Source organism: Lemur catta, chromosome 24 (genome assembly GCF_020740605.2).
Source record: "Lemur catta isolate mLemCat1 chromosome 24, mLemCat1.pri, whole genome shotgun sequence".
Classification (NCBI taxonomy): Eukaryota; Metazoa; Chordata; class Mammalia; order Primates; family Lemuridae; genus Lemur; species Lemur catta.
The window spans coordinates 1,394,585-1,538,763 of NC_059151.1; the positions used below are offsets into that span (position 1 = coordinate 1,394,585).

A 144,179-nucleotide genomic window follows, 5' to 3' on the forward strand; every position below is an offset into this window, starting at 1 on the left:
GTGAGAAATCTCGTACTCAAACGAGCTAAGTCATTTTCCCAGGGTCAGCCGGCTAGGCAACAGTGGAGTTGGGATTATATCATGGTTTAATCTCTCCTTTCCTTATCTTTGTAAAAGAAACACAGTAAAATCACATGTGGGGATTCCACGTGGCCAATCAAAATAAATCTGTAATACTCTAAGTTGGTTTTTATTTTTCTATAGTATACGTAAGTTTTTTTAATGACAACTATTAAACTCATTTGAGAATAGCATTGCCATTATAACTGTACAGTTCTGATATCCACCCAATACATAAATTTCCTATCTTTATAGGTTGGTAATTTTAAAATATATACATGGAAAACCATACAGTACAAACCAACCCAATGCAAATAAAAATCGTTTAAAAATCTTAGAAATTCTTTCAGCAGGTTATGTCCATCCTATTAAAAATGATTCTTCTATGTACAATACATATTCTTTAAAAATACTACCCCAAGAAACAAAAACTCTTTGGTTCAGCAAAAGGATTCTAAATGTGGAAATTGAAAATGTAAAAATCGTGGTTTTAACTCTTCAGGAAATATATAGCTGACTTTCTCCAAATGATGAAATTATGGGCAGGTACTAGGTAGACGTTGCTTTCCACATAGAACATCATCATATGAAGATATAGCCAGAAGATTGAATAATGCCAGAACTTAGACGTTATTTTTACTCTGCCAGATTTAAAAGATAAAGAAAAAGCTCTGCATCCATCCACTGTGGGAAGAGGGCAAAGGTGTGATCATGTTCAGTACATGTAAACATTCACCAGCAAAGTTCTCAGGTCCTGGGGTCCAATGCCATCGAAACCATCCTGTTTATTATTTGGAAGACTGCAAAGAAGAGACAGGAGCAGAGCCGTTGCTGGGTGTTCCTTTTACTTCTAAAATCTTACCACTTTTCTGGTGGCTCGCCTACCTTAACAATCTAAAATCATAAACACAACCATGACTCAAATGCCTTTAAAAAGAGCTATTAACTTAGCAGTGATTACAGTGCATCAACCTTTGCCAATGGGATTTTCGTTAAAAGTTAATCGTGGTGATTCTATACTCTTTTGGTTCATTAATAGCAACAATCGCAAAATTGGCCAAAATAACTCAGAGTTTCAAAAAGTCAGCGGCCTTACTTATTAGAATTTATTCTCCTCTGTATTTAATGGGAAGGAAAAGCCTTCACAATTATGTTCCGGCATATCTTCTAATGGTTGTGAAAATATTTTAGCATATGAGGTGAAAGCTTTCCAAAGGCTTTAACCACAGATTTTCACCACCTTTCGCAAGGCTTTTGAAGAGTCTTTGCGATATCACAGCTGGTCATCAAAAAAAGAAAAATAGTTTTTGCTTTATTTATTTTTTTCTAAGTTCCACAATAGAATATAATCACCTGGTTGGATTAACTGACTCATTTACTTTACGAGGAAGCACCACTAATACTCAAACTTGCCCGTCTCCGACCAGCATCAGAAGCATGTTAGTATATTTCCAGGCTAAACGCAAGGGGAAGTCAAGAGCTTCTATCGATTACCAGGATTCTGCAAACCACCGTTTCAAGATGCCACAAGGCTTCTACGGAGTTGTTGAGAGCTGGGGCAAATTCACCCTGCTCTTCCTTTTATTTGCATGACTTTAACTGTTCAAGAGCAAGACCCTTTTTTTTCCAAACCTTAGTCGTCTCAAAGGAGAAGAATACAACTGGGAGGGAGCAATAGACTGCAGAGAAAACTATGCCTCGTGAACAAAAACGGTGCTGGCTGTGGAAAGGGAAACGGGATAGCCTTCAACGTTTGAGAAAAGCAAGGAATGAAATACACGGATAATTCACAGCATCTCAATGAGACATTGCAATTCAGGACCACCTCCGTACCGTTCTCCTCTAACCCCTGGGCAGAGATCTCTTCTCCCTACTGGTCTTCCAAAAGATGTCATAATACGCTGAAGAGAGAAATAATCAGCATTGGATTATTGGTCCTGATAGTCCTCTTCGGTAGTGTGCAGGCAGTAATCATCTTCGCTTCCGTTAGAAGTCTTTATCCCAGCCTGACAGTTCATCCGGGGGCACTCCCTTCTCAGGGGGATACTTGTCAAAGTAGCTGTGATCTGTGGGTCCACTGAGCTAGTGGGGAAAGGATTAACACGAAGGTAAGGATGACATTGACTAAGCGTGCTAGCATATGGGTGTCATGCCTGCGATATCTGAACACGGATTTCATACTGCAGCCACTTGTGAGCTGCACACAAGAGAAAGACAACCAGTCATCATTCCTAAGTCACCGTCTTAGCTCCATGATGAACTCTCCCCTTTAGAACCACATGGATTTGCTCACTGGATTCCATTCCATAGGAACTAGCTGGTATGAGGAGTTATTTCCTCAAGGTGACAAGTTGGGTCGATGTTTTAATTGAAAAAAAATACTTTAAAAGCACATATTAAAAAATCAAATTCTGCCAGAGTCTTCCTTCCACTTTATAAAGGTTTCTTACCGATCCTGGATTTTTATATGGTTAAGGGATCCTTATAAAGTAGCCAGAATGCCAAAGGGGCAATTCAAAATATTAGTGACCCTGTCGAAAGAGTAAAATGACTCTGGTGTTAAATTATTTTGCAAATCAAGCGGTTTCCAACTCTGCTTTCCAACAAATTTAAGTAGTAACCTAACTGATTACCAGCTAAAAGATCATTAAAAATACTGTTTATGTTAGGTCATGATGTCTTGGGGGACCCGGGGCAGGGATCATCCAAAAGGAGCTCAAAGTGACGGTGCTAAAACAAACCATCCATTCCCATCTACATACGTAAACCCAACTCTTAGCACTTGCAGATTTATAATAACGGTTGTAAAAATGGCTAGAATTGATGCTGAATCTGATCCCATTTTTTAAAAATAATATTTATCCATAAGCACATTAAATCATTTCTTGTCAGAAATGTTATTTTATGATTATCTTTAGAAATGTGATTTCATTTGACAGGCCTGCTTTAGAAATGTCATTATAACCGAATACAGAAGAACCATTTGTGTTACCACAGAAATTTCTGTTGTCACAGAAATTTTTAAAACTTTAAGAAATTTTAGAGGCACTGACAGAATGGTCAAGAAAGACTGTCAAGCCTAGAAGTATTTTACATTAGGATGAAATTTTATAAGGAAAACGGAATGGAAATACATAGAGAAAAGAGAGTGATGTGATAGTCCTGTCTGTATTTTTTTTTAAATGGCTGGTGGGTCTCAAATCGCAATGGCATTTAGATGATAGTAGATATACTGAAAGGAATGAAGCAATAGTAATATTTTATTTTAAAATGTCAATATTTATAACGTACTAGAAATTACGTTCTCTATGACTATTTGAACTTTGCTGAACAAATTCACATGTCAGTCTAAAAATGTGCAAGAGGAGACATGAGCTGCATAATTCTTTTAAAGAAAACACGAGCATAAAGTTGGCAGAGTGTTGACCTAGACCATTACTGAGTCGTTCTCCCTCCAGTTAGCTGATGCTCTGCTTCCTCTAGAGCTGTGACATCCAACGAGGCCACCAGTGACACATAGGACTCAGCATTCGAAACGCACTTTGCCTGAACTGACATGTGCCCTAAGAGTAAAATTCACTTGGGATTTGTAAAATTTAGTATGAAAAAGTAAATGTAACACATCTCATTAATATTTTATATCCATAACATATTGAAGTGCTAATTGTTCGTATATATTGTGGTAAATATTTAAAATTAATTGTAGGGGGTTTTAACCTTTTTAGTGTTTTTTTTTTAATTTTAAATTATATATATATATGGTTCACATTAATTTCTAAAGGGATCTATCAGCCTGACCAACACGGACGACTTTGGGATTTAGGTGGCATTTGCAGGGTAATTGGTTCCTGAGAAGTGAGCTAATTAATATCCATCAAATTGGCAATGCAACTTTGTCCCTACAATCACAATTACGATGACAGTTTCACGTAATTAAGAGGAAAACCGTTGAAAAAAAAAAACACCTAAAGTCTATCACATGCACACACACCCTAAAACCTGTTTGCAAAACCAAATCCCTAGAAAAGCATTAAGAGAGTAGTAAAGACGATACCTCTCTTCGTAAAGGTGACGGGAGGCTCCGTGCTTTCAGTCCCTCCCAATTAAAACCGTTTAACCACCTGAGAAATGAGAAAAGTAGAGAGGAATGTTATCCGCCTGATAAACTATCTCCGTGTCAAGCCGTCAATGCACTTTGTCACCTGCTCGCTTCCTGCAACAGTGGCTGGGGGGACACACACCCACGCTGGTCGCCTGGCACCACGTTCAGTCCACGCCCACCGACTTCAGGCTGCCCAGCGATCATTCCGGGTTTCCCTGGCCCACTCTTGTCACACTCCCGTACTTGGTCCTCTCTCCCCAAACTTCCACATCCTCCTCCCATCCTCACCCCCAAATGATGATGTCGCGTCCTCTTTCCCTGGGAAGACTGAAGCGTAAAGAGAGAACTTGCGCCATCTCCCTCCAGCACGTCTGCCCCCCCCCCACTCTGCGTGCCACCGTGTCTCCCAAACCTGAACTGAACTAGCCGCTTCTGCTCCTAGCGGAGGTCGGCTCCTCTTCTGTGCATCCCATTGACGACTGCTCTCGATTTCTAGGCAATCCCATTCAGTCTCGTGGCTTTAAACAGCTCTTACGTACTGATCACTCCCAAATTTCTGTTTCCAACAGAGACCTTCCTGTTGGTTTACGGGCCACGTCCACAACTGCTATTCATGCTCTCCCACCTACGTGTCCAACAGGCATCTGGCGGGTAGCAGGGTCAACCTGGAACCCAAATTTTCTCCACCGAACTTGCCTCCACACTTCCACTTGCTCAACCAAAGGTATTGGAGTTATTTTCTCTCTCACGTCAGTCCATAATTCTAGCAGTGCCAGCTTCAAATTCTATCCGTAGGCAGAACCTGACCAATCCTCGCCTCCTGTACTCTACCCGCCGGGCCATCCCAGGAATTAGGCTCTTCCACCTTTCTCAGTCTCTTCTCACCTCCGGAGTTGGTTTTGGGTCAGTCTTTGCCTGGATTTCCTATTCCAAGTCTAAGCTTAGCAACAGAAAAGGAACTAAAAACAGAGCAGGCTCTAGTACATTCCATCTCAGACGCCATTCTTAACCAACATGTCATTTTGGCAAAAGCTGCTGGAAATCTAGTCCAATAGTGAGAGTCAGACGGCAGCACCAGCTGCTTCATGTCCACCCCCTGCCCTTGCCGTGAAACCCCTGAGTCCCCTCCTTGCCGTGAGTCCCCTCCTTCCTCCAGGGCTTCTTCGCACAAACCCAGGCTCCGTTTTGAGGGATTTCTAGGTACACAGTTCTGCAGATTCTTTTATTTTGCCACCAAATGCTGCAACAATTCCATCTAACATATTTTACAGTGCTCTCTACCCAGAAGGCACTATAGAAATAGTAAGAAAAGTCATTACCGTTACTCTGCTGAACCAAAGAGCCTATGAGTTTCCTGCAGAGCACTTGTCACCACCTGACCTACGAGGACATTTACCAGCATGCACGCGTGTGTCAAAAATATTCGCCAAAGAAATATTAGCAGCAACGGCACATAAATTCCTTCTTCATTTTTAGAAGCTACCCTTGAAAATAATTTCAGAGACGAGAAATATTAAAGGTAATGTTAAAAGACAGGTGTACCCTGGACATATCGAGGGTTTAGTTCCAGACCACGGCAACAGAGTGAGTCACCAAAATGTTTTGGTTGCCAGTGCATATAAAAATTATGTTTACACTAAACTACAGGTTATTAAGCGTGCAATAGCATTGTGCCTAAAAGACATACATAACTTAGTTAAAAAATACTTTATTGCTAAAAAATGCTACCAATCATCTGAGCCTTCAGTGCGTCACAATCGTTTGGCTGGCAGAGGGTCTTCTGGCCTCAGTGTTGATGGTGGATGACTGATCATGGAGTGGCTGTGGCAATGTTTAAAAATAAGACAACAGTGAAGTCTGTCACACGGGTTGACTTTTCCTTTCACGAGAGACTTCTCTGTAGCATGTGGAGCTGTTGGAGAGGATGTTTTAGTTCTACCTACAGCAGAACTTCTTTAAAGATCGAGGTCAATCCTCTCAAATCTTGCTGCTGCTGTACCAGCTAACTTGATGTAATATTTAAGTGCTTTGTTGTCATCTCAACTATGTTCACAGCATCTTCACCAGGGGTAGATTCCGTCTCCAGAAACTGATTTCTTTGTTCATAGATAAGAAACAACAACTCCATGCATTCGAGTTTTATCATGAGACTGTAGCGATGCAGTCGCAACTTCAGGCTCCACTTCTAATCCTAGTTCTCTGGCTATTTCTGCCACACCTTTAGTTACTTCCTGCACTGAAGTCTTGAACCCCTCAAAGTCTGATCCATGAGGGTCGGAATCAACTTCATCCAAACTCCCGTTAATGTTACTTTGGTCTCCTTCCAGGAATCACAAATGTTCTTGACGTCTAGAATGGTGACTCCTTTCCAGAAGGCTTTCAATTTACTTTTCCTAGAGCCATCAGAGGACTCATGACGGCAGCTACAGCCTTATGAAATGTATTTCTCAAATAATCAGGCTTGAAAGTCAAAATTACTCCTTGGTCCCTGGGCTACAGAATGGATGTTGTGTTAGCCGGCATGAAAACATTAATCTCCTTATACGTCTCCATCAGGACTCTTGGATGACTAGGTGCATTGTCAATGAGCATTAATATTTTGAAGGGAATCTTTTTTTGTGAGCAGTAGGTCTCAACAGTAGGCTTAAACTATTCAGTAAACCATTCTACAAACTGATGTGCTGTCATCCAGACTTTGATGTTTTCATTTATAGAGCACAGGCCGGGTAGATTTAGCATGATTCCTAAGGGCCCGAGGATATTTGGAATGGTAAATGAGCACTGGCTTCTACTTAAAGTCACCAGCAGCATGAAGCCCCTAACAAGAAAATCAGCCTGTCCTTTGAAGCTCTGAAGACAGGCACTGACTTCTCCTCTCCAGTTATGAAAGTCCTAGATGGCATCTTCTTCCAAAAGAAGCTGTTTTATCTGCATTGAAAATTGGTTGTTTAGTGCAGCCAACTTCATCAAGGATCTCAGCTAGATCTTCCCAGTAACTTGCCGCAGCTTCTCCATCAGCACTTGCTGCTTCGCCTGGTACTGTTACGTTACGGAAATGACTTCTTTCCTTACACCTCAAGCATCAACTTCCGCCGGCATGAAACTTTTCTTCTGCAGCTTCCTCACCTCTCTCAGCCTTGACAGAATTGAAAACAGTTAGGGCTTTGCTCTGGATTAGATTTCGGCTTAAGGAGATGTTATGGCTGGTTTGATCTTCTATCCAGATCACTAAAATTTTCTCCATCAACAAGGCTGTTTTGCTGTCTTTTCATTTTTGTGTTCGCTGGAGTAGCACTTTTAATTTCCTTCAGGAACTTTCCTTCACATTCCTGACGTGGCTGTTTGGCACAAAAGACCTTTCCATCTGTCTCAGCTTTTGACACGCCTTCCTCACTAAGCTTCATCATTTCCAGCTTTTGATTTAAAGTGGGAGATGTGTGACTCCTTGTTTCACTTGAACATTTAGAGGCCACTGCAGGGCTGTGAGTTGACCTAACTTCAATAGTTTTGTGTCTCAAGGAATAGGGGGGCCAGAGGAAAGGGCAAGAGATGGGGGGATGGCTGGTTGGGGGAGCAGTCAGAGCACACACGACATTTGTCAATGAACTTTGGCTTCTTTTGTGTGCATGGCTCGTGGCTCCCCAAACAACAACAACCGGCAGCACCAAAGATCACTGATCACAGATCACTGTAACAGATATGATAATGAAAAAGTTGGAAATACTGCTCGAGTTACCAGAACATAACACAGAGACCTCAAGTGAGCACATGATGTTGGAAAAATGGTGCTGATACACTTGCTTGACGCTGGGTTGCCACAAACCTTCAATTTGTAAAAAATGCAAAATCTGTGAAGTGCAACAAAGCAAAGTGCAATAAGATGAGGTAGGCCCGTAATCGAAATAAATTTTTCCTCTTCCCATCAGGAAAGATTTAATTATATAGTACACTAGCCTGTTTTTAAGATAGGCATTGGGAGGTACAATTGAGGCCTAGTTTAAGTTAGCTTCTAAACAGAATTTGTAAGAGCTCTGTAATTATTTTCAGGAAAGATGATTTAAAGTATGGACAAATCCATATATTATAACTATATGCCATGTTTAACTGAATTAATTTTTTTTAGGAGGCAGGTTTTAAATTTTATTTCATCTGTTGAGTATACAGGGTACTTTAAAAAAATTTTTTTATTTCAGAATATTACAATGCTACAAATGCTCTGGCCACATATATTGTACCACGCAAACCACAGCTACAGGCGAGCCCATCCCCAGACAGTGCACACCACACCCATTAGGTGTGAATCTACCCATCTCCTCCTCCCCGCTAACTGGATAGTTTTTAAATGAAAAATTAAAGTGACTAGTTCGCTAAGAAAAAAAAAAAATAGAAGTTTTACTTTAGAGAAGAGTGGGAAAATCTGATGGCAAACTTGAGAAATAATTTTTTTTTAATTTAAGAATATACTGGGTAGGGAAGGTATAAAGCTTAAAGCCTCGTGGAAGGTTTTTAAACTCTCCTATTTGGCGGCAGAGAGAGAAATCTGTTTTTCTGGGTTTTTCCCTAGCTAGCTTTATAGCTTAAAAAGCACCGTGAAAACAGGATGAAATAACATTCTGGAGCTCTCTGGGCTCCCGGGAAGGCAGTGGAAAGCGGGGGTACCTTCTCAGCCACCTCCACACCTGCACGCAGACTCCACCTTACGGGTGGCAAAGACAGTCTTGGCCATTAATAAGCAATAGGCAAGTGAATCCCTGCGGGGAAGGAAATGCAGAATTCTTTATTACCACGTGAGGTGACAACACCCTTTAGCAGCCATCTGCACGTGTCCCCAGTCACAATTTGACGGCAACATTTAAATGAGCCTCAGGTAAATAAGAAGAAAAAGATAAAGCTGGAGCCCGTTAGCAATTATATCGCTTTTATGTCCCAGCAACGGCAGAGCCAAACATGAAGGCTCTTCTTTAATGAGAGAAAAGGGGGAAGAGCAGCTTTAATTGACAAGACACTGGTTTCCTCAATACGAGCAGAGCGGCGTGTTTATGTGTCACTTTATAATGAGAAAAGAAATTGTGATAACAGCAGGCAGCGCTGGAAGAAGAGAAATTGGAATCTAAGACAGATAATGAGCTTTCCTTCCCATGGAAGTCAAGGATGGCGGAGGATGGTAAAGGACTAACAGCGTTTTGATGTCTATAAAATCTACGCTTGCGTCCATTTTCTTCCTAATACGCCCTGAAGGCAGAGCTCGATGCGAGTTTACCATGTGGATTGCATGGCTTTGTTTCTACCAAGTTCATGAATACACGGAGCAGCGCTGGCAGGTTGGGGGATTTTTTTTTTTTTTTTTTTTTTTGAAGCTGCACCGCTGCTGCTAAGGAAAATGAATAGCGTTTCTATTTGGCAACAGTATCTCTGCCTTTATTTTCACACTGTGTTGATGTGCTCCTAATTCTTCAGCGAAAATACCCACAGAGGAATGAAACATCGAGAGACGTTTTCATTTCTAAAAGTGAACAGGTCAGTTTACTCAAAGGTTTTCAATAATGAAATGCCCAGATGTATTTCTGTCCTACCAACGTGCAGTGTATTCTTACGAGGGATATTTTTCTACCTGTGAATTGAAAGCAAAAGGAAAACATCGTGAAGATTGCAGGACCTAGCCAGGTGCTGACTTCACAAGCAAACATCTTGAAGGTTTGAACTTCTGTATTTGTATGTTTAATCGAATCAGAGAGGGTATCTCACGGAGGTTATTAGTGGTTCTGAAGGTTAAAAACTTGCAGAAGTGGGAACGTGCACATTAGATTACTGCACAAGGATAAAAATGGTTTGAGGTTCTGTGTCCCTTACTCAAAAAGTAAAATACAACATGAGACTTCAGAATCTAGAGAGATATTTGAAGGAAAATTATAGTTAAAATAAATACATGTTATTAATTAAAACTGAAATAGAATACTATTTAACAGCTGATTTAGCTGACTCATTGTCTTAAATATTGACAATGACTATATCCCACTTTATTTACAAATTAAACGCCACAATTTGAACTTAATTCCCCTACAGAATCCAAGATATTAAGAAATAATAATGATAAAGATAACAATGGCTAAAAAGCTAAGTTGTCATGACTTGAATATATGATTTTGTAACTTGTTTTATAACTTCACTCTTTCTTGATACAAATTTCCAGCATTAGAGAAATCACTTTGAGATTGATTATTGTAACTACAACTAGTAAAACATACATAAAAGCCAATGAACCAAAAGAAAAAAGAATTGAGTCTGTAAAGGAACCTCTGCAGCCTCCCGAGAGAAGCTGTCCAGATTACCACCTTGTTCTAGAAATTTCTGTTTTTGTGGGCAAAGAAGTAACTAGGTACCTGTGTTTCTTAATGTCATTGATTCCATTCTTCAGATTTCCTAGCCTTTCTGTTGGATTTTGCCTAAAAGAATAATTTTTAAAAGACAGTGTATACTGATTATGCTTCCGTAAATTTTACATTAAAATGTAACATTTATTTGTTAATTAATTTATTAATACATTTAACAGCATTCATAGAGTTCCTACTATAGACCAGACATCTTAGTACAGGCAGATGAAAAAGACAACTGAATTTGAATTAGGAACATACACACACACACACACACACACACACACACACATATATAAACTAATGCTTTAAATGAGCCATGAATACATGCTTAAAAGGACAGAGGACGCTATCTTGCTAACTCTGCTAAGAAAGCTAGGAAAAGCTGTAGGGAATCATTTACATCTAAGCTGGAATCTTAGTAGCATGCAAGAATTCCTACTGGCAACCCACAACTAGGACTTACATTCTAAATTTATTAAATTTTAATGCTTAAAAAAAGTTCACGGCCAGGTACAGTGGTTCATGCCTGTAATCCTGGCACTTTGGGAGGCCAAGACTGGAGAACTGCTTGAAACCAGGAGTTCGAGATCAGCCTGAGCAAGAGCGTGACCTCAGCTCTACAAAAAAATAGAAAAATTAGCTGGGCGTGGTGGCTCACACCTGTAGTGACAGCCACTCTGGAGGCTGAGGCAGGAGGATTGCTCGAGCCTGGGAGTTTGAGGTTGCTGTGAGCGAGGCTGACACCACGGCACTCTAGCCCAGGTGACAGAGCAAGACCCTGTCTCAAAAAAAAAAAAGGCACCAAAATGCAGTTATTAAGTTTAAGCAAATGACCTTCAATGTCTATTAGAAATTTGGGAGTAATTTAAAATAAGACTAAAGGAGTACTTATTTAAAAATGGAGATGAAAGAGGCCATGTAGTAACACTTCATCATCAACACTGATTTTCTATCAAAATAACGTGACTGTAAATCAATTTCTCCTTTTTTACCCTAAAGTTTGTGGTTCCATTTTGCTGTATACCAGAAAAAGATAATTCCCAAAAGTAACTTGAAAATTTAGATCTCTTTTCAAACTATAAGTAGGCACTGTACTTCTATAAAATGAGGGAAACTCAAACTGATAACTTAGACTACAAATTAGAAAATGTATCATTTAGCTACATAAAGAAGTGCAAAATGTAAATACATATCTAATTTTCAAATGTGCAGAAACAGAAACCACCGGAAACCTTCACACTCACCTGCAAAGCCTCCGAATCAAATCCTCAGGTCGCCTTGTTATCTTTCGAGGAAAATCCATTTTTTCAATTCCTTTGAGAATCAAATTGTAGGTCATCATTTGGTCAGTCCCAGAAAAGGGGGGGCTAGAAAGAATTCAAAAGAGGACACACTAAGACCAGAGTCGGGGACACATTTGGGACTTATCTTCTTTCTCTATCTTCCTTTTCTTCTTTCTCCTTCCTTCCTTTCTCTCTCTCTTTCTCTCCCCCATCTCTCTCTCTCTCTCTCTCATCATTCTCTTTTTCTCTTTGTCTCTCTCTCATCTGTTATTTTATAACAAATCTGGTTATATTCTAGAAAATCATTTAATGAGTTTCATATCACTTAACAAAGGACATGCACACACATACAGGTAACTGATCGGGTGGTGATGATCACTAAAAACTAAAGAAGCGGCAGAGAGTGACAGAGAGAAGGTATGTTTTGTGAGACAGAGTAGATAGGAAAATCCCGTCTCATAAGCTGACAGCTGAGCAGAGGTCTGAGTAATGAGAGGGAGTGAACGAGCCGCACTGTTGTCTGTGGCAGAGGGTTCAAGACGGGAAGTACAAAGGCAGCCAGAAGGCAGGAGTGGTCCCGGGCAGCCTTGGAACAGCGGGTGGAACAGCGGGGTGGGCAGCGGGCTGGGCAGCGGGCTGGGCAGCGTGGCAGGTGCAGTGAGGAGGCAGGAGAGGACGGTAAGAGATGAAGGAAACATCACGTAGAACTAATGCGCCATGGTAAGGACCTGGGAATACACTGTGAGCAGGATGCTCTAATTTACCGCAGCCAGAGTAAGCTTGTTTATAACGTGGGGGGGACGAACTGTGAGAGTGGGGGGTGGGGGGAGAAGGCCCAGGACCGCAGTGGGGAAAAGGATGAGATGCAGCTGGATTCTAGAGCGATTTGCACTGTGCAGTGGACTGAATGATTGTGTCCCCCCAAATTCTGCTGAAACCCTAATCCCAACGTGACGGAATCTGAAGGTGGGGCTTGTGGGAGATAGTTAGGTCATGGGGTGGGGCCCTCATGAAGGGGATTAGTGCCCTACCCTGAAAACGTTTACAGAAACAATTTCCCAACTTCTTTATGACAGCTCAAGGCCACTTAGCAAATCTAAGTTATTGGGTTTTTTTCCCCCCCTTCCTTATTTCTTCACTTTATTTCCCTACTCCTTCTCACAGTTTATTCGAGCTGATGGAGACCAAGATGTGTATTCTCCAGCTACCTGCACTAACCACCCAGTAACTCTTAGAAATGCAGCTGACAAATTTCCCAGGGATGAGGAAACGAATTCTTGAAATAGAATTCCTTGTGCCCAAAACCTTAAACGGCTTTCCTCTCTGAATGACTGCCTGGCAATTTTCTCTTCTTTCCTGTACAATCTTAAGCAGTGAATATTTCAAAATGATTACAGATAATATAAAATGATATTTCATATCTGTTTGCTCGATGCATGCAGACAAAGATGTTCAATGTCGCCACAGGAAATCTAATGTTGAAGTTTGCAGTGTAAAAAGTTCAAAAAGATTCCATGAGACTCTCTTTTTATAAAGTATGTGTTAAGGCTGTATCCCCACCAACGGACTCATTCTCATATTTCTTAAATTATTGCGTATGCGATTCCTCTCCGAAATGAAGACTGAGAATATTTGGTTACAAAGGGTTACAGGCATAAGCAGATCAGTTAATGGGAAGTGGACGTATAAAACCATCACGAACATTACTTTAACTCCTGTGCGTGTGTGTCCAAGCATTATATCACAGACACATTACGTGTGTAATGGAAAGTGAGTCACATTTAGAGTCAGAAGACCTGGGATCAGATTACTGGTCTCAGGCAGGTAGTTCTCTCACCTGGTTTTCTAATCCATAAAATTTAAGTCGTAAAATAATCATAACAAAAATCTAAATCATAAAATAATAATAGAAATGCCTATCTTATTTTCCATACAAGTTTGCAAAAACTAAACTAGATGATACACGTGTGCTTTGAAAACTATTAGATACTTTACAAATGTGAGGTGGTATTACATACAGCCTATATATGTGCATGTGTGTGTGTGTGTGTGTGTGTGTGTGTGTGTGTGTGTGTGTATTATATGTCTGAGATCCTGGATTCATTAATACAGTCCTTTAATCTCTGCGGGGATGACAATTCAATTTGAACTGCTAAAACCCCCGTGGAGTCTTGTCTCTGTTCATTAGCACCTTTAAAAAGGGGCTGACAAAGGGATTAGAATTTAAATCCAACAACTGAGCTTTCTCTTAGCACTTCTGGTTCATGATATGCTGGGAAGATGGACGAGCACGGATAAATTCGGTTTAATCGCACAATGGATTTAACTGAATTAGGATTGCTATTTTCCCCAATTACAAAATAGAGGCAACAACGACACAGCCCAGAACTTTCATTCCTTGTCTTATTCTTATGCTACATTATCAAAACCTTCACATACGTAATATATCATCTATAATAACGGGCCTTGGCATTTTAGGGAAACCGTAGCGATTCTATATTCCTTTCCTCCTCCTTCCTGAATCCTTTCTCCGTGGCATAAACTAGCAAGCTCACCGTACGTGAAATAATGCAAAGAGGAAAAGGCATCATGGTTTAAAATGTTTCCAACATGTTAAGCTCCTAAATTATATGACTATAAACTGTATCACTGGGAAGTTACTTTTGCCCCGAAGCAGAGGCCGTACGAAACCCGAAGGCACCTACTTGCCGGTGAGCAGCTCATACACCAGAATCCCCAGGGACCAGAAATCCACACTGAAGTCGTGCCCCTTGTTGAGGATGACTTCAGGAGCCACGTACTCCGGCGTCCCACAGAACGTCCACGTTTTCTGTCCAGATCCTATTTTCTTAGCAAATCCAAAGTCAACCTGGCAAAGAACATCAAAGAAATTCTTAGAGACCATAAAATTCATGCCCTTCTTTCGGTCTCCCTCTTACTTCCCAAATCTTCTTCCTACACCCCCGGCCCTCCTTCCACACCACGAACACACACACACACACACAGACACACACACTCACACATATCCCTGTGCAGGATCAGGTGTGCACTTAGGTGCACTGGAGAAAGTTCCAGGCACATACTCTACGCCCATGACCCGAGGGGACAAGAGGAAGGTTTAGCAAACAGGAGTCTTAACCACAAGTCTGACACTCAAGGCAAGAAAGACCAAAACAGTTTTCAATTCAGTGATGGTATTCACTGGGAAGAGGAGACAAGGGGGAAGTGATGGACCCCTGTGCATTTAAAACTCCATCGTGGAAGTAAGAACAATAACAAAATTGAGAGTTGGGGACAGGGGCTACTACTATAGTAGAAGAAGCGGGGCTGAAAACTCCGGACAGTCTTTAAAAACCCGTGCACACAGCGTCTGCACCCTGCCCCGCTCAGCCTCCCAGGGCGAAGCCCGCGCCATCCCGGCCCTCTTTGGCTGAGTCTGCACAACTCTCGGTCCCTCTCGGGGAGCTGAGCGGCCAGTGGCATCTACATTAACGTACTTACTCTAAAAACATACATTCGTTTCAGTTTCTCAAAAAAAAAAATAAAATCATTCTTGTTATCTGAAGAAAAGAATATTTTTAAAAAATTATCTTTAAAAACAGATAAACATCTTGTAAAAACCTTTATTTTCCTACATCATCTCCTTAAAAGAAACACAAAAAAGTTCACTCTGTTAATAATAACTTCTCAGCCTACTTTTATATAAAAACTTCGGAATACATAAAGCACATGGGTCAGCTATCATAGAGTCAAAAAACTGAACGGCGTTCGTGGCAAGACAAGCATTTAGGGTCGTGTTTTATTAACATATCCGCAAGTCCCTGTTCATTGTGGAAATGTGCACTGATGAAAACCATACGTGTCTACGGGAACTACTTTCGTAGTTCAGGATATACAGGCTTTGTGTGTATGCAGCTCATTGTATTAAACTATTATTGCACGTAGCTTAAAATAAGGATTAAAATTGCATTTACGTTGATCACTGAATGTTACTCTGTGTGGAGCTGAACTTTTTGTGTGCCACTTACAGACATGACCTATAAATCAGTACTTGGGAAGATTTTACTTTCTTAAGCTATTAATACAAAGAATAAAGTATGAAAAATTAAACAGGAAAAAGAAATTTGGATTCAGTCAAAAGGCCCCATTTAAGGACCTAGAAGGCGACATGTGGCCTTAAGGCTGGAGGTTTCCCCTCCTTAATATGATCAGAAACGTGTATATGACGTAACAGAACAGAGTATAAACTCAGAGGAAAAGAAAAAAAAAAAAACCATATACTTCGAGAACATTAGGAAGAAGATGGCTGGGGAAGATGTTCGTAGGAGGTGAGCTTGGCCGCAACTGAGGATTAGGAACGGTCCCAGGTTGATGAATCAGTGCTACCCTCCGTCCACCTCTCTGAGACTCTGTTCAGTAACTCCATGCCCAGAACAGATAAGAAGGAAGCCTGCAGCTGCAGAAGGCCCCCGCCTCGAATTGAAGCACTGCATGTGACTGACATCCTGATTTGCAAAACAAATAATTGCTTTCCTTCCATGGGAGCCCTCGGCACACACTTTTCATCTCCAGTATATACAGATATTAAATTAACACAACCGCCCTCCACCTTCCTCCAGTAAACAGGCGCACAGATTGTTCCTGGACTTCAACATGCGCATTTTAATAGCTTTATGACACGAGGACGATCCTAATAATACAGCAATCATCTTGGCTAAAACAAAAACTAAATAAACAAGGCAAGATATCAAGATAAGCCCTCACCTAGAAATGTATGAGTCAGTGAACTATAAAATCCATCCCCTATTTACTTATTTAAATATTAATATTTAAAATCTTTGTTTTACTTTAAATAAATTTCTTAGAGATTTACCTTTTTCATAATACTTTTTGGTATTTCTAACACAACTGCAAGTATTTTCTTATTGGAAAAGAGGGATTTAAACAACCTAATTTGAAGCAGACTTTTAGTTTTCTTTCATCCACGCAGAATGACTCACAAAGATTGTACCTAAGAGATGGCTGGGGATATTACAAAATTAAAACTTGTAACCAGCTGAGATTAGCTCAGCTACTTATTCCTCAAAGGACCAACATGAAAATCCAGCTAATTTTATAAAGACTAAAATTTAAAAGACAAGAAAGCAATGCTTATAACTGTATTTGTATGTATGCGTATATGAAGACATTATATTTTGTTGGTTTATAACAGCCTTTCAGCTCATTTTTTTAATTTGCATTTAAGTCTTTCTTTTAAGGATGACTGGAAGTTCATCAGCTATTTAGGAGAGTTTTTCTAGCTCTGAAAGTGGTATATTTTCCATTTGAATCGCTGGTTTAGCTTTCGTAATATTTGCATATTGGCCCAAAGAGATGGCAACAGTTATATGAAAGTTTTAAGATTTATGAAAACATTTTCTCTGTGGCTCATATCAACTTTGGTTTAATCCATTTGGTCAGAGGAAACTGACGCTCAGACCTATACAAAGTCATATGCTCGATAGAGAAGGTCCCAAATGTTTTATGTCAAGTTCTATGTATTTTCTATAAAATTATGCTACCTCTGTCTTGTGCCACCATGGAAGTGGTGTTCCTCCATCTATTCATGCAATGAGTATTTACTGAATACCACTATCTATCAAAAGGCTTTCTGAGACTGGAGCAGATTAGAGTGGAAATCTATAAGACCGAGAGTTCTGTAAGGGTCTGAGCAAGAGTGACCCTGCCAGCAGGAAGAGCTACGGCAAAGGTCTGAGATAGGAACATGCATGGTAGTTTCCAGAACTGGCAAGAAGGCCAGCGTGGCTGGGCCGTCACGTGTGAGGGAGAGAAAGGCGGGAAGCGAGAGCACATTATGGGTGTTTTGTTGTTTGTTTTAGAGACAGGATCTCACTATGTTGCCCAGGCTGGTCTTGAATTCCTGGACTCCAGTAATCCTCCCTCCTCCCAAAGTGCTGGGATTCCAGGCATGAGCCACCGTACCCAGCTGTAGAGTGGTTTTTAAGCCACAGAAAGAACTTTTTTTTCTAAGAAGTCATTGTAGGATTCAGAGAAGAGGTGTGACATGAAATGACTTATGTTTTAAAGGGATCAATCCAAGACACGAGAAAATAAGACTATCCCCCCCTCCTTTTTTTTTTTTTTTTTTTAAATTCTACGAGCAAAACTAGGTTTTCAAAAATAATACCTGGAAAAGTTGTACACAGGTTTGCCCTTGTCTTATTAAATTTCCACCACTAAGGGAGGCTTATGTTATGCTGAAAGCTTAAAAACATCGTCGCCAAAGATTTTTAACAAACTAGAAGGTTTTAAAGATGACTTTAACTCTGCAGCAATGATTGCATCATTCAGAAATAGAAAAATCAGCACTGTGTCTTGTAGGAGCTGGTGGCCAGTAAGTATGAGCTTCTTCCCAGAAGTTTCTCTCTGGCTCAGTAAACTCGTCAGATATTGGTTCTCTCGGTCACATAAAAATGGACACAGAATAACTAGTCTAATTAAGGAGGCAGATGATTCACGGAGACATAACATTCCAAAAAAAAGTTTATGTGGCATTTTCAGCACACTCACTTTATCCACGTCTAGACAAGGGTAAAAACGGAATCTGTGTATCCTGTCCACAAACAACCAAAGGTGATTTAATGTCCTGCTAACGTCCAACCACTGAGAGAGGTGGGCATGGGTGGCTTGGATGGGGTGGATGTGAAAGTGGGAGAGGCTGAGCTATGGGATGGATGCGTCTCCCATAGCAACGGCCCAGGCTCTATGCAGACATGGTGATTTGGCCGAAATATTTGAGAGTCTTTAGCAGAAGGTGGGCAAGATGAAGGGAAGCTTGCGTTACCTCCGTTAATAATTAGTTGAGCTACAGCATTATAATTAATTCTCATATCTGAGGGAGCAGTTTCCCTCTTGTTTGTCTTCAGAAACTTCCTGGCTATTTTTGGCCCTTTGGCTATTCTACGTAAAGGTTTAGAATCAGCTTTCGAAGCCTCATGAAAAGCTCTGCTGGAATTTCCACTGGAAGTGTATTAAATCTGTAGCTAAGCAGTGACCCAAAGACAGGTTCTTTCCGTCTTAGGGCTCCGTCAACTTCAAATCAGCTGTATTCGTCGGCAACAAGCCAGAAAGTGCACAGAGATCAGCTGCACAAAAGCATTTTATTACGTAACTAAACGATTAGGATTTTTATGTCACCTTGGCGAAATGGGCCTTTCATCATCCTATAGCAATCCTAATTATCTCAAGGAATATTTCTTCCCTGATACTAACATGATGAAGCCTGCATTTAAATTCATTTAATATTTCACAGACATACCTTTCTCCATCCTTTTAATTCTAACTTTTGTGCATTCTCCTATTTTAGGTCTGTCTTCTGTGAGCATCACATAGTTGATTTTTATTTTTTTTTAAATCTATTTGACAATCATTTCTTAATCTGGAAGTTAAGTCCATTTGCATGTGCTAGATTTCTTTTTTATTCCCTTAATTGGTGCTTTCTCCTTGATTGTTTTCTGGATCTCCTGTTTCTCCTTTGCTGCCTTCTTTTAAAATGACGTTTTCTCCTCCAATTTTAATTCCAGTTGCACCTACTCTCAGCATACACACTGCTGTTCTTCAGTTATTTAGCACTTTCTCATTTTAATACCATGTATTGAATGATATGATTAGAATGATATTACTTTATGCCGTAATTTTTAAATGATTCAACACATGTACTGTTGTGGCCACCATTTCTTGCTGCATCTTAAACTCTCCATCGGGAATCATTTTTCTTCTCCGTTAAGCATATCCTTAAGCATGTAGGAGTAAATACCCTTCATCTTTGTTTGAAAACGCCTTTATTTCACCCTTCTTGAAAGATACTTTCCCTGGACTTGCAATTCAAGTTTCTCAGTTATTTTCTCTCAGAACTTCTATGATATTATTCCACTGTATTCTGGCATCTATTGCTGCTTTTCAGATGTCAGCGGAAAGCTTAATTTTTTTATTTTATTTTAATTTAATTTTTATTTTCTTCATAGGTAAACTATCCTTTCTCTTCGATAACTTTTAAGACTCTATCTTTGTTTCGGTTCTGTACTTTCACTACTACAATAGCCAATATCCGAGAGAGCCCCGAAGATACACTTCTCTTGCTATTGAGAAGTGTCCTCTTCCACACCAAGTCAGGGCCGGCCCTGTGTGACCAACAGAACAGAGTGGAAGTGCTGGTGTGTGACCTCCCAGAATAGGTTTTAAAAGCCTGTAGCTTTTCCTTGGTCTCATGGGTGACTCACCCCAGGGGAGTCAGCTGCCGTCTCCTGAGGACATTCGGCCAGTCCCAGGACAAGGCCCAGGTGGAGGAAGAACACGGAAGCCAACTCACTGCCAGCAGCAACTTGCCAGAGTATGAGTGAGTCATAAATCGGTAGATTCTTTAAGCTTTTCTACATGAAAATTCATGTTGTCTGCAAATAAAGACAGGTAACTTCTTCCTTTCTAGGTCTTTGGCCTTTCATTTCTGTTTCTTAGTTTATTTCATTTGCTAAGACCTCTCTTACAATGTTAACTAAAAGTAGTAAGAACAGATACCCTTGTCTTGTTTACAATCTAATGAAAAAAATGTTCAACATATCACAGTTAGGTATGATGTTAACTAAAGGTTTATTTCCCATTCCTTATATACTGAGGAGTGTTCTGAAACGAACCACTGAATATCAGCTGTTTAAATGTCACCCAAGCGATTCCCTTTCCTTAAGGCTTGAATATCTACTTTTTGTTGCTCTCCAATGTCTTCACATACGTTTATACATATGTTATAATTAATCCCATCAAACGGAGAGTCAAATGCAAGCTACACCATTAATAAAAACTTCCCTTGCACATTTAATTTCAATTATTATATTCTTAATTTCTTAATAAATGCTTTACTTGTTAGTTTTTTCCACCACTGTTGTCTCTTTTTGAAGAATCTCTTATCCTTACTCATTTTTATCCCTCTCTCAGTTTTAAAACACATTAGATGTATTTATTTCACATTCTGTATCTGATTACTCCAATACATGAGGCACTTACGTTCCTGATTCTGCTCCTTTTGTTTCTGGCCACTAATACTTATGGTAGCTTTTCTCCTTAGACATTTATTTTATTTTTTAAAATGTGAGCTCACTTTCCCTGGAACTTCATCTCCAGCAGTTCTTTGTGTCCTGATTTGAGAATATATTCTTCCAGGGAGAATATATATTCATTCTTAGGAACCTGGATATGCTACCGACATGGATTCATTTCCATTTAAATTCTTGCTTGGGTTTTTCCAACCGTGTAGAATGGGTACCCAACCTCCATGACGACCAGCCCGTGGCCAGGAATTCTTAGAAAAGAGCTTTTTGTTCTTCTACCAAGAGCCAGTAATGAGAAAAGCATGTTTCCTTGCATTTACTCTGTCACTACAAATTTAAAATTTTTTTCTTGTTTTCTATTTCTCCGAGAGTTTAATCTCTGTGATGCCTAGCCTTATGCAATGTTGTCTGATTCAACTGCCCACACTGCTCAGATCCAAAGCTTGGTCTCCCGTTTTGACAGGGCACGGATACTAAAATAAGCCTTCCAGGCCACCTACGATTGCTGGGTGCGCACGAGGTGGCAGCTTTGCTGTTTGATTTCCACCAGACACTACTGCTCACGCTCGGTCCCCAGCCCCAGAGGAATTCCCGTGCTGTCTTATACACTCAGCCATGCATTTGATACTGCTTTTCATGTTGCATTCCGTAGATGCTTTGTAGCGAGAGGATTTCAGGATCTCTAGTTTAATAGATAGCTAGAAACGGAAATATTCAGCATTTACTTTTTATTGCTAAAGACTGTAGTTCTGACTCTTCATTTAGCTGGCTGGTAAATAAATTAGCAGAATGGATAACAATGGCTAACGGGAAAGTTATTTATTTATTTAGAGACAAAGTCTCACTCTGTCGCCCAGGCTGGAGTGCAATGGCACCATCATAGATAGCTCACTGAAGCCTTGAACTCCTGGGCTCAAGCGATCTTCCTACCTCTGTCTCCCGAGTAGCTGGGACTACAGGCACGCACCCTCGCGTAAGGCTATATTGTTTTATTTTTTGTAGAGATGAGGGCCTCATTAAGTTGCCTTGGCTGGTCTCAAACTCCCAGCCTCCATCGATCCTCCCACATCAGCCTCCCAAATTGCCGGGATTACAGGCATAAGCCACCGTGCCTGGCTGAAAGTTAGAAGCATTGATCTCTGTGCTTATAAATACAGAATATGCTATCTGATGTTTTTTTAAAATAGCGATGAGAAGGAAGAGATGAATCTAACGGCCTGTCTGCATCTCCCATGATGGTTTTACTTCCACAGTGCTCCAAAACGTTTCCTTAAAGAGCTCTAAGGGGCACCGCCAATGAAGGAACTGCGAGGAGAAGCGATTGAGGCCTTGTGCTGGTACCTCACCAGTGCTCGAAGCTGCCTTTCATGGATAAAATAAAGCTGGAATCAATCAAAACCTTTCTTGGAAGTCAGCCAGTTTTCCCATAAAAGGGCTTCCATGTTACACCTTCACCACGGAGAGAAATCTCTTAGCAATCACACAGAATGAACTTGATTCCTCCGTCTACAGTACACAACTCTAACACGGAGATGATAAAACCTATTTCACAGATTGTTAAATAGGTTAATCGTGAAAGGTTTGGCGTAGTAGCTCTGCACACGGTAACTGCTTACGTGGTGGCTCTCCTTAGTTCCTTACGTAAAAGTTCTGAGGGAGAAACTTTTCATATCTTTGTAAATATCAAGTTCAGCGACGGTTTAATATCCTTGAAGTATAATATGATCAAAACGGACTCAGGGAAACTCAGCCTGGGGTTCCTCATCCTCGTGGGGTCCCCTCCTGGGGTCTGAAGGGCCTTGTTTTTTTCCTCAGTGACAACTGTCCAGTTTTACTATAGTTTCTCACCGAAAGCAGTTTATGTGACTCGTAGCATTTCTGTCCCTAGTGTGGAATGACAGGGAACTCATGGGGGCATCAGTGGGTTACGAGGATGACAGCAAGGAAAGTCTGTCCTCAGCAGCCTGTCCTCTAGCGATGTGATTCCCAACCTTGGGTGCATGTTAGACCCACCTTGAAAGATCTCAAAAACACTACCGACGTTTATAAGTTTATCCTGTTACTTTCTATAGACAGTGTATATCTTGGGGCAGGAGTTATACTGTCATCTCTCGCTATTCCTTTTTTTTTTTTTTTTTTTTGAGAGAGGGTCTCACCCTGTCACCCAGACTAGAGTGCAATCAGAACTTATTGCAGCCTTGCACCCTTGGCTCAAGTGATCCTCCTGCCTCAGCCTCCCAAGTAGCTAGGACTACAGGCAGGCACCCTTGCACCCAGCTAATTTTTTTTTTTTTATTTTTGTAGAGATAGGGTCTCACTATGTTGCCCAGGCTGGTCTTAAAGTCCTGGCCTCAAGAAATCCTCCCGTCTCGGCCTCCCAGAATGCTAGGATAACAAGTGTGAGCCACCGCACCTGGCCTCCTCATTCCTTGTAGCCAGTTCCTATCTGTAGCAAGAATCAACTAAAACCTAAGGGTGAGGTACAAAAACTTACCTGCCGGGCACAATGTATACTATCCTGGTAACAGCACACTAAAAGTCCTGACTTCGGCATTATACAATTCATCCCTGTAACAAGAACACTTGTGCCCCCTAATATTTTGAAATAAAAATTATTTTTAAAATTATTAAGCAAAAATAATTAACAAACCCAATTGGAAAGGCATTCTGTTATGTGAATCTTCAGTAGCAGTCACAAATATGATTGAAACATTAAATTCTTAGGCCAAAAAGAACATACTCATAACATTGCTCCCTGTACTAGGTGTGCCAGTTGCAAAGACCATACCCTCCCAATCGAAAATAACGGCTGTACCGAAATTAAAAAGAAAATTGAAAATTGCAATTGTAACACGACATTTTGAGGGGGGAATATCTCCTATGATACCACAAGTGAGAAAACGTGTCTTACCAATTTCAGGTAACCTTCAGCATCTAGAATTAAGTTTTCTGGCTTCAGGTCTCTGTAGATAATACCCAGTCGATGCAGGTAATCAAAGGCTTCTGTCACACAAGCGACGCAGAATTTGGAGGTGGGCTCATCAAAGCTGCCTCTGCAATGAAATCGTTTCCTCTCTTAACACCCCGGATGCATGTCTTTAGTGCTGTGCTAGGTGGCAATTACGGAATGATAAATTCATGCAACATCAATATCTTGCAGGACATCAGCACGAAAATGTATTTCACACTGCCTGCGGACGAAGCCGTTTGCTGATCGTAACGCAGTTCAGGACTCTTGACACAAACATAAACTACTTCACTAAAATGAAAATGTCGACACCCAAACAATTATTTCCGATAATCACACATGAACATACAAAATAGAAAAATAAAACAAAGGCTTTTTTTTAGATATCGATCACACTCTACAGGAAATGCAGCTATTTCAGTGGAAGGCATGGACTAGACTTCTGTAATTTATTGCCTGACTAAAAAGTGACTCATGTGACTATTTTAATTTCCTGTTTGTACAGCATGTAACCGCGACCCAGGTAGAAATGGGGCCGTGACTCTTTCCTGCTCGATACCCCTTGACCTTTGATTAGAGTTCCTCTGTCAGCACTGTGTGTAGTTTTCTCGTTAATTTTTTTTAAGTGTGGTGGTGATTTGCTGCATGTATCACAGAAGTGTGTGGCTTTGGAGTGACAGAAACCAGGCGTGACTTCTGCTTCCACTTACTCTATTCATGGGCAAGTTGTTCTGTTGTTCTGAGCCTCAGGATTCACACCTGTAAAATGGGTTTGCTACTTACTCAACAGGGTTGTTTCCAGGATTAAGCGCAGTGCCTAACAGGTGGCAGGAACTCCTTTTTCTAAAAAGATTTAGATTTTCTACAGAGATCTGCCTAATGTAGCAAACAGGAAAGAGACTAACGCTTTTGCAGGTCTCATGAAAATCTCCTCACCCTCCCAGGGTCCCCCCCAATTTGAGTCCATCCAACCAAACGTTCCTGACAACACATTTATCTTCTTCTCAGATGTTCAATGGTCTTTTCTTGCCTAGGTCAGTGATTTCCAGCCATACATCCAGGTTCACGTGTCCTGAGAAGCATTTATTGGATGCCATCCCAGATAAAATGAATCATAACCTCTGGCATCAGGGCTCAGCGTTTTTACTTTGTGAAAGCTCTGCACGTGATTGCAACGTGCAGCCGGGGTTGAGCACAAGGCGCCGGCACTGGCCTGGCACTAACTTCCACACTGCGCTGCCAGCCGGCCTTCCCCGTCCTCTTCCGCTGCCCTCGTCTGCCACCCAAATCCTTCTGCTCCTCACCCACGAAGAGACCTAATCCCACCGCAGCTTCCCTGCTTCCCCACACACTTGTCTCCCTGCCTTTCTGCCCTTCCAAATTCTTGTCCCCTTTAGAGCTTAGTTCGAATTCTTCCTCTATCATCACATTTTTTCTCTCTCCCTGCCAGCCCAAGCTTACTATGTATAGTACTCACTTAGCATTTAATTACAAATTGCCAACAGTCTGTGTCATTATTTAGTCTTTGCATTAAACAATGACATTTTTTTTTTAAATTTCATAATCATCTCCTCAAGTAAACTCTAAACTCATTGGAGGAAAAGTAGAACATTTTACTCTTTTGGTTGAAAAAGTCTACGTTGTCTAGAACCTGCCTCCCCTTCCCACCTCCCCCCGCCACACGGCCCACCGCGGAGCTGTACACAGGTGGTGCTCAATAATTACCTTTGGTTTGGACTGTGCGGAAACCAACACTTTCGCAAAATTGAACCTTTGCAGACCGTCTTACTCTGCTTCTCAGTGAGGACCTACCCACTCCCCAGCCCTGCCCTTCCTTATCCCCTTGCTGGATTTGGAATCAGAAACATCTGGGTTTATACCTGACTCCGCCTCACACGAGCATGTGACGTTGGATAGTTCACACCCTCTCTTAGCCTGGGATTCTTTAAGCCTTGAAACAGGGATGTTAATGACTTCCTTACGGTGTGGGTATGACATGATTGTAATTTAGCTAAGAAACTATTGCTATTATAGTAGTGTTTTATTTAATCAAGTGGTATTTTCTTATAGTCATTTCCCAGTGATCTCCTTCATGCCTCCTGGAATGGCCACGAATACAGCCTCCTAGCCCAGAGATGAGCGGACGTTGTGCATAAACTCTCTTCTGTTACCTGTCTCTCAGGATGCTCCACAGCTCCCCACCTAAGCAGGCCTCCAGGAGCATGTACACATACTTATTGTCCTTGAAAGTACGATATAATCTGCGAAGACATAAAAACACAGTTATTATTAGAAATCCAGTTTTAAAACCTTTTTCAAATTGCTTAAGACGATAATCGTGACATCCTGAACATGGACCCTCAGGGCCATACAAATATCCTACAGCTACGCGGGGCTTCTTGCCAAATCCTCTTTGCTCCTTCCTACAGCCTTGCTTTGCTCGTGTGAATTCTTTCGCGTGGACCGCCCTCCCTCTCCCCACGGACTGAGCTTCTCGATCTCGGTCTCACTGTGAAGTTTTACCCATTCTTCAAGGCCAAGCTCCTTGGCTGCTTTCTCAATAAGGCAGCTCATTATCCGACCCGCCACGTACGGCCTCTCCCTCCTCCCAAAGGCCAGAGCCCTCTGCTGGCATCACCTTGCAGATCTGTCTTGCGTGACAGCTATTCATGCCCAGGTCTTGTGTCCCCTAGCTGGTTCAGTGATGCCGAATTCCCTTGGAGACAGACTCTGAGACCGAGATTTGTAAGCAGCAAGATTGGTGGGGCGTGGGAGGGACCGTGCACATGGGAATGTCTGTGGGGGAGGGAGGGAGTGGATTTGGGCAGAGGGAGATTGGAGCCATGATCTAGTTTCAGCAAAAGCCTCCACTTCAAGGGGTTTTACAGTCACAAGATGCAAGAGGTCCCTGAAGACAGAGTCTAACCCTGGGCAAGGTGGTTCTCGTCACCTAAGAATAACGCCCAGGGGAGACTGAGCTAGAGCCCTCGACACTCTCAGAAGCGGGGATGTGGGGAAGGGGGCGAGGGGGCGGGAATGGCAGCCTCCGTCCTCAGGTAGGACCTGCACAGGGCGCCATGTTTCAACATTGGGTGAAAGCGGTTTCTGGGTCTTAACCATCGAGAGACCCTTTTACCACCTAGCACCATGGCCAGGATACAGTACACGGTACGGCAGCCATATCATGCACAGATAAAGGAAGCAACCTGGGGCAGGGGTCCAGAAGGGGGGCTCTGGGGCCAAGCCACCAGGCTTGAATCACAGACGGAGCATTTATTATCAATAGCTATGCAACTATTGCACAGAAATGCAGTTTTCTCATTGTTTCTCATTGTGTGTGTGTGTATATATATTTGATTACTTATTGATTATATGTTATTTATTTATATAATATTGATGGTATATATTCATTGGAATATGCATATTCATTTGATTACTTATTGATTATATATTTATTTATATAATATTAATGGTATATATTCATTGAAATATGCATATTCATTTGATTACCTATTGATTATATATTATTTATTTATATAATATTAATGGTATATATTCATTAAAATATGCATATTCATTTGATTACCTATTGATTATATATTATTTATTTATATAATATTGATGGTATATATTCATTAAAATATGCATATTCACTTGATTACTTATTGATTATATATTATTTATTTATATAATATTGATGGTATATATTCATTGAAATATGCATATTCATTTGGTTACTTATTGATTATGTATTATTTATTTATATAATATTGATGGTATATAGTCATTGAAAAATATATATATATTCATTTGATCCTAATAGGCCAGTGAGGTAGATACGATGATTGTCTACACATATAGATAGTTTATAAGATCACCTGGTACATGTTAATTTCTCAACAAATGTCACTAATATTTATTCTTAATGCTATTGCCCTACTATATGCCAGGCACTTTGCAAAGAGCTGGCAATAAGAAAATAAATACAACCTAATCCATGTCTAAAGCTACTCATCATAGTTTGTCAATGAAATATTAATTTTAAAAGGACATTCTGGCAACATAGTTAATATAAAGATAATTGGATGACTCTCTAATGCCAGCATGGCTTGGGTTATTCTTTTTAATCTTGGGGAAAAAAATAGGTCTAGGAATATGGATAGGAAGGAAGATTCTTTCAAAGCATTTGATCAAAAAGTGTAAATGCTGTTCATTATAGGGACACTTTACATCGCCAGAAATCACTAAAAATACACGTTAGGACAGTAAAAAAATCTATGAACATATAAACTGGTGCAAGACACTAACCCATGAATTCACAAGTAAAGAGAGCTGTGGCCTATTATACTTTAAATTTATTCTCCAAACTCTGGTAATAGCCATAGAAAAAAAGAATAACTATTAGGAGATGAATCTTTCGGTACCAGACACTGCTAGGACCAGGCTGTGTCCCCCCTGGGGAGCCCACATGTGCCCAAATGCCACTTCCTGAAGACATACGACATCCGCACACCCTCTGGGGGCTTCTTATGAATTCTTAGTTCCTTAGTCCCAAATTCTGCTTTAGATCCAGATAAAACAGTCAGTTAAAATCATTTCCCAATGATTTTGTAATCACACATGCGCGCGCGCGCGCGCACACACACACACACACACACACACACAGACTTTTGTGAGGTTTTCTCAAGAATAAAAACAACTGGGAAACTTCTGACCCCAGACCTCAAACTTCTAACATTTCAAGGACTGTTGAGGTGACCCGGATGGAAGATTCCAAGTGGAGCCTCCTCTTCCTCTCCTTTCTGTCCTCCTACATGCAAACGGTCAAAAGAAGAGCCTAAAAGCCCCAGCCCTGGGAAGGCAAACTGCTCCCTCACTTCACAATGAACGGGGAGCACAGCTCCTCCAGGATCCTCTTCTCCGAGTAGACATGCTCCTGCTGCTTCGTGTCCACAATGTGCTTCTTTCTGATGCACTTCATGGCAAAGGCCACGTCCTCGTTCTTCACTTTAACCTGCGTAAGACATAGAAAGATCCCTCAGAATTAACGTACCGGGAAAGAGTTGCAGTATCTACATAAAACATGTTAATTAATGAGAGTTACAATCATGAAGAAATTGATTCAGTTTTGACCGAGTAACACAAAAAACTCTGAGCAGAACTGCCCACAATTCTTTCGTATTAGGTCATTAACCATGAAATGTCCGATTTCCAAAGTTTAGTTTATCATATCTCAAACAAGAAGCAGTACAAATAATCAAAGTGTGCGCCTAAACTATCGACACAGCTTTGCCATCTTAACGGTAGCTTGTTTATGCAGCAGGGAAGAAGCCTGGAGAGCCAGTGCCGATGAAATTGTGAAAGGTGTTTTCCACAGCTTGTTGAGAGTCAAATATTTGTCCTTGCAAGAAGTGGTCCAAAGCCTGGAAGAAGTGTTTGGTGCAAGGTCTGGCAAATATGGCGGATGACAGAGAGTTTCCAAGTCCAGCTTATGTAGTATGAGCAGCGTTGTTTATGTGACATGATCTTGCAAGAAGACTGGCCTGTCTCTATTGACCAATGTCGGCTGCTTCATCACAAGCATCCTCATCATTTCATCCAGCTGGTTGCAGTAGACATCCACTGTGACAGATTGACCAGATTTCATGAAGCTGTAGCGGATAATACCAGCGCTGGACCACCAAACACACACCGTTAGCTTTTTTTGATGAATATTCAGTTTTGGACTGTGTTTCAGCACTTCATCTTTATCCAACGGTTGTGCCAAACGCTTGCGATTGTCAAAAAGAATCTGTTTTTCATCACACATAACAACACGGTGTAGAAATAGTTCACCTTTATGTTGTGACAGCAAAGAACGGCAAGCTTCGAGATGATTTCTCTTCTGACACTCATTTAATCCATGTAGGACCCATCTATCCACTTCTTTACCTTGCCTTTTGTTTCAAATGGTCCAATATTGTTGGAATAGTAACATCAAACCTTGCTGCTAATTCACACGTAGGTTGAGATGGATTTGCCTCCACTACAGCTTTTAGCTCATCATTATCCACCTTGGTCTCAGGTCACCCACATGGCTCAGTTTCAAGATTAAAATTACCAGAACAGAAGTTCTCAAACCATTGACATAGTGTGCGTTCACTAACCACATCCTTCCCAAACACTTCAATAATATTTCGAGCTGTCTGCACTGCATTGGTTCCACAACAGAACTCATATTCAAAAGTAACACAAACTTTTTACTCATCCATGGTTTCACAAAAATTGCTCTTAAAAAAAAAACATGAAAGATAATCACAAGTCAAACCATGTGTTTGAAAGAATGAGGAGGTACCTTCACAATAAAAATAAAACAAGAAGTATCAAAGTGAAATGTCAGAGATATCAACTGTCAAACTTCATACTTAAGGAAATCGGACATTTTACACTTAATAAGCTTATATTCATTTCTTTAATTTTCAAAGCAAAACACAGTATATCGAGATCTATATCTGCACTATCCAGTATGATAGCCACCAATCGCATGAGGTTATTTACATTTAAATTAATTAAAATTAAAAACTCAGTTTCTCAGTTGCACTGGCCACCTTTGGAAAGCTCAGTAGGCACATCTAGCTCCCGGACAGTGCGGATATAGGACATTCCCCGCAGAACAGAAACTTCTCTTGGAGAGCACTACTGTGGATGCACAATCAGAATTTTCCCTTAAAAGGAAATAAAAGATTTTAAAATAGTTTCCTTTTCCAGAGAGGTTTCGAACCCCGTAAGTGGATTATAATTGACGAGTAACTAGATTGTGCGTTTCTACGTCCGTACTCCGTGTTTTGCCCATGTTTGCCATGCGTGTTGCCATGACTTTTAAATCAACGGGGGATTTACTGCTTCAGTTATTATTATCTAGAAACACAGGTCTCAGCATTGTTAATTCCATCCTTTTGCCACAATCTCTGGTGAAAGATACCACTGCAGATGGACATTATTCTTATCTCTCCATATGGCATAAGAAACATTACAAATAGTCTTTTCCCTACGAAGGAACCATTGTCCCCCCTCACCCATCAGCGATGAAGTATGGCTTGGGTGTGAAGTGTCCTGTCCAGAGTCCCCCGACAGCATTTCAGACCTGCTCGGGCCTAGGGCCACCCGGCAGACGGACGGGCCAGCATAGCTCCCCGAGGTTAACGTCCAGCGAATCCTTAAAAATCTGATGGGCAAAGAAGGGCCTTGGCAATTTCCAAGGGTTCAGAGCCATCTGCACCCAGTAGGGCCACAGATCTCTCTTCTGCTTGATCTGACAGCACCACTCCTGCTAGCAGGTGCTGCGATTTGGAAGATACAGCTGCAACCAGGCTGTGTCCTCCCAGCTATCCTGATCCACACGACACAAGACTGCTCTTCCAGCAGCCCCTGCATGCCTCCTTTTTCTCTTTTTTATATGATACAAAAATCTGAGTCACCCAAAAATAGGACGATGAAAGCGAAATACAGACATGGTAGTAGAGTTATTGAAGGATCGTAACCGTCACACTGAAGATTTCATTTCTATAGCGTTTCTGCTCCACACACTCTTTCCCTGAGCGTACAGGGATGCAATGTGTCACCAGTGTGTACAGACACACATTTGGTCGCCAGGAAATACATTTTTCACGCTTCCATTGGGAAATGCTTACTTGGTCCATTCTCTGATGACTACCATCCATATAATAGACACAAAAGATGTAATGTAAGAAGTTTGAAATACCAGCTAATTATTACAAATCACTTAGTAGCACAGACATGCTACCATACGATGTATTTTCTCAGTTTCAGTTCAAAGCAACATTTAAGATAGCAATAGCAATTCACGTATTCCTACAAGATATACTGGAATATAAAACAAAAAAAAAAAGTCAAAAGGCTTCTCTCAGATGCTTGAAACGTAAACCCCTTACAAGCTCAACTCTTCCGAACCCACCAACGCCCAGTGTCGCAATAATCTCAAGGCTCTGGAAGGGGGAGGATGAGGAGAATCTGGCCACCTTCTCCTTCAGCTGAATCATTTCCAGAGAGAGGGCTTTGGACAGCTTCCAGTTAGACATGGACCGCCTGCGCAAGGGAAGGGAAACGTTACACGTGAGCCCTTGGCCAAGCGGGTGTCGTGCCATATGCAAACTCCACTCTTACGACCGTCCTACTTCCTCCTGTAGCTACTGCCCACAAACGCTAGCTCAACTTCGATAGGATAAGATTCAGGCACATCCAGGAGGAAAAAACAGTATACTAACATGAAACTCTCACACACACACACACACACACACACACACACACACACACACACACACACACACCCCTCCCTGGGCAGTAGCTCCCTCATATTTTGAAAAATTCTAACTATAACCCTGATTTTTACCTATAATCAGATATTAATATCCTTTTCAGCTAAGTCACAAGACAATGCAAAAAAAAAAAAAAACCCTTTCCTAAAGCCCCCATTAGGAAGTTTCTCCCTAACATTCTTAGGACCACCCAAAATAAAGAGCTGGCTACTTATAGACTTAAACAATACCCATGTTAGTGGTAAGTAGTGTTGTCTTTGTAGAAGAACAATTAAGAAGGACTCTCTGGAACTTTCTTAGTGAAAGAGTATTAAAAGAATATACATAACCTAAACTAGTATACCCCTATAATATGCTGAAATTAAAAAAAAAATTCCACCCTTCAAGTCACACCCCTTTGACTCCTCCTTTATCAACTGCTAAAAGTCACGCCCAGCTTAGGAAAAGGCTCCTTCACTTACTTTGCATGTCTTTTTTCATCGTCCCGGTTCAGGTTTGCCACATACCCTTCCAGGTATTTCTGGAGTTCTTCAAATGTCCCAACAGTCTGGTTGAACGTTCTAAACAGATAAAATAAAATGCCCTGTGCTGATAGTTACCAAGGCAACTTGACCTTCTCCTTACACTCATACAACACTATTTGTGTAAGTTATTCATAGCTTTGTAAATTGTTCCTCAATAATGTATGGAATATTAAAGTTGCTGTGATATGTAGAATAGTTATTAGATGCTATATCATTGATCCTTGGAGTTTATGAAAGCGAAGAGGCTATCAGTGACAATAGAAAAGATTCTTTTATAGTTTTCTGCTTTGTGTGTCAGGTTAACCAATAATTATTATTATTATTATTTTGGTAAGAAGACATTAGAAAAGGAACCATCTTACTTGATCTGTTTACTGAATCAATGGGTTACAGGTTCCCCTCTCTGTTTAATTAAATTAAGCTACTTATTTTTAAAATCAAGGATAAAATTGATCTCCTCTTTGTCTCTAGATAACTCTCCCCATTTCACATTTTTTCATAATTAAATCCGCACATTTTTACGTTCACTTGGCAATTCTGTGTCTGAGGCTCAGACATCTCACCTGTCTCACCTCTGTGGATCTCAGGTTTGCTGTTGGCTTGAAGTAACCTCCCTGTCCCCAGTCCATCTTCTCCGGGAATTCTAACATTCTCTGCTGCCCAGGGGAACAACCAATCTGCTTCCTTACCAGTGAAATTTATATATAAAATAATTTCAAGTTTGGAATTTACTTGCAAATAGTGTGAAGATGGTGGGGCATGCCAAAGGGGTATAGATCAGGCACAAATTAATCAGTGTTAAACTTGAATTATGGGTTCATGACACTGTTCTGTTTTTGAATATGTTTAAAATTTTACATAATAAAGAGATTTTTTTAATGCTCTGAAGTTTTTTGTCCAGCTCTACATAGCTACAATTCTACGTTCAATCAATGTTGTATTCAACTATATATTCCCTTGTGTTATCTCTTGTCATTTTATTATTTTTTGTCCATATTTCCTAGGAGTATGGTCTATTTCTTTGACTACACTATGACTTTAATGGCTTAACTTTGGTATAACTGGATTTCCTCTATTGCACCAAGCAGATAACCAGTAAATATTGAACTGATAAATGAGAGCTTCCAGGGGCCAGATTCAAACATGATTTAAGGTGAGCGAAAGATATAAAATGAGATTTAATTTGAAAAATAACCTAAAACATTCAGAGATTAATAACGACACACATCACCTACAAATTACTACAAATGTTAAATGAAAACTTCTCTGGAAATATGTATAGCTAATAAATATTTCATACTTTGATACAAATTGTGTTCAAAATTTTTTTGACTGCTAAGGGCACTTGGGAAATAAATTATGAAAATGTTTGTTGTGTGGGAAAAAAATGCATAAGCGCACTAATAAGCTTATTTCTCTGAGAGATGCAGAATTTAAATGAGCGTGTTGCTGATACTTATGTACAAACTCTGCACACAAAATATTTAGCCTGCCAGCATCTGCCAGAGACAGACTCAGATCAGAAGGGCCTGTTCCTCCCATGAATTTTAATAGAGTGTGCTCTCAGCTGAGGCTTGGCCGGCATTGCCAAGTGGTGATGAACGAGAAAATACATCCTCTGAGTAACAGAAAGCTGAGAGTCTTCCAAGGTGGCAGTGCCTGCCCTCCCCGACAACATCACATACTCACTCTCGATCTATGACCAGGCAGGCAACATCGTTTTCCTCAGCAATTATGTTAGCCGACCGGACATCATCACTGCAAACAAAAACAGGAAAGCCAGTTTTTACTGCAGTTAGAAATGAAACATCCACTATTATTCGGGAATCTACTACGCTGTATTAAAACACAGCCATCACTTAAACCCTCCAAAGATGATGCTCTTTTTACTAACATCAGAATTTATGCTCAACCCCGTTGCAAAAAAAGGATTTGGAATGTGTCCCAGTAAAGGTTATGCACACAAAGAAGTCAAAGGAGAAGATAATTGCACTAGAAACAGAGGAATCAGTGACTGCAACTGTGTACGGAATTTCATTCTGAGCTTTGTGACGGCCAAAATAAAATAACTCAGCCCTGAGCAAAGGAGAATTACTGATTAACAAGGAGGCAAAACTGAACTGAACTGATTCCAGAAATACATTGGAAAAACAGTTAAGCAGTTAATATATAATAAACAATCACAAAATCCAAAGAAAGTATTTTCAGTGCCATATCACTCAAATAAATACCAAAATACTTTCATTTCATAGAGTGTAAAATATATATTTCCATTAAAATATCTGAAATCAGAGCACATCTTACAATTGATGATGAGTCATGGTGTAAATAGCAGCATGGATTTTCTTTCTTAGGGGTTCATAATATAGGGGTACATTTTATAACTCCTATCTTAGATATAATGAAGCACTGCATATGTCCTAATGATGGCAGACATAATTACCAATGGGTCAAGCATCCGGTAAATTATTTCTTCAGAGCTGTTTACTTATATTAGTTTCCTGCCTCTGTTAGTGATATAGACATAGATACGGACACAGACAGGCATAGACGTAGATGTGATCTTGGATTGGGGCCAACCCTTTGATTTGTGAGTTTAGAGAAAGCGAAGAGGTCTCGTATTCCTTGTAAATGTCAGTGTCAGGATTTTGACTGAGACTAGTTTCTGCAGATACTTCACAAGTGTTAGATGTAGGAGGACTGTCAGCAAAGTATCCAGCCAGGTAACTGTTCTCATTGTACGAACAACGGCTGGATACTTTCCGGACAGCGCTCACGTGTGTAAATACACTTTCGTTTCTTTCACAGTAACTGTGTTTAAGTGCCGTGGATTTATTTTGGCACATAAAATTCTGAAAGAACGGCTGGGACTGTTTAATGTCAAGTCATGGAAATATAGAGACTATAAAAAATACCGAGTCACAGCCAGTGGCCCTAAAAAAGTGATAGCATAAAAATGCACAAAAATATTTGCCTCCAACTTTCCTTCCCACTGATTTTGGCTTTTTGCACTCAAATGCTTTAGGAGTTGGATGTCTATATTGAATATGAATTCCCATGTTTCTCATGGGAAAACACTATAATTGGCGAGCTCCAACATAGAGCATAAATTATTTCAAGTCCAGTAAAATCAGATAACATGTTTCCTTTCAAGAGTTACTTTGACTCCATACTGCATTTATAAAGTTCTGTGAACTCTGAAGTTTTAGTTGTTTTACTTGAAAGTATAAGAAAAATAACCTATACATGTAAGAACAAATACATTGAAGTCTTGGGTAATGAGAGTACCTTATTAGACGGCATGAATGTATTCATATTCTGTGACAAATAAACAAAAAAGGATAATTTCCCTATTATTGGAACAAGTTTATTAATGGGGGGAAAAATTCAGCTTGTTTTTAAATTCCGCTTTTAAATTGTTTACGTAATAGCTGTAACTTAATTTATTAATTTTCAGTCGTTGACTTTTCTTTAAAAATAAGAGCTTTATGATTTTTAAATAATCAAATTTGTCTTCAGGTAATTTCTGAATACTCTGTACTTATGACAACCTGACGTAAATCAGCAGAACTGGGGCTTCCAAGATAAAAGGTAAGAAGATAACTTACAAACAGAAACACTACTCCTTTACGATAAGCATAAATTTGCAATAAAAGCATTTAGTCATCACACATAAATTTTAAGTGATTTTTTAACTAATTCCAAGTAGTCATTTAAAAACTTATATTCCTCCAAAAATGTGTGTTGCCCTCAAGTTTAACGTGATATTTTGTAAAGTTATTTATATTTAGGCAAATGTATTTCTTCAGACTTGAGGTTTTATGAGTTCCAGGAAATACAAAGTATCCCCTGAGCCATTGGATTAGCCTTTAAAAATATTTCTTCCATAAATTAGATCAGCCGTAAATAAACTCATATCTCAAAAGACCGAAGGCTGAGGTAGAATTTTTAAATAAACAATTTTGAGTTGTTTCTAAAACTTGCAAATGAGCTGATAAAAATTCTTAAGAAAATACTACTTTTGACATGATGATTGAAAAGCACCCAAAATATGTAAAGTCAATATTTGATAATTTTTTTTTAAAAAAAGGTAAAGACTCTAAACAGGGCAATATTTCAAACTTGTTTACAAGAAGAAGTTGCAATGAAATCTTGTTCTCATACTCTTTTTTTAAACTAAAAAATTCAAATAGAACACCAGTTTTATGTTCCTTAATGAACTTAAGACTTTCCAATTATTCCTGTACAAAATTAGTATATTTATTTCCTGCATAACAATGAATTTTTTTGGAGTCAGTTTAAAATTTTTGTTTAATTTCTGGATATTTGTTGCCATTAATTTGGTAGCTCAGTTTGACAACTCTAAAGGAATAGTTTTACATGCAAAACAATCAAAGCATTTTATTTAAGTATGGTATATATATTCATGGCCTCACCTGATAAGAGCTTTTTCTCCAAAATATTCTCCTTTCTGCAGTGTTTTTATCAGCTGAGGTTGATCATGGCCCTCTGTACTCTGCGTAACTTTTACCTAAACAAGGTTAAACAATTAAGAAGAGAAAGAATAAAAAGGAGATTCTGAACACAAATCCATTCAACCAACCCCTCACAGGGGTGGGGAACCTGCAGCCTTCTGATTTCAAGATTGTTCTTTTTTAAGCACTAAAGGAGGCAAGAAAAGCTTCATCTTTCTCTGCTGCACGCCTTTTAATAACAGGATTTGTCCTGTAAAATTTGGATTTGGTCAAAAGGCCACACTTAAGGACCTAGAAGCCCACAGGTTCCCTACCCCTGCCGGATGGAGCTATAAACACTAACACTCGGTGAAAGAGAAAAAAAGACAAGGCTTTGCTGTAATTTTGCAGTCGTTAGAACAATTAACTACACTTAGCTCATTTTGTTGTATGTGGGAAATCTCGTAGTTTAAAACACGATCAAATAACTCCATCCACTGTTGGAGGAAAACTCACCATTCAAACCCCACCTCCCAAAGTTAAATTTTTAATATGAACCCAGTGATTTCTTCTGAGAGATCCTCAAAGCAAATAATGGTCCTGTGGGAGCATTTGTTATTTGGAAGAGCCTAATGGAGTTGACAGATTAACCAAGAATAAGGTTAATGGATATCAGTGGTTCTGAGTCTGGTGTCCACAGACCGATTGGCTGAATCCTGAAACTGCAAAATGCAAATTGGAGAAAGATCTACAACTTTCAGGAGTATCTCAAAGCAATTCATGGACCAGGAAATGTAAGAACCCCGATAGCCAGACCTAAACAGAGTCAAAAGCCCTGTTCGTGGCTAAAGTTATTCCAATTCAACATGGTCACAAGTGTCGCTTCATGCAAATTAGAAATTCTGATTGGCATGTATGCATGTCACGATGAATTAAAAGTTAAAAAATAATAAACGTAACTTGTTTATTAGCCAGAATTATTTCAAAGCATGGGGTCCAGGGTAGGGAGAAATGATAGGAAGTGGTTCTGAGTGTTGAGTTTCAGAGGTGTGAAACCATTTTGCCCATGTTTTCCCTTCACTGCGAGCCCTGTTCAGAATTCAGCCACAAACCAGTTTGCAAAAGGCAGTGCCCGCCTCTCTGACAATCAGCTCTTCCATGGAAGAGAGAAAATATGTAAAAATCTGACAACTTATAGACACGGGTGCTCACAATTGATTCTTTTTCCTTCAAATATTTCACAAATGCTTTTTATCTCTGAGCAACATTGTTAGGAGTCAACATAGTAGCAACCAGAAACATGTTATCCATGCAGTATCTAGGTACAGCAAAAGACCTATCGTACATATTCGTATAAAGTTTGCATCAGCATTTACGTCCACTGGAGCTATGGTGCATGAATGGAAGTTCTGAGCCATATTGGTTCTGCCGCTTGATGTCTAACCACTGGGGTCCTCAGTGACTGACTCACTCTCCTCCACCTGCCACCTGCCGTATCTGCTGATGGGAAAACGTTCCAGGAGTGACCTTGGACCTTGGAGCTGATGGCGAATCACATGCTCACAGCTAGAAGTGTGTGCAATAATCCAGCCATCTTATACACAGTTTAATGTCGGCCCCCCAAAAGTCAAGTGGCCCACGTAAGGTCACTAAGAAGTCATTATCCCTGCTGGAACCCACCACCAGGCTCCTGTGGCCCCCACCCCACCCCATGGGACTCTACTGGTGGAAGCTCTTGTATCTGCTTAACGTAGAGGATTCTGCTGCATTGCAAAGCATTACTGAGTTTTTCACAAACCGATTTAAAATAACATTTTTTATTTAGTAAGCTTTCATTCATACTTACCTTTCCTTTTGCCAAAATGAAAAAGGTACTTCCTTCCTCGCCCTCCCTAATGATGTAGTCTCCTTTGTCATAGTATTCCTGTCGGGATGAGGGAGAAAGGAAATGTTAGACCGAGTGGAGACACACCACGGAAGACGTGCAGGAAACAGAACTCCTCCTGCCTTTCCAATGTGTGTCCACGCCTGTTCCTTTTATATTCTGCTCCCTGTATCTGTTAGCTTTGCATACATGGCAGTTACAAACTGTGGGAAAGCAAGGAGACTTTTGCTTTTTTTAAATCTGCACTTAATGTTTTTCTTTCACAGAGAAAATTCACCTGGAATACTGAATTTCAGGCATAGCGGCCAAAGACATAAGAAGAAAGGAGAGCCGGGCAACAATCACATAGACAGGTAGGCTTTCAACTGCACAACCTAAATGCAAACTGTGTAGTGATTGAAAACAGTCTGAAAATTGAGTGTAGAGTTTAGAAAAAGAAAAAATAATTATAATACATAAATCTGAAAATATGAACCCCAATGGATATTAGGAAGAGTGGCCTCCATTTCTAATTCCTTGAAAAGCAATTGCTAGGAAGATTCTACATACAGAGTAGCTCTGTCATTTGTGTTATTTCCAAATATTTGTCATCATAAAAGAGCGACATTAGAATGTTTTACATGTAAATTCTATTATTTAATGTAGGCTTATCCTTAGCAAATCTCAAATTATCACTTATTTCTTTTTATTTATCAGTGTCGATATCCCTTGCATATGATTGTGTGATTAGAAAATCCTTGGCAAGGGGAAAGTAATCTATCCTCCTGTCAGACACAAAGAACAATTCAGTACCTTGGAAAACAAAAGATGGATTAAACTCTCTGCCCCTATCTTGCTTTAATTTGATCTTGTCTCAAAGTCATAGAACTACAATGGATCTCTTAATTATTTATACAAACAAAAATGGCCAGTTTAATTTTTTAGGAAGGTCTAATTAGCCACGTAATGGCTCTCTCCTGTTTTTCTTTTAGACTTGAAAATCAATTCCAGATTAAACTACTTTTATCTGTTGTTTTTAAATATCTTCCTGGTCATTTACTCTTAAAACCTATTTACATTTATGGAATAAATATCGCTTCTGACAGTAATAAACACACCTTTTATTTTTACATTTACATTTTACAAGACATTTCAACATCTCACGGAAGGAAGCATCGTATCTCAGGGGGGGAAATTACTTTGAAGACAAATAGATCTAGATTCAAATGCCAGTTATACACTGAATTTTACTTTCATCAACCCATAACATTAAAATAATGACATTTACCTTCAAAGATTTAGGGAAGTGCATTAGTTTTCTATTGCTGCTGTAACAACCACGAGCTTAGTGGCTTGGAACGGGCACCTGTGTTATCTCTCAGCTTCTGTGGGTCAGAAAGTCCAGACACGGCATTGCCGGCTTGCTCTTTATAGATATCTCTGATTTCCCTCTCAAGACTCAACTCACGGCATCATGAGGGCTGTGTTCTTTTCTGGAAGCCCAGGGGAAAAATCCCCTTCCAGCCTCATTCGGGTTGTTGGCAGAATTCAGTTGTAGAATAAGGTCCCCGCTCCCTTCCTGGCTGTCAGCTGACCTGCCCCTGGGCTCTGAGAGGCCCCTAACTGTCCTTGCCCAGAGCCCTGTGTCTCAGGATGTACACATGCATGTCGAATTCTTACCCTTGAGTCGCTCTGGCTCCCATTTCTGCTGCGTCTCCCTGTCCCCAACCAAAGCAAACCCTCTGCTCATGTGATTATATCCAGCCCTCCTAGCCAATTTAGCATAATCTCCTAGCTTAAAGTCCCAAACCTTAAGTACACGAGCAAAGTCCCTTTTGCTATGTAACGTAACATATTCGCACACTCCAGGGATTAGGGTCTGCGCGTTTTGGGAGAACATCCTGCCTCCTACAATAAACCAATTAGAGATAATGCTTTCGGAAGCACTAAGAGCATCCAAAGCACAGTAGCTGTTCAATTAACGATTGCCACGTTAAGGAGGAGGGTGACCATGGTCTGCTCAGCTGTTACATCTTCTGGACCCCGGTTTACTTTTCTGTAATGTTAAGATTGTATTATCTCCCACACCTAACGTCGTTGGAGGACGAGGTGGATCATCTGATACCCACCGGGCACCTGGCGACTGTTGCTTCCCACGAAAGAGGCTGTGAGGTGATCACCGAGGTCTCCCGCAGGATATGGGGACGGGAGGGCCCTTATGGGATGCCACGACCCGGCTGTCCAGGCATCGTCTCTGCGTAGCTAGCGTTTGGTTCTCTTTGCTGCACTGCGGGCCCTGCTAGATGTTCCCGTTTCAGACACTCTGCTCCTCGGTCTCCCAGTCCCTTCCCAACACCAGTCCCTGTCACCCACGCGGAGCAGAAGGAGCCGGGAGAATTTCTGCAGGGCCATTGGGTTGTCCCTCAGTTATTCAAAAGCCTTTGATGCATACAAAGGCGTGTCCTTAATTCCGGTCACCCAGATACGTTCAAAGGCAGAAAAGTTTGACAGCCGGCACTGAGGAAGGGCTTTGTCGTTTCTTAAGGGACAACCTTCCTAGTGGTATTTTTTCCCAGGGATGATTCTTTGTCATCCAAAACCGTGGGAGGAAGATAAATAATACCTCCCAGTGTGTTGACAGTAACTTCATAGATCAGAAAGGGCTGTGGAAATAGGTCAGACCAAAAATATATAGTGGTGAGGACTGGCTGGGACGCCAGACTGTCCAGTGTGTGTCAACTGGGGACCGCAGCCAGTCGCGCCAGGGTGGTCACCAGGACCAAAAAGAGAAATGCAAATAGTGTGGTTATTGTCCCTGTGGTCACATTGCAGAGGGGTCCCTTGGAGGACTGAGAAGCCACAGACCCTGTCCTGTGGAGGAACAACTCTCAAGCATTCTTTACTCTGACCCAGAGTAAGAAATACGTTTTATATACACACCCCATACACACACACGAGCATGCACGAAACATTTATATGTGAACAAAATTGAAATATGTTTAAAACAATGCTTATGCTTACTACACTAATTTTTTAAATGATATTCCTCTAATTTGGTTTCATAAACTAGTTATTGAAAATACAGACAATGCTCATTCTGTGACAATCTAGCAAAATGCTAGAAGCGTGAGGGCCTGTAAATGGAATATATAAAACCAGGAGAAAACTCCAAAGTGATGGAGGAGAAAGACAAAGAAGCAAGACTAGGACTTCCTTAGAGTCTTCCGTTTATGGCTAGAAATCTTCATGACAAAGAAATATTGATGATATACAACCAGATGTACAACACACACACACACACACACACACACACACCCCTCTGTGCATCATGTGACTGCGTACACAAGTGTGTTGTTTAAAAAATTGTCTACAGTCATTTGGATTATTACCCGTTTTTTGTTTTCCAAGTACAATAGTTAAAACATCTCAGAAGTTTCAAAGCACACACACCTGCATCAGGTGGGCTCTATCAACCAGGCATAAGTTAGTACCTGATTGGTTATTTTCAAGGATCTAGATCCTACAAAATGAAAACCAACAGGAATTATTCCCAGGTAGGCAAGCCGACCATATAGAATTCTGTTATTTAGATGTTCAAAGAGCCCGTTGAGATGTGGCCCATCACCCCCTGATTTTGTGGGTGAGATTATGTGTGAATACCTGCCATGGTGATCGACACCCAGAACCACCCACGCTAACGTCCAGGCTTCGAACTAGCAAACTTTCCAGAACACCTGGCCCCCCCACCATTAGCTCGCTGGTCCATGCACCGTGGCAAAACCCACAGTTATCTCAGCTTTCTTAGGGCTCTGGATGCAACCATCAAAATGAGACGAAAATAAACCCTGGCTTAGGTAAGCCTGAGTAGGGACTACAAGAAAGAAAGACTGGGCTTTTAAAAAACGATTCAAAATGGAAAATTCCCGAATGATGAGGCAGACTGTGGCAAACTCTAAATATATGTACCCTGTTCATAACTAAACCAGTGCCTCTCAGAATTCAGTGAGCATAAGAATTTCATTGTTAAAATGTTAAAACGTGGATTTGGGGACCTCTGCCCAAGTTTCCGATTAAGTGCGAGGTGGTACCTGAGAATCTGCCTTCTAACTGGCATCACAAGTATCACAGGTGAGTAAGGACAAGGATGTCACACTCCACACCCCTTTGCCACCCCCCCACACCCCCAGCTGTGTGAAAGGTGGCAGGTCAGAGTCCCCGAGCAGAAGGTCAAACCCCAGAGCCCTGCAATGAAGAGTTAGGTGACTGTGACCAGTCACAGTGTCTGTGACTCAGGAGGATCCCAGGCAAACCCTGTGCGTGGGAGCAGGACTCCGTCCACTCCTGTCTTCCACTCTGCACAGCTGCCAGGGACATAGATCACAGTGTCATTGCCATTGTCATCAGTCCTTGCGCTCCGTTCCAAATCTGTGCCATGCACTATGATTACTTAACTCTTAAAGCACACCAGCGAGTATGTTGGCGTTACTTCCACTCTCAGTTTCCTCTCAGAACAGGACGAGGGAGGAGGCTGAAAGGCAATGTCTGCCTCTAGAACTGAATGTTCTGGGTGATCTGAGCTAAAGCAAGAAATGCCATCGCGACACTGCACAGTCAGGGCCATTTGGTCTAGGGGATCAACAGTCTGAGTCTCAAACACATCAGATCAACTGCTGCGTGATGGGGAATCCTAATCCCCCCTTCTCCACCCCCACAAACACAGCTCCCAAGTCAACTCCTAAACAGCAAGACAGACTCGGCCTGGTTTTGTCAAAGATTACGGGGCCAGCGTGCGGGGCGGCTGGTCCTAGAATTCAGCAGGCGTTCGGTCGTAACTCCGGTCCACTAGTGATCCACCGTGGTCAGGACCAAGTTGGAGGGTCATTAGTCCAAGCTATGCTGGTAAATTATGTGCTTTTCTTAGAGCTAAATAGATGCCATTACTCCCTGGTTAATCACTTTTGCATTTGAGAATTTTCACACATCACAGAGACCTGTTTGTTTGCCAGGCAGGAATAAAGAGTCCTTTATAAACCGTGTTGCTGTCTCCAAATGCTGAGATACAGCAAAGACTTCCCAGGGCGTTTGAGAGGATGAGACTTGCAAACCTGAATTGTGTGTGAATTGATACCGTATCCGAGCCCCCACCTACATAGTCTGTAGCTCTTGCCTGGGGTTGCTATAAATATGTCTAATCGACCATTTATTTTTTATGACGCTAAATTTTCATATTTGCTGTCAGCCTAGAATTCCCCTCTGGTGAATCTACTCCATTAGCATTATATTAAAAACAGATTTCCTTGGTTAACAAAAAAATAGAGGGCCTCTCTGGCTTAAAAAAAAAAAAACCCTCAGAAATTAAGATGAATTATTAATTTGTAACATCTGTGATTGGGTTATGTTACACTGGGACAATCCCAAGAGATGCAGGGTGAGCACTATTCCAGAAAATGACTTCATATTCGAACCCCCTGGGGACACGAGGCCAGGCACTGTGTCATCATAGCCCATCCTCGATAAGTGCTGGATGGCTTCCACGGATTGTAAATGGAGACATTGCTGGTGTCACTTACGCTTAAAGGATAAAGTGGTCCCTGCTCCCTTCTCAACAGATATTAGTTACATTGTATACTGTGATTGACAGAGGCATGAATCTGTCAACAATCAGCCTGGCAGGGTTGTTTTTTTTCCCTCCCACTGAGAACAGCTTGATAAAAGCTTCAAGTCTGTCTGTGATTCCTTTACTATTCCTTCCCTCCTTTAAATTCCTCAAAAGCCATTTGGGTTGCAATGAAATTGACCCCCCCCCCAAAAAAAAAGTTAGAGAGCTTATTGGCTTTGAGTTTTAATCTCTGAAATCTGAAGAGGTTTTCAGCAAATGCACATCCTTAGAATCCAAGGTACATGTCGTAAAAGCGTTATTCGTGAAAAGACTTGACTAGTCTTGGACTAGAACCAGCCATCTGGGTGATGCCTAAAATGACTTTTTGAACACATTCCAATATGCCGTTTCCCCCTAGATGCGAAAATAAAGTGCTTCCCGAGTGCAGTTTTTCAAAATATATTATTGTAGCCTGGAGTGTTCAAGTACAAAGCAAGTGGTCTGATTCAGAGGCTTGTCACCAAAAGGACCAACACACCCTTTCTCTGCCCCATTTCCTAATTATGCGTCACTGACTCTCTTATACTACGAAAACTCTGTACGGGATTGTGATGTTAATTGTAGAAAATCAAATGCCTCTTGAGTAAGGCAGATTAGCTTATAAAATATACCAAAAGATTAAAATATGTAAATCAAATTTCACTTTACACATGCAAATCCAATTTCCTTTTATACATTTCAAGAATCTAAATCCTTTCCAGACCCTAATTCAGTGCCTAAGTTGGCCTAAGATTTTTCACAATAGAAAAAGGCTCTTCCTCTCTGTAGACTGGTGATCTACCGTCTTTTCCTCTTTATTTATTTACAGTGCTAATAATATGACTAGATTCTAAAATCTTCTAATAAAATTTTATTTTTTACTTAAAGATTTCTTACCACTTCCAAGCAGTCAATGATCTTGGTTAATTTATCTTCAGGTAAATTCTTTAGCAAGGATACGCTTCAAAATTAAAAAGAAACCTTTAATTATCTTCCTGAATGAAACTATGAATACACGCATACATGTAGACTCTAAAATCTTTACATACGATTTTAAAAACATAATGCATTTTAATTTTTCCAAAGTAAGCATCCAAATAACCAAAAACACATTTTTCTACACTATACACTATGACTTCATGAATACAAGGGCAAAAATTAGCGAGAGAAATAAATTAGTGCACAAGGCTAATGAGAATTAAATATAACTTTTGATATATAATGGTATTTACTGAAAGGGAATACTTCTGTTCCTTTGGTTTAATCATGGAGAAAGTGCTTAAATGGAAGAAGCTATAGTAAACTAATTATTCTAATAAGGCCAACATATCCACAATGTGGCTACTCCATCATGTGTACTTTCCCCAATCTGTCATTCTTACCTTCTGAGGAAATTTCTGTACTGCTCATCTCTAGCTTGGGCTGTTCTCCTCATTATATTCTGGAAAACCTCTCGATCTAGTGCCCACGTTTTAACATTGGTAATCGCTTTAGGGAAAAAAATCAGGAAAACAATTAAACATTGTTTAGCACCACATTGAGAGACCATTCCAAAATGTACATCGATCATTTTATTATATGTTCTCATAGAATGATATCTCTTGGAAAATGCATTCTTTAAACAAGCAAACGGAAGAAGACAGCAAAATGAATAGTGCGTAATTTTATAAACCACTCTGGCTTTGAAATACACCATGATTTGGAAGGGAGTAGCAAAAGATTTCCTTTCTAATTATGTTTTCGTTAGGATGATATTCAAATTAGTTTGTAATTCCCAATTACACACTACATCATCAGGATGTACTCCAGATTCATGCTGTGATACAAGAGAAAGGCAGTCCGTTTGTAGCTAATACAGACAGTGAAAAATTCACAAGCAGATAATTGAAAGTTAAAGGTCTCTCTGTGTACGTGTGTGTGTGTGTGTGTGTGTGTGTTTCTGTGTCTTTTCATGTTGGATACACATTGTTGCTAAAGGGAGCAAATATAATTTAAGAATCCCTATGGCTACTTTTGTATAAAATGCAGACATATAATTTGTAAGAGATTATGAAAAAAAGTGTACAACATCATTTTTTATAGGAAATACATTAAAAGATAAGCATAAAATCTAAAAAAAAAAAGTGGAACAGAAGTGGCTGCTCTAAAAAAATTCTAGATGAAAATGCGGTTGTAAAATTTTTTAAAAAGCGTAACAAGAGCCTACAAAATAGACCCAAATCCAAAGCTCTGGACTAGCAAACTTTAAGTAAATTAGAATCATCTCAATATTCCTGCTCAAAATACAGGTTCCTGGGCTCCACTGCCAGAGATTCTGATTCAAGTTGGGAGGAGAATCCCAGAATCTCATTCATGTTCCTTTTGAAATTGATACATTTTCATTGGCTTATTAATTTTTCTGGTTTACAATATGGTCAGAACCTTATAGAGACTAGAAAGAAAACATTCTGGATGAGCCAAAGGCAGATGTTCATGTAGTAAAAACCAAAGTGGCAATTAAAGCAAATATTGGCATCATTCAGTATAAACCATCTTCCTATTTCACATACAGGTATCTGATGGAAAAGTTCTTTTTAACTTGAATTATTGAGGCAAGCACTTCAATATAAATCCTTTTACAAGCATAGCATTTCTATTAATAAGAACAGAAAGGGCAAAATGGCAGACAAAAAGCCTCCGCGTCAGGATGTAACTGTGACTTAACTAGATTAACATTTCATAACAATTCAAAGTTGCAGCATTTCATCTCCGGTTACCTTTCACAGAGGCCGTCCTTGTACAGTTGTACAAAATCGCCAGCTCCCCAAATGTGGTCCACATAGGAATGGACGACAGCAGTTTCTCCCCTTGGAACACCTCGAGTCGACCCTCTATCGAGTAGAATTAAAAAAAAATGCAAATAATCAAAATCTACCTAGATTCCATAAATTAGAAAAATAAAATAATAAGAAAGTATGCCAAGCATACAGCTAAGATATCTTACGATTCTCACGATAACAGAGTGGTTAAGAGTGTAGCCTGATACCAGCTCTGCCACTGACTCACTCTTCGTGGGGTCACTTTGAGAAAGTTACCCGTTCTACATGAAGTTCCTCATCGTTCACAGGCATAATGATAATCTTTATTTCGTACAGTTGCGAGAACTATTTAAATAAGTTAATACAGGTAAAGAACTTACAACAATGGCTCGCACATAGTAATTGCTATGTAAGCATTCGCTTTTGTTGATGGTATTATATTACCGTTGTTTCAAGCTCTTTCCCCGAAGCAGCCTAATGACAAGTGTTTTCTTTGAAATTCGTTCTACCCCGTGAAAAATGTAGTGCATGAAACTGTTTCTCTTTTACTAGGAGCCCAACAATCACCGTATGCTTTAAAAGCACAGCATGGCTGTTTACACCAATGGAGGACAACTTACTGTAACCGTAAGTACACTGGCCCTGGGGTCACCCTGCCTGGCTCTGAGACCAGGCCATCCTCATTTTTGGCTGCGTGACCTTGGGCAAGTTACTTCCTGGTACCTCCGTTGTCATCTAACCTCTCATTCATTTAAAGGGAATTCATGTCAATTATAAATAGAAATCACTAAGGACAGTGCTGGGCACTTACCTTTGCCTAGACAGCACTTCAAGCAAACCTTTCACAATTCTTTTACCCTGGAAACGTTCTTCTCCTTTCCCTTAGAACAAATATCACCGAAACCTTATCGAACTAAAAGCATAAGCTAAAAAGATCCAGTTTTGTAGAGGGAGAAAAACGGTGGGGTAATATCTCTTTCCCTTAAGAATTAGTCTTTCCTTTTCCTAATTCACCACTAAATAGCTCTGGGTCTTCGCTGTCCAACCGTTCATTCAAGAAATCTGATCGATTACAGCTGAATTCTCTTCCATCAAAGCCACTGAATGGTACTTTCCAGTTGATACCATGAATCTTAATGCATTTCAACGTTTTTTTTTTTCTAATTGGTTCTGGCGCGGGGAACTTGAGCAATGCTGAAGGATTGTATGGGATTTCAAAAACTTAAGCTCAACATGCTTTTACTCTCGGCTATTCAGGCTATGTTTTATAAAGGGGAGGTTTTTAATTATCAAATTAATTTGCTCAACCAGGTAATTAAACCAGGCAATTCAGTCCTGACATGACACCATAATGAATGCAAATAAGAAATCATCCAGCCATCATTTCTGGGTGTGCTGTAGCTCTGATCTCAGTAGTTGTGCTGATGCTGACTTCTGTTCCACCTCCTCTCTCCCTGAGCCTTTTTTCATCAGAACTACTGGCAGGGAACAGGGTGGGCTGACATGAGCTGCTCATCCTCTCCTAGCAGGTTCAATAAATATTTATTGATTTAGTAAACTATCTTCTCTTGCCAGAACGCTCTTGTGTTGCTAAAGCAGCATTGAAATAGCCCAGAGGAATGATGCAAGAGGGAACAATCGTTCTAGGTCGCCTGTCCCTAAAAAATTGAAGGCTGGCTAAATTAAGAGTGTAACTCACTACTTGAGTAGAATAATTACTTAGGAATGACTAGATAATGTTAAAGATGCCTACAAAGATGTATATGACAAATGATACACAAGTAACCGTAAAATCGGCATGTTTAAAGAATCCAAGTATAAGAAAACAATCTTTTCTACACTACGAATAGAATAGTATATATTTACCAATTTATTTAGATAGGCAACTTCTGCGCCCACACCGAAGACCCCAAGGGAATAAGAAGGAAAGCACTGCTTAGATTATCAGAAACTAGAAGGCAAGATGGAAATAGGCCATCTCAGGTCACCTCTCCATGTGGGGAAGCTAGTTTTAAGTTTTTTCCCTACAACTCAAAGAACTGGGGCAGTTTAGAACATGCCAAAGTGTTCAATAACCTTAACCCCTATTCAGATAATTTCTTTCTTCTATATCTAAACAATTTTTTTGGAGTAGCCATTATATGATCTACATGCATTTGAGAAATAAATCTTTTGCCTATCTAACCATTAGAATCTTTCTAGCCCGTAAGCGTGTTCAAGTGATTAAAGATGAAGGAAACCATTTAAATGATTCTGAAAACACCTGTTTTAATCGTAAGATATTCCATTTCATTTGTCTGCTAGTGAACTATACCTAAATTATCTCTTAACATCATTGGTACATAATCAAAATGTTTTTCCAGAACTGCACAAATAATTGTTGTCTCTCCTGGTACATTACCTAAAAATGCCATCACAAGCTCAAGTGTTTTGAATGGAAACACTCCGCGGTATTGTGATATTGTGAGCGAGTGGTATTGTGATTAAACGTAAGGATTCTTAAGTCAGATCACCTACGTTTGCATTTTACCCCCACTTATGAGCTGTGTGGCCTTAGATAAGTGACTTAACCACTCTGGGACATCCACATTATGGAGATAATAGAACTTGCCTTAGAGGGTTGGTGGGCAGATGAAAGATCTCTCTACTAAGTGCACAACAGGATGCCTTATGCATGGAAATCATTCAGCAAATATTAAGTGTTACAATCATCATGATTAGATCAGCAATGTTGCTATGTCATGAACTCTGTTACATTTTCTACAAATAGAGGAAACAGTTTTACATTTTTATAAACGTTCGCAAAAAAATCCTAAGACAATAGGTAAACTATTTGATACATGACAATTGGAATAATCTGTGAAACCCACCTGCCAGCACAAAGATGTGGTTTCCTGGTTCTCCTTGCTTGATAATGTAACTGCCCTGCTGGTAGCTCCTCCCATACATGCATTCCACCATGTCTTTGATCTGCTGGGGATCCAGCCTCTTGAGAAACTGATTTTTATTAAGGGCATCCGTAATGAGCTTCTTCTCACTGGCATCATAGAAAAGAGATGCTAGTTACAATGAGTGAAAACCATTTTTTTACTATTTAGATCCACTTTATTCTGTTTCTTGATATCACTGACTACATACGTACAACTTTGTGTATTTCAATGAAAAATCATTTTGAAATGTGTGTGGTTTTGGAATCTGAAAATACTAGGTTCAAATCCCAGCTCTGCCACTTCCTAGCTTCGTGATCTTGGACAAGTCACTCAGCCTTTCTGAATCTCAGATTTCTTGTCTGCAAATAGGTCATAGTCATCACACCTCCTTCATCAGACTATTACACACATTTACTCAGACATCGTGCCAGTAAATATTTAATAAATGGTGGCAGTAGTCGTTGGCAAGGGTGGTCGTTCTAGCATGTTCTGGGGGAAAGAGGGGGATGGGGAAAGTCCTAGAAACCACAGAGCAACACAGAGGCACTGCCAAGACGCTCTGCTCAGTTCAAAGGTCCTCCCGTGGGGCTGGGTCTCAAATCCATGCCCATCTGGGAAGTATCCTTTTATGGTCCCTTTACACCCGCAACTTGCACAGGTAGCATTCCGTGAAACAATAAATTCTTGTTTGCTAAGTTGCTTTGGGAAGTTGGGTTTGTCACGGTTCACCTTTGGTCTTGTATGTTAGAGCCCCGTGTCCTCACTGTTTTTATCAACTCAAAGTATGTATCTTGCCATCTTCTTGGCACAAGGCTCAGGGCAAAGTCAGGCCAGGAGCCTCCATTCTCCTTCTCTCTTACCCATCAAGGATCTCTTGTGAGGATGGGGCTGTGGCTACCTTGTGTGTGTGGCACTTCAGAGCTTAACTCTGTTTACAAATAGAAAACGTATTTGTCAAAGGCACAAGATCTGGGGCTGAAATACCAAGATTTCATTCCACCTCCTGCCATTTACTAAATTTCCTCAGCTTGTAAAACAGTAATGAACACAGTCCACAGATCACAGGATTTCTGTGAGAATTAAACTAGTCCACAATATCAGGCACTAAGAACAGTAGCTGTAACATAAAATATACCACGTAAGGATTAACCGTTGCTATAATAAATCGTTAAGTCACCAGCAACTTAAACGCTGAGTTAGAACGGCTCTAAAAACTCTACACTGAAGACCTACCTTTACTTATTTAAGGAGACCACTTCGAAATGGTAAAACTCCCGACAATCTATCCTCTCTGCCTGTCCAGCCTCCCCAGATTCAGTGAACCCCGGGTTCCCGAACTCCATGCAGGCTACGTCCCAGACCCCTCTGTCTCCCTGCAGTTTATTCCTCTTCTGAGCTTTGATCCAACTGACAGCACCAACCGTGGTGTATACGGAGGGTCACACGCGGGTCCCCAGATCGGTACGGTGCTTCCCGAGGCTGAGGAGGGCAGGGAAGGGCTCACGTGGCATTTCTGCCCACGTCCGTCCTGCCTCAAGCACCAAGACAACTGTGCATCCAGCGGTCAACCTTTCACTGAAATTACGTTTTCCGTTTATGTAGATACTGTTTAGCAAACTTCAGCACCGCCAGAGCAAAATTAGAGGCGCATGCGGCATGTCTGGTGGAACTCAGGCCAATTAATCAGAGACATCTGGCAAGTTGGTGCTATGACCGCCTGTCCCTGGAAATGCTTAAACTATCATTTGAAACTATTGTTCTTCCATGAAAAGGAAAGATAAAACAAAGACTTAACCATCTGACTTCCGAGGGTGACTCCAGTTTTAGGAAGGATGATTAGTTTTATTTGTCACTCCCGCCCCACCCGGAATAGGTAAAAGAGGAGAATGCTCTGAGTCACACATTCAAATAAATGTGGAAAAGGAGTGAGGAAGAGTATGCTTGTTATCATTTGTGTTTTCCTTTCCAAAGCAGCACTGAGCGATCAAATTTGCATTATAGAAATGTGTTTCCTTTGTTGAGTTAGGAATGTTTCTATGGAAAAACTTATTGATATTAATATATCACTAATTATGTTCCAGCCACCACTCTGAATACTTCACCACTATGGAATCATTTAATCCTAACAACAAACCCACAAGATAGATATTATTATTATTAACTCCCACTTTATATATAAAAGTAGCCAAATCAATGCATCTGCGTATCATCCTTTTATAGTGAAAGACACACCCATCTTTTTTAATGCTCTGACTTCTAGAAAATTGTTTCTTAGAAAATTTTTGATAGACTGTATTACATAAAAGAGATACAAAAATATCCAGTGTTTACTTTTGGCTTTTCTCCAAAACTGGAAGGATTTAGAAATGGAAAATGAATTGCAATACTGAGCACTTTCGAAACACTGGAAAATTTAAAAATCTCTGAATTGATGAAGTTAGCTGTCTGTGTTTAGCCAGTCACGTCAAACTTAAGAAGAGATATATTTGTACTTTCTGCAAGGAAAACTGAGGCACAAATTAGGCAATAAAAATAGTGTTTCCATATTTTATTTGATTTTTCGATTGAGAACCACAAGGCTCTGTGAAAACAGATGAGGATTATTAGGGTATGAATGATCTAGTTTAGTTTCTTTAGGGCTTAATCATTAAGAAATCAATTAGCCGATTTCTTCCTCCTGACCACAGCACAAACTTGCACCCATTTGGCTCGTCTACACGGCGCGGAGAAGCATCAATAATCCTCATTTGAGAGATGCAATGCGTTTCCTATGCCCCACTCACTACAGTTGCACAAAAAGGGCTGTGGTTTGGCACAGAAATTAACTATGCATAACTACTGATTTTCTTCGCCTGGTTATAACAGAGCTAATGAAGAAATTCAAAGCAATTTCCTTATCTTAGACTGTTCAGCACCAGGAGAACGGCGTTTTGCCTCAAGATGTCCATAAGTCTTTGAACAAAGTAATTGAATATAATCTTGGTTCAAGGGAAGAAATCTAGTGGCATGTGTAGGGAAAGGTCAAAGATGAATTGCTACTAAATTCTCTTACATGTTGTCTATGTATAAAAGCATATTGCTACTTGAAAAGTTTTTTATGGGCAAATAATATATTATACTTACACATATATATATATATATATATACAATGCACAATATACAACATTGCTGTATGTTCATATATCTCTGATATTTCAGAGGAGAACAATGGATGATGTTCAGTTTTTCAAAAATAAGCCTAAGTTTGTGCCATTTTATAATTTCTGAATTCATACCACTGAAATTAAATTATTATTACTTTTGAAAGGGAATAGATAAGACTTTACAACAATTAATAATGCAACTGTGGGTTTAATAAAATTCTCCCAAAGTCTAATATTAACCAGACTTCTTTCAGACACATATTATGATTAATAATCTGGTGTCATCAGCTTCCTTAACAAATATTTATTGACCCTTCGCTATATGCCAAGTATTGTCAACAAACTGATGAATTAAATCTCCCTTTATGATTTTGTTGGTAAAATTAATCATTTGTTTAGGTCAGATGTTTTATCTTGATTTATACTACTTGTGTCTGTGCATAAATTAAAATTTGTTTTAATGTCACAGATCTTGCATTTTGCAATAGAGATCCAGGCCCAACCAAGACATTATCAAGGCGAAAGATCGAATTTCAATTAATAAATACTTCCTCATTTAAACATAATGAAGAAAGGGAAACCGAAATCATGATGTATCTATTCAATCTTTTCTGGGCAGAAAAATCAAACTTTAGCCAGAAAAGAAATGTACAAACACTCTCTCTCTCTCTCTCTCTCACAAGGATGCAGTGGTAAATATTTATATGTTCTTTTAAAAATTCTAAAAAGTAATTCTAGCTTTTAATTGCTCCCTCTGCCGGAAATGCTCTTTCTACCTGGTCCATGTCCCTTTTCATCCTTCAGGTATGTTACAGGTCACTCCGCAGCCAGGCCGGCACCACAAGCCTGCTTCTCACCCTTGTCACCCCTCACCCCGGGCCCCACCCCCTGTACTGCTGGTTTCCATCAGACCATTGATCCCAGCTAATAATCACACATCGCTGATTGTTCCTGTGCACACTGCCTGTGTCCCCATGGGAAAGGCTCTGCCTCCGTTCCCTGGCATGTGCCTGGCGTCTCCCACGGCGGCTGGGGGACACCAGCCCTCGACACACACCATGGCAGGAACGAACGTCCATCTGAGCCTCCCGCTCAGCCCTCTGTCAGGATACCTGCAGACTCACTGTTCATGTTTTTTATTGTACGTGCCTATAATTCATTGTGCTTTACGTATATTTGTAAGTCCAGTCCCCTAGAAAGAGAAGTATACACTTCCTACTAGTAACCCTTCTCTCCTCTAGGGTTGTCAAGATAGTGGAACTGACTTCCGGTAAACCCAGCTCCTCAAATATATATATATGTGTGTGTGTGTGTGTGTGTGTGTATATTTATATTTTTATATATTATATGTCAATCAAAATATATATTATGAGATATATCTCTATATATCAAAGATACACAGCTATACACCACGTCAAAGTCCAGGTGAAGTACAATTTCTGCCTTAAAGAAAACTTCTAACGGGGGATCCTTTTGCAAAACGAGAGCATTTGAGGAAACCCTCCATCCCCAAGTCTGAACGGGTTGACACGCTCTTGGCCACCAAGGAGGCGTCATAACGATCCCTCCAGCGTTTCCTAACACGGAGGCCACCTGAGTTACGAGGCTGCGGGAACGTCTTACCTGGAGTCCTTTCTGACTCTCGCCTTCTCGAAGGAGAACTCGGGGGGCTTGTGGAGGTCGTAGGTTCGGGTTGTTGGCTCGGCAGACACCCCCGCCTTGGCCCCCCGCCGGCTGTGCAGGGAGACCGGCCCCGAGGTCTCCCGCTGGGCCCCGAGGGCCGCTCTGTCCGGGGAGGCCGGGGCCGGGCTGGCGCCCTGCAGCTGCAGCACGTCCTGCAGCTTGTTCAGCTGCACGCACTTGCTCTGCAGCTCCTCGGTCAGCTCGGCCACGGCCACCGTCTGCCTGGACAGCTGCTCCCGCAGCTCCTTCAGGTGGTACTCGCGCTCCTGGATCTCCGCATCCTTTCTCCTCAGCTCTCTCTCCAGCTCCGCCACCTTGCTCCGCAGGGCGTCGGCGGCCGCGTTCCCGGAGGGGCCATCCAGGTGCTTGGAATGCTTGGGCTTCACCGACCCATTCCCCATGTTGCTCGGGGACCTAAGAAAGGGCACAGAGCGGGAGTCACCAAACAGAGCTCTGTTTTCCAGCAGCCCCGACACCGCCCGTGCCCGTCCGCTTCATTAACAGGCATCGCCGTTTGGGAGTCTCCCCGTGCGTCCGGAAGAAAGCTGCTGACTGAGTTCCTGAATCCCCTCGGGGAAAGCGTCCCCTGGGCCTCTGCGGGCACGAGTATCAGACCCAAGCCTTCTGCACGAATGGCCCGGGGGACCGGCTGTCTTCGCTGGGCGTTCTCTCCGCACAGCTGTCAAAAGCATCACAACCAAACTGTGATGTGAGCGCCAGCGTGGCAAAGGGAAAACGCAAACGAGCAGCTACAGCAACGGAAGTGTGGGAGAGTCACAGCTCTCACGGCCCCTGTGCAGCTGCCGTTAGGACGCCCCTTCCCCTGATTTAGAAGACAACACATCTGCATTGCTCAGGGGCGAAGGCAGGGGTGGCATTGCATTCTTAGCACTGTATCCTGCCCTGGATAGTTATTGAGCTTTGCGTCTCTGATAATGCTCACTGTCAAAAACTTCTGGACTGTGGTCACTCTAGCAGGAAACAGAGGTGTGGGGATTCTTCTACATCCTCTACTTTATGTCCAAAGCTAAGGTGGTCCAAAAAATAAAGACCTATGGCCTGAGGTCTACTCTTTTCCTCTTAAGAATATCTTCAGCATAGGCCCCAAAGACTTTATCACCAATCCAGTGAGTCTCAGGATGTGATATGCAGATCAGAGGCTAGGAGGGAGGATTTTAGGTGATTTAGAAACATTTTTTGAGTTCAATTGCTGTTTCTTTATGTTGACATTTACTGGAAATATCAATGGTTAGCACTGCAAAGTTATAATCTCATTGATATTATTATTTCAGTGGGAGCTAAATTAGGTAATCAGGTTTATTGAGCCAATTCAATGAAAATAAAAACAAGTCATCTGCAGGAGATGAGCACATAGAAGCAAAATCGTAAAAGAACTCAAATTGGTGAAGTTTGGGAAATATTGCTTTGATTAATTATCATAAGGTTTGGACAGACACGGTGGCTCATGCCTGTAATCCCAGAACTTTGGGAGATAAGTGTGGGAGGATCACTTGAGACCAGGAGTTCAAGATCAGCCTGGACAACATAGCAAGACCTCATTTCTAGAAAAAATATTAGCTGGGTATGGTGGCACGTGCCTGTATTCCCAGGCACTCGGGAGGCTGAGGCAGGAGGATCACTGGAGCCCAGGAGTTTGAGGTTACAGTGAGCTATGATCAAACCACTGCACTCCTCCCTTTCTAAAAAAAAAAAAAAGAAGGAAAAAAAAGAAACACAAAAACAGAGCGCGACCGTTTCTCAAAAACAAAACAAAACAAGAAGCTATCATAAGGTTTAAGGCTTTTGGGGCTAGCTATTCAAACTTCATACTTTTGCACATGCAATTTTTGAAACCCATAATCCAAGAAGCACTACCACAATTGTAAATTAAGCCTGAATTCCTTCTGATTATCTAAAATTAGGAGAGATTAAACTCGCACATTCTTGCCCCTCTCTCCCTACAAACTTCAAACTTAGATAGAAACAAAATACGTATACTTATTCCACCAGTTCTACCAGAATAATTGTGACCTCTACAACAAGAGTATGGATGCAAGGATGAGGTGGCAGAGCCTCCAGGGTTCAAACAGATGCAACCAAGTAACCAATGCAAGTTGCCTAGGGCGGAACAAACAGAAAAATAAATGTGCTTATAAAAGTAATCTCACAACACTCGGATAGTTATTCCTCATAGAATTCAGGCTCAAAGTAGTCATTAATAAACATCAGCCTCCAGGGAATTGTCTTAATATGTCACAGAGATGTGACAGGTTTAACCTTTAAGTTTCTGTTGACTTGGCAGCATTTACTATATTCTTAGATACTAAGAATATATAAGAAGGCAGAGGAGACTGAAATGCAAAGAAGTGGCCCTGGATACATTTGTATCCTGAATAAAAAATTAACAAACTTGAATGAGATGATGAATTGCAGGCATGAGAACGGCGTTCTCAAAAATATCTTAAATTAACGTGTGCACGAGTTTCTAACATGCAGCAGTGAGCTGCCTTCTAGACAGCCTTTTTGGCTCGTGGACAAGCATTCTTAAGCCAACGAAGAAAGGAAGGAGGGGTGATGGTAGGAGGGAAAGGATCTGCCTTGTAAAGAAAAGAGCAAGCACAAAAATGTTTAAATCGAATATTGAACTAAAATCTCATTCTTCATTCATGGGAAAATTGTTTACTAAGACCTTCCTGAGTGTCATATACTCTTCACGGATTTGCAGTCAAATTTGACAGAGGAAACAGTTGTAGCATTCTAAACATGAAAAGGCCTAGAACCATTTTTGCTCCATGTATGATACTCAGAAAATTCTGTAACCGTCCAGTGCTGTTACCAACCTGAAGCACAATTAGGTAGAGGGTGTTACATTCTCCCCAAACTCCAGTTATTCTCTGGTTTTAATGGAGTCCATTTGAAAGCTGCATAAATCTTTCAAGCTATTTAGCATTCCAAAGAGAGGTGAAAGGAGAGTCACTAACGCATCTTTTAAGTCACTAATTTAAGATACGCAAGCAAGTTACTAAATGGCTAAATACTACCACTCTGATTTTTTACTGAGTCCGTCCATTTAAATTCTGCCGTCCCTGAAGCCTTTTCAAGTCTCTGGCTTCATAACACCTAATTACGAAGGTTCGTTCTGTTTCCTGCATCAGTCACTAAGATAAGCTATTTCTCAAACGTGGATTGCTCCTCAAACGAGGAGAAGAGAACCACCGGATGTGGCCCCAGCAGTCTAGCAACTGCAGGTCACTGAAACCACTCTTATACTCAGAGCAAAGCACACGGTGTAATAAAAACTGAGCTTGGAGATAAAGACCAGAATGTAAGTTGCGCCGTGAAGTCAGACCAGTCAGGGCTATATAACCACCTGCCCTTTCCCGATCCTCTGTAAATTCCTTAGAAGCCCTGATTCTTGGTTTTCTTATCTAGAAAATGGAACATACTTATATCCATCTCCTAGGGTTATTATGAAGCGTATGTTTGTAAAATACCAGGTGCAATGCCTGGCATGCAGTAGACATCAAGTAAATGAGTAGCTTTTATTATTATAGTATTATTACGTGACAGGAACTTAAGGTCTCAGTGTGAGAAATGCCCAGCGGGGGTCATTTCTGGGTGGGGCAGGAGTCTAGTAAACTGGAAGTCTTGCTCACAAGAGGTCTTCAGAGATACTGATGACTCCCCTGACAGCAGGTGGGGTAGGGAGCAAATCTTACTCTGTACCGGACTGTATCTTTCATTAAGAAAAGAAGTCATTTTGGAACAAGCAGCCTGGGAAATAAGACCCATGAAAAATGGAGACAAAAAAGCATTATGAATGACACAGTTCAGGACTGCAAAGACTCCTCGTGCTTTGTAATTCCCTCATGTAGCCCCTATTTACTTTCACACGTTGCAATGAAATCTTTAAGCCCAAAAGGCCCAGCTAATTATCTTTGAAGGAAACAAAAAAGCCTGGTTCACTGGGGAGGTGATACTCTCTCTTTTGCTGCCAGGGACAGGAGAGAGGAATAGAGTGAGTACCAGCGTTTAGCAAGAAGAGAGGAAAACTATATAATAAATCATTATTGTGTTAATTTAATCACCATTAAAGAAATGGTACCCAGCAAGAGGAGCAGCATTTCCTAAAAGAGACACAAGAAAAGCAACAGTAACTGTGAGGTGCTTGCAGGCAGATTCATACCTGGCAGTCAGTGTGGGAGGAATGAAGCTTTGTTGTCTGTTTTCCCTCCAGCCTGAAAGCCGTTTGAAACCAAAATCTTGGCTCTGGTCTAGAAAATATCTATTTCTCTCTCTACCCATCTGGAGTCTGTTATAAATACACACACACACACACACACACACACACACACACATACATATAGCTACATGTATAGCTAATATGGGAGATGGTATATAGTTCTGGGTAAGGTTATAGAGCCAGGGTCCCCGTCCAAGCATTTTCACCTGGTGTTTATGTGCCCTCAGGTAAGATACTAGGCTGGAGTTCAATAACAGAATAAACAGATAGACACGTAGATAGACGGACAGATAGATAAAATAACACTATCATTTAGAGCCGTCAGGGCTAGATGAGATAAATCATAAGAATTTAGCACAGTGCTTGGCTTATTGATTAAAAAACATGTACTACACCAACGCAATATTGTAGCAGAACACAGGCAGAGAACTGACACCCAACTTAAGACTAACTATAATACAAAGCTACAGTATCAACACATAAAAAAATAGAATCTAGACACAAACTTTATACTTTTCAAAAAAATTAGCTCAAAATGCATCATAAAGCTAAATGTGAGACAAAAAACTATGAAACTCCTAAAAGATAACATAGCTGATATTGGGTTTGCTGATGACTTTTTAGATAAAGGAGCAAAAGCATAATTCATAAAAGCAAAATTTCATAATTTGGACTTCAGTAAAATTACAAACTTCTGCTCTGCAAAAGAAGACGTAAGAAAATGAAACAAGCCATAGACTTGGAGAAAGTACTTGCAAAATATATCTAATAGAGGACAAATTCTTAACACTCAACAGTAAGAAAACAACCCAACCAAAAAAATGGGCAAAAGATCTGAGCAGATATCTCACCAAAGAAGAATCACAGATGGCAAATAAGCACGTGAAAAGATGTTCAACATCCTATGTCATTAGGGAATTTCAAATTTAAATGAGATATAACTACACAACTGCTGGAATGGCTACAATCCAAAGCACTAACAACACCAAATGATGGTGAAGATATAGAGCAATAGGAACTCTCCTTCATCACTGGTGGGAATGCAAAATTATACAGCCACTTTAGAAAACAGTTTGGCAGTTTCTTAAAGCTCAGTATACTCTTATTATATGATCCAGCAAACGCACTTCTTGGTATTTACCCAACTGATATGAAACATAGGTTCTCACCAGAACCTGCACACAAATGTTCATAGTAACTTTTTTCATAATTGCCAAAATGTGGAAGTAACCAAGATGTTCTTTAAGTGGGTGAATGAATAAACAAACTGTGGTATATCCATATAATGGAATAGTATTCAATAATAAAAAAGTAATGTCAACCAATGAAAAGACCTGGAGGAACTTTAAACACATCTGGCTAAGTGAAAGAAGCTGATCTGAAAAACCTACAGACTGTATGATTTCAATTATGCAGCATTCTGGAAAATGACAATAAAAAGATCAGCCACTGCCACGAGCTTGGGCAGCGGGAAGGAGGAATGGGGAGGTGGGAAATGGGATTTTTAGGGCAGTAAAAACTAGTCTGTATGATACATGTCATTACACACTCGTCAAAACCCATGGAATATACAATGCAGGGAATGGACCCCAATGTAAACTATGGACTTTAATAATGATGTATCAATATTGGCTCATCAATTATAATAAATGTATCATACTAATGCAAGATGTTAGAAACAGGGGAAACTGGTGAGAGGGGGATGTACAAGAACTCTGTACTTTTCACTCAATTTTTCTGTAAACTTAAAACTGCTATAAAATAGAAAGTCTATTAATTTTAAAAAAGAAAGCAAGGTGATGACACATTCAGGGGACAGGCTGGAACGCATGATGGATGGAGGAAGAGTGACGAGTAATGAAGCTGAAAAAGAAAGAGACTGAAGTATTGAAAACTTTGTATCCGGATTTTAACGTAGGCCAAGTTATTTTTCAAGTGATGCGGTCATATTTGCCCTTTAGGAAAATAATTTTCTTGGAAATAAATATGGAATGGAGTGAAAAGAGCTTAGAGGATGTAAGACAAAGTAAGAAGCTACTGCACCAGTCCAAGTAATAGGTGACAAGCACAGGACTAAGGCCAGCCTGACATCCCATCTCTATTCTAGTAACTTGAGCTTCTTGAACTCAAGAAAAAAACGGACCATCTGCATGTTGGCCAGAAGAGAAAAACATTATCACAGGAGATTTGGTAAAAGTTACAGCTCTAGGTAACTCTGCAATGCCCTTCCCTTCAATAAATCCTGAAAAGCAGCATAGATTCTTTTTGATGATATCAACCGTTTAGCTTGAACTCAGAGGAGGGAATTAGACAGGCTTTTATAGATAATATTCTAAGTGCATAGAAGACTAATGCATTCGGTGTTACCACTGGCTTGTCTCTCCATAGTTCTTTTAGAAAATAATTTTTCTCCCTGAAGCAAACCACACAGAGTTGTCCTCGTGGGAAACAGCTCAGTTGTACATCAATGCCACGATTAAAAGCGTCTGTCTGTCTGACCTTGTGCCTGCTGGCTTGGAGCTCTGTTTTGAATCGACTGCTTGTTTTCTCTGTCCACAGCAACTGGATTTGGAGAGTAACTTTCTCTTAAAAGACAATCACATGAGCTGATGGTACCAAAGTTTCAGCTACTCTAGAAGTTGACTATCTCTTCGAAGTGTCCCTCCCCCAGCAGAACCTTCACAGTGAATGTTATTAATGTCACACACCCTACTTCTGACTGCCACATTTGGCAGCGCTCCACTCAGCTGTTTTTGGGTGCTACACTGACAGACAGACAAACACACAAAAATGGACATCTGTAGATGTAGGTCGGGAGATGACGGCAGACAGGATGCGAGTGGTGGTGAGAAGAAAGAGAACAGAGGTTTGGAAATTTACGCTGTGGCAATGGGTGACAGGTGAGGTCACTGACCAAACTGAAGAGCAGATCTGAGGGACGTGACAGTGAGTTTAATTTGGGTCACACTTAGTTTGAGAGACCTGTGGAACCCTAAGGAAGAGAAGTTCAGTAAGCAGTAAGAAATGAGGGACTAGAAAACTGAAAGCAAGGAGAGGAAGAGTGCTTAGGTCCGTGTGAGGCTGGAAAGAAAACCAGAGATGTGGTGGGAATGGCCGGACGCTATTGCTTCCGTTAAAGTGAGAGAGGCTGTGAAGTGATTAATATTGAAACGAGAGGATGGGGGGAGGCACACTTCGGGGTAGAGGCTCTAATCAAGATCTCTCGATCTTGGAAGGCCTGGAGGAAGGTCGTATTAGTCACTCTTCATTCATTCATTCATTCATCCAAAAATGACCAGAGGGCACCATCTACGGGTTAGGAGCTGTGTCGCTGGCGGAAGTCAGGAGAATGAGCAGGCCTTGCGGAGACAGCCGTGAGTCCGGGTTTATGGATGTTGAGTCTGAGATGCCTGCGGGGCATCAAGGTGGAAATGTCCAGAAGGTAGAAGCAAAGAAGCAAAGTCAAGGCAAGAGCCTGCCCCCTCGAGGTAAGGCTTGAAACCCCATTAGTAGACGGGAGGACTGGAGGAGATAAAGGAATGTCTGTCTCTTTCTTACGTGTGAACATACAGATAATACCTGTGTGTGTTATTTGTGGGAGAGGCGGAGGAGAGGCTAACAACAAAGAAGGAAAAAGAATCGTGCACAACTAAGAGGTCTAGAAATATCTTGGAGGCCATGCAGAGACCATTTTCAAGAGGGGAGCAGGCTAAAGCTCACATCCCACCGATGTGTCAAAGCAAACGAGATCAGAGGCAAAAGCACCGGATTTAGCCTTTCGTGGAAGAGTTGGACAGAAACTCAATTACACAGGTCCGGGGAAAGAGCTGACACAGAGAGGAGGGACTTCAAGAGGGTGTCACTATTCATGCAAAGGATTTTTGCAATACTGGAAACTGGAGAGAATTTGTACGCCCAGCGTAATGAACCACTGAAGACAGAGAAAATGAAAACACGGGAGAAAGAGGGGATCATCGATAGGAAAATAGCCTCGAGGAAGCAAGAAAATACAGGGTCCCAAGACTTGGGCGACATCCAGGGAGCCTTGTCTGGGAGGTGAATTCTCATTAGTCTCCCTCGTAGTGATGCCAGAGGACCGGAGTTAAGTATTCCATGTCTAGAGAAGGACCCCTGGGCATCATCTTTTTATGTCACTTATCCTTAGTCACACAATGTCCCCGATGGAGAGGATGTTCTCTCATTCTCCAGAGAGGATCCACCACATTAGCGCATACTCTCTCCCGGGCAAAACTGAGCAAGAAGAGCACCGGCGACCTCCCGCATGTCATGCGAGGCGATCGCCTTCTCCAGGAGTTAAATAGAAACTCGCAAAGCAAAGAGACGATTTCTAAGTGTGGGTACGAGGGTGTGGCAGGGGACAGGTGTATGTATGGGGGTCTCTTCCTTTATTCAAAAAAATAGATAAATAAATGAAACCACCCCGGAGACTTTGGGACCAAGATGAAGACGGGGACATGAAGGCATTTGTCCGCGGTCATCCCCTACCACCTATCAATTCTGCCCGCGTGGTCTCTCTCTGTCCTCAGCTACGGCCTCACTGCCGTGGGTCTACACCCTGGTTCTTCCCAAACTTGAATCCGTTTCTTCTTCCCTCCTGTCCCAAGTGGCTGGGTTCTGGGGTTTGTTTACTCTAGTTTCTCCATCGCCGGGAAATGACAGAAACGTGCAAGCGCCACACGGTGCCGAGAGGGACAGAGAAGGCCCACGCAAGTTCACCGAGACTCCTGGGAAGCCTCGCCCGGGAAGCGTCGCCCGGCGGCCCCGGCCCCGGCCCCTGCGGAAGCCCGGGCGCCCCGGGGCCTCCCCGCCGGGCTGGGCGCGCCCCTCCCGGCCCCGGCCCGCCCCGCGCCCGCCCGCGAGCCTCACCGAGCCGCCGGGAACTTTCCAGGTGCGCGGCGGGTCCCCCTCCAGGCGCGCGGCGGGTCCCCCGTGCGCGGCCGCCCCCGCGTCCCGGCGTCCTCGCCCGCGCAGGCCGAGCGCACCGTGCGCAGCGCGGGCCCGGGGCTGCGGGCTCCGCCGTGGCCGCCGCCCGAGCGCCGCGGAGCCGGGGACGCGGGCGGGCGCGCTGCGGGCAGGAGCTGCGGGCGTCGCTGCCGCCGCCTCGCCGCTCGCTCGCTCGGGGGCCGGCGCGGAGGAGGCGCCGCGAAGGAGGCGGGAGGGGGAGGGGGAGGAGGAGGAAGAGGAGGAGTGGGGGAGGAGGGCTGGGGTCACCCGGGCGACTGCCTGGAGGAGCCGCTGCCCAGAGGCGCGGTCACCCGCGCGCCCGCGCCGGCCCGGACCTTTCCTCCCGGACAAGCCCCGGCGACAGTCGCCGTCTGCACTTTACACCCAAAGCCTCGGAGCGAGGCGGCCTCGGTCGGGCGGTAACGTCGTGGCTGTAAGCGCTTCTCGTGGCATTATTGTTGTTTCCATTTCAAGCGTGCGGGACGAGGGGAGAGGAAAGTTCAGGGAGATTCATCTCCTCGTCCCCCCCCACCCCGTCCCCTGCCCTCAGCCCGGGTTCCCTGCAGCTCTCCCCGCCTCCCCTCTGCCACCCCAGTGCCCTTCCCTCCCCTCTGCCACCCCAGTGCCCTTCCGAGAGGACTTGTGACCCCGGGGCCCCAGGCGACTCGCTCTTCCCGGACTCTGGAGCCCTAACTTACATCTAATTTGCCGGCTCACATGGTGCCCGGGCGGCGGCGCGCCCAGTTCCCGGGGACAGAGTTACACCTTCGGGATCCTTGGTCCTCTGGCGGCAGCTGTCTTGACCGCCCAAGCGGATAATGCCGCCCGTCGCCTTCTGGAGCGCATGTTTTTTCCTTCCCGAGCCGCGCACTATGGTTTTCTAAATATACCCCTGCGCCCGCCGCGTTGTTTGCTGGGCGCTGGAGCCGTGGGACGTCCCTGTGGCTTCGCCCCTTCGCTCTGGCCCGGAGGAATTTCACTGGCAAATCCGCCGGGACAAGGGCAGGTCCTGTGCTGAGGGGTGGCAAGGACAGTAAGGGTCTATGCTCCTCACGGTGCGTCTAGACCGGGTTGGAACTCGGCTCTCTTGGGGTTTAGACCGCACGATGGCAGCGGGGCTCTTGTAGCATCGTTTATATACACTGTTACATGTATACACTGTTATACATATGCACTGTGACATACATACGCTGACATACACTGTTATACACATACACTGTGACATACATACACTGTGACATACATACACTGTGACATATATACACTGTTACATGTATACACTGTTATATATACTGACATACATACACTGTTACATGTATGTATACACTGTTACGTGTATACACTGTTACATACATGCACTGTTACATGTATACACTGTTACACACTGTTACATACATGCACTGTTACATACATACACTGTTATACATATACACTGTTACATATACACACTGTTACATACATACCCCGTTACATACACTGTTACATATATACACTGTCACATACATACACTGTGACATACACTGTTACATATATACATTGTCACGTGCACTGTTACATACATACACTGTTATACATATACACTGTTACATATATACACTGTGACATGCACTGTTACATACACTGTTACATATATACACTTACATATATACACTGTTATACATATACACTGTGGCATACATGCACTGTTACATACATACACTGTTACATACACTGTGATATACACTGTTACATATGTACACTGTTACACTGTTATACATATACACTGTGACATACATACACTGTTACATGCATACACTGTTACATATATACACTGTTACATACATACACTGTTACACTGTTACATACACTGTGACATACATACACTGTTATATACATACACTGTTACATACATACAATGTTACATATACACACTTACATACATACACTGTGACATATATACACTGTGACATACATACACTGTTACATATATACACTGTGACATATATAAACATATCCACATGGGGCCCATGTAAAATATGTTGAATGGAGACATTTAAGTTTCAGAGAAGGATCTAGTCCTGTTTGTTTTTGTGCTAACTGGAGAAAAATAAGCAAAAGTACACTAAGTACTTTTTCATGAACTTATGCCAGAATCTGTACATTTCATAAAAACCTCCGAAAAAGCCTAACTAGAATAGACAGAGGTGAGGACAAATTCCACAGGAAAATGGACAATAATTAAGTTATTGTTAAGTCTATGCACTTTTAAGTCCACAGACTGGATTTTTATGGCAAAGACGAGAAAAGCAGAGATTTTCAAAGTCCCTACATCTCATTTAATCCAAGTGTGATTGTTTGTTTTGTTTTGTTTTTAACTATGGGTTGCTAATTAATAAAATTGATGTATTGGGTCAAAACTAACATTTTTTTTTTCTTTTTTAGAGGCAGGGTTGTGCCCTGTCACCCAGACTGGAGTCCAGTGGCATGATCATAGCTCACTGCAGCCTCAAACTCCTGGGCTTAGGTGATCCTCCGGCCTCAGCTTCTCAAGTAGCTGGGATACAGGTAACATTTTTAAAATGATACAGAATAGAAAAAAAATGACAAAGCATATCACACAGAGTAAGAGTAAATATGATTTATAAATGTTTTGCTTTAGTTAAATATATGTGTGTGTGCACTGGGTCCACCGTGTAATATGTACTTTCTTACTATTCATTGAAAGCCACTAATATACATACAGGCTGCTGCCTGGGGTCTCCCAGCTGGGCAGTTTGGGGGGGAACTGAGGTTCCTTCCAGCAATCCTGTGCTCTGTCACCTCTACCTGCTGAACAAGGAGGAGGAGGAGGAGGAGGAAGTAGGTGAAGGAAAAATGACCATTTTTGAGCCTTTTCTTCAGTCTTTCCACAAACATGCTTTCGGCAGCTCTTGTGTTTCAGGCCCAGTGCTAAAAACTAGGAATTCGATGGGGAACAAGATGAACTTGTGATCTCTGCCAGTGCAGAGTGCACAAACCAGTGGGAGAAAAAGGCGTCAAACAAATAAACACAAAAGTGAGAGTATATGCGATAAATACCCTGAAGGAAAATAGGAGAGAAAAATTATATAGGGTCATAATTTAGATGTGGGAGGCTGCGGTTAATTATTAACCCAGTTTAGAATGTCTTAAACGATAAGGACATTTATTGTTTTATATAGCAAGGAGTCCCAAGGTCAGAAGGCTCTGGCTGACGAATTCAGCAACACGGAGATATCAGAGAAAGGCCCGGGGCTCATTCCGTTATTCTCCGTGCCCTGCCCAGCATGCCAGCATCCAAGCTGGGCTTGCCTGAGCTTCCACATGCAGCATAACTTCCAGCCAGAATGCGAAGTAGCTCTGGAATGCCAGGAAATAGTCTCACCCCGCAGCACAGACCTGTGCACAGTAACTAGAGCTGGGTTAGCAGTTTTGGCATGCAGATACCGCGTGTGCTAACAAAGGGAAACAGCACGTGACAACAACTCCCTAAATGGCAGCACCAGCTATAAATGTAAAGAGAACATCCATGCCTATCTAGCAATAACTAGGGGCACGTAAGTTGTTTTTTAATAGTGCCTTGTTTTTGCTTGTTGGTTTGTTTTATTTGTTGTTTATGTTGTTATATGCTAAATCCTATTAGCAGCAGTGACAACTTTACCTCCAAAGCAATGGAAGATAAATGAAAATCATTTGAGTGTCATTCTTTTTTTTTCCACTTGGCTCTTTTAGAGTATTATGCCATGTAGATGTGGGCTATTATTTGCCCATCCTGACATTTAGACAAGAGAAACCAGGCTTGAACTATGTTACATTTATCTTTTCACGTGACCATTCGAGAAGCACTAAATCCATTAGGATCTCCTTGGAGATATAAAATCGCATTTCCCAAACCCAAACTGTCTGTAACGGATTCTTCCTCCCAGAAAGTCCTCCAGACACCAAAGGTTTCATTTAATCAGTCAGCAATACCGTTTCCCTGGAATAAAGATAATTAAGAATTCTATTTAGTTTTAGTCCGTCATCGGGTCAAATTGTTTTGCAGATTTTGTTTGGTCTCTGTAAACAGCGTACCACCAAGTGAGCTCCTATGATACCATCACACCGAGCAGAGCCAGCTGCTCAAAGACAGCAAATAATAAATCATCTCCCAGTCTGTATCTGGCCGGCATGTCGCATGAGGAAGCCTCTGAGACACAAACGCATAGTCCTCCGTCTTATCACACTGTCAGATGCCACTATGTACTTGCATTTCACCATCTTGCTGATGGGAATAATTACAGATCAGCTATGTGACGTTGTCCTTCTGTTTTGTTGTGGCTGACTTCTCAATCTGCACATCTAGCTTCCCCTTGGAGACCCTAATTGGGAGTAAACTACCCATTGAGTGGTCCAGTGTGGTCTATTTAAGACAGGCCCCGACCTTAATAAAGGATAATAAAAATTGTATGCATAGTTGTTCCTGGTTTCTGGTTACTTCACTTTATAAGAGCCAAGGTTCAGTGACTATCAGGAACCAGCCACAGCACACACAACGGCTTCTAGGCTGGGTATTTACAAACATCCATACCGTGTCCCCAACATGTAACAGATCGTCAAATGAATGTTTGACAAATGAATGTTGCTAGGCTGCTTTGCTATAAGACCAGAGATGAACACCTTTTTTTTTTTTTTTTGGCAATGTAATAAAAGTAAGAACGTTTGTGAATCAGTTTTTTTTTAATTTATAGATTTTTATTAGAAACTCTGCAATTGTGATTGAGTTATTTTATTTTTCCCCATTACTAGATGGCTTCTTTATTGAAAGAACATTTTGGAAACTGCATAATTAGCACACCCTCCAGGAGCTGATTACAATGACTTGCCCTCGGACAGATTTTGTTAGAGTCGAGGCCCCACAGTGCTGGGAGAAGGAGAGTTTGAGGGATACCTGAGTAGGGAGAATGGACACGAGAGTTTGGCCTCAGGCCGGAGATGAAATATCTGATTCTAGAAGCAGATTCCTGGGGAAGGAGTAGGTTCAGAGGAATACAGTGGGGAACAGGGTGTCCTGAGTTCTATGCCCACTCTACACACCAGCGAGAAGGACACACTCTCTAGCTAACACTTCCTGAGAGGACGGTGGGTGTTGAAACCTCCCCTGAGTCCATGTTTGTCTAACTGAGTAGTTCTCACACGTTTGGTCTCAGGAGACTTTTACAGTCTTAAAATTATCGAGGACCTCAACCCCTCTTTTGTTTATGTGGGTTGTATCTATCAATATTTAACATATTCAAAATTAACACTGAGAAACGTTTATAAATATTTATTCATTTCAAAATAACTATCATAAAACCATTACCTATTAGCACACATGACATCGTTTTATGAAAAATAACTGTTTCCCCAAAAATTAGTGCAGAGAAGCATTCCTTGTTTTATGTTTTGCAAGTGTCTTTTAATATCTGGCTTGCTAGGAGATGGCTGGATCTCCCTGCTGATGCCTGCATTAAATCTGCTGTTACATCACATACTGTCTGGGAATCTCCACTGAGTGAGAACAAATAGGGCAAATACGGCGTCAGTAATGTAATAACAGCCATTCTCAACTGTGTCCCCCGAAACTGCAGTCTTCTCTACTCAAAAGGCCTGCGGGCATCCCATGCTCAAAATGTCCCCAAATGCTGATTTCTCCCCTTTATTCTCACTTGCTCCCCCACAACCAGTCCTGTATCTTCTACGCTGGGGGGCAGCACCGCCATTTACCTGTCTCCTAAGCCATAAGTCTGGAAGCTTCCTCAGTGCCCCCCCTCACCAAACCCTCATATCTAGTCATCAAGTCTTGTCTGTTCTATCTTGTAAATCTCCTAGACCTACCTAGTGTCCCCATCGCCTGGCTCTGCTTTAGCTGAAGTCCTAGTCTTCTCTCCAACCTGCCAGCGCACCTGACCTCACCCCAGCATCTCAGCCAAAGTGCTCTTTGCCCCGTCCCACTGCCAGCCAAATAAAGCCCAAACGCCATGACACGTCCTGCAGCCCCTGTAGGTATTTCCTCCTCCCAATCTGTAGGTTTTATCTCCTTCCATACTGCCACCTTCTCAGCACACCCCAGTCATATTGTAGCAGGGCCCACTGTAATGACATTATTTTAACTTAAGTACTTCTATGGAGACCCGACCTCCAAATACCATAACAATCCGAGGTACTAGGGGTTAAGACTTCGGCACGTACATTTGGGGGCACAATTCAGCCCACAGCACCAGCCGAGACCAGCAGAGACAAGGAGAAGGTTCGGCTGAGCCTAAACTGCCGACCTACGGAATTGAGAGCCAAGTAAATGGCTGTTGTTTTCAGTTACTAGGATTGAGGTCACTTTGTTACACAGCAGAGGTTAACTGACATAGTCATATTTGATTGCATTTCAGTCTGTTTACTATTTGGTTTTAAGACTTGACTTTCTGGATATTACTAATTGAATTACAAGAGCTGTGTTGGGTACATGGAAACTTGCTGAGACCAGCATTTCCCCGAAAACAGGCTTAGTCTCCCCAGCGCCCCAAGGGTGAACTAGATGTAATTTGCCACAACTATTTTATTTTTTCTTTCCGGTTGTCCTTTAGGACGTCCAACAGCAGTGACCACACTGTCCCTTCAAACTTAGAGTTAGTACTTTTCAGTCAATGTCTCTGCCAAAAAGTATATTCGTCAAAGTATGTTCTTGTCCAAGTTTAATATGACTTATTTTCTAAAAAAAAAAAATCCAATCAAGCATACTTTACAGCACACTCATGTAGATAGAGACCGTGGCTTATTTATTTTCATGTGTAATGCTGTGTCTCTAAATACCAATATTTTCATCAGAATAAACGTAGTCCTGTGAAGTTAAATTTCATGCATGTCAGAAATGTTGCCTCAACTGAGTAAATATTGAGAGGAGCAATTCTACTTTTTGACAGAAAGTGTTCAATGTGTTTGGTCATCAAATTTGACTTGGTATTCCAAAGGGTATCCAAATGTTTCTGGCAATATCTCAAAGCTCTTATAAATCTCCCAGCCAACTGCGGCTTTGATGGGCAATTGCTTCACCTGGCAGGAAGTTTTTCTAGTTAATTCACCTTTACTGAGAGTTCCATATTTTTCTCTTTTAATTTTTTCCTACGTATTTAATCCCAGTTAGACTTGGGACCAAGAAATGCTTTACAAAGTCCTCCCTGGATAAGTAGCCTTGTTGTTCTCATGACACTGATAGGTCTTGATTCTAATTCTAACTGGATTCATCTCGTTAGATATTATTCATCTCATTCCATATTATTCATCTCATTCGATAGTATCTATCTCATTGCCCAATTGCAAGAAGAATTTAGCAAATCCCCGTGAAAAATGCTCAGAATTAAGATGCTCTCTGAGTTTTAAAGGAGCATTCATTACTCACACCCTAAATTACAATCTACACCTAAGTCAGATGTTACATGCAGTTAAATTTTTCTTTTGAAAACATTTTTTTGCAACAGTTTAGTTTCTTTGGGATGCTCCACCAAAATTCACGGACCAGTCTGTTCTCAAAAGTGTCACTGTGCCCCCACCACACCACGCCACCGCCACAGTTTCTCCCTGTATTAAGGGCTTCTTTTGCTGCACAGTGTCAACATTCTCCCCTTGTGGCTGTCTGGGGGTGGGGTAGGTCTTGCCGCCGCTTGCTTTTCACACTGCTTTCCTTTCTGCGTTGGTTTTCACTGGGCGTCTGCCATTTCCTATGTTCCAGGAAGCCTGCCTGCCTTCACTTGACTGTAATCCAGTTTATTAATACACCAAGTTTATCTGGTTTATGGACATTGACGAAGCCCTAGATAATTTCATCTATATCTGCAGATCAGCCATATCAGAGGAGAGCCTTCACTTCGGCATGAGGTTGTCCAGGAATTCTTTTGTGCTTTGACATTTTCTTTTAAGAGTCTGTAGCTGGAAAAATCTGGGTTTGTCATATAATCATCACGTCTTTGGCTGGGGGGTCTTTTTCTTTCTTTCATCTCCGATGATGTGATGAGATCTCCGTAGCTTGCTTTCTTTTTGAAATTTTCTTTTTATCTTTGAATGCTGGCGTGCACGAGAGTTCTCCGATACTGTGTTGCCTTCCTCCTCACACTTGAGATGCTCCGGCTCCCTCGGGGGTCTCTTTCAGAATCTCATTTCTTATATTTTGCCAGATCCAACAAGGAAGTATTTTTGTTGTAGTCCTTCCTAAGCATAAAGTCTAGGAGATGGTTTTTCCCCAAAACTTTCAACAATTGAAAAGGCATCGATGTCTATATTCTTGCAAAAATCACCATTGGACTCTCCACTCCTAAAGTTTCCAGGAGCCGGTTCAGGAAATACTCTTCCTCACTGGACGGATTTTCCACAGATCTGGAGATAACCTTTCTATGTCCGGGAATATTAGTTTATTTAAAAACAAGCAAACAAACAAAAAGATGTACTCAAAACAGCAGCCAGAATTGTTCCTTTATCTTCCCCTGCTTTTTAGGTGAACGACAGCCTTCTGAGCTTGTAATTGCTATGACCCTAGGGGCCAGGACATGGAACATTAATTCACACAAATTATTTTGATGGTTTTAATGATAAACACAACTCGCGTCAGTTAAACTAATCAGCCAATGAGATGGTCAGAATAATCTGGCGGCCCTTGTCTTAAGTGAAGCAACACAGGAATGGAAAACGAAATCCCGCGTGTTCTCACTTACAAGTGGCAGCTAAGCTATGGGTACACAGGGACACAGAGAGTGACACAACGGACATCGGGGACTCAGGAGAGGGGAGGATGGTGTAGGGGTGACAGATGAAAACTTACTAATCAGGTACAATAAACACTATTTGGGAGACAGTACACTAAAAACCCAGACATCAGAACTCTACAATTCATCCATGTAGCCAAAAACAACTTGTACCGCTAAATCTATCTAAATATAAATTTAAAAACTAAAGAGTGAAAAAAAAAGAAAGAAAAGGGTGTCCTTTCCCTACCGTGTGTTTTTGTCAACTTTGTCATATATATATATGCCTTTACCGACCCTAAATCTTACGTCTAAGAACCAAGCCTGCCCCTGAGGCTGAAGAGCAGGAGAAGGAAGTGACGACAGATGTCACCCGCGTTGCTGCTCACACAGCTCAGAAGCACATCCAGGGCTTGAACAAAATGTGCTCAAGTCTCCTTGAGAAAATCAGCACAGAGGAGCGAGAATGAGAGAGGGGAGGTCTCCAGCCGAGCAAGCAGACCCCTAACCCTGCAGACACCAACGCCTTGGTGGCAGCTGTCGCCTCTAGGAGGGGCTGTCTCATTGGAGACCTCCGGGTAGCAGTGGTCCCGGCCAGCCAGGAGCTGGGCGAGCTTTGCAGGAGCCTCGGGGTTACGGCAGGGGCAGATGGCAGGAGCCCCAAGCCAGCAGCAGCCAACGCTCAGTGGGCGCAGACGGCTCAGGCAGGTCAACCAGGGAAAATGCCGAGTGGAATAAAAACCAACATCGAGTCGGCGCCAACGCATCCCGACCAGTGAGTGTGGCCGACAGCCTCTGCCCCCGGGTGCTCTTTGCCGAGTTGAGCAGTGAAATTGCCTTTGTCCAAGGCCCACCTAGATGTGCACAATGACAAGAACATGGGCTTCCAGTGACAGACAAATCCCAGCTCTACCGCGGACTAGCCATGTGACCGTGAGCAAGCGACCCAATTGTTCTGAGCCTGTTTTCTCATTTGTGAATGGTGGTGATACCAACCCCACAGAGCTGTTGTGCGGATTAAAATGAGAAGATGAATGTAAAGCACTTAGCACAGTATATGAAATATTGGGTATTCAATAAATGACAGTTTCTACAGCCAAAAAAAAAAAAAAAAGAACTTAAACCTGCGTGGTGCTCACTCAGTGTTTCACATCTGTCATCTCATTTAATCCATAACATAACTCCGTGAGACAGGTGTCGTTACCGTTGGGTTGCAGAGAAAGGCAGAGAGATTTGCCCAAGATCACAGCGTTGATAAGTAAGGGAGCCAGAAACTGAATCCAGATCTTTTGAGTAGAGGTCTCCATGATATTAATAATTTTTCACGTTTCCCTACTTCTGAATGGTCTCAGGAGAATGATTTGAGAATATGTAGGCTGGGCATCATGCATGCCCCTATCAGATAATATATGTTAACTGGCCAGAGTGATGCAAAGAAAGAAAAAAAAGCTTTTCTTAAAAGCAAGTACATTTCAAAGTAGAGGAAAAAAAAAAAGAAGAGACATGACGATATGCTTCGCCTTTTGCAAACGTCTTTTGTTGGCAGCTCTGAGGAAGCGCATGACAAATTAGTTTACAGCGCTCTCATTGAGATTTAGGAACCCAAGAAAAGGTAGGGGAGAAAATAAACTAGGCAGACAACCAAACTTTTCATATTTTATGTTTTCATATTTTTAATATTCTGTTTTCAGACACAGTCAAATTCGAACATTGATAAATCGTTTTAAAACCCAACAGTAATGTTATTAAATTATGAAAAAACATAGTCAAGAGAGATATGCAGATAATTACTATGATTTTTTTTTTTTTGCCCTAATCCACTGTCAATAACTTATTCCAGTGGTAGAAGCTGACATTTACTTTCTTACCTTTTTTAAACTCCTGGGTTTCGGCTGAAGTTCAGTTTCCAGGAAATCTCTCCCCGTTTGGGGTCACTATGTACCACAGCCTCAAATTCCTCCCGAGTCCCTTGCCCGTGTACACAATGACACAACTCACTGTCTGTTCAGGCTGGGTTAGTGGACAGTGCCCATGTGACAAAATTATATCCCTCTGAAAGGAACCTGGAGGAGAGAGAACAGATATTAGCCACTCAGGGATGGGATTTAAAGTAGGAAACCGCGGGAGCCGGCTGGCCGTAATCACAAGCTTTGCCTGCAGGCTCGGAGTGTGGCATTTTGGTCTCTGGTATCTGTCATCCTCCTTTTTCAAGAGTGCTGAGACACAGAAAACATAAAACCGAGTCCTTTTATCCAGAAAGGCAGCCCTGCTGTTTCTTACATTGAGAAATTTAAACAGAGAGGCATAAGATCAGGATACTGTGATAATCACTTCTTGAAGGGGAATAAAAAAAGAAGCGGTTGGTTGAGTGTAGGTACCTTGACAAGCCTAAAAGGACTGAAGGAATGAAGTTTACTAGTAAACAAAGCTATACTGAGATTCACTTTTGGTTAATGAAACTAACAGGTTTGACTGTATTTTTCCCCCCCGGCATGTTACATTTAAACACCTGAATTTTGCTATTTCGCCCAGTATCACACATTCCTTCTCCCCCAGTGAAGAGACCGCTGTGCCTTAGAGAATCGGGACTCTCTGCTGTCCACGGTGACCGTTTTTTGAGCTTGTTTATCAGCGACACAGATGCTCTGCAAAGCCTTCAGTGAGTTTAGGACCACAAGTGTGTGTGTGTGGTGCAAAAAAGACCTCACCATGCAATTTAGCAGATTCCAAAAAAGGAACAAAAATCCTGAGGGAAGGCATTCATGACAGTAAAAATTATAGTTGGTGAAACTTGGCTGAATTGGCTGAGAAATTCATCTTTCTAAAAAGATTTGCCTCATGTATTGGGGTTAAGTTCAGCCCTGAAAGGACCCATTTGAAATCATGTTGTTCTTCCATCTGGTCAAGGTCAAACCACCCCAAATTAACTACACACAAATGCTGTTTTTAGTCTTTCAACATTTGATTATTATATAGCAAGGGTTCACATCCTTTTGAAGCACAATTCTTTATAGTTGCAATATAGTCACAATATAGTCAATAAGCATTGGAATAGATGAAGTGAATTTCCTGGTTAGATAAAATATTACCCGTGATCAATTTTTATTTCAATATTTATGGAGAATCATGCTTATATGTGTTAGACTAGTTTTGTGCTTTAGAAATCATACTGTACTGAATGTAATTTAATTACTTTTAAATAATGGTAATCTGAAAGTACAGCAAGATAGTAAATATCTTTCTTTCTTTTTTTTTTTTTGAGACAGAGTCTCGCTCTGTTGCCCGGGTTAGAGTGCCGTGGCGTCAGCCTAGCTCACAGCAACCTCAAACTCCTGGGCTTAAGCGATCCTACTGCCTCAGCCTCCAGAGTAGCTGGGACTACAGGCATGCACCACCATGCCCGGCTAATTTTTTTCTATATATATTTTTAGGTGTCCAGATCATTTCTTTCTATTTTTAGTAGAAACAGGGTCTCGCTCTTGCTCAGGCTGGTCTTGAACTCCTGACCTGAGCGATCCTCCCATCTCGGCCTCCCAGAGTGCTAGGATTACAGGCGTGAGCCACCGCGCCCGGCCAAGATAGTAAATATCTTAAAGAATAACCTTCTGAATTATGATTACTGTGACTCTAGGGCCCAAGAACATAAATATTGTTTATTTATGCCTCAGTCTACCTCCTATCTCTCCCTAGTTCTTACTGTATAAAATCGGGGCTTTGAATACAATTGGGACCAACTGGGAGGAAGTTGACTAGAGAGGGTAAAGACATTCAAAATGCTGGGTAGGAAATCTAAACTCTGTTGCATCAGGTTTAGCGATTCCAGCCTGGATCTGAGAGAGGAAGGAGGTGAAGGAACAAGTGATGGAGAAGTGGCTGGAGAAGGGGCCGCAGGAAAAGAGAGGCCAGAAGACCAAATAAGAGACAAGATCTTTAGCTAAAGGCTCAAAGAGACCTGGCATAGGGCCAGGTACGGAGGTGATGTAGGACAGCAAACATGGCGCTTCCAACTTTTATACATGTCTTCAGGGTGATTCCTTAACATTGTAAGCTCCCGTTGAACAGCGTCTATTTTTTAAATGCGACAGTTAATGGATCAAGGCTTTCAAAGGTTTTTCTAATGTTATCACAGTCTGTGTTCCAGCCGACTACCTTGCTTATAGATCCCTGCTGAACTATTTCCTCCTTCACGTTCCTGTCATTTTCTTCAGACTATCCTCAATGTGGATACAGTGTTGTCCAACAGAACCTTTTTCTGTTGCCGAACATGTTCTATATCCACATGGTCCAGTACAGAAGCCACTAGTCACAAGTGGCTAAAGACCAAGATATCGGACAGCGTGGGTCTAGAATCTCCTTCCCTGTTTCCAAATCTGTTGAAATTCTACTCTTTCCTTTCGATGTCCCCCATAGTCGGTCTTCCACCTAGAGCCTCTCAGCTCTCCAGTGCTGCTCCCGTGTGCCTTCGATGTTTATCTGTCATACCATGGATCCTTTCATATTCAGCGATGGTGGGCAGCCCGTCTTTAAATGGAAAGATATTAATGTAAAAAAAAATGACTCATATACTCACCATGACAATGATAATACTTTTTGACTTTTATGAGTTCTTCAAACATCAGAGTCTTTAGAAACTCACCTAGGGATAATTCAGACATGTGACTGAGCTGAATCAGTGAAGCACATGCGACAGAGAGAAAAAAGCCACGTCCCTTCCCATCTTTTGTGGATCACAAATTAGTAAAACATAGACCATGTTGAATAGCTGGTAGCTATTTGGAAATAAACAATTGAGGGCACTCAATAATACTTAAATGAACAAATATGTTTAATGACAAGGAAAAAATGGGTTATAGGATAATAAATTTAAAAAAAAACATATGTGCATAAGAAATAGAAAAATAGAAAAAAATATGAGAATCTTACAAATGACTGGCTCTGAATGGTGAGATTTTTGGGGGTAGTTTCTATTTCCTTCTCCACGCTCTGTTGAATTGTCCATATTTCCTACAGGGAATGTGTACAGTTTTTGAAGTCAGAAAAAGAATATTTTCTAAAGTCTCTAGCCATATCCCCATCTTCCTCACTCTGACTACTCCAAAAATCAGCAACGATAATCCCAACCACAGGTTTATGTGCAGAGGAACCAAAATGAAAATAGCAGAGTTGCTTTGCTCATTGATGTCAGTTGCAGAGTAAGTTTGCAAGTAAAGCTTGGTCTTATGAGTCAGGAAAACCCAAGCAATGGCTTATGCTAAAGATGTAACCAAATACAAGCCATGCGGAGACAAGACCTGATTTGATTCTTTCCTTACGTACACTCACAAGCCCATGTCCTTATGACAGAAGGCATTTAGTCAGCGTTCCAATGCCTCATTTGTTTGATTATTAGATTATTAGAAATTTACAAATTAATTTGTTTAAAAGAACTGAACTGACCACACTGTGCTTGATTCCATCATGTAATTATTTCTTAAATAGACTAAAATTATTACATCATAATACCTTTTGCAACATTCTGGATGGAACTGGAGACCATTCTCCTAAGTGAAATGCCTAAAGAATGGAAAAACAAACACCACATATACTCACTATTAAACTGAAACTAACCAATCAGCAAAGAGAACACAGCAGAGAAATGCTAGGTAGTGCCGCCAGCCGTGTATGAGAATGTGGTAAGAATGAAGACATTTTAGCACTTAACGCATCCTTATATATCAGACTATAAAGTAATAACCCATGTACATGCTTCATAAACATCTCTCTGAAAGCGATTTCAAGAAGAGGCTTCAAAACCGATTTGAGTGATGACAGCTAAGTGGAACACGTACGTCACTTTCCGCAGTGATAACTCTGAAAGCAAATACATTTAGGTAGACCTATTTTGCTGCTCCCATTTGAAAGAATATGTGGATTGTCACGTAACTGAAGTGGCTGTGATGTTCCTCCCCGTCGGGAGGACTCCTCGCGGGGGACCCTCGTCATCCACTTTTGCCCTCCTGCGTTCGTGGACCACGGGCAGCCGTGCACGGAGAAATGTTTGAGGACAGGATCTCCTGGGAGGCTGAACACACCTGATTTGGAAAGGCTGCCAATTCTTGCAGTGTAAACGCTTCCGCCGTAACTAACTCCCAGGTGACAAGGTGACGCCGCTACACGTGGAGTTAGGAAGAGTCACCAAAGCCCCCGCGAGCCCCTCCGGCACAGCGGGGAACCGGAATGTGCTGGAAAGACCCCCTCGGTCTTCTCCACTGGTTCACTCTAAAATGTTTTTGGGCAGTTACTTTTTATTTCATGCTGTATCTCCTTCCTCAGACAATCCCAAACAGTTCAGATGGAACAAATACGGGACCCAGGTCTAAGCAAGGAGCAGAATGAAAAGGAAATATAGAAAATATAGAAGAGATACCAACTTCCCTCAGAGAAGCCTTGATGGATGAAGTAGCTAATCGTTCCCAGCCTGGGACAATCGCATTTTTAACAAGACAAAACAATGGTCCCACTCGTTTTAGAGTCTTGTCACAACCCCCCCTGCTACAGCACATCTGAAAACACAGGCCTTTCGGGTGGGTTTGCGGACAGTGGTTTACGAGGCTCCCGGCAGGTGGGGCTGCTTGTAGAACGTGCTCTTCCTTTGTACCAGGAGTTAGAGTATCACTGGCACGTGGAGGAACAGTTGTTCACACCTCTGCAAAGAAGAGCAGAGTCAAAAAGTTGGTAGAGGTTGCTTTTTATTTTTTCCCCTAAAGAGGAAGGTGTTGCCCTAAGCTGAGAGAACGGTATACTAGTGGCAAGCCGCAGAAGCCCGGAGATCCTTTACAGCTAGCAGTTTCTCAAATGAGATTTCAGTACGGGCTTCTGAGGTCACATTCTGCATGCATTCACATCCTCAGCTGCAGCCCAAGTGGAGTTGAAAATGACCGAGGCCCAATTCCACCGCCTCTCAGAGAATGAAATAAAAAGATTATGACCAGCACTGCTCTCTCTTTCTTAGAGGAAAACACCAAAAAGTCATACTGTTTTCCATAAACAACAAACAAAAAAGTTGACAGCATGACCTCGACTTCACATCCTTATTAACAATTCAAGAAGAAGAATTTTGCGGTCCTCTGGGAATAGAAAAATCTATCACTAACCAAATTCAATTATGGATGAACTAAGGCCAAGTCCATTTAAAAAAAAAAAAAAAAAAAGCACGGCAAAGAGTTTCTGAATTTCCACCCAGAACTTTTACAGCAGACTCACTTGGATTGCGATGTGCTACCTGTACACACTCCAGTTCTGCCCTTGTGAAGTTCAGCGAGCAGCACAAGGTCACCCAGTTACGTGGCCGCGGGAAGACCTTCTTTGCTCCCTGCCCAGCTCCGATCATCCCGTTTTAAAATAACTAGAACCTCAGTGTGAAGCTGGAATCCAGAGGCCTTGCTATTTCCCTGCTGTATTAAATAGAGAAAGAGGCTGCTAGAATGTTTCATTTTAAACCTATTGTAGGTATAGGTGATATAATATAGTCCCTCATCACAAAGGGGATAGGTCAAAATTCCTGTACCATCTTGACTGATATTTTTCACTTGTCCTAATCCATTCTCCTCTTTGTCATAACAAAAAGAAAGAAGGAAGGAGGGATGGAAGGAAGGAAGGAAGGACCAAGGTATGCTAGACTGGCCCAGGGGAATCTGCTCATATTTAAAGGATTTCTTCCACCATGCAGAGGTGGAAACAATGTCTGCAATGTGTCAGAAAGCCGCCAGTCCAATGTTGCACACATCGACAAAGAAGAAAATGAACCAGGAAGCCTAACTAACCGCTTTGAGACGCAAGCAGGCAGAACCTGCCTTCAAAGCTGAAAGCCCAGCTCTGACCATGGTGACTGTGGTACCTACCTCAGAAGTCACTTCCTGCCTTGGCCTTTCCAACAGCCCTCTCTCTCTCTCTCTCTCTCTCTCTCTCTCTCTCTCTCTCTCTCTCTCCCCTCTCTCTCTCTGTCTCTCTCTCTCTCTCTCCCTCTCTCTCTCTCTCTCCCTCTCTCTCTCTCTCTCCCCCCCCCTCTCTCTGTCTCTCTCTCTCTCTCTCTCTGTCTCTCTCTCTGTCTCTCTCTCTCTCTCTCTCTCAACCTGCGGGACAGAACTGGCCAGCCGGGAACTCCAGCAGGAGAGTGACATTCGTCTTGGCACAGCTTTGCAGGACTGGCCCCGTCTGGGAACTAGATGACCACCGGACACTCAAGGAACTTCCATAACTGTGAGCCAAAGTAGGGCAGCCGCGAGCAGGACGGGGCAGCAGGACTATTTTAAGAATTCCCTGAAGCACAGCTTCAAATGACGAGGACAGCTTTGTCACACTGGCCTGATGAGGCTGTGTTTTGAAAGACCTTAGGCTGACGCTGCAAACTCAGACAGAGCAAGGAGCAGACCCTGGTGCACAAGGAGCAGCTGCAGCCGCACTTCCAAGACCAGAATGAACCCTTTCTGCCACGCTTACCCAAACCATCAGTCTCTGTCCCTGGCATCTTGGGATCGATAAGTCTATGCGTGCAAGTGATCTGACCTGGGTAGAGGAATTCCTTTGGAATAATTTGCCCTGGTAACATATGTAGCAGACAATGAGTCAATATAGAAAGAACTGTTACAGATTCTTTTAAGTAGAACTACAGAGGTCAGTAACTATATTTTTTAAAAATTTCCATTTAAATAGTGACCAAAGACATAAAAGTCCTATAGCATTAATAAGATATAAATTTTCACCAATTCAAGATTTTTTTTAAATGATAATATCCAGTGTTAGGGAGATGGTAGGAAAACTGAGATTCATATACATTTTCTATTTATTAAATATTCATTGAGCACATACCACATGCCAGCCACTATTCTAGATGCCAGGGATATATTAATGATCATATCAGGCAACATCTTTGTCTTCATAGAACTTACATTCTAGGAAAGAATAGAAATTAATAAATGATTAAAATAATTTCGGTGGTGATAATCCTATAGAAAGTAAGACAGAGTAGTTGGACAAACAGGGACGGGAGAGAGGTCTATTTTAGACACGTTGAGGTTGACCTCTCAGGGGAGACGGCATTTGAGTTACAAAGGCAGGGTGAGAGAAATTCCAGCTCTAAAAACATGTTAAGGGAACAACATGTCTAAAAATATTTCATTGTGAAGATGTTAATTGCACTGTTTTATCGCTTTTATTATTATTTTTAATGACATAATAACTGTACACCTTTATGGAGTGCAGTGTGAGAGTTGATACCTGTATACATGTGTAATGATCAAATCAGGGTAATTAGCATATCCGTCACTTCAAACGTTTGTCATTTCTTTGTGTTGAAGACATTCAAAATATGCTCGGCTAGCTATTTGAGAATATACAATAAATTGTTAATTGAAGTCACGTTATAGTGCTATAGAACACTAGAACACACGCTTGTTATCTCGCTGTACTTTTTGCATCTGTTAGACGATCTTTGGCCGTTCTCCCCTCCCCCGCTCCCCTTCTCACATCTAGTAATCACCCTTCGACTCTACTTCTGTGAGGTCAATCTTTCTGTGCCTGGCTTACTTCAGTCAACATAACGTCCTCCAAGCTAATGCATGTTGTTGCGAATGGCAGAATTTCATTTTTGATGGCTACATAGTATTCCATGGCGTACGTATACCATATTTTCTTTATCCATTCATATGTTGGTGGATAGTTAGGTTGATTCTGTCTTGGCTATTGTGACTAGTGCTGCAATAAACATGGGAATGCCGATATCCCCTTGACATACTGATTTCCTTTCCTTTGAATACATACTCAGTAGTGGGATTGCTGGATCATACGGTAGTTCTATGTTTAGATTTTTTGAGGACCCTCCATACTGTCCTACATAATGGCTGCACTAATTTATATTCCCACCAATGGTGAATAAGGGTTCCCCTTACTCTGAATCCTCGCCACCATTTGTTATTTTCTGTCTTTTTGATAATACTCATTCTAACGGGTGAGATCTCGTGGTGTTTTTTATTTGCTTTTCACTGACGATTAGAGATGCTGAGCTTTTCTGCAGATACCTGCTGTCCAGTTGTGTGTCTTCTTTTGGAAGATGTCTATTCACCTCCTTGGCCCATTTTCAAATGTGATGATGACGATTTGCTGTTGAGTCATTTGAGTTTTTTGTATATTCTGGATATTCATCCCTTGTCAAATGAATGGTTTGCAAATATTTTCTCCCATTCTGCAGGTTGTCTCTTCACTCTGTTGGTTGTTTCTTTGGGCTGTGCAGAGGCTTTTTGCTTTTGTTGCCTGTGATTTTGGGGGGTTTTCTCCATAAAATCTTTGCCCAGACCAATGTCCTAAGGCATTTTCCCTGTGTTTTCTTCTAATAGTTCCATAGTTTGGGGTCTTACACTTACGTCTTTAATCCATTTGGAGTTGATTTTTGCCTGGTAAGAGATAAGCTGATTTTCCTTTCAGCAATTTACTGACTTCTATTTTCTCTCTCTCTCCTCTTCATTTTTTTTTCTTTTGAACCTCATATGGCGACCGAAAATGTTGTGAGCAAAACAGAACGTCTAGACCTTGGTGATGGTATATACAAGCTCTAAATTCTAATATATATTTTCATTTCAATCAAACAAAACACTGAATTCCATTCAGTTGTCTTCATTTACAGCTGTGAAGGCATTTTTATTTAAATTTAAATTTTTATTAAAATTATTTAAATTTATTAAACAGGAAAATTCTACGTTTTATTTACTGTACTCTGTAGTAAGTACTACAGGAATGTCAATTGGAGATGGCTATTTTCTTATCAGTATAAATCATGTCTAGAAGAAAAAAAGCTTAAAAGAAACTTCCAAATGCAAAACAATAACAGCAAAGCATTTCGGATTCTGTGAGGAGGAGAAGGATAGTGCCCCTCTCTGTTAAAAGTGTTATGCTAATGTGGGGTGTAGCTTATTGAAAAGGACTGTTTTTCCCCAGAGGCAGGGTCTTGCTCTGTCACCCAGGCTGGGGTACAGTGGTGCTCATAGCTCACAGCAGCCTCAAACTCCTGGGCTCAAGCGATCCTCCTGCCTCAGCCTCCCAAGTAGCCAGGACTACAGGAGTGCAGCACCACGCCCAGCTAAGTTTTTTTGTTTTGTTTTGTTTTGTTTTGTAGAGACAAGGTCTTGCTATGTAGCTCAGGCTGGTCTTGAACTCCTGGCCTGAGGCAATCCTCCCACCTCGGTCTCCCAATGTGCTGGGATTACGGGCACGAGCCACCATGCCCAGCCCGAAAAGAAGTTTTCGTTAGTTTCAGTTGCTAGCTAATGATGATGAGCATTGTCACCTTGTTTTACTATGTTGCTATTTCAGAATGATGCTGCAGTTTATTCCATTAAAATAAAATCTGCGGCTGTTATCTTAAGTCAAGGTCGAGGCAAGGAACCTCAGGTTTCGAAGGAAAAGGATGATTGCCCACTGCTTTCAGCAGAGACCATCTCTATAAGGACATAGTCTCAAAACCATCTCAAAATTTTTTGAAGTAGATGGGATATAAATAATAAATAGAGTCTGCTATGAAAAATGCCAGGCGAGGTAGCCTATCTAATGCAACACCAGGCTCTGCACTTAGAACCAGTGAAATGGAAGAGTCTAGAAGGTGGTAAATGACACATCGTTAGCTCACTGTGTGACATGCTCCCATCTTGTCTTGAAATGGCCATCAGCTTCTGTATCAAAAAGCTAAGTTACAAAGGAGAGACACACTGTTCCCCGTGGAGTCAGGGAACCCCACACGGGACTCCAGCCGACACAATGTATCGGTCCCTATGGTTTTATCCCTGAGCCCTGAGACGTAGCTCTGCTTTGCCAAAAGGAGTGAACTTTCAACAACTTAAAAAATAAGTTTCTGCGTCTTACCTTATTGAAGGGCACATTCGGTAGCAACCTTCCAACACCCACAGGTGTTAGTTAGAGCCACAGACTCTTGAATGTGTTCAGATCCTATGTGCTTTTCAGATTTTTTAAAAACTTGTAACAATCTCTGCAATGCATCTACTAAGAGGTCTTCTATGACTGCCTCTAAAGTCCATACTGCACAGCATTTCTTCCAGATCTGGTCCGAGGCAACTTCTTTTAATAAGAGACGAAGTCAGGGAGGTTTCGATTTGACGTTGAGAGTAATTCAGGTTAATTTGTTTATTTTTAAAGGGTACCCTTGGAGCATGGCGTTACCTCACTCGCGGTTTATTGCCGTGTAGGGTTTTGCCCGTCTGCCTTTAGGCCTGGGGTGGAAGGAAATGAGAATCAGGCCTGTTGTCTCCCTCTTGCATCTCCCAGAACACTTGGTATCATAAACTAGACTCAGGGTGATTCCTTTCGCCCTGTTAGTGGTAGTATTCTGCAGAGAATCGGAGTCATTGCACCATTCAGTTCATCATTGATACAAACTTGGCTTTAGTTAAAACAAAAAGACCCCCACTTAGGCAGATGAGGGGGACTGTGTCAGCCTCCTGGGAGACTTGGAAGTGTTAAGCTCAGCTTACGGAAAATTCCCACCCTGGCATGTAGGATCTGCAAGCCCTAGAGCTGTTGCTATGGCAAGTTCAAGTCCATAAAGCTCACATCGCTTTCCACCTGCTTGAGTCCGTTCTCCTTTACTTTTAAGTAATGCCAAGGGCCTCAGGGAAATGTGTTTTAACTCCACTTACACCCAAACACAGATGTGGCTTGCTAGACTTCCATTCCTAGAACCCTTTCTGCCTGCACGAATCCTCCGGCCAGGGTCCTCCAAGGGCTGTCTTGCTTTACCATTTAAGCGTGTGCTATTCATGCATTACCTTCCCCGATGAGTCTGAGAGCCTGGCAAGTGCGAGGCCAGACTTGGGTGTAGGTCGCTGGTTTTCTTCCTCCTCATCTTCACCCCTCACACCGTGCTATACCCTGTGTACATGTGGGGTAAGTGTCTTTGAAATGGCTTTGCTGAATAGGACTATTGTCTTCCATAGGGAAAAATGCCTTCAGACACACTGATTTATGACTCTGTATGAGTTTATATTCTAGCCCCATGGGCAAATTTTTGAAAAAAAAAAAAACAGCCCGACTGTAACAAACATTTCTCCCAAGGAGTGATTAAAAACCAAATCCAAATGGACAATCCCGCCTTACGAATGGGCCATGGAAAATATAATACGGGTAGCTCTGAAATTATTTGATTTGGGAATAATGTACTGCTTTAGAGCTGTACTAATTCATTTTCCACTTCTTATCATTTAGAGTTTATATCTGTCATTGAAAAGGGTTAATGAAATATTTAATAAGTAAAGACTGATTTTAGAAGAGATTTGCTGGCTCAATTCTATGTGAAAATAGCATTTTCACATAGAATTGAGCCAGTGAAAATAGCATTTTCTTTAAAAAAAGGAATTAGACAGTATTTTACGAAAGACCCTCTGAGGCTCTTGTTTGCAAAAGAAAACAATTCGTAAGTTGTCCTCCAACCGCAGACTCTTTGTCTCCTCAGTCTGACGTGCACGTGCCAAGCTGAGTGGTTGGTAGCGTGGAGGGTGAGCGCTGTGGCTGCATCGTCATCGTCACACCTGGGTTCTGTCGGTTTGGAAGGTGAGCGTTTCATTCTCCTGCCCCACGAGCAAGCCGGTGCTCTGCCCAGGGACAAGTGCGCTTGCTGAATGATGGGGAGAAGCAAAAGAGTGTGTCCATTCCATGTCCTGGAGAAGTCCTGGCGTGAGCCGTGAAGTCCTGCCTTTGTCTGCGAGCATGAGCAGTTTCAGTCTTCGGCGGTACCCGCCAGCCAGCGACGGGCAGGATCTGCTGACGGCAAACCTGCTGCTGCCCAGGGGGGGCCCCGGGTGGCTAAGAGCCTCTCAGTCTTAAAAAAGGAACTTAACACACAACAATTGTGTTCTCACAGTCAGCGTTGTGCAATCCTCAGACACACTCCATCCTTTCACACACACACCAGCCTCTCCCGCGACCTGCCCACACACTGACCGGCGTTTTCGTTCATCTGAGGAATCAACAAAATCCAAGACACAGAGTCTCGGGGCTATCTTGAAGCAGATCTTCACTTCATAAGGAGCATTATGAAAATGTACTGATGCTATTTTGTGGCATGTTGCCCCAGAGGTCTTGGCATTTTGTTGGTATAATTATGTGCAGTAACTACAGTATCCGAAATTCCCAGTGGGTATAAAATTTCTACTAAGATCATTGATAAGAAATTCTCTCCTATGAAAGTCCTCCTGCAGGCACAGAAAGCTTCACCGGCTGAATAGTGTGCACTGGTCCTTGCATGAGGCATAAAGTCACGTCATATCCTGTTACATGAACTAGTGTCAGCTGAGCACGTCCTATGTGCTAGATATTCTGCCAGCTGATTTTTGCATGTTATTTTATTTAATCCTCCAAACAGTCCTGGGATTTATGCATCGGTCCAATTTCTGCCAGTGGAAAATGGAGACTCAGAAAGGCTAAACAAGTAATTAGCAGAGTAACACGAATTCAAACGCAGGTCTTCTGAACCCAACTTCAGAACTTTTTCCACTTTGTCAAGATGCCCCTCAATGATTTATTTAGCTTCTCAAGCTCTGCAACAAAATGCCAGCGATTTCAAAGTTAGGAACCATTCACAAAACAACCAGGCTCTGTAGAGAGAAAAGAGAATGTGTTCGCTTCATAACGTTAAAAGCCAGGATGGGCCGGGCGCGGTGGCTCACGCCTGTAATCCTAACACTCTGGGAGGCCAAGGTGGGTGGATCGCTCGAGGTCAGGAGTTCAAGACCAGCCTGAGCAAGAGCGAGACCCCATCTCTACTAAAAATAGAAAGAACTTATCTGGCCAACTAAAAATATATAGAGAAAAAAGTTAGCCGGGCATGGTGGTGCATGCCTGTAGTCCCAGCTACTCGGGAGGCTGAGGCAGGAGGATCGCTTGAGCCCAGGAGTTTGAGGTTGCTGTGAGCGAGGCTGACGCCACGGCACTCCAGCCCAGGCAACAGAGTGAGACTCTGTCTCAAAAAAAAAAAAAAAAAAAAAGCCAGAATGCCCTCTCTGCTTGGAGCCAAAGTTAAATTGGAATGTATCCGAGTCATACGTGTAAAATATAAAAACAGTGTTGGCTTATGCTAATTTTTGTAAAGAGTAAATTAACAATCCACTCTTAATGTAAAACTAACGGGAAATGTCCTACTCATTTCCTGCTCTCATTTCTAGCCTGTTTGCCATGGCTCAGATAGAAGTCATGAGAAAAAGCATGTTCTTATGTCCCGGGAAACATGCAGCTCACATGAGGACTACGGGACCCACGAGGACAGAAGCCTGAGGTTGCTAAGAGCAGCTGATAGGAGAGAATTGTGCTTGCATTGCTTTTCCATATGGCAAACCCCAATCCTTTTGCCTCTGAAGAGGAGGGATTACTTATTAAGTCATTTGCTTTATGTCTTAGTTTTTAATCTTTCACTAGTAAGACCACTGGACAAAGTTCATTGAGATTTATTGCTATGTCCGAAAGTTTAGTCAACAGATCATATGATGTTAGAGCCATCCAGAGTCGTCTATTTTCCTAGGTAAAGATAATAAAAATTTATGACTCTGCGTGTTTTCAGCCAAAGGAAATTGAATCGCATCCTCGTGTCCAAACAAAAGTACTGCCGTTTAATTGAATAAAGCAAAATGACAGTTAATTATTTTGCAACGATAACTCATTGTTGTTTAAGGATCATCATCTTTGAATTATTTTATCGAAACCCATCAGTGCGTCTTAGTTACAGACTGAGATTTCTGGTCTTCTTGGATTCACCGTCTCCTGTGGAAGCCGCCCTTCACACACCAGGATGAGCCGTGGAAAAGAGCACAGAGATTATAAGAAGCCTTCGACATGTGCTCAGAGGAAAGTCAAATAGAGAAAAACCTCCTCAATGGACCACAAATCTACGAAATTTTCATAGACAAATGTTCTCTCTCCATGTCCGAGATACCGTGCAGCACAAGGCATTTTATTTAGATCAGTGATTCTCAGACTTTGGGAAGCTTCGCGATCCTGTGGGTAGCTGGGTTAGGATTCAGATACCTGCCTCCTCACATCCCTGGATATTCTGATTCAGGAGGTTTGGGTAAAGCCTGCAGTCTCATTCCGTTTCCAGCATTCCCTACGCCCTTCTCAGCTTCACTCTTCTTCACAGCACCTGTCACTTTCTAAGATACTAAGTTATCTAAGGTGTACATTGTCTCTTTGTGAGTATTCTCCCACCTGCTTTGTTTACCAGCACGGCGTGCAGCACGCAGCGGTGCTTTAACACTTTAAAATGTGAAGACCTTGTATCCACAATGACAGTCACTTTGTATAGCGGCTATAGTCAAGCATCGTTCGTTGTTTGTTTGTAAAAAGCATCACTGATTGTTTTCTAACAATTTTGGCCACATTTACACACAAAAAAATCCTGAAATGTTTCATGCGGCACCAGCTTCAAATCTAAAGAAACTATCAATAATGATCAGTAACCTTAAATCTGGGCCTCGCATGGATATTTACATGAATTATCGGATGAGACTGTTGGAATTAAGTTCTTCATGTATATTACAAGCATTCGAGGGTAGAGATTGTGTTTGCTTTGTTTTTCTAACTTCCATAGCACCAACGCAGTGGTTGAAAACTAGGCTGGGATTTACCACTCAGCATTTCAATTGTCTAGTTAATGCGTTTTTCTCTTCTAATGGAAGAATGCACTCTTTTTTGAAGGTAACATTTTCACCTTGTCAACTCTATATGCCAGTGCCTGGCACATATACAGATTTATTAAATTAAATTAAGTTAGACTGAATCAGAATTTAATTTGACATCATGTTAGCACAATCCTGAAGAGCCTACCAAATAGGTAAAGCGCTGAATCATCAGTCAGTAGGACATTTACAAGGCAAATTCAAAGTCCAGCTCCGTTGCTTACGAGCTTCCAGACCTTCACGAAGTACATAATCATCATACTCCTCAGTCTCCCCAATCTAACAAGCAGATCATGATATGCTGCTGTGATTATACCCTTATCAAGTGCTAGGTGCATCCTGCCTGGCACATGGTAAGCTCTTAATAGTGTTTGCTGTTACATTACTGTTCTCTATGCTGTAGATAAATCTGATAAGTGGTCCTAATCCATGATTGGCCTAAAGGTTGACTTTAATCCCTAAAACGGTGAAACACAATCCCAATTGCCTGTCACAAGGCTTTTCACAAAATTGAACGTTACAATGCCACCAAAGGGTCCTAGTTTCCCTTCTAGACGTCACCTGTGATTCATTAAAGCTAAATCACGACTGAGCAGTAAGTGACTATTGAATTCTGGCTTTTTTCTCGCCTCGGGTTTGCCTTGATCATCCGGCATGTTCCTCGAAGCTACGTATCGGTCTTCACATTATCTCATTGGATTGATGCCAACCATGGCGATGGAAAAGTTTTATTGGCCCTCTAAGGAGAGCTGATCTTCAAGGTCACAGACCTCAAGCACAGAACGTGGGATGTTTTGACTCATCAGTCCCCACGGCACAGAGCCCTTTCTAGGACAGAGTTGCTGCCTTTCTTACACTGCTCATCTGACCTCACTCTTCTTACCAAGGTTTCTCCCTCAAGGTGAGCTGTCCGGGAAAAACAATTGTGCATGTTCACTCCTGAACCTCAGGTGTTAAGATAAAATGCATACTGAGGCAGCTTTAAAACATGCCTGAAAATTCTTTGATATCTTTTAAGTGGAGAAGTGGGGTCTATTATGTTCCCTTTCTTGGAATCTGGGTAAGCTCGTGACCGCTTCTGTCACTAGAGTATGACGGAAGGGACACTGTTACTTTTGAGACTATGTCATAAAAGGCCATGCATGTCACCTTTGTTCACTAGGGAACTCACTGAACTGCCCTGAGCTACCATGTTAAGGGGACGCCCAAGCCACATGGCCACAAGTAGACCTTCTCGTCCATAGTTCCAGGTGATGCAAAACTTGAGTCATCCCAGCCCAGAAGTTAGACATGTGCATGAAGGAGCTTCCGGATCATTCCGGTCCTCAGCCATTCAGTTCACCTGCACTAGCTTTCCCGTTCTTCCCACCCGAGGCCCCAGACGTGAATCAGGGAAAAGGAGTCCCTAATCTGCTCTCCCAAAACTCCTGGTCCCCAGAACCTGTGAGCACAATAAAGTTGTTGCTCTAGGTGTTACATTAGGTGTGGTTTTTATGCACCAGTAGTAGCTAGAACATTTAGCAGGAACCACAAGGGAAGCTACTGGGTTGGAAATTCAGAGAAAAAAAGATACACTGTTTGGGCTTGTGCATGAAAGACCATTGTTGCCAGGAAACTAGACTCAAGTGCTTACTGTACATATATATAGCATCTCCTGTCTTTCTCTTGTTAGTACCAGTGAATATTTCATTTTCTTTCTCAGCCTCTGCCTCTATCTTGTTGTATGATCTCGGAAGCTCTGCCAAGCACCCCCAAAATATAGACTTCAAGGCAATTTCCCCGATTAACTCTGTGTGAAATGCAGCTATGTGTGGGAAGAACATTTGCAAATAGAGAGAGGGAGATCTCTCTCCTGCTGCAGTAAGGAAAGAAAAGAACATAAGTTTCGGAAAGCCTTTTTACTAAAAGTTACTCTTTGACCCTATTCCTTGGAAATAAATGATAAGGTTTGGAACAATAAGAGACAACAGACTTTTTTTAAAAACCTAGTAGAAAAGAAAGATGCTTTAGTCATTCATCTTACCAAATTATGAACAAAGTCATATGATAGCTACAAGGTCCTAGAAACTTCATAGCGTCTGCAATGGCCTCTTTGACCCAACGTGTCTTCACACTATAAGTGATGCAACAAAATATTTAAGACTTGGCTATAAAAATTCACAGTTGGAAAGAGGTAGAAACAACCCAAGTGCCCATCAATACATGAGTGGATTAATAAAATGTGCTATATGTAGACCATGGAGTACTACTCAACTACAAAAAACAGTAGTGATCTAGCACCTCTTATATGATCCTGGATAGAGCTTGAGCTCATCCTTTAAAGTAAGGTCTCACAAGGATGGAAAAACATGCACCACATGTACTTGCCATCAAATTGGTACTAACTGATCAACACTAAGGTGCTCACATGGTCGTAATATTCACTGAGTGCTGGTTAGGTGGGAGGGGGGTGGGGGTGGGTAAACTCACAACTAACGGGTGCAGAGCGCACTGTATGGGGGAAGGGCAGGCTTGTAGCCCTGGCCTGGGCAAGGCAAAGGCATTATATGTAACCAAAATGTTTGTACCCCCGTAATATTCTGAAATTTAAAAAAAAAAAGACTTAGCTATATGCTATATTTCTTCTTCATCATTCAAGCTAGAAAATCAAAATACCATCCATTACAAAACTAAAAGCCAGTATGATACTCACGGCTGTGAAATAAGTGAATCTCATGTAAATGAAAGTAAAAAAATAACAATTAATACATTTTAATAAAAAGCAATATGTTAATTTTTAAGAGTCTTAAGGCAGTATTTGACATAGGTCTTGGTAATGAATAACAGGTGTACTTCTGTAATAATAAGAGAATCAGCCATGGAATGCTTGTAGCAATCTTATGAGTTGGGTACTTTTTCTGCCTGTTTACAGGTAAGGAACTGAGTAGACCCAAGACCTATTACGAGTAAGGTGGAGCTGGAATAAAACAGAGGGTGGCCTGTCTTCAAAGCCTGTGTACCAGAGTGACTGTCTAAATAGCACTTGATAATTTAAAACACTTCCACGTGAGTCATTTACCTTCCTCCAATCCCAAAAGCGGTGCTGTGAGTCAGCCTGCACCTCCTATTTGACGGATAAAGACTTGTCAGCTCAGGGAGGCTGAGGAAATTTCCCCGAGGAAAACCAGGGCTATGAAACACCTCAGTACATCACAGCTTCTCAGTAAATAAGGCTTGACATGTGTTTATCCGTGAGGAAGGCAAATAATGTATCACTTGGAAATATGGCGCCCCATGACGGCATACATTTTGGTTTTGTGCGAGACCTTTTAAGAAAAGAGAATGCAAAATTACAAATACACAATTAGGCACCAACGTGAATATCTGTTCCAAATGAGAAAATGGATCACCATACATTCCAAATTTTAAGAAGCTAAACAAATCTCTAACATTGCAAAAATCTAGAAAGTAGCAAAAAGATTTTTATAAAATAACTGCTGACATCCCCGTGTAATAGCTTTTCCCTACACTTTTGGTCACAGACTCCCCTGTTACCCCTTCATTTGACAATGATTTCTAATATAATATATAAGGAAAATGAAAAGGTCATTTGTTCTTCTAAGATGTGTGATTAAAATCTGCTTTTTATCATTGACAGTTAAGAGGACTAAAACCCAGACATCACGCATAGACCTCGCTATTTGCAACCTGCCACAAGTGTACGTCCTACAAACACAAGGATTCTGATAAGTTCTATTTTGGCAGCTCCTGTCAGCTGAAAATCCAATAGGCTGCATTGTTGATTATATTCCCGACATGAGAGAACATTTATTTTGACTAGTACTCAACAAGAACCACATCCTTTACAGCACTTACCACTTTACGCATCCAAGGACTGCAATAATTATTTACAAATTAGCTTTTGCGTCTCTACATTTCGAGCCTTGTTTCTCCTTCTCTTGCCCACGTGCTTCCAACACCGGTCCTGGTGTATCTCAACACACTGCTGGTCCCAAACCTTCATGTTGTGCACCACGACTGAAAACCACGATCAAAAAGGAAACACTAGCAAGAATTTAGCTGACTTGAAATCATAAATGCACACTTAATTAAATCTACTCTCTTCTCAAGATTTCCAAAAATGTCCACAGCCACTCAGAGGCCACCGGGCAGGAGAGCAAGTCCGGCAGAGAGGAAATCAAAGGAACAAGACAGAGGCCTGCGGAGGCTGCAGTTAGATATTGTGCACCGCTGCAAATTTTGCAAAAACACGTGTCCACAGGAAAACATTGCTTGGGCCCCTCCAGGGCCCTGGAAGGAGCCTGTCCCAGGGCGGGGCTTTGACGTTTAGGCTTCATTGACATCCCGGGGAAGCACCTCTGTCTTCCTGAAAAGGGTGGTAGACAAGAGTCTTGCAGAAAGATTTGAAAATTGTAGTAGCTCAAAAGCTTCCGTTCCTTCTTCAACCTGGACTTTCTTTAACCGGTCAGGAGAGAACCAGGATTCTAACTGGCTAAGGATCACCCCACGTTGCCTTTTCTTTGCCAAGGACCTTTATCTAGGCCGGGCCACCAGGGAGCAAAATGAGGCACTTGGAGCTTCCAAATAATTTAAGATGCAAAACCACTTCATCTCGATCAATTAAAAAAAATGTTCTTGACTAGCTTCATTTGCATATTTATATTAATTCTCCACTTCGCTCGGATTATATAATCTAAAGGCTGCGTTTAATTATAGCACCAACCCTCATTTATCAACTGCAACTGATATTAACAGTAAATAAGCATTATCTATCCACTCCATATAAAGTACCTCATAATAGACCAAGAGGAGCAATCGAGCTGGGAGGGCTTGAATGAACACGATGGCAAGGCAGTGGGAAGCCAGGGTAAGTGGAAAACAGTTGGGAAAAAAAAAAAAAAAGCCCTTAGTCTTAGTGGCTTTAAATAAACACACATCTCCAGCCAGAGACGATTTCCCTTCCAAAGTACTGAGAGAATTTGCAAATGTGAACATTGCTCACTTGGGTAACTTCTGCATAATTACAGAAAACAGAGGAGATGTTGAGAATTTAGAAATGGAAAAGTTGCCCATTCTAAAAAAGAGGAGAGAAATGCATTTGAAAAAAAAAAAAAACCACAAAACCAAGAATCTTAATGTCAATGCCTAACAAACTGTTAAAACGGATTATGATTTTTTTTTTTTCAAGTCGCAATTCTACAGTCAACTCAATAAAGTCCAATTCGGTTTCTGGCTACCAGCCACAATTCTATCTGATCGAGAAGACACGCTACTCATTTCTAAGTAAAAATCTATCCGACTTAGCCGTTTCCTCAATCATTGAGGTCTGTGATTTAGGGAGGAGACCCTCTCTTATGATTTTTCCTCTGCTTTTCCTCCTTGAGGTGGATTCTGAGCTCTAGGAGGCACACGAGAAACGTCCTCATTGTCCCCTCTCCTGGCGCGGAGGGGGCTGATTATATTTTGAGTTTGCTCTTTCTACCCACATCCCGTGTGAGCCTCCCGCTCCGCATCTACTGAATGTTCTCGCAGGAAGACAATGGACACTGTCCCTCCAAAGGCAGCCTCGCGGGCGCATGCAGTGAGCTGGCGGCCACCCTGCCTAGGACATGCCACCGTCAGCTTCGGCCTGACACGAGCCAAAGGTCCAGGGTCTTCTCAGAGAAACCACGTCAGCTGCTCACTCAATCGTTTCACCATCACGGCTCCACTCCAGTTCGCTGGGAAAGGGCCCCACCCACAGCAGATTCAGGCTGCTCCTGTGAATTCTGAAGGAGTCTCCACGTGCAGAGGTGAAAATGACAGGGCCCAGACTTGAGGGTGCTGAGATGAGGAAAAATACCCTCAAGTGCCTGAGAAATGGCAGAACTCAGTAGAATTGTTTTGTTTTTTTTTTTCTTTTTTAATTTTGGAAGATTACATTTTCTGCTAGGGAGCAGAATGGGAGTTCAAGAATCAAGTGAAGCTTAGTTTAAAAAAAAAAATAATGTCCTATTTTTGCATAACTAAGCTAATGGCCTATAAAATTCATACCTGTCTTTTAAGAACTTAGTAAGGGAAGCATTTATCACTAAGAGCCCACACGGGTTTACAAATAATAAGTCATACTATTAGACTAACCACTGCTTTTTCTTTGTTAAAAAGAAAAAAAAAATTGGGGAAATTAGGGAAAAACCATAAAGATGTATCTAGACTGAAGAAAAGTAATACATTTTTCAAAGCATCTCAGAGCCAAAAAATGACATGGGAGAACTACTTCAAATTCCAAGAATTCCAACGAGGAAAATGAGATTCAGAGAGGTTAAGTGACATCCTTGATCAAGGTCAAACTGTCAAATGGTGATAAAGACCAAACTTGCCATCTGGGCTCTCATCTCTCAAGCCATCCACAAACGTGCCACGTGTGGCAGGCGGTGCTAGAGGTGGAGGACACAGAGATGCATAGGCAGCTCCAAGCTAAGTCGGGGACACTAAATAAACCCCTGCTGGCTTCGGCCTCTAGGCTCAGAAACCCCTGCTGGCACTTTCTTCCAAGGGGCTGGCTCTCACCCAGCTCACAGAAACCATGCAAGTCATCTCTTCCCAGCTCTGTGTTCAGCGACATTGGATTGTTCGTAGACTGACACGGACAGTGGTGGGAATATCTGCACCAAGGAAACCAGCGATGCTGCAAATCAGGGCTTTCTCCAAACCCAGAACATTTACCAGGATCCCACGGCCTCGGGGGCTCTTGCTTTTCCCTCTTCTTGTTGGGGCCACCGTCCTCACCAGCCTGGGCTCTGTCCCCCCTAACGCGGGCTTTGGAGCTTGCCTTCCTCGTACGTCACCTCCTCCAGGTCCCGGGCACTGACTTGCGACATTGGTCGTTGGCTTTGGGGATACAGCCTGTGCCGAGGCACCAAAGGTTCCTTGTTATGTGGTTCTCCGACTCTCGAAGTGACCGAATCTGGTTTTTGATATTCAGTGAACTGTATTCAGATCAAATGCGCTCATCAGAGTTGAACAGTTTGGATTGGGAGGAAAATGTATATTGAATTATCAGGGCAATGTCTCAATGCTTTCTTTAGCGTTGCCTAATTGAATAGCCGCAGAGCGAATGCCAAGGGTATTTTCATCCCCTTAAACTAGTTAGCGAGCATTGCTGTTAATAGTACAAGACGGGCTCCAAATATGGAAAGTTAGAGATGTCTTCTAGAAGTAAAATTATTCTTAATTGTGAGTGTACCTAGAGATGACTTCAGGACCAGGTCTAGGAAATGCCTAAGCAAATGGATTTCATTCCATACCAGGGGCCGTCTTCCGATGAATGCATGAAGATGTTTTAAGTATCCTAAAAATACATTCTTTAGTGAATGCAAAAGATATTTCTATATTTAAATCCAAATGATCTTGTCTGCTTCCCTTCAAGAGGTAAATAAAGTTTATTATCTTGTTAATGGGATTTGCTTTTCAGTTATGGTGTTTGATTGCATCACATGTAATAAAAATCGGCACCGGGTGTAAATCACACTGATTCTTTTTCCGAAACGTATCTGATCTAGATAATACTGACAATTGACCCAAGAAGAGAATAATTCCTTGTTACATCCACGGTGTGTATAAGGTGAGCAATAGCCACCTTGATACTGCTACCTGGGTTTCGGTCACAGTGTGGCATAGCTGGTAGGCACTAGTTTCAGTTCAGCTGAATCAGGTTCCTGCCCTGGCTCTACCACTCCCTAACGCTGTGGTACTGGGCACATCCCTTAAACTCTCATAGATGTGGTTTTCTCACCTGTAGAACAGAATTAATACTACATACTTCTTAGGCTGTCAGGATCAAAATGTACAACAGTAATTAAATGATAATCCTAGCAGCAATCTGTCCACAGACCTCCTGGGCCCACTCTGGACCCAAACTGAATCTCTTTTGCTTCTGCTAAGCCTTGGTCTTTGCCAGTGAGTGGTGCCCTTCTTGCTGCTGACTGCAATCCCGGCTGCATGCCACGTGGGCGGGTGTCGTAGTGCCCTGTCTTTCTGGGTAGCGTTGAATCCCCTTATTCCCCAGCCAGCTTCGTAGCCAGCAGAGAAGTGTGTGCTATCTCACTGTTGTCGTTCAGCCTTGAGAGAGGGAATAAATAAAAATGAGAATGTGTGTTCTCTCTGCTGTTCAGATTCGTGTCACCTGTTGGGGCTACAGCTGGCTGGTGGATCGGGTGTTCACAACCATGAGCCTTGTCCCAGCGTCCTCCCTTCTTCAATCCTCCGCATCCAAGGGGAGTAACGTCACCCCACGGTCCTGGCGTGAAGCCAGCGTACCCGGTGGTGTCGTTCTGCCGGGCTGCTCACGTGCGCCGGAGGGTGACAGGTGGCTCCCAGGCAGCTGTGGAGCGGCTCGCTGAAGCGGGATAATCACGAGCCGGGAGAGAAGAGGAAATGCTTTAAGGATTCACTGAAGCCCAACTTCAAGAAACACAGAACAACCGGAGACAATTAGGAAACTCAGGCTGACAAGCAGCTGCCGGGAAGGCAGCTTCTCTTTTTCAAACAAAGGCATCCAGCTAACTAGGAAACAGTCACAGGCAACAAAGTGTCTTTCAGAGAGCTGTGGCCAGCGGTAATTAAAGCACGTTTCCTGAGTGCTGGGTTTAGCAAGGACGGCTGGAGGGTTGAGGGTATTTTTGGCTTCATGCTCATCCCGATTTCAATGCCTTCTATTTGAGGAGGGACATCAGCTGTCTCCTCCCTAATCCCCGTGTGTATTTTGCAGGCCGTGCGGAAGGAGGGCCTTCCAGTCCTCCCGCGTTGGGATCAGGAGACAGTAGCCGCAGCACGTGAGCTCAGTCGGCCAGACTCTTGGGTGATGGGACAAGTTGTCACTTAGGAATGCAACGGGCTATGGCCAGACTCAAACCCCAACTCTGCAGCAACGTGAGAATTTGCCTCCTGATCTACACGGTGGACAAAAAATACCTCTGATGGTTTTCTAAAAACTATACAAAATGACATACAGTGTGCTCACAGTATATGCTTTAAAAACAGTTAGTTCCCTACTTTTTCTTCGATGTGCTGAGGGAAAAGAGTCAGGTCTAGAAGCGGGACCTCGGCGGTGCCTTTAGCTGTGGCATGTGTGACTCTCCAAGGTTTCGCTTTCTGGTTAGAGAGATGAACATGATGTCGTCGTAACCTACCTTTGGCATTCCCTTTACGAGTTCACTAGGAAATAGTGCAATTACTTTCCCATCTCTCTCCCTCTAGGAGGATGTAAATTTGTGGAATGCTCACATTTATGGCATGCATTTTTTTTTACAAAAGAAAACTCCAAGTCACATTTTCTAGCTCTACCTCAGAAAGGGGGAAGTATAGTGATTCGACAAGGCTCTCAGGGTTTCCTCACCCAGAGCAGCTTCACTCTGAAATGTTCCACGTATCGGCCTCCCATGGGGCTGTCTGTACACACAGGATTACAGAGCTGAAAAATTAAGTTTGAAAATCATCCTTGTATAATATTCGTATTCAGGAGAAGACTTGGATAAAACAGCAGTAGTCTCTCCACACCCTGTGTCAGTTAACATGGGCACTCCGCTCCTTAGTCCATGCAGAGATGGAAATTGGCACATAGTGCAGAAACAGCTCCCTGTCCCTTCTAGAAACATCTCTGCAGTGAACTAGTCCCTGAAACGATGCAGGAAACAGGGTACGTCAGGCCCTTGAGCTGGGGTTAGGGAGAGGTTGAACAAACCTCCCTTTATTCTAAATATCAGCCTATTTCATACTATTCTTCCAGTTCCGTGTAATTCCTGGTTCAAATATTTCTTCTTTCACGTCTATGCCTGTTCTTACGTAACCCAAGATTGATGGGGAGCACTCCGGATAGCTGCATCTGTTCCTCAGTCCTCCCATTTTCATGGTCATTTGTAATTCTGAGATCCCAGTTCCATTCTCTGAGCTTTATGCTGTTTCCCTGAACTCTGGAGACACATCTGACCAGGGACAGCCTCCTTGTACAGTCCTGTCCTGGTCACCAAGGACATCTTTCTCACCCATCAGATTTTAGTCCAGAGCAATAACTCTCCTCGTGGTTTCCTTCACCATCCGAAACTTCATATATAGATGACAAATTAGGTTAAGACTATTTTTTCTTTTTTTTTTTTTTTTCGGCTGAATGGGACTTTCAAACCCTATACAGATGGTCAAATTTTAATTTTAGTGTCATTAATCAGTGTGCATGAGATGTTTTGTTGTCTGTTTTATGGCTTTTATGTATAAATATGAAAGAGCACGAGGGGGAGGGAGGTGAGAAAGGTATTTCATTGCTTTTGTTTGTTTGGTTGGAAACGGTGCTATTTTAGTGATCATAGATGACTGTTGCAAAGATGACTGCCCAGAAAGGCACGCTGAAAAATCTGAATGACTCATTTTTTTTTTAGCTCCTTTAAGGATAGAATAAGGTAATTCAGGGCACGAGCCTTGGCGCTGGCTTTCTGTGCTGGCTTGTCCGCCTACTCGATGTGTGACTTAGCGACTTCAACCTTCCCAACCCACAACTTTCTCATCTATAGAATACGCTTATTAAAATATCTCATTGTGGGGTGGAAATTTTATAGTATATGAAACACATTGCAAACACATAAAGTAGGGGCTGGATCAGTCCCTGCATCATGTCAGGGCTGGCCTCATGAGTGACAAGTGTAGGCTCTGCGGTCTAATCTGAGCTGTGGTCCGTGATCCTCTCGCTCAAACTGCCGCTGGCCTTAGCAAAGTCAGGCTCTTGGTTCCAGTTTACCGAATAAACTGGATTCAGTACAGTCCAAGCAAAACACAACCTTTTTCCTCCTGCCCCTGTCTCTTTGAACCTACTCTCTTAACTCGTTGTATCTCTGACTCTAGGTCTCATAGCTCACCTGATCACTATTAAATGAATAAGCAAAACCCTAATCTCATCCAATAACCACGTAACTGCCAACTCACATTCAATTTCACCCTCCACCACCCCAGCTTAGGTCCCCTGTAGGTTTCCCAGACTGTGGAGGTGGAGGATGGGGGCTGGCTGGTCCTGACTTCCTCTCCCTGGTCTTCATTCAACGCTGCCTGGGAGAAGGAAATGGTAAGCCAGTATTAGCTACCAATATCCCAATTCAAATTAGCTTGTTAAATTAGTAACGGCTCTCAGCCCCTGACTTCTTCATGGCAGGTGGGGCCGATTCCTTCCAGCTACAAGTACAACTGTGCCCATCTGGGCAAAGAGAGAAAACAACAGGGTTCTCGGCCTCCTGCCTCCGGTTCTCTCTGCACAGGGGCTTGGCCAGGCTGGTGTTCTGGGGGTCACCATGGCAGTGGGCTGAGTTGGCTCATGGCCATGGGTCACAGCCAGGATAGGCCACGTAATTTGTAAAGTCCTGTCTGTGCAAAATGAAACTTCAGGATCCTTGTTCAGAGATTATCAAGAATTTCAAGAGGAGACAGCCAAGCATTAAACCAAAGCTGTGCACGGGTCACACGGCCCTGAAGTTATCTCTGATCGTGGAACAAATTCAGGAGGAAAGTGTGGCAGGAAATCAAGGGGAGGGTTAGGCTTCTGTTTCCAGGCAGGGGTGGAGACTAGGAACAAAGTGCAAAGGAGGAGATTTGGGAAGGGCGGGAAGGATGCCGGGCTGGCTCCTAAAGCCGTAACTCCTGGCAGCGTCCACACCTGTGCTCAGGGCGTCTGAGCGAGGGTGGGTCTCACAGCTCTGCAGCCCCCGCCCCCTCGTGCAGAGGGAGGCCCAGCCTTTCCCTAGACCTGGCCTGAGAGCCCAGCCGGCGTCTGGATCTCCCTGCCTCGTACTGTTTCTCTGCAGACGAAGAGTCGCTGACCAAAGCCCTGGCGAGTTTTCTGTGGAGAGGAAGAAAATCGAATGCTGGAAGGCTGGCGTGGCCGTGCAGAAAGGCAAGTCCCCTCTCTGTCTGCTCCTTATTAATAACAAGCAGGAAGGGTCCTGGTGCATCCAGGTTTAGCCTTTGCAAAGCAATTCTGTCTTCATTATCTCACAGACGTGGCATCTGTGCCCGTAGAATCCCAGGCTGAATCTTAGTAAAAACACTCCCTGCAGAGGGGCCCACCCAGAGCCCCCTCTCTGAGAGACAAAGCATGAGAGGACCGGCCCGTGGCCGCCACAACCTCCCTGAGCCGGGAATCAGCTCCGGCCCGCCCTGCAGGCAGCCCTGCTGCCACTGACTCACCTGGGCCCAGGTATCCCTCTTTTGGGAGCTATTCCCCGGCAAGAGGAGGAGAAAAATGCAAGGAAGGGGTGCACACGGATTGCAGGATTAGCAGTACCTTCCTCTCAAAAGTAGATTTTATCCATCTGGTAGATTTGAAAACACCTTAAGTCCCCAAATGCTGTGTGTGCATTAAGTGAGAGCGAAAGCTTCTCAGATTATGAAAATTATCAATATAACTGCTGTCAGAGCGATGCAGGAGGAGAGGGATGAGACTGTATCTCACAGGGTATAAGCATCAGGGTAGTCCGATAGCGTCCGGGTAGGCCAGACAGGCCTAAGAAATGTTTGGGGGAAAAAGTCATGTTTACACCTACAAACGTGATTGAGAAGTGAATCCTGGCTCAAGTCTTGTCCAGTGTGGACCCTGAAAACAGGGGAAATCAGTGAACGAAGCCTCCTATGATAGCGAAAGCCGCTCCTGTTGATAATACGTGGTGGAAGTGTGCCACGACACAACACGCATAGTGCAGGGTGACAGCTAGTGATGAGCTGGCAAGGACAATTCCTGTTAGACCCCCAGCTGCCAACAGGACAGTAAAGCCCAGGGCCCAGAGTATAGCTGGTGACCACTTGATGTCACCGCTGTGCAGTGTTGCTAAGCAACCGCAAACCCTTACACCAGTGGGAATGGCGATCATGACAGTAGCTGACGTGAGACGTGCCCCGGTATCTACGTCTGTCCCTACTGAGAACGTGTGGTGGCTCATGCAATGCAGCCTAAGAAACCGACGGACATTATAGCCAGACCATTCCCATGTAACCCAAGGGTTCTTTTTTACCTGAATAGGACGTGACCATGCGGGAGATGATGCCAAAGCCTGGAAGGATTAAGCTGTGGACTTCACAGAATAGGTGTTGGTGTAGGGTGGGATCACACCCCCTGCGGGGTCGAGAAAGGTGGCGTTGGGATGACAGTTAGGAGCAGTGTAATCCCTGCTGCTGGAACCGGTGGAGACAGCAGTACAAGAACGGCTGTGACTATCCCAGAGCATCAGAGTATTGAAGTCACTTTCGTAGGTGATTTTTATTTTGGCCGGAGCGTTTTATGGCTTAGGTAAAATGTAACTTTATGTGTTACATAAGGAATCTCAAACACCCTTTACGCCGGGTTCCATTAGTTTGGGTTAATCGTCTGGCCGCGGTGGCTGGCGTGCAATTTACCAACCCTAGATGTCAGTGTAGCTCAGTCAAACTTTCCTTTATTGCTTAAGTGTTGTCACTGCTGTGTCCCCCGGGGGTGCGGGGCAGCAGGGCGTGGTGACTTTCAATCCGAGTAGACCTAGCGGGCATTGTCCATTGTCGCTGGAGGGCGGTGACTTGCATGTGTCGTCTCACTGACAACTGACACAAAGGCTGGGACAGACCTGTGTGTTTAGGAGTGTGTTGACCCTAGGCTTTGTCCCTGCCTTGCTTTAGCGATTTAAGCGACATCAAGTGACGTCTCACGCTGGGCTGGGAAAAGCCTTGGCTGTGATGTCAGTATTGAGGTCCTAGTTTTTGGAACCCTCCAAATAAAAGGATTTTTTTCAGCCTAAAATTTGCTCCAAAATGGGGTTTGTTTTAATGGGTTTAACTGGGAGTTTGGCTGAAAAGCCACTTCTAGTTGAACTTGGAGTTAAATTTGGGGACAGATCCTTAGGTAAAGAAGGGGTTGGAAAGATGACGCTGGCAATTACCGGAATTTGAGAGGTTTTGCGGGGGGGCGGGGGGGGGGTCCCACCAGGCTCGTCACGGTTGGGACAAACCTGGGGTTTGGCGGGAGCGAAAGTGCCGAAACCTGCGTGACCCTAGAACTGGGGGGGGGCGGGTTGCGTGAGATAATTTGGGTGTTGAGTGTACGTGCGCGTGCGTGCGCGTGGGCGTCCGTGCGTGGGCGTGGTTGTGGGTGTGCCTGCGTGCTGCGTGTGCGTATGCATATGTGTGGGTGTGCGTGCGTGCTGCGTGTGCGTTTGTGTGCGTGGGCGTGCTGCGTGCCCGTATTTGTGGGTGTGCGTGTGTGCACGTTTGCGTGCGTATGCGTGCGTGCACGTGGGTGTGCGTGCTGCGTGTGCGTATGCATATGCGTGGGTGTGCGTGCTGCGTGTGCGTTTGCGTGCGTGTGGGTGTGCGTGCTGCGTGCCCGTATTTGTGGGTGTGCGTGTGTGCACGTTTGTGAGCGTATGCGTGCGTGCACGTGGGTGTGCGTGCGTGTGGGTGTGCGTGCTGCGTGTGTGTATGCATATGCGTGGGTGTGCGTGCTGCGTGTGCGTATGCATATGCGTGGGTGTGCGTGCTGCGTGCGTGTTTGCGTGCGCGTGTGTGGGCGTGCTGCGTGCCGTATGCGTAGGTGTGCGTGTGTGCACGTGGGTGTGCGTGCACGTGCGTGTGTGTATGCTGTGCGGGCGTGCGTGGGCGTGGTTGTGCGTGCGTGCTGCGTGTGCGTATGCATATGCGTGGGTCTGCGTGCTGCGTGCGTGTTTGCGTGCGTGGGGGTGTGTTTTTGGGTGCGTGTGCGTACGTTTGCGTGCGTATGCATGTGCGTGCGTGCACGTGGGCGTGCGTGCGGGTATGCGTGGGCGTGGTTGTGGGTGTGCGTGCGCGGGCGTGCGCGGGCGTGGTTGTGGGTTTCCTTGCGTGCTGCGTATGCATATGCGTGGGTGTGCGTGCGCGTGCGCCATGGGAAGGCGCGCTCTGTCCCGCGAGCAGGCCCTGAGCAGTCCCCGCGCTAATGACGGGGTGACGGCGTCCGCGTTACTCTGGCTCCAGGGGCGCAGCGGGCGGCGTAGACGCGGTGAGTCCGAGCGTCCCGGAAGTTAGAAACACCGACCGGCAGCGCGGTCGTGTCCGGCCCGGCCGGGCCGACCCTCCGGCTGTCGCAGTCAGGAGGAGCGGCCCCGAGGTCAGAGCCGGGTGCCGGACACGGGTTCCTGCCACTCACCCCAGTGCGATGGGCCCCGAGCGGGGACAGGGGCGTCGCGTGCGCGGGTTGCGGGCGCTCGGAGGACGGTGGCTTCGCTGCGGACTGATTGGAGGTGACGTGCGTGCGGACTGGAACCCTGTGCACGGTCATGCACGTATGTCCTACATTCAATTAAACATACGTAGCGCTGGTGCCTGCTAACGGGGAGGGGCAGGCAGTGCACGCCGCACGTGCAGCGGGGTCGTTTAGGCCCGCGTGTGTCCCGTGCTCTAATACCGGCCCGGCCTGGCAGTCGAGGCCGTGGTTCCACACTGCAAGAGGCGGGAACAGCTGAAGTGGGATTTCGGCCCTGGGCGCTGCAGGTGGGCTGTGCTTCCTCCCTGGGGTGTCCCTGGGGGCCGGGTTCTCCGTTTGTGGTTGCCAAGCCCAGGGTATAGACAGACCACAAGGACTCTCCATCTGGGCGTTGTGTTCTCATCAGGCTCGCTGCTGGCGTGGTAACAGGGAGGAGGGAGAAGCAGGGGACAGATGCTGCTTGTCCCACGGTGGCGAAGGGTGTTGGGCGGCTGGGCCTCCACTCCCTGTGACAGCGACAGGTCGGCCGCTGAGATGCAGAATGGATCCTGGCCCAGAGGTCGGAGCGTGACGCTTCCTTGCTTGGCTGTTAGAAGTCCGGGAATGACGGCCAGGATTCGCATAGGGAAGACCCGGGCCAGTCCCCCTCCTGGTTTGTTGGGGTAGACGGTAAGATAGTGTAGGCGAATAGGAAGTGTCACTCCGGTTTAATACGGGGTGGGGTGCTAAGGGGCTGAGCTGGCATATAATTATCAGGGTCTCCTAGTAGGTCAGGGGAGAAAAGTGCTAGGGTTATAGCTCGGAGGATGGGAAGCAGCACTCCTAACAGGTCTTTAATTGTGTGATAAGGGTGAAGTGGGATTTTGTCAGAGTCCGATGGGGTACCTGGTGGGGTGTTGGACCCTGTTTCGTGGAGGAAAAGCAGGTGGACCATTACTAGGGCTGCAATAATGAAAGGTGGAAGGAAGTGGGAGGCGAAGAATCGGGTTAAGGTGGCCTTAGGGACGGGGAAGCAGCCTCAGATTCATTCTGCTAGGCCGGTGCAGGTGTACGGAATTGCTGAGAGAAGGTTTGTAGTTACCGTAGCTCCTCAGAACGGTATCTGTCCTCCTGGGAGAACGTAGCCCATAAAGGCTGTGGCTGTTACTGTGAACAGCAGAGTGACGCCGATGTTCCAGGTTTCTGAGAAGGTGGGTGAGCCAGTAGCACAGTCCTTGGCCAACGGGGATAAATAGGCATAAAGAGAACATGGATGCCCAGTTGGCATGGAGATAGCAAATAACCCAGCGGTAATTCACGTCTCGGCAGCTGTGAGTGATGGAAGAAAACGCAGTTATCGTGTCTGCTGTGTGGTGCATGGCAAGGCATCGTCCCGTGATGGTTTGCAGGCTGGGCAGGCCCCTAGGAGGGATCCGAAATTTCACCATGAAGAGACAGATGTTGGGCGGTGCTGGGAGGTCGATGAATGAGCTGTTTATGGTTTTCATCAGGGGTTGGTTTTTTTGAATGTTGGTCGTTAGTGTTTTTGTAGTTGAAATACAATGATGGTTTTTCGTGTCATTGGTTAAAGCCCATGTAAAAACTATGACGTATGTTTTTATTAAGTGTTACTCTTGTTCTAGGTTTTGTGAGTTTTTCTTCGAAGCCCTTTCCTATTTATGGGGCTGTTGGGCTTATAGACAGTGGAGCTGTGGGCCGTGGTATTATTATGGGTTTTGGGGGCTCTTTTATAGGTTTGATGGCATTTTTGATTTATTTGGGTGGGATACTTGTGTTTGGTTACACTACAGCGATAGCTACGGAGGAGTACCCTGAGACTTGGGGATTCTAGTGTCGTTATTTGGGGAGTCTTGTTGTTTGGGGTAGGGGTAGAATTGTTGATGGTAGTGTGAATAGCTGAACACGGTGGGGTAGGAATGGCAGTTGGTTTTAATAGTTTAGAGGATTGGGCTATTTTTGAGAGTAAATAGGCTAGTGTAATTCGTGAACATTCTTTAGGGGTGACTACTCTTTATAATCATACTAGCTGGTTTGCAGTGATTACTGGTTGGTCTTTATTTATTAGCGTCCTAATTGTTATTGAGATTTTTTGAAGATAGGCTGAGGGGCTAGGTAATTAGTAAAAGAGGAGACTAGAGGTGAGGAAAGAGAGAAAGTATAATTTAATTAGGCCTTTTTGGTTAGATACAATAATGGAGGATGATATTTGTAGTCGAGACATGTTTTTTGGTATGTTTTTTCTAATCAGATTAGGTCTAATAGGAGAGATGCTGTGTTTTGGCTTCTGAATAAGTTGACTAAGGGGGTTAGATGATGTGTGACCATTGGATAAAAGCCTAATGAGTTTGAGAATTTGAATGTATATGAAGATGCTTTAAATTTTAGGTTGTTTGTTATGAGGTTTAGTTCTATTGCCAAGGCAAAACCTAGAATAGTTACTGCCAGGGCTGTTATTTTTAGGGTAAGTGGTATTGTTATTTGGGGAATATTCATGGGTAGAGTGCTGTTGGGTAGGAGGAATCCAGCAAAAAGGCTACTGAAATGCTAGGCGTTAATAATTGAGTTTATTAGTAATGGGTTATTGTCGCTAATGGTAGTTAAAGTTGTAAACCGGGGCTGGCCTAGTAGTGCTTAGAAGATAATTCGGGTACTATAGATGGCCGTTAGGGAGGTTGCAATGAGTGTAATTATGAGGGCTCAGGTGCTGGTATTGGATGTATTTGCAGACTCAATAATGAGGTCTTTTCAGTAAAAGCCTGTTAGAGAAGGCATACCCGGCCGGGTGCGGTGGCTCACGCCTGTAATCCCAGGACTCTGGGACGCCGAGGCAGGAGGATTGTTTGAGCTCAGGAGTTCGAGATCAGCCTGAGCAAGAGTGAGACCCCGTCTCTACTAAAAATAGAAAGAAATTAGCTGGACAACTAAATATATATAGAAAAAATTAGCCGGGCATGGTGGCGCATGCCTGTAGTCCCAGCTACTCGGGAGGCTGAGGCAGGAGGATCGCTTGAGCCCAGGAGCTGGAGGTTGCTGTGAGCTAGGCTGACGCCATGGCACTCTAGCCCAGGGGACAGAGTGAGACTCTGTCTCAAAAAAAAAAAAAAGGGATACCCGTGAGTGCTAGGCATCCAGTAATAAGGGAGGAAGATGTAAAGGGCATAGCTTTAAATAGGCCTCCTCTCGTTCAGATGTCTTGTTCGTTGTTTAGGCTGTGAATGATAGACCCGGAGCATACACACAGTATAGCCTTGAAGAAAGCGTGATTTCAGATAATGGAGGAGGCCAGATAGGGTTGATTAATGCCGATGGTGACTGTTATTAACCCTAGTTGGCTTGAAGTGGAGAAAGCTACAGTTTTTTTGATATCATTTTTTGTGAGACCACAGATCGCTGTAAATAGCGTGGTGATAGCACCTAGACAAAGTGTTAAAGTTTGAATAGTTTTGTTATTTTCTATTAAGGGGCAAAAGGAGATTAGGAGAAAAATACCTGCTCCAACTATTGTGCTAGAGTGAAGTAGAGCTGAGGCTGGAGCTGGGCCTCCTCTTGCTGATGGTGGTCAAGGGTGTAGCCCAGTTGGGCAGCTTTCCCAGTGGCTGCGAGGGGGAGGCCGATGAGTGGGATTATGCCTGGGTCGAGATTTAACATAATATGTGTTGGAACCCCCATGTGTTAGAGTGTATGAGGAATCATGCTATGGCTGGGATAAATCCAGTGTCCCCAATACGATCATGTAGGATTGCCTGGAGGCTGCCATGTTTGTGTCTGTTCATCCGCACCAGCGTCCAATTAGTACAGAGGATACGATGCCAACACCTTCCCAACCAATAAATAGTTATAATAAGGTGTTAGCTGTTACTAGAATTAGTATGGTAATGAGGACTAGTAGAAGATATTTAAAGAACTGATGGATCTTGGGGTCCGAGTGCAAAGATCATATTGAGACCTCCATGATGGATCAGGTGACGAATAATGCTGCTGGTACAAATAACATCAAGAAGGGGGTCCAGCTTGAAACTGAGGTTAATTTTAGGGTACTCGGTGTCGGTTGGAGATAATTGCCTCTTGTCCTGAGAAAATACCTAGTGTGGTCGGGATGAGGCTGGTGGTGAAAGCCCAGGCGATGGGAGGCTTCACACAGGGACATTGTGAATGTCCGTCATGTTTGTAATGATCGGTAGAGTTGGGATTATCAGTGTAAGAAGGGTGAAGGAGGAAAATAAATTTATTACTTTTACTTGGAGTTGCACCAATTTTTTGACTCCTAAGGCCCACGGATTGCTTCTGTCCTTTACAAGCTGAGAAAGCCGTATTTTTTATATACAGGGTGCAGAGTTAACCGTTCTTGCATTGCTTTCTCGGTAAATAAGAAGACTTAAGCTTCTATTGTCAGATTCACAATCTAGTGTTTTGTTTAAACTATATTTACAGCACGTGGGCCCTGGGACAATCTTGGGGTGTAGGGTGAGGAAGAGGAGGGGAAGTCTGTGCGTAGATATGAAGGTATTTTCTCGTGTGAGGGACGGGTTAAGGGTGTGTGAGATACGTGGGTTTTCCCGCTGCGTGAGGGGTAGTGTATGAAGGGAGTAGAGAGCGGTGATGAGCATGTCAGGCCTGTTAAGATAACTGTAATGTTTGATCCTGAGAAGGGTGTCGTGGTTACGAGTAATTCACCAGTCAGATGAACGGAGGGTGGTGGGGCTAGGCTGGCCAGCGGTCGCCAGGTGGCCGTAGGAGGAGGAAGGGCTTGGACCCCTCGTACGAGCAGCACCGAGCGGCTGTGAGTGTGTTCGTGGTTTGAGCTGGTGAGACAGACGGCATGGGCGATGTCAGGCCGTGTGCAGCTGTGACAGTCGTTGCCCCTATGAAGCTTTACGGTGTCTGGATGAGGGTGGCTCTAACGACTACTGCCATACGACTGACTGACGAGGGAGCAGGGAGTGACCTTAGGTCTGTTTGTCATGGGCAGATTGAGGTAGTTCTGATTATGCCTCATGGACACAGTGTAAGAAAAGGATATGCTGTAGATTTTGTTACTGGGTCAAGGATTGTGGTAATTCGTATTGTTCCATATCCGCCTGGCTCTGCAAGTCCGGCTGCAAGGACTGTTGATCCAGCAGTGAGGCCTCAGCATAGGTGAAGGCCGTGTAAGGGCATTTCAACCATAAATGCCACGATGCCTGCTGTTCACAGTAGGTTAGCAGATCAAGAATTGGGCAGTTCTTGAGGTCAGAAGATTGTTAAGCAATTTAGTGAGCCTGGAGAGTTTTGGCTACAGATTAATGCCAGAGCAGTGGTGGGGACCCAGCAAGAGTCTAGAACAGGAACTACAGGCCTGCACATAATCGTTCTGTCTGGTTACCTCCTCAAGTGATCATCATTACAGTTGGAATTAATGTGGCTTCAAAGAGAATGTAGAATAGAATTAATTCAGTGGCAGTGAATGTTATGACTAGAAACATTGGTAGGAAGATTAGTATGGAGAGAGGTTTTTTTCGTGTTCAGGACTCTTTTGTAAGATGGTGCTGACGTGCCATGATCACAAGGGGGAGAAGTCACACTGTTAAAACCGTAAGGGGTGACAGTAGTGGGTCAGAGAAGAAAGTCAGTGAGACGTTATTACTGTTGTCATTAAGTTGATTTAGGAACAATAAGGCTAATTACTAGGCTGTGTGAAGTTGTGGTAACTCAGATTATAGAATTAGTAGAATATCAAGTTACTGGAAATAATATAATTGTTGGAATAATGATCTTTAACATTGAAGGAGATTGAGATTCTGAATATAATCTAGGCCATAGGTATTGGATACTGATAAGAGAGCCAGGCCTACGGCCGCTTACTAGAAATAAGATTGATATTATAAAGGATGTTGTAAAGTGTAGACTTAGAACAGTAAGGGTGCTTAGGACAAATACAGATAATATTATGCCTTCTAAACATAGTAATGAGGATACTAAGTGGGATATAATTGTGCATACGGTTCTAGTCCACATGCATATAAGTGCATAGTACTTATACGTAGGACATGTACGTATAATCGTGCATATAGTTCAGTCTGCAGTATCCTGTCTTGTCATTGAGGCTCAGATTAAAAGGGTCAATTGATGTGAATAATATCAGTGGCCTCTCTATAAAATACTTGACACTCATCACTGAGAATGTGTAAAACTTTGACAACCCAATTTTTAAAAAATATTTTCTCCTTTATTTAAGTTTATTATTTAGTTAATTCTCATAGATATTAATAATCAAAAGAATTTTAATGTTTGAACACTATATTGTCACTAATGTGCACTTAAAGCCTACTAGAGACAAATGGTCCCAATATTGTAAAAGTATGCTTTATATGAGTACTTATAATTATTTAGTATTTTATATATATATATATATGTATGTATAAAGAAAGAGAAAAAGAAGATTGGGAGAAAATTCAAAAAACTTGCAGTAATTCTCTGGGGAGTGGAATTGGAGACAGGTTTTATTCTCTTCTTTACATTGTTCTCTGTTTTCCAAATGTTTTATATCGATAACACATTTCATATCAGCAGAGGAGACAAATTGTTATTTTTAAATGTCCCTTGGGAGCCAATAACACAGGTTTATTTAAACATTTCCAGGTTTAAAAAACATTCCTTTGCTATAGTTACGACTCTTTTTTGCAATGTGTGTGTTCAACACAGCTCCTTTCCCTACTAGACTTTATTTTCTTAAGATCTGTGACTTACTTGTTTTTATATTCCTAGCTACTCAGCTATCTAATACACATAGCAAATGCTTAATAAATGTTTTTAGGATAAGTGAGTGAATTTGTGAATAAATGCAAGCAAGCCACTTTCTAATTCAGACTTAGTTAAATAACTTTTCTTTTTCCTCCATTTTTTTATGATTCATACTAATTTTTGGCATGCCAGTTTTTTTGTTCATTGTTGCATACTAAATTTTTATGATTCATTTGGTATACTAATTTTAAGCAACTCAATTTTAGACATTTCTAAAATATTTCATTTTATTTTCATAAAAACCCATCTTGCTGCTTTTCGTTATTTCTTCTTTGGTTTCCCTTCTATTCCATCAAACTGCATAGTTAACAGGCAGGCATAGCGGCTCGAGCCTGTGAGCCTAGCTATTTAGGAGACTGAGGTAGGAGGCTCACTGGAGGCCCGGAGTTTGAGCTATAATGGTGCCACTGCACTCCAGCCTGGGCAACTGAGCAGGACCCCATATCTAAAATAAACGTTTACATACATTTTAAAATTGCATAGTTATAACAACAAGTACAGCTGCCATGAATGGGCTAAGTTTAAAAACAACAGACTATTAAGGTACATACAAGTCCACAGTAGAGGAAGCGAATCAGTGGTCCAAGGGCAGGTAAGCATCACCAAGCGAGCGAGCGAAGTGGAAGTCAGTCAGCAGGCCCCCTTGGTTGGCCTGCAGGATCCTTCTGAGAGCCTTGGTACCCTGTTTATCAGTCGTTTCTCCTCCTGCTCTTTGGAAGCAAAATAAAACGACTGAAAAACATTAAACAGGAGAACCCAAATCTTTCTATTCAGCACTTGTGAGTAGGGGGCGTGTGTGTGTGTTTCTGGCAGCTGAAAGAGTTAAATTTTGGAAAAAATAAATCAATTAGATGTGAAAGGAAAAAAAAAAAACCTCTAAAGTCACTTTGTTACAAAAATATCCTAAATTCTGGGAAATCAGCCCAAATCCTAGGAAGATTTGGATTTCATATTAAACAAGCAGAGTCAGCCATAGAAGAACTTTCTGGTAAAAAATGTGTTCATGAAAAATTAGTTGGGAGAAATTGGAATTAGTTGGAAGAAAAAAAAATGAAGGTCAATCATAAAAGCTGCATTTTGTTTTTTAATTTTGATGAGTAAACAAAACTAAACCTCGATAGAAACCTGGGTATAGAGTAACCATAAACACCGCAGGGATCTATATGTGTGTATGCAAAAATCATAGCTACAGAACCTCTCTCCACCCCTCCTCCCAAGACGGGGAGAAACTCAAGGCAAGTTTTTCCTTTCAGCACTGAACTCAATGTGCTTATTTTTCCTTTGCTGTACCTAGCATTTTCCTTGATTATATATTATTAAGTTATATTATTAGAGAGTGTTTAAGAGTATATGAAAAAGTGTTTTGAAAGGCAAATTATTTTCTAATGAAATCAGCACTATTTCTTGCAGCAGATTACTGGATATTGCAGATGTAGCTCATAAAATACCTGTCAACAGACGGGGGAGGAAATCTAATTGTGTAATAGGTAGAAGGTACATATATCTTGTTTTGTACAATGAAGCTATTCTGTTCAGGAGAAGTTCAAGACTTCTATGTAAACTAAGGTGCTATGCTAGTAATGCTATATACACGAAAGTAAAGCAGTTTAAAATCAATCATTCAATCGTACTCAAACATATTTGGACAATTCATTTGACCTATGCTAGCTTTAAAGGAAAATGTACAATACAGTTATGGTTGTTTCCATTTCTAGAAAAACAAAAAAACTAAATGTAAATATTTGATGGATTTACTTAGCTGATATAATGTTTCTCCTACAAAGAAACAGCACAGTAAACAAGTAACTAGTAAACTAGTAACACAGTAAACTAGTAACAAGCAGTTGTTCAGATTTGTTTAATATTTATCAATTCTTTTCTACCCTTCCCTTAATGTTTTCTATCTTTTCTCTTTTTCTTTTCATCACAGTGTAAACTGTATAAAAGCAGACACTTACTTACCTTCTGAAACAGTTCTTTCTTTTACACTTTACCTCCTGGTGATAATTAATGTCATCTGGACATCTAATCCGGTTTTCTCTTTATTCAAAAAGATTGAACCTGGCACCAAAAGCACTACAACAAAAGGAAAAATAGGTGAGTTGGTCATCATCAAAATTAAAAACTTTGTGCTGCACAGATCATGGTCAGAGAGGGAAAGACATTGAAAAGGAAGAAGGGGAAGAAGCCCCGTTGCCATCGGGAGGTTAGAGAACACGGAGCCGGGGCATCCCGGGAGCTGTGTCATGAAGGTACGGCGAACTGCTGAGTCACCTTCCTTCTCTGCGGGGCTGGAGCTGTCAAACAGACTAAACGTCACCCTGCTTTAGTGCAGGAGGCTGCTCACAACTACGCCCTTGCACCCCGTTTTTCCAGCTAACCCTCCTCCCACTCTGGGCGTTTACAGCTACCTCACCTTGAGCATTCTCCTCCATCTCACGCATCCTTCCAACCAGCCAATTCCCAGTTTCAAACTTCTTTCGTGGTTATGTTTCTCAGGCACAGTGCCTTCCTGGTGCCAGTCCTTGGCATTCGAGTTCCCGCTCTCACTATAGAGACAGTGATGCGACCAGGGTTTCCCAGAGAAACCGTGGCTTCCCTTCTGGTCCGGTTGTCTTCCTCCAGACAACTCACCTCTGACCGAAAAACTACTCTCAAATGTGAATTATTACCATCACTGTAAGTTGTGCCAATCGATACCTTGATGGTTGGTTGCCAGGTCATGATTGGAACCTTCTGATAAAACACGGTCCTCAGTCTAACTTTTCTGCCCTACTAGCGAACACACACATACGACCATTAACAAACAAATCAGCCTTGCTTTGAAACATTTCCACACAGAAATGAAAAATATTCCAATCACTGGACCACTGATGTTCATTTTTATCCTCATGGAAAGTCTTCTGATATTCTAGAATGAAAAATTCATTTTTAACAATTTATTTTCTCCAGCAATGTAGCTATCATTATAGATCCTACATGGCATCACAGTGGAGAGACGGGGGGTTTCGGAACCAGAGTTGGTTTGACAGAGTGACCCAGCCTTTTATGAGCAGCACATCTTGATCCAGTTACTTGACCTCTCTGAACCTCACTTTCCTTACCCGGTACAAACATCCTACCAGGGGTGTCCTGCAGCCAAAAACGACGCAAGACAGCACGCAAAGTGATCGGCACGTTGTCGGTACAACATAAAAGGTAACTATTGTTACCGGGTTCTTTTGATTCTTTAAAGAGACCTCTGTCACTGTGAGTTTAAAAATCAGTATCGGCCTTAACTTGCTGTGTGACCTCCTGAAAGTTTGGTTCTTTCTGTTCATTGTTTGAAAAGTGAAGGGAAAATGACATTTTTCGTGTTTAAAAGTTAATCATAGCGTGGTTAAGTAAGTTTTCCTCGGCACACTGGATTTTTTTCTGGTACGTTTCTAAAAAGTAGCTCAGTGCCTTATGGAACATAAGTAAGGTTTATAGGGCAGCCTCTTAAAAAAGTGACCTCTGTAAAGGAGCACAGACAGCTTCTCTATAAATTCGCTCATCTGATGTCACCTACTATTTCAGGAGAGAGAGAAGCTCACGGCGTCACAGGCCTCCGACTTCAAAGCCCCTCGGTTTTGAAACTGCTGTTTGACTTGGAAAAACCGCGGTCAGATGCTTCGGCTTTTAAAAAAATCAAACACCATTTGAAAGTCCTGCTCACTGCACTCCCCGGGTTTTAGAACCTGACTCTCTTCCAGACAGGAAAGATGATCTGCGAAAGGAATACTATGTAATGAAACATTTTTAGCGAGTCGCGTTTTTTTTTTTTTTAACTTTCTAAAAGTGCCGTAAGCGTTGATGACACCCGTGCAAGTCTTCTGCTGAATAAAGCAGAAAAACCGAAGAGGAAAGGCCTGGTGCAGAATACCAAGTCTCAGACAGCCCCAAAGGAAGCAAAAGGTAGTTTCATCAGATTCCTTCTCCTGAGGACGCTTTGTGGGCTCCTCGTGTCCTTGGGCCTGGCCTTGCGGACCCCTGAGCCTGTCCCTCCCTGTCAGGGCGTCTCCCAGTCACGCAAAGAAGGGTCACCCCCCCCCCCCCCCGCATTATTCACTGACCCCTTGTATTAGTCTTCTCAGGCTGCCATGACAAGATAGCATAAAGCTCAAAAGTTTGTTTTCCCACAGTTCTGGAGGCTGGAAGTCTGTGATCAAACTGTCAGCGTGGTCAGGTTCTGGCCGGGGCCTTCCTCGTTTGTAGACGGCTCCGTCCCGCTGTGTGACACATGACCTCATTGTGCACACAGAGGCTGGAAGCCAGCTCTCTCTCGGGTCTCTCCCTGTAAGGATCCTAATCCCGTCATGAGTCTCCACCCTAATGACCTCATCTTATTGCCCTATTAACCTCCCGAAGGCCCCAACTCTAAACACTGTCACACTGGAGGGGAAGGCTTCAATATGTGAATTTGGAGGGGACAAAGTTCTATCCGTAGCACTTCTCTAAGCCTCGCCCTACCCTATCACTTTCCCAAAATGCAATGGCTTCGTGCTTTATTCTGCCTTATAATGTAGTAATCAGTCACCAGATAAAGGGAAGTGAGATGTCTATAGAAGTAGAACAGTTCAACCCCTTCAATCGAGGTTTAAGGTCTCAATAGAAAAAAGGTCCATTATCTCAAAAATGGAAAAACAAACACCACATGCACTCTCTAGTAATTTGGAACTAGTTGATGGGCACACGGCACAGAAGTAAAAATCACTGGAAACCGGGACGGGGGACGGGTAAAAACAACCCACCTAACAGGCACGATGAACACTACTCGGGTGATGGGCACACTTACAGCCCTGACTAAGGCATTATAAACCTATCCGTGTAACAAAAACATTTGCACCCCCTTAATATTAAGAAAGAAAGAAAGAATGGAAGGAAAGAAGAATGGAAGGGAAGGAGGGAGGGAGGGAAAGAAAAGAAAGAAAAAAAGAAGAAAAGGAAGAGTCGGCGGCTTATTGCCCCAAAAGTTTCACATGATAACTTAGGTGAATTTGCCAATATTCAGAGATTGGTCTTCAGTCTTCCAGACTCAGAAACCAGATCTCTGTAGATCTAGCTTTCAAAGCCCGATCTCTAATGAGAAAATCCACATTTACACAGCTCAAGAAACTAATGTATAAATCAGAACGCTAACACACTGGCAGACAACGAAAAATAAAAGCTGTGACAATCACCAGAAGATTCAAATTGACACGGACCCCAAATTCTAACGGGTTCTTCTCGGAAAGTCAAGTTATAATGAGAAAGCTGCTTGCTGAACAAGATTTCCGAGGACAAGAGATTATTTTCATAATTAAAGTGTTTACTGTCAGGAGGCTAAGACAGCCGGATCTATCCGGCTTCACTGTAGAAACAGCCTTGAACCAAAGGGACCATGAGAAACCACAGTCTGTGGCAGGACTTTTTCTTACTAAAGAGAACCCAGAGGAGGCCCACCAAGTTACTCCGCCATTCCACACTTCAGTTGCTGAATAATACCACGTACGATGGAATCCTCCAGACTTGCCCAGGCCTGGGAGCAGTTCTAGCTTCCCAATAGAGAGATTATAACATGAGTGTTCAGAACAGAGAACAAAGATCATCCTCAAGAGCCAGATGATCCCAGTTTGAATCTCCATTCCCCCACTTGTTGGCCACGTGACCTTGAGGACTTTATTGAAAATGCCCAAAACACGAGTTTCCTTCATTGCAATATTAAGACAGTAATCCCATTTAATTTGAAAACTTGTTATAATTGTTACGTGTTTAATGCTTTTAGCACAATAGCTTTAGTAAATCTGAAATAAATACTTTACCTATCCTTTAGCAGGAATGCAGAAATCTGTTTAAATTCATTATCTGATAGTATAGTGTGACTCCTGGTGTACAATCTCGTTTGTCCTATCTCCAACTTCTTTGCAGCTATGGTTTATCTCCTGTTTGCTTCGGGAACCCACCTATCATATTGCGGTAGAGACAGGTGATGTAACTCTTTCTAGAGCACACCCCGACTTTCCCGTCCTCTGGCCGAGGGTTTCTGGAGGTAACATCACTTACCACTTTCCTAGGACAGAGACTGTCACTGCAGAGAGTTTGGTACAGTGTTTAAAGGACGTAACAGAAGAGACCATAGAAATAAAAGGAAGATGTCAACTGTTTATGTTCTCATGGATTCACCAAAACCCAGGTTACCCCTCCTTTATGCTTTGTTTATTGCAAAATGCAGTGAATCTACCCAAAAGTGCACACACTGGCTTTGTTAGTAATTGTTTTCTTGCCTTTATTTATGTTTTTAACTACCTGATTCTTGACCCGTAACTACTTTTTAGTCTATTTTTGAACTCTACATAAATGTAATCACACATTATTTTGCGTCTGACTTCTTTTTCTTAATTTTGTTTTTCATTTCCATCCATCATGTTGGATATAGCTGGAGTTCATTCATTTTAATTACTATGTGGTATCCCGTTCTATGAATGTAACACAAACCATCTATTCTACTTTTGATAGTAATTATTTTGGTTCCAGTTTTATCTATTCTTAAATAAAGGCTTCTTTGAACACGTTTGCATATATCTTGGGGTGAGTCTATAAAAAAGAATCAGATGGACATTCTAAAATTGAAAAATGCAATATATGAAAATAAGAACTCGACAGATTGGTTTAGCACCAAAGGGAACCCCATGGGAAGACAGATCACGGCAAAGGATCCAAACTGAAGCACAGAGAAAAAAATTGTTGGGAGAAAAGAAAACAAAAACAAAACAGAATGTCTCACATAACCTAGTCCCAGTTAATCAAAGCGCTAATATTCCGTTAGCCCCAGGATTGGGTCGAGAATTGGCATGTGATTGGGGTTGGTGCAGTCAGAGCTAATCTTGGGCTTGGGCTTGAACCACCAGAATGAGATGCTCTCTTTTCCACTGAACTTGAACCTGAGACTTTGGGTGTTAGCCCGGAGCTTCGGGGCCAGTCCCCAGTCTGTGTCAAGGGAGCAGAGTGACAGGCCTGGTGATACCATCTCAGATCCTGGAGAGAGCCGCAGCGGTACTCTGGCTTTAAGACGGGTTAGAGTCGGGTTTTGTTTCGCTTTTCTCATCGCCAGTGAGAACCCTAACTGTAAGTACTTTTGTGCCTTCCCCAAATGCCCTCTTCCACGCCTTCCAAGAGGAAAGGCAGATCTCATGTTACGGAGAACTTCAGACCAGTTCTCTGCTCTGTCTCCCGACTCTAAGTGAGCTTCATGCTGGACTCTTCCCAGTGGAGCTGCTGGGCTGCTCTGGGAGCCCGGCTGACGGCACACAGGGCATCGGCACCGAAGTCCTTTCTTCCTGGGATCCCAAATGGCCTCTGTGCATCGAGCATCCTTCGCATTCCTCTGTCCCCGGCTCATTCTTCGGACCCCTAAGTTTAATATATTGCTTTAATTAACTTTTTAGGCACTACACTCAGAGAGCAGTGATTATGCCTGAGTGGGAGGGCTTGTGATTACTCCCAGAATGGCATCATATTCAAAGTGAATTTCCGCTGCCTCTGCTTTCCAGTCTGAGAATAAACCTAACGTTGAAAATGGCCACGAGAAAGAGAAGAAAGCCTGCTTGCTCACATCTCTGTAAACTGACTTATCTGCGCCTCCCAGCCCTGTCCTGTTGAATTCTTATTCCACCCCTCGTCTCCTTTTTGGACAAAATGCCCCAGGCCCTGGGCTCTGGGCCCTGAATTCTGGACAGGGCACTTTTTTAGGGCATGGCTATTTGACGCATAGAAAGAAACCTCCCTCATTTGAAACTAGATTGAAAAATCTCCTTTTCTTCAAGTTCTATATTATTCCTCATTCCTTCTTTTTTACCGGGATAGTATTTTTGAAAAACTGAAAGGTAGGGTTTGGGTTTCAATATTTCTTTCTATTCTTTGCTTCCTTCTGCTCTTTATACCCCCTCCCCCTCAGCCCACACACACACACAAAATTAACCGAGTCAGAGCTGAGAAACCGGCAGCCTGGCCCAAAGATACGCTGCATCTCGCCTTTACAGTGGCTGTTAGAATTTTATCTTTGTTACACGCAGTTACTATCAGGAGATGCTACATAACGATTCTCACCGCAACATGCTCTTGAAATACCAGGATATCTGGCGCCGGGGCCCGTATTCCCTCATGGCAAGAGCTAGCTGGTGCTATGTGGTAACCACCTCTTTTATCTTAAAATTCATCCACTTCACCCATTTACCCACTTCACTCTCCCACTTGAAGCCCCAGGAAGGCAGCACGAGACGGACTAGAAGTGGCTGCAAAGTGTGACCACAGGGCCTTAGACAGCCCGGCCATCCTAAGCGGGGACAGAAGCAGCAGAGAGTGCTGGACTTCACAGGGCTTTGTTCTTGCACTCAGGGACCAGAGACCCTAAGCAGTGACCTGAGGGACCTGGGACCGAGGAGATGTCAGTAGGTGCCGCAGAGTGAACACATGGGAGCCAAGATCGGCAGCCCCGATGCCTCAGCACTGCCAGGAACAGAATGACGGAAGGAACCAGTGAAGTTACACGATCAAAAATAATGATAAAAATGTTTACTTTTCCAAGTTTTCTCCCATCTGCCTGATTACGCAGACTGAGATTCATGCTTTCTGCATTATTGATCAAGGCCTCACCTATTACAACAGCTTCCCTCTGCACTTAGCCATTGACCACATTTTTTTTTAATAGCTTTTACCCCATAAAATTTTGTATCATCTTCAGACACACCTGGTTGTAAGAAAGAGTATTTTTTCCAAGTGCAAGAGCCGTATACTTGAGTCACCTGGATAAGTTTTCATTCTAGTTATGATCACTGTTCAGCAAACCACACCAAAACACAGTGACACAGAAACAACGGCCAGTCATTCATCAATTTGGGCAGGGCGCGGGCAGCTTGGCTCATCGTCAGTCAAGCAGTGACAGTACCAGAGCCAAGGGGACGGACACAGGACTCGGCTCTCCACGCAAGGAGTGTCAAAGAATTTGGGGGCCGTGTTTTAAAACTACTATGCTTGTTAAAACTGTAAATACGTGGGTTTTACCTTACACCTACTTAATCAGTAATAATATAATATAATATCACCCCCCCCCCATTTCTCAAATAAGCAAAGCTGAGAGAATTAAATAACCTGCCTCAACATCACAAAGCCGAGCAAATGCTGGAACCGTCATATAAACCTGGATCCATCCGGCTCTGAATGCTTTTACGTGTCACTTCCCTTAAATGACTAAGACTGTACCTTGGCCTGTCTCGTGGCCGTTGGTACCTTGCTCTCAGTTTAGCTGAGTAGCTGATTCTGTCTCTGTTGACATGGGGGATATATATCAAAGAACTGTATGGTCATTGCATTTTGTCCCGTTAGCCACCCTGATTTCCAAAGAAACGTAGTGGTCTTTGCACATCTGTTTGATTTTTTCCATGGCGGGTGATTGCAGGGGTTATTTTGAGCTGCGTGGTTTTTCTAGGGCTCCCCCCCTGGCTGCCGGGGCAGAGACCTTTTTGTCACCCTCTGAAGCAGAGACCTGTCCCCACCTGCCGCGCTATGGCCCACGCCGCCCCCTAGTGGCGAAAGCCAGTGCAGCCTCCGCTCCAGCAGCGTTGACACCTTCAGGGTCCCTGTTCTTACAGAGCCCAGGGACAGCCACATTTGGGGACAAACCTACATCCAGCGTCAGATGTCACTGTTTGGCTGGCATCGTTGTCACTATGCAACGTAATGTGGAACACAGCCCCCTTCTTAGGAATTCTGGAATTTTCCTCTAAATCCAAGAGATGAAGTAGGGACTTTGCAGGAAAAATGAAGACACTGGTGATAATTCTCCTAAAAAAAGCCTCATGTGGGAAGGAGGTGCGGGTGAGGGTTGTAAGTGCACGCGGGATCCGCTGGCTTGTGTGTGTGTTGTGGCTCTTCTTAGAGCTTGTGTATCAGAAAACAGGAACGCACAAGTTACGTCAGCCTCCGGCCACAGGATTGACCGTGCTAACTGAGTTAGCCCACGGCCCAGTTTTTCTTCATTGAATCTGCCGGTGGTTTGGATGACTCGTAGGGATGGTCAGGCCAGACCAGCGTCTTGGGCTGGACCACAAAGGCTGCAGGGCCTGAGTTTGCAAGAGTTCTGACTCGGCCTCTCCCTTGGGTTTCATCACCAGGGCAGCAAAGAACAGTGCACAGGTTACAGAGGATGTGAAGGACACAGAAGGCGGATGCTGTCTGCTGATGCCTCACCTATTCATCCCCAGGGTGCGTCCCGCACTGAGTGGTTAATTCAGGCCAAGCAGGGGGGTGCATTTCCCAGAACAACGGAGCCACACGCAGAGCCGACAGGGAGATTTATAGATCACCCAGACATCCCGGACTCCGAGGAGAATGCAGGAGCTGGGGGAGAGTGTAGGGCTGTTTCTCTTAGAAGGTATACATGCATCCCGTGTAAAGAGCATTTCTATGAAGAAGGTATTGAGGGATGGCGGGTGGTCCAAGGGATACAAGGGTTACAGTATGTTTTCCTATGAAAAGGTCCTGGAAGCTATAGATGGATGATGCCTCCTCCCCCCCCCCCCAGCTCAAAGTGGTCTCACGACACAGTTCTAATAGCTAATGAGAGAAAGAAATCCCTGGGAGGGGCGACCCTTCCCACGTCCAAAGGCAGGCCCTCCTTAGGAACACTGGGCAGCCTTCCACCCTTCTGCTCGCACGGGGACTCAGGGGAGAGCCGTGGAGCCGTGGCAGCCGTCTTGTGACCACGAGGGGACAGGCACAGAAATGGCGGCTCCTCCTCACATTTTTTTTTTTTTTTTTGTGAGACAAATCAGTCCTAATGTTTGAGCTACTCTCGCAGAGTTTTCTGTTATTTATAACTGAACACATTCCTAACAGATTGTCTGAGCTAGGGCTGCTATAACAAAATACCAGATTGGGTGGCTTAAACAGCAGAAATTTATCTCTCACAGTGCTGGAGGCTAGAGGTCCAAGATCAAGGTGCCAGCAGATTCTGTTCCCGGTGACGGCTCCGTTCCGAGCTTGGAGACAGCTGCCTCCTCACTCTGCGCTCACATGTCCTTCCCCGGGGCCGGGGTTGGGGAGAGAGAGCTCTCTCCTCCTCTCCTCTCCTCTGCTTAATCCCAGCATGAAGACCCCACTCTGATGACCTCATCTAAACCCAATCTCTCCGAAAAGTCCGACTTCCAAACCACATTACATTGGGGGCTTCATTGTGTGAATTGGGGTGGGGGAGGGACACAAACATTCATCCCATAACACACGTACATCCACAAGTCAATATATAAGTTTTAGAAGTTTACCAGTATTCCCTTAACCGCCCTGTGTTTCTACTTAACATACACAAAACTCTCTAAGAGGCCATAATTGCAGAGCAAGTAACCGGTAAGGCTACTCTTGGACCACGAATCAAAGGCTAGAGTTTGACGCATTTCAAAAGTCGGCAAAATTTATCTTCCTAGACTAAGCCCCCTTAAAGAGATAGAAAACAGCTTGATAAAAAGATTCATTTAATTACTTGACTCATAAAATTTAACTTTGTGTATTTGGGGGATTCAGGTTGTGAGTAATCAAAAGAATATTTATATTTGGTTATCAACTTTGGAGATGTCTGTCAGCTAAAAACAGATATGCATAAACATACAGACCATTTAAACTCACTCAGTTCACTTCAGCATCCAGACTGTAGCTCTGCTCTTTCTCGTTGACTAGACTCTTCTAAGAAACCAGGAGAAGGAGTAACCCACGTTGTGAACAGTCATAAAATCACCAATCTACAACTAATCGTTAGAAATTCACCTACGGTTATAAATTAATACAAATTTCCAAAGGGAAGAATTGGAGTAGTACAATTGAAATAGAAAATTTAATGGTAAAATACAAGATGTCTTTGTGTTAATTCAGCAGAAAGCTGAGTATCATTGAAAGAGAGCTGTCAGCGTCATATGGGACACATAAACGTATGCGTAACAGTGATTCACAATTGTAATATAGAACGTAATTAAGCCCTCCATTACTGTGTGTTTGCATTTTTTCTGCTGCATGAGTACTTCTATTCAATAATCAAAGCAAAAAAATAAAAGCGGGAGGAGAACATTTTGAAACATTTCACTGGACTCCTGAATTTTTTCCATTCATAACAGAGTCCTAAAGATGGAATACACTTTCAAATTCCACCTTCACGTCCACAATCACTCGGCCTCATACAAGAATCCTCTAGGTTTGTAACCTAAGGCTTCGTGTCCCACGGAGGTTGGGTATCTTTCTTAGTAAGCTAAACCCTTGCGGCTGTTCCAGCTGGGACCCTGGCAGGGATTCGGACACAAGGTAAATGACCGGTTGGTGAGAGGGCGAGAGGTCTAAGCTCCAGGCAGAGAGATGGCTTCTTTTTTTAAAAAAAATTGACAGTACTGAGACACCTTGGATTGTTTTTGAAAAGGAGAAAAAAAATATTTTTTACCATAACCCGTCTGGGAAGTGGTTAGATCAAAATACCCCTTGTAGGTGTGCCAGATGCCACCCCTAGAGCCAATAAACAATGCCATGCTTGGATCGATACCAGTGAGCCAGTGGGGTTCACGGTCGGAGTTCAGTGACCTGAGAAGTCACATCCTGCCCTACAGGGACTTCTCCACCTCTCCCTGCCCCCGCTCCTGCTCGGGGGCATTGGGGAGATTGGGCAGATTTCCCGACAGTGTCTGAAGGCTGTCCCTGGAGCCTAGACCAGATGAGATTTTCCATGATCACTTTAGAAGTGCTTAGAGCTCTGTGTTGAAAGGGAGTAAAACTTCGGGGACCCTGTGGGCATGTAACTAAGCCAGCTCTGAGTGGACAGCGTGGGGTGATTGACAGTGCCTGGCCCCGTCCCTTTCCCCAACCTCCCTCTCTCCCATGACCCCTCCCCTGCCACACACACCCCCCACCAAGGGACCAGAGATAATGCAGACCCCCAAATACCTCTCTTACAGGATTTAGGGATTTAGGAATAAGTAGTGGTTCAATTTGCTTATCTAGACAATAGTCTCTACCTTACAAATGGTTTAAAGCTGTCCAAATAGAAATTAGCAATCTGAGTTTTTTTTTTTTTTTTAAAAAAAGAAGGAAAGAAAGGAGGGAGAGAGGAGGGAAAGAGGGAGAGAGGAAGGAAGGGAGGGAGGGAGGGAGGGGAGAAAAGGAGAGAGGAGGGAAAGAGGGAGAGAGGAAGGAAGAGAGGAAGGAAGGGAGGGAGGGAGGGAGGGGAGAAAAGGAGAGAGGAGGACCCAGCCAAATATCCAACCACAGGTGACTGATTGCATTTTATGATAGAAGATTTGAATTTTGCCGATTCCTTTCTTGGTAGGAAGACATGTTTTTTAATCTCACAATTTACATCATGTCATGAGTCTTTCAGTCTCTACTTTTATCTAAGAAAACTTCAGCATGGGTCCCTCTGCGTTTCTGTCTTAGGGTCACAGGTCTTGTGCTAAGGAGCAGCTCTGAGGCTGAGGGGCCGCAGGTCCTACGAATAACTCGCAAGCTTGAAGACTAAGTTCTTCCTGAGTTTTGGTCGAAAAGTTGATCACTTTAAAGCCCTGAAATGGTGACCTCTGTCACCTATATCTGGGCTGGTTGTTCTCCGAGGCTCCAGCTTTATCTGACAGTAAAATTCCAAGTAATGAGCTCTAACTTTCCAGAAAAGCATCGAAAAATAGCATAACTTAAACGACAGTCACCTGATGTGGGGATATTAACCTTTATAACTGTTTATTACATGGCCATGATTAAAATTCCCTTATACATAAGCCGTATAGTTTATTCATTCTGTGTTTCTAAAAGAATTTCAGTTATGCAACCGAGAATAAAAACAAACGTGAAGTGCATTTTTCTGCATATATATTTCAATAAAAAGATTTTTTTAAAGATGTATATGAAATAGAACAAGTTGTAGCTATTTGAGTTCATTTCTGTTAAAAATATTATCCTCGTCTATTCACATCCGTCCTAATTAAATCAGGTTCTCGGGGTTCCCAGACCCTGGCGAACAGTTTAAACGTGTTTTCTTCACCTGCACTGAGAGTGACCACTCTGGGGAAGTATCGGGCTCTCGGTTTTTATTCCGTGCTTGTGAAATACATTGTAGCGAAAACTCCAGAGAATCAAACCCGTAATTTATTCCCGTAACAGGGACCACCTGCCACATGTTCCCGGCTCCTTCCTGGGTTTCAGCAGAGACCAGGACGCTGGGAACCAAGGGGTCTTGATTTGTGGCCCGTAAACACGTGATTTAATCACAGTAAGGAAAGGAACTTTTCCCCACACGTCAAAGTCAGAAACGGTGACAGGGTTTCCCAGGGACATTTCCCATGAAGCTGTTACAGATTGACGAGTCCCCGAGCACTGACTCTGACACCAGTCCTCGTCCCCCCTCACCCGTGCGTCCCGTGCCCGAATATGTCTGCAGACATGTTTTCTCCAGGCTGCAAATAGCCCTGGAAATGGGTGTTTAAGCCGCCGTGAGCCGGCAGTGGCCGAACCACGCAAGGTCAATCTGCCCGTGGACTGGCCGCTGTTTCTCAAAGTGTGACCCACTGTCCCCAGATCTCCCACACGAGAATCTTCTGCCCCCGAAGCCCGGGCATCTGTGTTAAAAACAAGTTCCCCAAGCGATTCTTACCCATACTACGGCTTTGCAAATGACTAGGTTTGATTATTTTTTCTGTATTTGTTCATCCAGCAAACATTTCCTGAGCTCCTGGTAACTACTGGGAAATATAAAGTCCCCCTCCCTGTGACACGGAATGCAGTATTCGCTGACGGTGTGGCACAGCCCCCAGCGTCCTCCAGAACCTCAACAATCGTCATGAGACACCGAGCAGACTTTTCTGCACAACAAGACCCCGGCCGCGAGCCATCTGCGTGCCAAAGCGTAGAGAGAACCGTGAGCAGTTGGGGACCAGAAACCTGTGTCATCTCTGGGGCTGAGTAAGCGGCAGCTGAGCTACCTCCAACTGCCCTCATCCCCCACCGAACCTCGTCGTCTATGTGAGAAGAATGGGGAGGTCGGTGAGGGGAGAGGAGAGGCCACAGGTCCGAGAGTCTGTGGCCTGAAGTGGATAGAACCATAGATTGCTCGTCCCTCTGGCTGCATTTTCATCCCAAATACCACGCACAGAAGGTGCTAGAGCTAGGGAAGACTCACTCAGAAACTGGCAGTGCCTTTAAGAATAGACAGACATCTAATTTCATGCAGTCGTCAAACGTCTACTTGCACAGTAGACTTGCCGGTCTACCGTCCGTGGCTGTCTGAGTTGAGCCGTAGAGAATTGGGGAGATGCAGCACGGTGGCCGGGCCTGGTGGTGGAACGACCTACGCTCCCAAAAGACTGCAGAACTCGGGCCACAGTGCCAGTGCCCCCCCCCCAGGGAAGCTAACTAGCGAGAGGTCCCCAGAAGCAGGAAGCTGCAGGGGACACGCAGCTAGGAAGTGGGAAGATGCCAACCCAGGGGATCATCAGGGCAACCTCCCAGGGAACGTAAACAAGGGCCTGAGGGAGCACTGGCACCTGGGTGTCTGCACACGGCTCAGCCAGCCGGTGTGCCCGGTGATGCCCAAGACTACGTTCATTTGCATTCCCACTGATTTAAAACAAAAGGACGTTTGCTCTCCTTTGCAAGGGTTAGTTCTTCATTCCCATCCCAACACAAATAAAATAGAGCCTGGAAGGGGGAAGAGAGAGAGGAAGGAGGGTGAGGCCAACCTCCCTCCCTGCCCTGAAGGCCTGTGCTGGGGAAGAGAAGGCCCACGTCACTACGTCACTACATCGGAAATGAGGCTGAATTTTCTAACTGGACTATTTGACTAAAACGGCCAGAAATCTGTGGGGTCTGACCCCATCATGACACAAAGCGCGTGGTCGAAGACAGTAACTGGGAAAAAAACGACTCATTTCATGTTTATGTCACACCCAGTTCAGACCATTAAATAAACCACATGTGTAAGTATTCTGTGACCAAGGGGTGTTCTCTTGTCAAATAAGATTAGGAAACAGCATAACCTGTAGTCCCCCCACCCACCACCAACCAGGTTAAAAATGACAATGACAATCTGTTTACTAAAGACTCTGGGAAGTTCTGCAGAAAAGACTAATCGTATTCAACCCGGCACTGCCCTGTGTTGTTTATGCACAGGGACTGTGAGTGTGTGTGTGTCTGGTTATATCTTACGGGACGCTGATGTTTTCTGGAAGACGGTTTGGGAAATAAATGCCAGGACAGACAGACACCCCAGTCTGTGTCGTGCAGTGTATGTAGCATGCGGTGCTGCGAGGTTCTAGATCAAAGAGATTACCTGTGATATTCAAATCTTAATATTTTATCACCATAGTTACTATTTATCATCACGGTTAATAAAAGTAACTTTGGAAGAATTATTTACAAAAATAATAACTTTATTGGTGCTAAATTCTTTCTGAAGATTTTACTAATCATTTTACATGCATTATCATCTTTAATCTTCCCCAAAACCCTGTGAGGTTGGCACTATTTATATTCCCAGGTGATAGTGGAAAATTGGAGGCCACGGTTCCACAGGTAACAGGAAGCCTCAAACCCACGTCCGTCCAATGCAAGCTCTGCTCTGGGCCACTAGGATATATTGCTCCATATTCGTATTTTTCTCTGCACCCTTATGGAAAATTACCCAGACTAGGATTCTGACATTACTCGTGATCACAGTGAATAATCAGTCCTGGCTGTGAACCGCACAGCAATTAAAAAAAGATCTCGGCTTTTCTGAGCATCATGTTCAGACTGAGCAGCAACGCAGGGGTCTGGGCAGGGAGCGCGAGAGCAAGGCCAGAGGGAGGTTGACTGTGGCCACGTCAGGGTTCCCCTGGGTGGCAGATCGTACGCGTCTCTGCGTGTGCTGAGGGGTGGGTGGGTACGGGGACAGTATTTATCTTCAACATACCCCGAGCATGAGCCAATTGGTTGCAGATGGCGCACAGCTGCGAGGAACACCTTTGTTTCATTTGAAACTTGTTGTAAATCTGTTCCCTAAACTACCTGCTCCGATGGCTTTTAATTTAGAGGATGTCGGGTAAGTCCCTGTATATGACCCTCGTATATCACCGTAAAAGGGGGGGGGTTCAGGCTGGAAACCCCTGGGAGGGTCCTTAGATTTATCGAAGCGCTGGGTTACCACGGGCACTTTGGGGAGTTTAAGGTTTTTATTGATTATCAACGTTGTAAAGAAGAAATCAATTTTTATAAAGAAGAGTGCATTGGAGGGAGAAAAACGCCCTTTGGCTGGAATTTATTTTAATGTGAGAATTATTCTGTTTCTTTTCCGAGAGCACCTTAGCAAGTGGCATTATTACTCCATAGGTTAAAGAAGTCATGCTGAAAGGGAAAAGACACATTTTTTGTGGGTGGACAATTAAAAAGTCTCTTTGCTCTAAAAGGGCGACTCAGGTTCAATGTTCAGGGTACATTTTGGGGGCTGGGAGGATAATAATGGCCGATAATGGAATGAGTTATCTGGTGTCATAAGGTCCAAATCAAATGGATCTCATCTTCAGGAAACAAAACATTTTTTTCAACTGTGCTTTTGTCTCATACAGCAAGTTTGCACCAAATCCTGTAAAGTAACTTTAAAGAAATAACTTTTAAATGTTGGGAGTTGCTGTAATTTCTGCATTACTAGAGTTTCTTTTTCTTTTTTCTTATTGAAATTTCTTTCTCAGAGAACTTCCTTCCACGGCGGGTGGGCACAGCACCTCCCGGAGGGATGGGTCAAAATACAGATCTGGATGTACTCAAACCCCACGAAGCGTTTATAACCTTTCCTGTCACAGATAAGCCTTTCTAAGGAAAAGCAAAACTCACCTCGAAGAGGGACCAAGGAGTGGAAGCAAAGGAGGCTACACCAGGTAACCAAGGAGAGCAGCCCGGCATTTCCCAGGCAAACATTTTATCTAACGTTTACAACATGCATGACATTAGCAACAACATTTTTAAGAGAGATGATCATAGTTTTGAATAAACTATATTAAATGAAGTCAGAAGCTGTAAAGAATGCCTCCGTTTGCAATACGAAGGTTTGCCAGTGGGGAACAAAATCCGCATTATATTCCTAACTCCACTGGATGTGTATTTTAAGAAGCATCTGCCAATTTAGCCCCTATAGAAATATCCTCAAAAGTCAACCAAAAATGCTTGGTTTTACTAAATTTTTTTCCTAGTAGATGTTTATTTCTGTTTTATAAGATGTTACTTCATTTTAATGGTAAAGTTGACTATTTTGTGGTAGAAATGGGATTCCAGGGATGAGATCTTTAAGTACAGTATTGCACCCTAAGAATCTTACATATTATGGCCCAATTTGTAACGACTGTTCAGGAACTATTTAGTCATTACTTTGGGGGAAGGTATTATCATCCATCAGTTCTCAAGGTATTAATCTATATTTTTATTTCCTTCTATTACAATGACTTTTTTAAACAAATTGGCCGCATTGCAGAAAAGGTGGCACAGATGTGTTAGAACAACGCTTTTCAAATTTTACTGTATCTGTAAATTACCTGGGCATCTTATTAAAATGCAGATTCTGACTCAGTAGGCTTGGACAGGGTCTAAGATTCTGCATTTCTAACAAACTAACAAGACGATGCTAATATTGCAAGATAGAATTCCTGTTTCTTGGGTGGGGAAAACAAAAAAAAAGAAAGATTCTAAATAAAGGAGAAGGTGCAGCATAAAAGCTCTAAGCACACGGGCACCTAGATCGCCATCTAGAAATGTCTTAAAAAGGGATTTAAAAATATGGCCAGAGCCATAATGATAATAAACGTGGATGGTTAAGGAGAGTGCAGAGAATTATGGTCAAAGAGCACCAGATTGAAAGGATAGTTTGGTTCTAACTTTAGCTCTGTCACTATTTATGGGACTGTGGGCAACAACTTAACTATACATGGTCTAGATTTTGGTTTCCTTCTCTCTCTAATGACGTAGACTCGACCTCAACTAATTAGAGCATCAGAAACAACATGATGTGTGTGTGTGTGTGTGTGTGTGTGTGTGTGTGTGTGAAAGTATCAAGTGCTACAGTCAGGAGAGAACAACTGGCATCCTCACGGGGCGGGTATTTTCTGGAAAGCAGATTAACAATCCTCACCTTTCAACAAGAATTTCCTCTAGGCTCCATGGTTCATCTGCAAGTTTTTTGCAAATTTTTGCAAATCTCTAAAAAGTTTTCGCATATATTTATTGGAAAAAAATTGCATCTAAACAGATCAAGGTAGTTCAAACCCAACCTGTGTTGCCGAAATGTCAGCTACACACGCAGGTTCGTGAGTTTTGACGGAAGCTCACGCTGGCCTGTACAAAGGCCAGTCTGCCCGAGTGCCGTCCTTTCTAGAAGGTTTGTCTCATGCTTTGTTCCCAGGCTCAGGAGTCTCGGCCACTTCTTGATTGCCAAATCCAGAAAGGTACTGAAACTCTAACCTCTACTGGTCAGGAGCTGGCAAACTTGGCTTTCCACAAAGACACAGAAAGTAATTATTTTTGGTTTTGCGGACGACACTGTCTCTTCATGACTTCTCAGCTCTGCTGTAGTGTGAAAACAACAATAGGCACTGTGTAAGTGAACGCACATGGCTGTGTTCCAATAAAACTTTATTTTAAAAAAAATAGGCAGGGCCATGTGCCGTGGTTGAGACCTGTAATCCTAGCACTCTGGGAGGCCGAGGTGGGAGGATCGTTTGAGGTCAGGAGTTCAAGTCCAGCCTGAGCAAGAGCGAGACCCCGTCTCTACAAAACAGTAGAAGAGTTAGCTAGACCTGGTGGCTCACACCTGTAGGCCCAGCTACTCGGGAGGCTGAGGCAGGAGGCTGACCTGAACCCAGGAGTTAGAGGTTACAGTGAGCCATGATGACGCCACTGCACTCTAGCCTGGGTGACAGAATGAGACTCTGTCAAAAAAAAAAAAAGAAATAGACAAAGGGTGGGATTTGTCCTGTGGGCCACAGTTTACCAAACCCTGATCTAAACTAAAAAAAAAAAATCAGTGGCCTCCTCGGCGTCCTCTCTTTTGGCCTCAGAACGGCCTTATTTGTGTCCTGTGAAATAAACTTAACTTCCGAGATAAAGTACCTAAGGTTGACAAATTAACTGAGAGCAACAAACCAAAAGGCCCTGTCCCTATTTGAATCTATAATAAGAAATAAAGGTGGGGTAAAGAGGGCAAGAAAATTCCAAATGGTGATAAAACCCGTGCCCCGGGGAGCACAGGTAGGGAGGACTTTTCACAGAGCTCCCCGAGATGTTCAAACTCAGCCTCCCTTCAGCTACTTCCGCGAAGGATTCAGGGCCTAAAAGCCTAATGACAGTTCTCTGGCTGAGAATCAAGTCGCTGTCACTTCGCTGATCCTGCCGCTTGCTACTATTTTTGTCTGATAAGCAGAACCTTTTACGTGGGCCTAGACTTGAGGCCAAGTCGCCGGTGATTCACGGTCTGGGGACAAGAGGGCCCCCACCTCCAGCCTGGCCGCGTTCGGGGTTCTCTGGCAGGAGCGTTGTGGATGTTTTCAATTAGGCGGAAAACAGAACCCGAGAGAGGATGGCTTTAACCCAAACGACACCTCGCCTTGGGTATCATTTCTCTCCTTCCCTTTCTCTCTCTTGCTGTAGGCGTGTGGGGTGAGTGTGCAACATGGTCGAGGTGGCCAGGTGACATCCTGGGCCCTAAATAATACGGCTTTTATAGACGGCCTGAGACGCACAGTCTCAAAACAATTAACTTTACCACCGCACGTTTGACCGAGGAGCGCTTTTTATGGCCGCAGGGGTTCCTTAGCAAATTCTCAAGTGCAGGTGCCCGTGGACACCAGGGTGGCAGCCGGGCCTTGTGGGACTGCAACTCTGTGTCCATCATACTTGAGTCCCTTGTGGCCCAGACGGCCGGTAACCGGAGAAAAGAGCAAAAGGCGTCCCGGGAGGACAGAAATACAAGACGCTGAGCCCAGCTCCAAACAGCAAACTGAGTACGCAACCTGCCCTGTCTGCGGAGCTTCTGTGTCCCTCACCCGGCCATAGTGCCGGGGAATTTGGGAGTCATCTATCACGGGGAAGGTTTAGTTTTGTCAGAAAGCATATGGTTACCAGTCACGTGTATATTTAGAAAGATTGGATAAAAATTACCAAATGGAGAACAAAGAAATCATCCTGTTGGCAAAATCAGGACTATGGAACGATCACCAAAATCAACTAGACAATGAGAATCCTACACAGAGAAGACTCACATGCCTGGAGAGAGATATAGATCCTGAAATGTTTCTTTAAAGATATCCATCTGGCCGGGCGCGGTGGCTCACGCCTGTCATCCCAGCACTCTGGGAGGCCGAGGCGGGAGGATCGCTCGAGGTCAGGAGTTCGAGACCAGCCTGAGCAAGAGCGAGACCCCGTCTCTACTAAAAATAGAAACAAATTATCTGGCCAACTAAAATATATATAGAAAATATTAGCTGGGCATGGTGGCACATGCCTGTAGTCCCAGCTACTCGGGAGGCTGAGGCAGGAGGATCGCTTGAGCCCAGGAGTTTGAGGTTGCTGTGAGCGAGGCTGATGCCACGGCACTCACTCTAGCCCGGGCAACAGAGCGAGACTCTGTCTCAAAAAAAAAAGAGGGGTACTCGTTTGCTGACTGTCCTTGAGCCTCTCATGACAGAGACGCACAGGGACTGGGAACAAAGACAGGGACAAGCATCCAGAGGGCAAAACCTGACAGTTACTCTTCTGAATCTGAGCCCACATGCGAGTTTCAGGCAGCATCATAAATTTATGGATTGAAAAATTCTTTTTCTGCTGAAAAATCATAATGGGATTATATTATACTTCTTTACATCTCTTACTTAAGATCCCCTGTTTTGTTACATTGTTCATATCCACTACATCATTATAAATAAATTGTTTTTATTTCTTCCTGAGCAAAGCTTCCTGATTTTTGACAGCGAGGGCCTGATTTCGGGGGAGGAGTTGGTGATGAGCGTGGGACACTTAACCTCAGCACACGGCTAATCAGAAGGAAAAAAGCCCCCAAGGCAGCCTTTAACTCAGGTCCTTTTCAAGAAAAAATTTATTATTAAAGTCTGAAATGCCTCTTTCAAGAACAATTTCATGATTTTTCTCGAAAGTCTGAAATGTTTAGCACTTTCTAAAAGCTTCCCGATGAGCCCTTCTCTTTCAAAGCACAAAACATGGCAGAGATTCTCTGTTAAAAAAAAAATAATAATAATCAATGATAAGATTTAAAAAAATGGCAGACTATTTTTTCTTTGGATGTAATTCTATTCGGGTATCTGCCTTTTTCTCCACAAATAATTTCTTTTTGCAAACTTTGTAACACATAGCCTACAAAAGAGGACCATAAACGTGAAAATCTTCTAATTTATTTGACCAAAAGCCAAAACCACTTGCACATCCTCTGCGTGAGTAGAGGCCACAGAACACCCCAGACACACAGATTTACGGCTCGATCCTGCAGATGCAAGTTGGAGAAATAAACCGCTCTCCATTGAGCGATGAGGTCATAAGAACAACCCATAAATTTTTTTTGATTTAAAAAAATAAAGAAGGGTGGGACTGCAACTCTTGTGTCCATCATACTTGAGAAACCAGGAAACAGACATAGCCTGAGGATCCCCCTTCCCCTAACGTGACTGCCCCACACAGATCTTTTATTGTCCCACTTTCCCAGCTTTGCTTACTTTTGTCATTTCCCCTGATTTTTCCAAAGTCCATCCGTCCCTCCAAACCCACAGCAAGACCCCTCTCGTCTGAGGAGCCTGTGCAACCGCCCCCTCCCCCCGCAGAGGGACAGGGGAGCCACCCGGGGCTCGAGCTGTAGGTTAGGGGCCCAGCAGTTCTTTCCCTCACTGGCCGTGGCTTGGACGTGTCCCCGAATCGTGTCGGCGCTCAGGCTTGCTGCACGAGAGCACGATGTGTAAAACCAAACTGGTTCAGAGTGAGCGCAGGGCGGTTCGTTTTGCAACTAACGTCCCACGTTCTTGACTCAAAACTTGACGCTGGTCCCTCTCTCTGGTCGCCTGTGGCCGGTTACTCGGGGCCAGTTCCTACGACAACACACGACTTAACCACCTTGCCACAATCCCCGACACTTCTCCCTCGTCCCCTCTCTCATGAGCCTCTGTCACTCCCTCAGGCAGGTGGCAGGACTGTCCACCTGCCCTAAAGAGGTAAACGTGGCCTCCACGTGGCTGCGTCACGTGATGCCCGACTTCAAGCACCTTCTGTTGTCATTAAGAAAAATGAAAACGGCAGCTGGTTGGAGAACAGAACAAACCCACAGTCCCTCCCCAGACCCCCCAAACACACAATGTTCCGGTGAGGAGGAGACCCCGTCCTAACAATAAGCAAAAGCTGCATTCACCCAGACAAGACTCTCTTGCAGAATCTCAGCAGAAATATCCCGAGAAATTAGCGTGGTAAGATAATGTCATTTCTAATAAATACCTACGTAAGAAGCAAAAGCAACACAAACCTTAATGGGGCTGGGGGAGGGACACTGTCAATCACATCAACAGTACCGGCCCTTCCTGATTACAAAAATGGTCCAGTTTAAAAACACAAATAAAACATAGTCCACTTTCATCTCTCTAAGATAATCGCCAAAAATATTTCACAGTAGGTTCCTCTAAGTGGTTTTTCCCTGGTGCATTTGAAATTAGTTTTTTATAAGAATCTAAGCCACACATAATCTGAGAAATACATCCCATTTCCTAAGATAAGGCCACCCTTGTGCAGTACAAGAGGAGAGACCGACCCAACCCGGGGCAAAGGCACTTGTGCAGCAGCTACTAACGCAGCATAGACGAGTCCGTCCGTCCACAGGTAGGAGCCGGGCACCTGCCCTCCCTGCAGCTATGAACACGGCAATTCATATGCGAAGGAGGAGCCGATGCTACTAACCTCAAGTTCAGCGGCTACATCACCAGCAAAACATTTAATTTTCCCGGTTTTGGGTTGCTGCACTGCACTTAGTTTTTCTTCAAAGAACAACGGTAGATATTCTGCACGACTAAACTGGTCTGCCACTAAGTACCTGTTTTGTTTTAGTTTTGCACAGGATAAAAAGAAGAGTCTGCCCCAAAGGGGAATCCAGCCCTCCATTCCTAATGTGGTAGGAAATACTTAAACATCGTCAATGACATTTTTCTTGATTTCTTCTCAGAGATTTAAAAAAACAACATTGACAACTCTGAGGTCCAGATCTCTTCCCGAATACCCTATTATATCATCCCTGAAGAAAGAAGAGACAGGATGTGGGACATTAAAGTGAGACAAGTCAGGTAACATAGGGGCCCTTGCTGGAAATAATTTTTTCCGTTGTGGCTTTAGGGTCAGAAAACTACGAAACAGACACTGGATGAAAAGTCCCCCCCGGGCAGGGACACAGGAGAAGGCCGAGTGTCTCGGCCCAGGATCAGGCCTCCACCTTCCCTGCGGGCGGCTCCAAGCTGCCTTTCCCAGTCCCACCCCCAGGAAGACAGTCACGGGGGGAGGCATTAAAAAGCCCCACGTATCTGCCCATTCAGTGGGGCCACACTGGAGGAGCCAAGACAGAGCCTTAAATAGAAGTCCCAGCCCCACTTGCTGTGCATCACTGTGCTGCGTCCAAACCTTCTTAGCTGCTCAGCTAAATAAAGGAAACGATTTAGAGATAAACATTAATCAACCGTCATCACCATTCAAAGTGTCACCTTCTCCCAGGTGCACAGGTTATTCTTTACCCTGTTAAAGAACTGTTGTTCCCAAAATCACAGCCCCAGGGACGTCCTGCATGGCTCTGGGGGGGCATGGGGTGGGGCTAGCGGAGGTTAGACCGAGTTGTGCACTCGGTCGGTCGACTAAGAGGCTCAGGAAAGCTGTCTCCACTTTGCTTGTTGAGCAGGTGATGCCTAGAACAAGCTAGGCCCCCCCTGCGGTCCCCCCAGGCCAGATCTCGTTCCTGCGGAGCGGGGACATTTGGCTCACAGCAGGGACAAGTGCGTCCTACTCCCCACACCGTGGCTGCAGGTGTTCCAGCCCCAGCAACCTTCTGGGCTTCCAGAACGTGGTGGGTCTGGTCCCGAGAATGTCATATCCAAAAACTAAATGAGTGTTTGCTTTGGGGTCTGGCAGTAACAGTCGTCACCGGGCTGCACACCTAGCATGTGACGCCTCTTAACCAGGAGTTCCCAGTGGGATGCGTCTGTGACACAGTTGTAAAGCAGTTTGTTTTTATTGGGCCGGATCCAGGAGTGAAAAAAAATATATTTTTCCAGTTTGATTACCTACTTTGCCACTGTAAAGAAACAGGAAGAAATGTGACGTATAAGCGGGGTTCCCCTGTTCTTAAGTTGAGTTAAATGAATCTTCCCTTTGACTGAACTTCTACTGAGCTGGACTCATAAAACTAGAACTTGCCAAAGAGAGGGAAAGGGAGGATCTAAGATCTAGAAAATTATGATCTATTATAAAAATAAATGTTTTCTTCTCACGCCTGCATTTTAAGGACTGCCCTGACTAGGAAACGGCATGGCAGTCATGCACACTTTAGTGCGAATTCATGAAACCACGGCACCTTTTTCTATCCAGGGAATGGAAAAATACAAGAAATGCCTGTGAGAAGGGAGGCTAATGATAATGGAAAATAATGAATATTCATTTTTGTGGGGTTATGCCCATTTTACAGAGAAGGAAAGTGGAACGAACAAATTAATTTGCCCAAAGTCACACAGAATATCAAAAACAATGTACGGGCTTTCCCTAAGAAAAGGAGAATAAAATTCTGCTGGCTTCACAATTTGGCTTAGGGATAAATCCCTATTTTAAAGGATCCCGAAAACAAAAAAAAGAATAAAAAAAATTAAAAAATAAAGGACCCCAGTTTCTCTCTGAAAAGTCAACAATTTCTCACTTGCCCTCCGGGCTTTTTTCTACATCCGCCACCAGGTGGCAGCATTTCCCCGGTGATGTACTAGTCGTCGACTCCGGCTACGGTACTTGGACGGCGGCGCTGCAAAGTAGAAATCAGGAGAACAAATGAACGCAGAACTTACAAAAAGAGGAAAAGTTCCAAAATCGTGACGGTGCCCTGATGAAACAGAGGCTTTCAGACCCAATTCACTTTCAAATTTAATACCTTCCAGCCTCCCTGCTGCTTAGAAAAATGTTAACTCATTTCAAATTCTTTTAGTGCTCTCCTGATTGTCACCACTTGATGGCAACAAAGACCCCTTAACTGTCTAACGCCCAGGTTTTGTTTTTGTTTTTGTTTTCTTTGTGGAAACTGGAAGTTCTGTTGCAAAAGCCCCACAGTCCGCTCCTGCGGCCACACTTCCCGGCTTCGGTCCTTCTGAACACAGGACGCCCCGGCCATTTCTTAGGTCCATCTCCTGTCTTGGCTGTCACCGCCGGCCACCAGTGCGGGGAGTCACATGGTTGTTCTAGCACATTCAGCCGTTTTCCACCTGCAACCCCTGCCCCCCCACGATCAACCAAGCCTTCTGGATTCTTCCTTCCAACAGCTTCTCACCTACAGACTCCATCCTGTCTGTCCTCTCCCATCCCCACCTACGACTCGGTGGCTGTCACCCCCAGACACAGACACTTGGTAAAACCCAGCTCCTCACTGACTGTCTGCGGTGCAAGAAGTCGCCGGGAAACTCCAGGAGGCCGAGACTCGGTCTCAGGCGAGTTCCACGACACCAGCTCCCAGCAAAGCGCCCAGCACGGAGTGGGCATCGGGGCGAGGCCATCGCATGATCGGGCACCTGTGAGCCGAGTGCCTCAGCTTCAGGGGTACTGACGGCGAATTTCCTGAGATAAGGGACACTGTCACAGCCCTGTCCTGGCGACCCATGAAGATGACGACGGCAGGGTGAGGCAATGTCACATGCAGAAAAGGAGAGGCTGTGACTGGGTGTGGTGGCCGCACTGCACCATGCGCCCTCCCCGGGCTGCTCGGCCCCAGGGGAGCAACGTGGAGGCTGCCGTGGGATTTTCCCCGAGACAGTTAACTTCTGCATCGGGATGCTACTGCCTTGGCCTTTTACTGGCAGCAATTTCTTTTTTTTTTTTTCTTTTGAGACAGAGTCTCACTCTGTCACCCGGGCTAGAGTGAGTGCCGTGGCGTCAGCCTCGCTCACAGCAACCTCAACCTCCTAGGCTCAAGTGATCCTCCTGCCTCAGCCTCCCGAGTAGCTGGGACTACAGGCATGCGCCACCATGCCCGGCTAATTTTTTCTATATATACATTTTAGTTGGCCAGATCATTTCTTTCTATTTTCAGTAGAGACGGGGTCTCGCTCTTGCTCAGGCTGGTCTCGAACTCCTGACCTCGAGCGATCCTCCCGCCTCGGCCTCCCAGAGCGCTGGGATGACAGGCGTGAGCCACCACGCCCGGCCTATTGGCAGTAATTTCTTAACTATTGTTGGGAAAAAGCAACGAAGAGGGTTCAAGATGGCAACTCGGGGGTGGAAGGAAGGGAAGCAGCAGAGGCTGGAGCCTCCTGAGGTGTGTTGGGGACAGCTGGTGTCTCTCCTGCTCTGGAAGCGCCCCCAGCTCGCGGAGAAAGGGATGAATGGGCAGATGCGTAGACGGAAGGTGCATGAATAGGAGTCGTCCTCAGAAAGGAAGTCGTGTCCGTGGAATCGTTTCAATCTCTACTCATTTGGGTTTTTGTTTTTTTTTTCCTGCGCCTGCAAGTCACAGCTCTGTCTGTTTGTTTTGTCTGCCGTGTTCCCGCAGATCCTATCTCTGTGCCGGGAGGCGATGGCTTCTTGGCGCTCACATCACAGGCCCTCGTGTTTGCAGACGGTTATCGCGTCGTTAGTCACCGCCCGGTTAGCTCGGCTTTCCTGTGGCCGCACGAACCAGTCCCTCCCGCCCCCCCCCCCCGCCCGTCTGCGCCCCCTCTGATCCCGGTCCTGCCTTTCCATCCCCTCGGGACCCCCGAGCACCTCGCTGATGATTTATCATGTCAGGTAAAACACCGGGTTCCATAAACCCAGGGAAAGCAAGCACGCTGTGTAGACCCGGGGGAGAGTCAACACGATTCATACGGTTCCAACGTCGGAACCAGAAACAGAAATTTCCTTGCCGGCTGCCGTGTGTGTGCACAACGTCCAGACTGGTGTTCGAGTGTTTGCCGGGTGCCCGTAACAGACATCCTGAAAGCAACGTCACACCCTGCTCCCCACGACACGGAACTTCATAAAAGGGACCGTAACCTTTCGTGAAAGGAGACGGAATGAGATCCGAGGAGAGGGGAACAGGGGACAGAGACCACAGGAGGACGCTGGCCTCAGAGGGCCCTGGAAGGTGTCACGCCGAGGGCAGACCCGGAGGAGCTGGAAAGAAGGGTGAGGAGTAGGTGGAGACAGATGGGAGGTGACTCAGTTTACCCCTCAAGCCCCCACTGGCCTCGGTTCTGAGAGCAAACAGGAAAGAAGCGAAGGCGGAAGCAGTTCTGAAGGCAGCGACGGCCGGAGCAGCCACGGGTGGACGGAGGCATTTAGGACCCGCCGACCCCGGAAACCCCCACCTTGAAGTGGATTAAATGCAATTCCAGGGTTTTGCTTTTCCCAGCGTGTCAGTTACCTCATCAATACCTGGTCCCTCCGCAGCTGGACATTCTGGGTCCTGTCCTCTCTCCCACCCTCACAGCTCTCTCCGGGTTTCCTTGTTTTTCACCTGCACCCGATTTGTTTATTACCCCCGTCTCACCCTGCCGATCGATCGCCCTGTCTTGCAGCTGCCAGAGCGACAATTCTCACGACCACATCAGACCCTGACCCTACAGCCAGAAACTCCTCGGCCGCTCCCTTGACCGTGGTACGGAAAGCAGGTTCCTTTCCTTGGTACCTGTGGCTTTTGGCAAATTAAAAAATGGCAACATTTCCCCTTCCCTGAGCACTTTGCAAAGCGACCGCAGCTCTGCCCACCAAGACATGACGTCTGGGCTCCGCACCTTGGCTCTGGGCTTGGACAGGTGACAGCTGTGGCCCGTGGGACGGCAGCAACCTTGACACACGAGGCTTGGAAAGCCCTGACACACCCTCTCTTGCTCTTCTCTGAGACCTCGTGAAGTCCACGTGACAAGCTCAGGCAGAGGGGACTGGGGGGTGAGAGAGCTCGTGGCGGGAGGGACAGTCATCCCAGGTCCCGCAGCCGGGTCAGCATGGGTCAGTCAAACGCAGCCGACCACAGACACGTGGACGAGCCTGGTCTAGACCAGCAGCAGAACTGCCCAGGTGAGCTCGCTGCAAAGTGCTCACCTCTGTCCCTGAGCCAAACCCTGAGGGTTGAAGCCAGGAAGGTCGGGGTAAGGGAATCGCCCAAGGTGCAAAATTTATGAGACCCTCATGTGCATCCCACCGCCTCCCCCACCTCCCTGGCCGTCCCCCCTCACTCACCCCCTGCAGGGTCCCAGGGTCCCACAGCCGTGGGAACTGGCAAAGATCTCCTCCATCGGGCTCCTAGTCAACATGGCGCACGGACCAGGCCACCGCTCCCCTTCATCTCCCCGTCGTGCCCTGTCCCGTGTTACCCTGCGCTCCTGGTGACAATGGATGGGTACAAGGACCTGCACCTGCCCGGGGCTCTCCTCCTCCTCCCCCTCCCCCTCCCTCCCCCTTCCCCTCCTCCTCCCCCTCCCCTCCTCCTCCCCCTCCCCTTCCCCTCCCCCTCCCCCCCACCTCAGGGCCTCATGGCTCAATGACCCGGGGGCTGCTTGGGTTTCAGTCCCCAGTCGGCCTCCTCCCCCTTGCACAGGATAAAATGATGTTAAACACGCTCACACGGGGCCCCCCGGCCTCGCACCCACACGCCGGAGTTGCCCCCCAGGCGAACCCCCAGGTTTGCATCCGCCGTGGAAAATTCCCGACCTCCCGAGCCGGGAAGCCGAGATCAGGGGGTTCAACGGTGGCACCGGGGAGAGCCCGACTCCGAACACCTGTCGCCCCACAAAGGCAAAGCTGTCCCGGGACGACGAGCTCTTGGGTGGGGGACCCGGGTCCCAGTCACGTCCCAGCGTCTCGGGCGCTGGGTACAGTGAACACGGGACCTCTGTCACTCGCAAATGAATTCCCCTTTTTCTTGACAGTTAGAGAATCTGAGAATCCGAAAGTGCTAGAAAAGCTGAAAACACCAAGAATTGCTCAGGGGAGGGAAGCTGGGCAGACTCGCAGGCAGGCCGGCTCTGCAAGGAATCTGCCCCGTGCCAGGGACAGTCCCAGGCTGTGGCTCTGGTCTCAGGCCAGCCGCCCACCAGCTTGGCCGCCTCGTGACTCGGTCACTTGGTGAGTGACACCTTGAACCTCTTATATTTTGTAACTTTAGAAGGTTTCATCCGCGTTTCTCCCCTTGCTGCACCCGCTGGGAAGCTAACGTGAAAGGCTTCTCAATCACACAAGAGTACGAATGAGAGGAACGATTTTAAACTTCAGAGCTTTCAAATTACTCACTGGGATGGGTACGCCTGGAAGACAGGGACGCCTCGGTGTGGAGAGAGGACAGGAGAGCTCCGTGCGGAGTGGGGACATCTTGCTGCTGCTGGAAACCGAGGTGGAAACGGCGTGTCAGCCACGGGCAGGGCCGAGCGCCCTCCGTCCAGCCACTAATCCCCTGCAGGTGCGCGTGGCCACGTGGCCACGAACCTCCGAGGACCAGGCCCAGTCGATCAGGGATGATTGACAGGACTCTCTGGTGCTAAGACAAAGGAAAGAGCCTCTCTAGACACAGCACCGCCTGGGGCTTGTGCTGAACCCGGGGCCAGTCCTGTTGGAACTCTCTTCCCTGTCCCTCCACCTCCAGTAGAACCACTAGTTTCATTGAGGAAAAAAAGAGGCTGAAAATTAAATGTGCAGCAGCCGAGCCTGCACCTTGCAGGAGGGGAGTGGGAAGAACCCCACCCCCCAGGCTCAAGGTTGACTCCCTGGAGGAGAAAAACCAAAGAACTGCCTCGACCGTCCTCTGACCTCGGGGAGTTCTGTTAGGAGGAGTATTTGGCTAATGGACCTGCAGTCTCACCTGCTTAGAAAATTCAAGGGTGGAGCTAAGGGAAGAGCTTCATCCCACTGTGAACCTGGCCGTCAAAGGCTGGATCCATCTTTAAGCCTAACCATGTGAGAATACTGTGAAGGACAGAAAGCAGTTTACAAATCTGGAGCCTTTGGAGGGGGGCCCCTAAGAACCCCCCTGAGTTATTCCTTGTCCCTCCTGAGGCTGAACGGGAGGAGAGAGCCCCCCATCCGGCTCCTCTCTGCGCTTCACAAAGGGTTTATGAATTTTGGAATAGGTGGGAAGAGCTTGGTGATGCCTGTTTTCCAGAATGTGACACAATTTATTTTATGGCGTCCGTTGAATAAGTTACTGTAATTGAAAATGATGCTCCCAGTTATCTAGTTCTATTAGGCAAAGTAGATATTTTGCCAGAGAACGTGTTTCCCAGTTTCATTGTTTTCTTATGAGATTTTGGATGAGTTTGAGTATTTCAGATGCTTGGACTCTGCCGTCTCTCCCCTTCTTAAACTCTCCCACCTGTTAAAAGCTATTTACTTTCTAGACTTCTCCATCTACACTTTTCTTCCTCTTAGGGGTTTTTGTTTGTCTTGTTCCTTTGATCTTTTCTCCTTTGTGGAAGGGCTTCCTGGATCGGGGTTTGTGGGGGCATTTACAGCCCAAGGAGAGAAGGTGCCCACCCCCCAGGGCACTGCGTGGGCCCTGCTTTCCTTCAGCCTAGGACTTGCCCTCCCGCTGTGCCCAGCGCAGCTGCCCACTCTCTGCACAGCCTCGAAGGACGTCCCTCCTCTGGCCCAAGAAGTGAAAGTTGGCACAACGCAGAAGTGGGCTCTGATCATCGCTTGTCTGAGTCTTAGTCTTAAGCCAAATAGTGACTCACTTGTCAGTGCCTAGGTGTGCTGGAGCGGTGTATATGTGATGTTTATCTACATCAACAAGCACAGTTGCAACCGCTGTGTAGTCTACACAGCAAAGCTATTTTTGTAGTCTTCAGACATTATGCTTTCTTGATCTGGCACCTTTGAAATCGTATAACAACTGATCTTGTACAAAGGCTGTTTCCTGATTTGGGGTCTGGGTAACCGGCCAGGGTAAAGACTGATGATGACTCTTCACTAGGAGGAAGTCCCTCCTGTTAGGAGTGTTAGTTGAGACCTTGACACTCCTTTGTCTCTTACAAAGTAGCCATTAGCCTGTTATTCCTTCCCTCTC

At 43.6% G+C, this 144,179-nt stretch overlaps 1 protein-coding gene, 1 long non-coding RNA gene and 1 pseudogene across 3 annotated transcripts; 1 reads left to right on the forward strand and 2 right to left on the reverse strand.

Moving 5' to 3' along the window:
- Nucleotides 1–998: 998 nt before the first annotated feature.
- PRKG2 (protein kinase cGMP-dependent 2) lies at nucleotides 999–55,646 on the reverse strand. Of its 2 annotated transcripts, none has more exons than XM_045536915.1 (18): nucleotides 55,178–55,646; nucleotides 50,352–50,518; nucleotides 47,440–47,553; nucleotides 46,066–46,171; nucleotides 45,581–45,644; nucleotides 39,028–39,105; nucleotides 37,164–37,258; nucleotides 34,417–34,485; nucleotides 32,665–32,763; nucleotides 31,820–31,973; nucleotides 28,766–28,902; nucleotides 26,060–26,149; nucleotides 23,832–23,973; nucleotides 14,525–14,688; nucleotides 11,781–11,903; nucleotides 10,543–10,605; nucleotides 4,115–4,181; nucleotides 999–2,142 (listed from the first exon to the last, which is right to left on the reverse strand). In XM_045536915.1, the coding sequence occupies exons 1-18, from the start codon at nucleotides 55,636–55,638 to the stop codon at nucleotides 2,047–2,049; spliced, it is 2,289 nt and encodes a 762-aa protein (XP_045392871.1). In that variant the 5' UTR covers nucleotides 55,639–55,646; the 3' UTR covers nucleotides 999–2,046. The 2 variants fall into 2 exon arrangements, with proteins under 2 accessions (XP_045392871.1, XP_045392872.1); XM_045536916.1 differs by having other exon boundaries at nucleotides 1,735–2,142; nucleotides 31,907–31,973; nucleotides 55,178–55,645.
- LOC123627374 lies at nucleotides 39,396–66,904 on the forward strand. The gene is made up of 3 exons (XR_006731256.1): nucleotides 39,396–39,419; nucleotides 48,034–48,108; nucleotides 66,867–66,904. It is a non-coding gene; the product is annotated as an uncharacterized LOC123627374 (long non-coding RNA).
- Nucleotides 66,905–102,288: 35,384 nt separating this feature from the next.
- LOC123627194 lies at nucleotides 102,289–105,187 on the reverse strand (annotated as a pseudogene).
- Nucleotides 105,188–144,179: the final 38,992 nt, after the last annotated feature.

Bases quoted from the DNA above. Each gene is read 5' to 3' on its own strand.
- PRKG2 (XM_045536915.1), bottom strand. From the start codon at position 55,638: ATGGGGAATGGGTCGGTGAAGCCCAAGCATTCCAAGCACCTGGATGGC. The intron at 34,486-37,163 runs GTGAGGCCATGA...TTTTGTTTGCAG, and splicing joins GGAGAAAAAGCTCTTATCAG to TGATGATGTCCGGTCGGCTA. The intron at 26,150-28,765 runs GTGAGGGAGCAG...ATGTCTTCGCAG, and splicing joins TGCTCCCCGTTCATTGTGAA to ATTATATCGTACTTTCAAGG.